Source organism: Ochotona princeps, chromosome 2 (assembly GCF_030435755.1).
Source record: "Ochotona princeps isolate mOchPri1 chromosome 2, mOchPri1.hap1, whole genome shotgun sequence".
NCBI classification, from domain to species: domain Eukaryota; kingdom Metazoa; phylum Chordata; class Mammalia; order Lagomorpha; family Ochotonidae; genus Ochotona; species Ochotona princeps.
In genome coordinates, this window is record NC_080833.1 from 11593334 (window position 1) to 11734387 (window position 141054).

The window sequence follows — 141054 nt, forward strand, 5'->3', positions numbered from 1 at the left end:
GGAATCATATCACTCTCTTCAGGATGACCTAACAACCCTCTGCTGGGCCCACCCCAGACTCCACCATCGCAATCACCATACCAGGGACCAAGCCATAGCTCAGGACTCCAGGGAAGACACCTTCAACCTGCAGCCAGCCAGACCCTTGCACACTACTTACCAGTCACCTGCTGTCCTCATCCAGAGCCCCTGCCCCTCCAGGCCCAGTCTGGACCATGCTGTAGGAGATGTCTCTACGTGAGCACTGTCTATGCATTGAGGGGGCACAGCTCAGGGTGTGCATTCTGGAAGATTCTGTGCTGCATTTAGCCTTTGTATGTCACAGTCCAGAAACCCCCACTCCTGGAGAGGTGGGGGAGCAGCAGCATTGCCAAGTATTGCAGAGTGTCCTTTGGGAGGTAAAACTAACAATCCCTGGCCACCCTCAGTTGAAAGCCACTGCTGTGGGTGTGGCCAACATTGTGATGCAGCAGGTTAAAGCCATCATCTGCAACAGTCTATCCCAGGACCAAGCACTAGTTCTGCTCCCAGCGGCTCACACTAACGTACCTAAGAAGCAGCAGAGCATGGGCCTCTGTCCAGGCTCCAAGCTTCAGCCTGGACCAGCCTGGACCTGCAGATACATCTGTTTTTGTCTCTCCACCTCTTCTCTGTCACACTGCCTTTCAAGAGAGTAAAGCTTTTAAGTAATAGAGAGGGACCAGCCTTATCATATAGCGGGTTAAGATCCTGCTGAGATGTCAGCATCCCATCTGGGCACTGGTTCAAGTCCCAACTGTCCACTTCTAATCCAGCTCCCTCCTGACATGCCTGACCCCTGCAGCCACACAGCACAGAGCTCCTGGCTCCTGGCTTCAGCATGACCAGTTCTGAGTGTTGAGTGTAAATGGGAAATTCTCTCTCCCTCTCTCTCATTTCCTTTCAAGTAAAGTAAATAGAACCACCACAGCTATAGAGGTTAAATGTACTAAGCCAAGTACCTCCAGTCCCAATGCCGCTCCCACCTCTCTTGGGGCTCACAGGACACAAGTGGACATGCATTGTGGACCCTGCAGGTAAAACTTCTGGGTGGACAAAAGGTGCTCAGCTCAGCACCTGGCACATGGGCATCACCCAAAGGAAATTGTCCTGGGGTGGGGACCAGCTGCAGCGATGGAGGTCACGGGGGCTGGGTGTGAGGTCTGTGCCAACAGCTGCAGCACAGGCTGAGGTCTGTCTGTGGTCCCTGAGACCCTCGGAGAGCATCGCCAGGTTCTTTATCCGAAGACTCCACACAAAGGTTCGCTTCCTTTCAGCAGACCATGCATTCCCACCTGTGGGCAGTGTTCTCTGCCTCCCCAAGGTAACATTCGATCCTTACAACCAGGAGGGCAACCCGTAGCAGAGGCCAGGGACGCTGCTAAGCACCTTGCAACCCACAGAACAGCCCTTGTAACGAAAGACCCATGCAACCTCCAATATCATATTGATGGTGGTTTGGCTGAGATGCCCTGCGTCAGACCATCTCCTAGCATTGTATTTCCCGTTTTGTCTCGGCCACCAGGAAGCTCAGAAGCCTGTAGGATTGCTATTTTATCTCTCCTTTACGGCTTTAGGGAGAAGAGGGTTTACAGTCCAGAGCTAAAACTAACTCCTGCTGCCCATCTTTCACTTTTTGCCGTGGTTTTTCAATTCCTGGCATAAGTTACTTCATCCTCAAAGCAGGGGAGGTGGGAAGTGAGGCTCTGCCAGGTGTCTGTTGGAGTAAGGAATGAGGTTGGAGCTTACAGGTGAATTCCAGCAGTGTGGGAGACGTGCCGGAGCCGTGTCACCCTGCAAAGATGGGCGACTGTCATTAGTCTTTCCTGCATTCTGAACTAGCCAACGAATCCCCACAACAACCTATCATTCTATCAAACATATCATTCTTCTTTTTCAGAAAAAGGGAAGAGAGGAAGAGAGAAAGATGTATTTACCTGTTTGAAAGGCAGAGAGTAACAGAGGGAAACGGAGATCTCTCAACTGCTGGCTCACTCCCCAAATAGCCACCATGGCCAAGGCTGAGCTGATCCAGAGCCAGGGCCCTAGGACTCCGTCCTGGCTGCCCACGTGGGCCATCTTCCACTGCTTTCCCACAAGCACGTGAGCTGGATCTGGCGTGGACCAGCTGGGACTCGAACCAGCAACCATATGGGAAGCCAGCTGCGCAAGAGGCAGCTGTACCTGTTACACCACGATGTTGGCCCCCAAATTAGTTTCTTTTGAATGGTGAAGCCATCAATGTTCCCAGCCCAGGTGGATGACTGGATTAGACAGATTAACCCTGAATCCACATAGGCTGAGCCACCTGCTCAGCTGACCCATCCCACGCTGTCCGCCGGTTCCCCAGCCAGCCTCATCACCCGGTGTACCTCTCCCATCCACTGTCCACTGGGGTCTGAAGCACCAGCAAACTCAAAATGGCATAGGCAGCTCTGGCCATGTGGTGGAATACTATTCATCCCTCAAGAAGGAAAGGAGAGCTGATTTAGGCCAAGAGCAGGAACAGGCCTTGGAAACAATGTATCACATAAAGAATTCAGACATGAGGCACACCTGGGATGCTTTCAGGTGTCTGCAGCATCCAACACAGACGACCATACAGACCCCAAAAGTGCATCAGGAGGAAGGACAGGAAGCTCAGACTTTGTTTCTGGATGTGGTGAGGACGTTCTAGAAGCAGATGGTGATGCGGCCTGCCAAAATGGCAAACACACTCAATACCAGTGAAGTGCATGTTTTGAAATGGCTAAGATAGGACCTGGTGCGGTAGCCTAGAGCTTAAAATCCTCACCTTGCATGCGCTGGGATCCCATATGGATGCTGGTTTTAATCCCAGTGGCTCCGCTTACCATCCATCTCCCTGCTTGGGGCCTGGGAAAGCAGTCAAGAACAGCCCCAGCCTTAGGATCCTGAACACACATGGAAGACCCGGAAGAGACTCCAGGCTCCTGGCTCCTGGCTTCAGATCAGCGCAGCTCCGGCCGTTGCGGCTGCTTGGGGAATGAATCAAAGATCTCCCTCTCTGTCTCTCTTCTTCTCTGTATATCTGACTTCCCAATAAAAACAAAATATATCTTAAAAAAGAAAAAAGAAATGGTTAAGATTGTGTATTTCATGAGAAATGCATTTTACCACAATGTTGCAAAGGAAGGAACCCATCCCAACTCCTGATCACAGAAGCATCTCCAACCATCTCCTTTCTTTTATCCCCTTTCTAAAAAAGAATTAGTTTTATTTTTATTGGAAAGGCAGATCAGAGAGAAGGAGAGATGGAAAGATCTTCCATCCACTGGTTCACTCCCCAGATGACCTCAACAGCCAGAGCTGAGCTGATCCAAAGCCAGGAGCACAGCTCAAGGGTCCCAATGCTTTGGGCCATCCTCACTTTCTCAGGCCCCATGCAGGGAGCTGGACTGGAAATGGAGCAGCCAGGACACAAACCAGCACTCAAATGGGATCCCAGCGCTTGCAAGGTGATCTAGTTTGTGACACATTGCACTGGGCCCCCATATCCCTTTTTGTTTGTGGGGTTTTCTTTGGGGAGGGTTGCTTTGTTTTAACAGTAGGATCCTGACTGTACAACAAACCTGCCGAAAAGGAGGCAGGCAGGAACCAAAGGAGAGTGCTGGAGTGGAGTTGGTGCCAGTGTCGGTGCGGTGGTCGGTGGACGCAGAGCGGTCAAGGGCGGACTCTGGGCACAGCCCAGCTGCTCTGAGCAGAGAACCGTCTTTGTTTCCTTTCTCCCCCTGCTTGGGTTGATTTCCCTTGGTGAATTAGCAGTTTGAGAATGACAAGGGGAAAAATAATATTTTTACTCAAGCCCAGGCTTCCAAATTGTCCAATTAAAAGAAGTGGGGAAGGGCCTGCCTTTGAAGCCTCCACCTGCAGGCTCCTACAGTCAAGGTGAGTTCTGGGCCCAGGCCAGGTGCTTCAGAAACGACACACCAGGTGCCATGGGCTATACTCCCCACAGGTGTATGAGGGCTTAAACTTTTACTTATGTATTTGTTTGAATGGCATAGTGACAGAAAAGTGGGAAGAGAAGATCATCCATCTGTTGCTTCAACCTTAAATGCCTGCAACGGCCAGGTTAGACCAGGCTGAAGCCAGGAGCCTGCAACTCCACCTGGGTCTCTCACGTGGGTGGCAGGGACTCAAGCACTTGAGCCATTCCCCACTGCTTTCCCAGGTGTGCTAGTGGATGAAAACAGGAACAGCGTGAAACTCGAATTGGCACCTCAAGGGATGCCAGCGCCTCAGGTGGCAGCTTTACCTGCTATGCTACAAGGTCGCCCCCCCCCCCCCCAAGCAGTGCCTTAACCACTGCACCAAACGCCTGCCTGCCAGTATTGTCTATTTCAGAGGAGCGAGGATGGAACCCACAGAGCTCAGCCGAGTGGCTGCGGGAACCGGGCTACACCTACGTAGGAACAGCCTGTAGCTAATGAGGGTGTGAACACTCAGACCAGGAAGCCACAGCTTCTACAGGTTGGAGTAACACAGCATTCGAAGCCATCATGTCACGGTAGGCACAGGTCAGGGGAAGTGGTGGAAGTAACCCCACTGACATGTCGGGAATCGTGATTCTAGGTGGCCTTTCTTTCGCTCTATATAGGGTTTGCAAAGGACGTGTGCACAAGTGGGATTTTCCCCTCTCCCTCCCCTTCAACTCTCCTCCCCTACCCCCTTATTTCCAGGAACCTTGAAGCATGTGGAGTGCCAGCTTTCCTAATTTCAGGCCACTGCGGCCTCTCCCACCAGAGAAGTCCCACCCCAGAGACGCATGCAGAGGGTGGGGCTCTCGTGGGGGACCCAGATACCTGTGGTGAGTCTTCCTCAGAGGAAACCTAAAGGGTTTGTTTTCTTTCTTTTTAATAAGAAAACAAAGATGATTTTTTAAAATTTTTGTTTGTATTGGGAAGGCAAATTTACAGAGAGAAGAAGAGAAAGATCTTTTGTCCATTAGTTCAAGCAACTGCAAGGGTCAAAGCTGAGCCAATCTGAAGCCAGGAGCTTCTTCCAGGTCTCCCATACAGGTACAGGGTCCCAAAGCTTTGGCTCATCCTCTGCTGCTTTCCCAGGCCACAGACAGGGAGCTGGATGGGAAGTGGAGCAGCTGGAAAACAAACCGGCACCCATATGGGATCTTGGGGCATGCAAGGCGGGAATTTAGCCACTGGCAATTTGGGGAATGAACCAGCAGATGGAAGATGCCTCTCTCTCTCTCTCTCTCTCTCTCTCTTTCTGTATTTGCCTTTGAAATAAATAAAACCAATTTTTAACAAATGAACAAATCAACACCTTTACTGGCTCAGTCAACATCTATGAAGGTGAGTAAACTTAACAGCACTAAATGTGATACAGTGCAGCTGGTTGGTTGCCTAGCATCTGCTTACTGGGTTAATTGACAGCCGGGACAGTGGGGAAATAGATTCCACACCTCACCCTTCCTACCTCCTCTCACCATTCAAGTTAATTGATTAAAAGCGCTGGAATGGCTGTATCCAGCCCCTCCTGCCTCCTATGGTGCTACTTGGGCTTAATTAACTACACGGAAACTTTGGGCTCCTGACACTTGGTTAATTGAATGCATGGAAACTGTGTCCTGGGTGGCTCTCAGTCTGATCGGAGGAGGAGGGCTTAAAACCCCCCTGACTGCATGCTGGCTCTTGGAGGGTAGCTGTAGCTGTTGTCACCAAACCCTACACCTATGTCTAGGAAACAGTGTTGTGTCAGCCAGGCTCGGGTACTTAATTCAGTCCCTTGGGTCGTAATTAGTCTCCCCATCTGAGGAAAGAGCAGAGAGGGAAACTGACTTGCCCGTTATCACACAGCCAGTGAGTCAGGGGCCTCTGAACCCATTGGCATCTGATGGATTGAAAATACAAACTGTCAGTGCTGTGATTGGGGGTCAGCAGTTGGTCTTGGATCCTAAACCAACTGTTGGCCCCAGGTACTTTTCAGCCAAGGGGTCCATTGGGAAGTGGGAAGCTTGGTTCCTGGTTCCTGTTTATGGTGGAGCAGCAATGCGGAAGACCAGAGCAGTTGGTTCCTGGTCTCCCTTTCCCAGGCAGAGGCCACAGGGGAGGCTGAACATCACCTAGCTGTGAGCTGGTGGCCACATGGCCCAGTTACGGTCAGCAGAACTTTCCTGGCTGTAAGCGTTAAGGTAGACCGGGGATGTAGCCCACTGAGCGAGTGTAGCTAGTGCTTCCTTGTAGTGGCCATAACACATCAAATTTGATATTGGGGCTAGGCATGATCATTTGCAGGTTAAGGCAAGCGACAGCCAGCTCACTCCTCCAGCTGCACGTTGTATTGCAGGGTCAGGAGACCTAATCTTGGCACAGGATGTGGGAGGCTGAGTTCAAAAGCATCCTTCCTCCACCCTCTAGGGTTTCCTTTTCCAATTTTTTTTTTATGATTCATTTGTTTATTTCAAAGGCAGAGAGAGGGATAGACAGACTTTCCACTGGCTGGTTCACTCCCTAAATATCCACAACAGCTGCTCCTAGGCTTTTGTCAGCCAGTAGCCTGGAACTACATCCAGGACTCCCACATGGGCAGGAGGGGCCCGAGTACTTGGGGCAGCTTCTGCTGCTTTCCCAGGCACATTAGCAGGAACCTGGATCAGAGGAGGAGCAGCCAGGACTGAAACCAGGGCTCACATGGGATGGTGGATTAGCAGGCAGTAAAATAAGCGGCAGCACCACAGCAGTGGCCCTGTAGGATTTATGTTTCACTCAAAGGGAAACTATGATTTTGTGTCAGAAAGACTTTTTTTTTAAGATTTATTTATTTCATTACAAAGTCAGATATACAAAGAGGAGGAGAGACAGAGAGGAAGATCTTCCATCCGATGATTCACTCCCCAAGTGAGCCGCAACGGCCGGTGCTGCGCCGATCCGAAGCCAGAGCCAGGAACCTCTTCCAGGTCTCCCATGCGGGTGCAGGGTCCCAAAGCTTTGGACCGTCCTCGACTGCTTTCCCAGGCCACAAGCAGGAGCTGGATGGGAAGTGGAGCTGCCTGGATTAGAACCGGTGCCCATATGGGATCCCAGGGCATTCAAGGCGAGGACTTTAGCCGCTAGACCAAACCGCCGGACCCCAGAAAGACTTTTTAAAGGACTCCCAGCTCATCCCAGGGAGACTCAGCTTTAAGTTAAAGTCAGGGGTGCCCATCAGTGGATAAAGACACGTTTGCTAACGTATGTCTTGGGGAAGAAAGAAAACTGGAATACTTTCGATCTGCATGAATTCTTACTTGCTAGGAACTTGAGCCCACCTCAGTGTTGCGTGCGCACACACACACACATACATGCACACACACACACATACTCTATTCACAACTCCATGGGTCCCAAGGTAATCAATATGGAATCACACCTCCGTGAATCATCTCCATATAATACCCAGCTCCAAAAATTGAGGCCAGAATAAAAATTCCAGCTTTTGGACCTCAGGAAACATCTGACCCCATGAAGAAACACCCTAAGAGCCCGAGGGGAAGTGACTTGGCCAAGGTCACACAGGCAAATCCAAGCTGGAGCCTCAGGGGTCAGAGTCCAGCACTGCCCAGGAAGACTCAAGAATAGAGGTCATTGTCTAAATCCCAAGGAGACCCCCGACCGCTGCTCCCTCCCTGAGGAGACCAGTGGCGGGAATCTGTGCAGGCACAATTGGCACAAAAGTTTTCAAAGCGTTTCTTTGCCTTAATGTATGTAAAGAAATCTGTGGAGGGTCACTCCGCATTAATCAGCTGTCAGCCGTGTGGCGAGGGCGGGGTGCGCTGACTCATTTCCCAGCACAGGTCATCGGGATTTCAAAGCGGAGTTGAGCAGAGCCGGCCACTTTGGGGGCCTGGGAGACAATGAGGACGCTTCCAACGCCCTCACATGCTCCAGACCTGCATAATGACTCTTCTAATGAAGGGCTCTCGAGTGTTAGCATGCACCAGAATCTTCTGGAAGGCTGTGGAAGCACACAGGCTGGAGCTCCCTGTCTCCAACCTCCCACCGGCCACTGCGTCTGATTCAGTCTGCCCAGGGCCTGGCCTGAAAATCTGCTTTTTTCTTTTTCTTCAAAGATTTATTTATTTTTATTGGAAAGTCAGATTTACAGAGAGAAGAAGATACAGAGAGAAAGATCTCCCATCTACTGGTTCACTCCCCGAGTAGCCACAACAGCTGGAGCTAAGCTGATCCAAAGCCAGGAATCAGGAGCTTCTTCTGGGTCTTCCGTGAGGATACGAGTCTTGGGCCGTCCTCGACTGCTTTCCCAGGCCACAAGCAGGGAGCTGGGTGGGAAGTAGAGCAGCTAGGATATGAACTGGCACCCATATGGGATCCCAGCAGTTGCAAAGCAAGGATTTTAGCCACTAGGCTACGTTCCTGGGCCTGAGAATCTGTATTTCTACCAGGTTCCCAAGGGAAAATAATGATGGAAGCTACCTCTCTGTCTTTCGCCCTTTCACACACAATGAAAATTATTCCGTACATTTTGTTGTTTTTTATACAACACAGATGCTGGGGCGAGGCTGCGTGAACTCATACCAACATCTGTCACTTACTAGGATAGGGACCTGGGCAGAGGTCATGGCTCAGTGCCTCAGTTTCCCTGTAATCCCACCAGGATGATGACACCAATGCTCAACTCAGCTGTCTCGGGAATCAAGCAAGTCCTGGCTCATAAAGTGTTTAGGATGGATGGTCTCAGCACACAACAGAACATTACACAAACTTTACCCGCTATTATGGACTCCGTCAGGGTTTCAGAACGTTCTGTCATAGGATGTTTCATCGTATATTTGTCAATTTCCTGTTAGCTGCTTCTTCCGTGGTTTCTCTGTTATTAAAAACAGGGGGTGGAATCTATGATGCATGGTGTCTGTAGCCTCTGCTGGGACACCTCTCATCAAGCCCGGGTGAAGAAGGGGAGGAGGAAGCAGGGCTTTGACTGACAACCCAAGTCGCTCACAGCAGTGCGCCCTCTCCTGGAGGGGCGGAGATATTGTTACATATTGTTACAGATCCGGTGCTCTGGCACTCCTGGGAAACCAGCCCGGAGCCCACGTTGCTGCTGGCGCTGCCGCTGGCATCTGTTTGCCTCAAAGGATTGCTCACAAGAGCTGAGCTTACAAAGTGTGGCTACCAGTGCCTGCCTGGAAGCATTCACGTGAGCCCTAACTGGTTGGCCTGTGTGTCCATGCCCAGCATGAAGCTGTCATGCCAGGGCACTAAGCCAACACACCACACACATACAGGACATGCTGAAGTCTGCGCAAGGAATGGAAATATTTCACTTGCAAAATTCTTTTCTTCTTCCTGCTACTGATAGTTCTGAATGTTAGATATTTTCTTTCCCATATGCCTAAGTACAGGATGGCGAGTGGACAACCAGGGGATGGAAATCAGGCACCCACAGTTTCCCCCTTTCCCTGTGTGTCACATTTTAATGGATATTTTTCATAGAACGCACATCAAGTGTTTCAGTGAGCAGCAGGTCTGAGCAGTACAGCTTTGTAACAATTAAAAATAAACCTGTCACAAAAAAAAAAAATCGCAGGACCTTTAAAAACAAGTGCGTCTCTCATTGACAGGAACTAAGCGGCGTTGCTAGCACTTTTCTCATTCTGGAAGTAGATTTCATCCCTCCACTAATGATTGGTTTTTTTTTTTAATGTTTTCTGTCTTTTGTGTCATTCCTGTAAGTTTGCCATTAAAATACATTCATAAGGGACTTTCACTTTCACACATGGGAGTCATATACATACTCTCTTGGCCATACAAAGACATTTCCAGAGCCTGTAAAACAGATTTTCCAAATCATGCCCAGGAAAACTAGTGGGTTTTTTTCCCCTCCATACACACATGAGAGTTGCAATTTCTAGAACTGTCCACACTCCTGAGGTCTCCTATGCTCCTCTCAACTGCCAGCCTGTTTCCATTGCTGCCGTGACTCACGGGGAGGCAGGCAAGGCTCTCATACTTCCAGTCCTCAAGCATCTCTCGCACAAATTGCCTGCCCCTGCCCCTCCCCCAGACACAGTTCAACATCCTTATTGATTTGCAAGAACTCTTTATATAGCAAAGATGTCAGCCTTTATAGTAAACTGTTGCCAGCATTTTTCCCTCCACTGGCTGTTTGCTCTCAGATGTATTTTTTGGTGAGTTCCTTCCCCCACCTCCATCCTGTGTCATTCTGTTCCCCCTCAAATCCCTTTGGCACTGAGCCAGGAGCCACAGCCTCCCGCCCCTCAGCATCCTCACTGCCGGCCCCAGGTCCTTTTTAAGTCCACAGCCTGGGGCAGTGCCTTTGATTTGCTGCCCCCTACATAATGAAAAAACCCAGACTGGAAAGTGGTCCAGCAAGTCTTTCCAGAAGTCTTAGATGACCCCAAATCCACTGGGCTCCTACCCCTGCTGGCTGCCTTAGAGGTCACAGGTCACAGGTCATCACGCCCCAGTGACCCCCCAGAAAAGGGATAAGGCGAGCCCCCTGGTGATATCAGCTGATGCCAGCCAACTGGTTTGACTGCTTCCTTGGCTAAATTTCCCTGCTAAGTTTTCATGGAATGCAGGTTATAGCCCTGGACTGCAAGAGAAGAAAAAAAATTGAATTGGGGATCAGAGATAAAAGCTGCCCCTATGGAGGCCTGCCCAGTGCAGGCCACTGAACATGAAAAATCTCCACGGCAATCCCCATGAGCTGTTGCTCACTAAGGAGGGATGGGAGGTTCAGAGGGGTTAAGGAACCTGCCCCAGGAATCCCAGCACTAAAGTCAAGATGAACGCCAAGCTTTCAGGCTTGCAAGCTGCAGCCCCTTGGTGAGCCCCATTCTTTGTCTCATCACTGCATCTGTGAGCCCAGAAACACCTGGCTGCACCAGCCCCCCTTCCTCTGCAGCTCACATTGTCTCCAGAAACGATGGAGGTGAGACTCGAACTTCTGAAAGAGGAGCCAGAGACTTGATCAGGGAGGCACACGTGGCATCAGCTCAGATGAATTCACATCATGGAGCCATTTGCCCGCTTCCCACTCACGGCTCCTGTCAGTCATGTACAGCCAGCACCAGCCCGGACCAACAACCCCTCCCACACTCACAGCCACCCCGGTCCGGAGTCTGGGGTAGAGAGGGCTGGGTCTGCGGCCAGGGGGGTTCACATGAACATACAGACAGACACAGGCAGGCACATACTCGCACGTTCCTCTCCACGGGAGCTTTCCTCTTCAGTGTTTGAGCTCACAGGAAGCCAGGTCCCTGCCAAGCCCGGCATTTGCAATGTGTGACAGATCTGCATGCACCTGAGACCCCACACCTGGGGGAGGCAAAGCGAGTGTGGTTGTGCCCTGGCAGAACATGGCAGCCCCACAGCTGCCTCTCTGCTCAGCAGAACACCCTGCAGAAGCACAAAGGACACTGTTCAGACCTACCCATGCCTGCCCAAGAAGCTGACTCCCTCTCATTTTGAAGGGCAGACCACAGAGAGGGAGAGACGGTGGGAGATACAGATAGCTTCCACCCACTGGTTCCCTCTTCAAATGGCCATCACAACCACAGCTGAGCCAGACTGAATCCAGGAGCCTGGGACTCCATCCTGGTCTCCTGTGGGTGGCAAGAGTCGGGGGACTTGGGTCATCTTCCACTGTAAAATCAGGGTAATCTTGGCATCACTTGGGACTCCTGATATTCCCCACCAGAGTGCCTGGTCTGACTGTAGCACCTACGCTTCTGGGAGGTGACAGAGAGCGGCTCCAGTAAGAGTTCCTTGCCACCTGCCTTTAGTGTGGACCAACCCTGGCTGTTGCAGGCCTTGGAAGGGTAAGCCAACCAATGGGGAGTCAGGTCTGTGTCTCTCTTCCTTTCAAATAAATAATGTGTAAAAATAATTGTTTCTCTCTTAAAGATTTCTTTATTTTTATTGGAAAGCCAGACATACGGAGAGAAGGAGAGACAGAAAGATCTTCGGCCTGCTGCTTTACTCCCTAAGTGACCGCAATGGCCAGAGCTAAGCTGACCCGAAGTTAGGAGCCAGGAATGTCAGGGTCTCCCATGCGGGTTCAGGATCCCAGGGCTTTGGGCTGTTCTCAGTTGCTTTCCCAGGCCACAGGCAAGGAGCTGGATGGAAAGCAGAGCAGCCAGGACATGAACCAGTGCCCAAATGGGACCCCAAATGATGCAAGGCAAAGATTTAGCCACTAGGCCATTGTGCTAGGTCCAAAAACTACTGTTTATATAAGTAATTCTTTTCAAAGAGTTCTTTGGCCTGGTGAAGTGGCCTAGTGGCTAAAGTCCTTACCTTGCATGTGCCAGCATCCCATATTGGAACCATTTATATTCTGGCAGCCCCACTTCCCATCCAGGTCCCTGTCTGTAGCCTGAGGAAGCAGTCAAGAATGGCCCAAAGCCTTGAGACCTTGTGCCCATGTGGGAGACCCAGAAGAAGTCCTTGGCTTCTCATGGCTCAGCTCCGGCTGTTGTGGCCACTTACGGGGTGAATCAGCAGACGGAAGACCTTGCTCTCTGTCTCTCTCCTCTCTGTACATCTGACTTTCTAATAAAAATAAATAAATCTTTTTTAAAAAACAAATTTCTTTATTTGGGGCCCAGCGTGGTCCTCACCTTGCAAGTGCTGGGATCCCATATGGGTGCTGGTTTGTGTCTGGGCTGCTCCACTTCCTATCCAGCTCCCTGCTGTGGCCTGGCAAAGCGGTTGAGGACAGCCCAAAGCCATCCCTACACCCTTCTCCTGCACCCTGTATCTCCTTCTGTCTGTGTACCTGCCATTCCAATAAAAATAAATAAATCTTTAAAAAAAAAAGTTCATCAAGGCATCTAGGAAAACGATATTCAGATGCAATAAGCAGTCAAATAATTTTTTTTAAATCCTTTCTTTTTATGGAGAGAGGAAAGACAGAAAAAGATCTTCCATCTGCTGTTTCATTCCCCCAAATGACCACAATGGCCAGAATTGAGCCAAAACCAAGAGCCAGGAGCTTCTTCCGGGTCCCCCACATGGGTACAGACCCCAAGGCTTTAGCTCGTTCTTCGCTGCTTTGCCAGGCCACAAGCAGGGAGCTGAATGGGAAGTGGAGTAGCCCAGACATGAACTAGTACTCATATGGGATCCTGGCACTTGTAAGATGAGGATCTAGCCATAGGGCCATCAAGCCATCATGACAGGCCCTATCTAAGTAATTTTTTTCTCAATCTATTGACTGGGGCCTGGCCGTGGTAGCCTAGTGGTTCAATCCTCGCCTTGCATGCATCAGGATTCCATACGGACGCTGGTTCCTTTCCCATCTGCTCCACTTCCTTTCCAGCTTCCTGTTTGTGGCCTGGGAAGGCCTTGCATTAAAGGATAGCCCAGGGACTGGCGGCCTGACCTAGCAGCTAAAGTCCTTGCCTTGAACGTACCAGGATCCCATATGGGTACCAGTTCTAATCCCGGCGGCTCCACTTTCCATCCAGCTCCCTGTTTGGGGCCTGGAAAAGCAGCAGAGGATGGTCCAAAGCCTTGGGACCCTGCACCTGCATGGGAGACCCTGAAGAAACTCCTGGCTCCTGGCTTTGGATCAGCTCAACTACAGCTATTGTGGCCACTTGGGAAATGAGCCAATGGATGAAAGATCTTTTTCTCTGTCTCTCCTTCTTTCCGTAGCTGTCGCTGTCCCGCAGCGATGGACTTGGTGCACGGAGCCGATAATCACACACGTGGACCCTGACTGTTGGTCAAAAGCCATAGTTTATTAGTGGCATCAAACTTTATACACTGAGGGCCATACAGGATAAGGGAGGAAGTATTGAGCTCATCAACAAAACCATCAATGCTTTTGTTTGGAACTCTTTTGTCTTGTATATTCCACCAGGTGTTCTCATATACATACTGTCCACTCAACTGTTCTTATGCAAATGATATCCAATAAGGTATACAAAAGGTAGCCATTTGGTTATTCTCCTCCAAATATCCAACCAACTGTAATCCTGTGCTCACTGACCTTCTACGGTCACAGTGTCCTCCTACATGTAGCTCTGATTTTTCAATACAAATAAATAAATCTTTTTAAAAAGACATGTAAATGAATCCAGAACAACAACAAAAAACTCCTCTGCCAACTGATGCAGCTAAGAACCTCAAGCCTTCCCAGATGCACTGGCAGGAAGCGAGATCCTAAGAGGAGGAGCCAGGACTCAAACCACCAGTGACACTCTGATACAGAATGCGGGCTTCCCAAGCCACAGCTGAACTCACTGGGTCTCACTACGCCACCCTCCCAAGCAATATTTTGTTTTTTCACGTTAAGCCCTGGCAGTCCCTGCTTGGGCCTGCGCACTGTGAGGACTCCAGTACCTTTCCCATGGGTTGGTGGGTGGATCCGACGGTAGGATGCGTGCCAGCCGCCCAGCTGAGCATCTGGCTTCTGGCAAACAACGTGTGACCTTGTTCATGGCTGCTACTGTGAACGCGAGGGGGCGTTTCCTGCATGCACATGTGTGTATGTGCAGGAATATGCACACACACACACACACATACCCTGCTTCTTGAGACTGAGAAATAAGCTTCCCTGCTTCACGCCTTGGTTTCTGAGCCTCGGTGTTGAGGAAGGGATGGGGTGCTGGGGTGAGTGAGCCGAAGCCGACAATGGTGGAAGCGGGGGGAGCCCCTTTGCTGGGTGCTTTTTGATCTGCTGTAACTGCTGCTATAGAGAATTAGATGGAATTCATTTTTATGATGAAGGAATTAATGGTTGTGGAGAGAATCAGGTTCAGGTGGAAGACTTGAATCCAAAGAAGGGAATAAAGCCTTGAAATTCAAATGAAAAATTATTATATAAGCATAAAGGAAACCTATTTTACACCTGTAAGACTAAATGTATAAATATGAACCAACTGTTCCCTCTGGGAAATGGGGATTGTGCTTTTAATTCACCTAGACAAATACGCAGTGCCTTCCACCCAGACATGCCAATGAGGCTCGGGCACCCGCGGGGGCTCCAGCACACCAGCACTCCTGGCTTCCCCCAGAAATCAGGCAGGCTTGCCATGGTGCAAGGACTTCGGACAAGGTCACTCGGCCTCCGCCTTCTGGGCCTCACCGTCCCCCACCCTCCAGGGCACCCCGGGCGGTATGGAATCTTACTGTCCAGTGCTTCTTCCACAAGTTTTTGTGCACTCGGCAACACTTTCTAAGAACCAGCTGGACACCCATCTCTGCATTCGGTGTTGGAGACTGTCTGCTTTACAGGAGAAACGGAGGCTGCAATAGAAAGAACACAGATTTTGTCTTAATCACCAACCCCTATGCCCTCCCGGGCAGCTCACTGACCTTGAACCAGTCTCTGGGTCTCAGCCTCCTCCTCTATAAAACAGAGGGGTCAACATTTATCCTACCTGGTGGATCTGAAAGGGAGTGGGATTGCTGTGAAGTGCCTGATGCAGAGTGCGTGAACCCACATGCTGTCTGTTAGTCCAAGGTCAAAGAACAACATGATCATACAACCTAGCTCTTTAAAAAAATGTTTTATTTCAGGGGCCCAGCGCAGTAGCCTAGTGGCTGAAGTCTTCACCTTGCATGTGCCAGGATCCCATATAGGTTCCAGTTCACATCCTGGTTACTCTGCTTCCCTTGCAGCTTCCTGCCCGTGGCCTGGGAAAGCAGTAGAGGACAGCCCAAAGCCTTGGGATCCTGTGCCCATGTGGGAGACCTGAAAGTGGCTCCTGGTCCTGGCATCAGATTGGCTCAGCTTGGGTTGTTGTGGCTACTTGGGGAGTGAGCCAGTGGATGGAAGATCATTCTCTCTGTCTCTCCTTCTCTCTGTATATCCAACTTTCCAATAAAAATAAACACATCGCCAGCCCCTCAGTCTAGCTCCTGATGTGCCAGACGCTGAGCTCAGCCCTAGAATTGCCAGGATGAATACTCAGAGGTCTTGGTGGCTGACCACATAGGAAGCAGAACATGGGGGAGCCGGCAGGAGTGGAAGGCCCACTCAGATCTAGGAGTTCAGTTTCATCAACATTTACTCACAAGACACAGAATGAGTAAGCACCTCTGTTCTAGTGAAGCTCATCCTTTGCTTCTGCACCTGGCAGAGCAAGACCCCCTCCCTACTGAGAGAAGGGGCTTCCCACAGACAGAACGCAGCAGCAACTGGGGTGGGGGTGGGGGAGGGGGTCGGAGGAGCCCAGTTCCACCTGCTTCCCTTGAGAGGTGCAAGATGAGAGGTAGAGAACAGGGCCTGTTAGCTCCTTTTGTCCGATTCCCACCCCCTGCCCCTCCCAACAGCACAGGGGATCTACAGGGAAAGTGAGTCCTGGCTGGGGAACTTTCCTGGGATCTTGCATGCAGCCCTGAACAGGCCAGCCGGGCTGGGTGCCACCACCCCTCCTCCCCGTGATTTGTTGAATGAAAACATTTGCCTGTTCCATAGATGCTGGGTTGTGATAGGTAATTGTCCGAGGGCAAAGTCTACAACCCATTAACGCTGGACTCAGTGCAAATTGAACTTGGGGGAGTGATCTAAAGGGGCCGGGGCAAACAGCCCAGCGCCATCTGACACTTGGTCTTTTGTTCAGGCAGCTGGGAGCCCTAAAGGAGGCTTCCCAGACTCTCAGACGGTGCCAAGAAATAGGAGTCCTGGTGGCAAAACCCCCTCGTGGCCACTGCACTGACGTGTGTGCGCGCACACACACCAATGTACAGAGGTACCCTGGCATGGGCTCAGCCTCCCCCACGTACCCTCGGGGTCATCTCCATCCCATTTCCTCCCCTCTCACAGGCCCTTTCTCTGCTCCACAAATGCTTAGGCTCAGGCAGAGAAAAAAGATTTTTATTTTATTTTTTTTACGAATCTGGAACCACCCTGTAGCATGGCCCTGACCATGGCTCTGAAAACCAGAGGCGCAGGCGCTAAGCCAGGACAGCTTCAGTATGTCAAGTGCACTGCAAGGGTGTCTCCCTGCCTCCCAGTCCTCTGTCTCCAGAGTCTCAGGAGGTTCAAGGGATCCAGGACCAACCTGAGAAGAAGAAGGTAGAAGATGGAAAGAGGTGGGAGTAAGGAGAGGCAGAGCAGAAGCAAGAGCGGTGATGGAAGAGGAAGCAGCAGAGAAGAAGAGGGGGAAGAGCAGGCAGACCGGGAGGTAGGGTACAGTAAACCTGAGGTTACTCAGCCTAGGGGCAGCCTGGTTCCTGGTTCTCAGGCGGTCTTTACCTGGAGAACTGGAATCCTAGGCAATTCATTTTTTTTTTTTTTTCTGGAAAAAAAATTAAAACCCTCCATTTTCCTTTCCTCCTATTCCGGTTTGACCAGATATTTCAAGGTCATGCTGAGAAGAGTAGACTTCTTCAAAGAAGAAAAAACACAATCCAAGGTCAGAGGAAGAGGGGCTTGGTTTTCAAGAGTTGCGTCTCTCTACTCCCCAGAGGAACTTGGGGACCTGAGGGCACCCTTGGGAGGTGCTTTGTTCTTGGAGCCTCTTGTTCGGGTCCCTCCACCACACACACCCTTCCTCTCCTTAAAGACAGAATCCGTCCGAAACCCAAATCCCTGGTTTCCCAGTGGAAGACTTTCCCAAAGGAAGACTTCCTGGGTACTCATTTGCACAGGGGCCTGAAACCAAGAGTGTCCAGTCCCTCGGGTGAAGAAAAGGGGCCCACTTGGGGGCAGGGAGATATGAGACCCCTGCTTCCTCTCAGCACTTCCGTCTGGGGAGAGAGGGGAGGAGAGAGGGCAAACTTCCCGGGAGACAGAACTCAACCCTGGGTCTCCCTGCTCCAGCATCCTGGATCCTCCAGCATCCGTTTTTTTCCCTTTGATTGGGTTAGGATGGTTCAGTGTGGAAGCCTGGGAGGAAGGGCTCCTATTATCATTGTTGCCTGCGGGTGGGGGTAGGGGTGGTGGTGGTGGTGTGTATGGGAAGAGAAAGAAAGAGACTTCGAAGCAAGCAGGGAGAGGTGGAGGTCGGGGACAAGTGCCCAAAACGTCCAAGTCAGGCAGCCCTGGAAAGTGAGTGTTATTCCTAGGGGCTTGGGGGGAGGGGGTGGCTTGGTCCCAGAAATGCACCTATAAATACAACGCAGGCGGAGGGGGCTCTGCCCAGCCCCTTCTGGACCAAAGGATCCGTCCGTCCCAGGATTCAGGTCTGAGTTACAGCCCAGACAGCAGCAGAGGCCCGCGCATGCCTCAGGAAACCATGGAGATGAGGAGGGGGTGGACAAGACAGTCTGAGAGGAACCCGCTGGGGAGACGTCAGGGAGGAAAAGGCAAAACAAAACGCGGTGGGGAGAGCCGTCCGCAGACTGGTGGGGTGGGGGGAGGGAGGGAAGCCGAAGGGGTGAGGCCGAGACACACAGCCAGGGAGGAGGAGGAAGCAGAGAGGGGGTGAAGGGCCACTGGGAGAAGTTTCCAGGCCAAGTCCAGCCCAGCTCTGGCAATGTGGACAGGAGCCCCATCCACCTCGCCTCACCGCGACCAGGTCTTAGGAGCTGATGAATGACTGCCCTGGGAGGGAATTGGGGCCAAGGGTTAGTAAGGGGGGGGAAGAGAGGCGGGGGAGTCGCTCTCCCCCTCCCCAGCTGCAGCCGGCCCAGTCCCCAGGTGAATCCCCTTTTCCCCCAGCTGGATGTGAAATCGCCATTTCACCCCGCCACACTTCTTAATTGTTGCAAAAATCATTTGTGAAATTGGTCTCCAACAGGCTCGAACTGCTTCACTCATTCCGACAGACCACCCCTCCATCTCCACGCCTGCTTCATTCCCCCTGCCCTGGCCCAGCCTGGGGCCCTCAGACTCCCCAAGGTTGTTGCCCACACTGGGGAGGGGGGCTTGGGGGAACCACTGAAGGGGGATGGAGGGTGGGCAATGCACCAGGTGGCCCCAGTGCAGAATGCCTGAATGGACGCTGAGCCTGGGTGACCAGCTGCCTGCCCACCCGGCTGGGCTGCAACGTGGGTGATGAAGGAGGGTCCTATCAGCCTTGAGCTTGCACCCCCCCCAGGTTTTCACACTGGGAAATAGACAAACCACACACTCACCTTCCTTCCAGAATGAGGCCCAGGCAACCTGGGTGTGGCTCAGACACACATTGGGGCTGAGAAGCCCTCAGACTGATCCCAAGTTAAGCTACGCAGAAACCCACCGCCCAGACACACACTGAACCCACGTTCGGGCACTGACACACAAGCCCCACCCCAAACACAGAGCACAGGCACCCCAGAATCCTTCCAGGCATAGGGGACTGGGCAGTAGCCACGAAGGAAAGAACAGCACCATGGGCTGTGTGTGCGCGCGTTTGCATGCGCACACAGGAGGAGATGACCAAAGGAGATGCACTTGTTTAGATGCAAAAATGTTGGAAATGCATGCATGTTCCTTCCAGGATATTCATTTCCCATGAACTTTTCAAAGATTCCTCTAGTGCATGCACTCAATTTTTTTTCTTTCTTTTTTTTTTTTTTTTGCAACGAAGTAAACTTGAATTCCATGGGCTTTTTTCTGTTCCTTGGTTTTCACATGCAGGTGTGTGTGTGTGTGTGTGTGTGTGTGTGTGTGTGTGTACACCAGTTGTAAACTAGCTCTGTAGTTAGTGCTGTCCAAACATAACCCTCTCCCAGGGAGGTGTGTAAGGTGGGGTGTGACCATCTCCCCTGGACACACAGACTCTGGTTCAAAGTTTTGTCCTCTAACACCTTGGGGTGGGGTGGGGGGATGGGGTGGAGGAGAGGGTGTGAGGCAGACAGCCCAGCAGCTGAAAGGTAGGCGCCCCACTCCCCACCCCCACTCCCCACCCCACTCCCATTGCCTGCTCCTATCCTAAAGCCTCTTGGCCCGGCCCTTTCAAGTTCTACAGCTACCGGAGGGTGAGTGGAACAGGTTTTTTCAACAGGGCCCTCATTTCTACCCCCCCCCCCAGCACCCAAAAGCCTAATGAGCCCCTGGTGCTAGGAGCAAAGGGGTCTGTCACACACTGACAGAAAGAAGGGGAGGGACCCAGGAGCTCGGCTGCAGGAGAGCCCCAGGCCAGCAGGGAGAGGGCGGACGCCGAGTGGATGCGATTGAATTTTTGCTTCCAGTGCTGGGCTTTTTTTTGGGGGGGGGGTGGGAGGGAGACAAGGAAAAGGGGGAGACAAAAGGCCAGCAGCCGCGGCGTCCTGCCCCGCTGGGAGGGCGTTCCCGCCTCCCCCCTGCCCCAGGACTCCCTGTCCCCCGGCGGAGGCTACCGTCACTTGGCCATCCAGCCTCCGGGCCTCCAAGAGCTGAATTGTGGGAGCTCTAACGATCACATACACAGCTTCTGATGACCTAACGGGGCACCCTCTTCTGGGAGCCACCCCCGAGGACCTCGTAGGAACCAGCCAGCTCCCTCCTCATGCCCGGTCAGCTCTGGAGCCGGCTGGGACCCCAGATACCAGCAGGGAAAGAGATACCAGCAGGGGCTGTGGCTAGGGGGCGGGTGGATATCAGGCAAGCGGGGTTCCCACCGGCGGCAGGTGGGCCAGTGCGGGAGCAGAGCCAGGGGAAGACGCGGTGCCCAGCTCCGAACAGACCACATTTTCCAAGCCTCTGTGGGAAGGCCGTGCCCCGGGAATGTCAGAGCCAGGGGAAGCCCGCCTGCAGCCGGACGTTACTTCACAAAGTCGCAGACCCGCCCTGCAGCCTCTCCGGCTGTCCCCCGGGGAGGGCCACTCTCAGAGCCAATGCACGCGGAGCGGGAGAAAACGAAATCCGGCGGGCCGAGCCCCTTTGGAGGCCAGGGCCGGGGTGCGAGCGCCCAGAGGCCCCTGGGGCCACAGCGGTCCTGGAACCGCGCAGTCGGTGACGCGGGGACGCGGCCCACTGGACGCAGTTTAGACGCACGGACCAAGTGGGGACTCCTGCCTCCCTCCTCGGCACTTAGCACTCCACGGGCTGCACTTGCCCCGTCGGCGGGGGCAGTTCAGATTCTTCCCCCAAAACGAGGTCGAGCCGGGAATTTAAAAAAGAAAAAAGAAGAAAAGAAGACTGGTTGGCGATTTTTTTTTTATTCGTGATTGGTCCTACGGTCCCTTCTGTTCAGGCCCCCTTCCATCCTCATGAATAAAAATCCGAACCTATCAGATCTCGTTGACCGCCTCCTCCTCCACCCCCACCTCCGGACTCGAGCACTTTTGCACAATTTACCCAACGGATCACTTGCGTCCCCTCGCTTCTCCTCTTCTCTCCCCGCAACCCCGGCCCTCCCTGGCGCCTACCCACGAACCCCGAGCCCGGAGCCGGCAGGCTCCTTCCTCCTCCTCCTCCCTCCTCCTCCTCCTTCTTCTCCTTCAGTCCTCCCAGAGATCCGGGAGCGAAAGCTTTGAGCCTGGGAAGCTTCCCGGGCGGTCCGCGGTGCCGAGGGAGGGCGCGAGGAGCGAGGACTCCCAATACAGATATAAACTCGACCGTGCACCCAGGGCGGCGGCCTCGCGCCTCCCAAACTTAGGCTGTCCAGCCCGCGCCCACCAGGGGCCCTCGGTGCCGGGCGCCGGTGCCACCTCCGCCGAGCGCCCGAGCGCGCGCAGCCCGCGGCTGACCGAGCCCAGGCGGCGGCCTCGGGGCCCCAGCGAGCGTTTGTTTGTGTGAACTTCCTCGTCGCCACCTTCCCTCCTCCCCGCCCTCGCCCCCCCCAGCCTCCGCCCCCCGCCTCCCCCCTCGGAGCTCCGGGCCGCGTCCGACAGCAGCCGGGGCTAGGGGGTGGGGTAGGGAGGGAGTGGGTGTGCAGGGGAGGGGGAAGAGGTTGGGCAGGGGGGGAAAGAAGGAGGAAAGAAAGAAAGAGCGCAGCAGGGGTAGAGGGAGCGGACGGGCAGCGCCTTCTGCCGACTCCGGACGCGTCTCCGGCGTGCGCAGGAATGGCTGCCCTTCCCGGCGCCGTACCGAGGATGATGCGGCCGGCTCCGGGGCAGAACTACCCGCGCACGGGATTTCCTCTGGAAGGTAAGCGCCGCCCGGCGATCTTACCTCCGCTCGTCCGCCTGCTGCCTCGGGGGCCTGCAAGCGAGCCAGTGGTGGCCGTCTCCGGGGACAGCGAGCGGGGCATCCGAGAGAGCTCCCTGCTCTCCTGGGTGAAGTTTCCGGAACCCACACTAGTCCGCGTCCCCGTGGGGTTCACCGCCGCGAGCGGGGCGGGCGCGGCTGGCCTGCACCTCCCGCTTGGAGCTCCCGGCGGACGGGGGCGAGGGGGAGAGATCCCGGTACTTGGCGGGTCCCGGTGCGTTTTTGTACTTTCCATATACTTTTTGCCTGGCAGTTTGTCGCACGTGGGCCTGTCGCTCTCGCCGGATACCGGGATGCTCGTCCGATCCCTTGTATTTCGAAATTCTGACCCTGTGTGGTGTGGTCCTTGACTAGTCTGCACTGCTAAGCTATTCACTTCCCGACCTGGAGACAAACTAAGATTTTTTTTTTTTAAGGAAGGAAAGGAAAAGAAAAAGTAACAATATTTTTCCGTCTATCCCCCAAAAAACTTTTTCACTTGGGCTCTGGAAGCCTCCGGGGAGAAAACGTGGCGACGGCCGCAGGACACGGTCTGGTGCAGACTGGGGAAAGTGTTACTTTGTAACGTGTAGCTCTCCGGGATCCTCGCCCGCCGGGCTGGGAGCATCAAGCCCGGGCCGCGGGCGCGCTGGGCGGCACCCCCCATCCTGCGTTTGTTTGCAATCTTCTGGAACTCACGGAAGACCTCCAAACTGTCGCCGAGGGAGCGTTCGGCTTCTGGGGGGCGCCGCGTTGTGCTTACAAACATGTGCGATTTTATTTTTTAATGATTTCGGTTGCAGTTTTCTGAGCTCCCTCGTGCGTGCGGCGGGGGAGGATGGGATGGCAGGGGGTGGGCGGGCGAACCGGCAGGCTGGCAGGCCGGCAGACAGCCGGCGATCCGGGGAGGAAGGGGTCCCCTCGGGCGTCGGGTCCCCGAAGGAGAGCGAGACGCAGAGAGCGGCTCCGTGATCAAGTGCGCGCGAGCAGCCACGCAGGCGGCAGAGCGCGCAAGCCCGGGGATTTGCCGCGGCTCTCCTGGAGCGAAAGCGAGTAAAACAGGCGGCTGAGGACGCGCGGCGGATTAGGACAATATTTGCCCAACATGACGCAGAATACTGAGGAGAGCCGAGCGCCGGTCGCTAAAGAGGCTCTTGAATATAAAGTTGGGCGCTCGAGAGCTCTCCAGTGCTAATGGCATATTCCGCCACGGAGACCGAGTCACTCCGACTCGGCGCCGCATGATTTCTGATTAAATCCGAGGGCAGCTTCAGACCCCTACTTTTACAAAGAGAGATGGGGGGGCCGCCGGAGCGTGGGAGGGGGCGGCAGGAACAGCTCGTCTGTCCGAGCCTCTTCTCGCCTCCTGCCTTCCAATTACGCCGTCAGCTCCCTCCACTCGGGCTGCTGTGAAATCGCTCTAATCTCAGGGATCTCCGCAGCCGCTGAGTCCCCAAATTGGGGGGATCGAGGCTGGATTAGTGCACCGGGTGTCCCCCAACCTTCCGTGAGGAAATTGTGTAGACTTTGCATTAAGGCCGCCCAAGCACTCTCCGCTGTCTGATTCCCGTCAGTGGGTACCGGGGAAGGAAGCTGGAGGTTGTGCGGGTGCCTGGCTTCCGTCTCCCTAAATCCCCTCCACTCCCCAAGACGCGGACCAGTTTGCAGGACCAGCCTTTCTGGTGGTTTCTAAGCCAGAGTGCGGTATTTGATTTAGGAACTTGCTGCCAACAGTGTGTCCCCAAATTATTCCCAAAACGAAATTTGAACTTTAAGAGTGACTGCAAGCAAATGGGTCTCTAGGGGGACTGCCAGGGGTGCCCACAGCGGCAACAGCCCTGTGCTACCAGCCCTGTGTCAAACCGCGAGGAGGACAGCACTGCTGCCTGCCCTGGTCATGGCCAGGGTGGTCATCAGCCAGTGTCATCAGACAAGGCTCCCTGGTCTCTCTAAAGCGATCCACCTTGGCTGCTCACAGGGAGCCCTACCTAGCTGGTCCTGGGCAGGTGTGTAGGCAGTCCAGCCCCCCCCCCCCCCCCCCCCCCGTACGCAGAAAGCCCCAGCTGCTGAAGTCTGTGGCTCCAGCAGCCCTGCAGCAGCTCTGCCCATTGGACCCTCTCTGGGCCTCCCTTGTGTGTGTTTGGGGGGGGGCGGTCAGGTGTGGCCTTGGTCCCTGTGGAGTGGCAGGAGTTGGCAGATTCCTGCAGCTGGAACCCCTCTCATCACCTACACAGCTTCTGGTGTGGAGTCCCTCCACCAGAGCTCCCAGGGTGCTGGCCCAGGGTGCCTGGCCCTGGCAGGGCTCCGCTGCCGCCTGGGGTCTGGGAGTTCAAGCAACACTGGAATCAGAGGTGTACTCTGTCCCAGCAAAGGCTCACCCCGCACCTCTGTTTCTCTCCCTTCCCCTCCCCTCTGCAGTGTCCACTCCACTTGGCCAAGGCCGGGTCAATCAGCTTGGTGGGGTCTTCATCAACGGGCGACCACTGCCCAACCACATCCGCCACAAGATAGTGGAGATGGCCCACCACGGCATCCGGCCCTGTGTCATCTCCCGCCAGCTGCGCGTCTCCCACGGCTGTGTCTCCAAGATCCTGTGCCGCTACCAGGAGACCGGTTCCATCCGGCCTGGGGCCATCGGCGGCAGCAAGCCCAGAGTGAGTGTCTTTGCCACAGAGGCTGGCCCGTGGCCTGTGGCCTGGGCTGGTAACAACCTATCCCAGTAACTCCAAGGAATCTGTTTTCTGTAGGGAGTCTTGTGGGAGAGTGCACCTACTTCCATACAGCACTCCCCACCCCCCCTGCCATTTGTTTAAAATCCTCAGACCTGGGGAAGAATTGAGGTGTTGGGTTGGCCAAGATCTGGAGGCTGAAGAATCAATTCAAGATTGTCCCTCCATCCCCACTCAGGACCAGAAACAGGAAGGGGGAAGGAACTTTTGGAGGTCCCAGCTGGGTTTTCTTTTATTAGCTACTTCTGCTCCCCAGGCGACCTTTCTGGGAACCTGGAATGGGTCGGAAAAGCTCAAGCCAGGCTCAGAAGGGGAGCACCTAGCCTAGGGCTCTTGGGAGGTTGATATTAAAAGTCTCTCCCCCCTCCCACCCCATCTCTCCACTCCCACCTCTGAAGCAGGTGGCGACTCCGGATGTGGAGAAAAAGATTGAGGAGTACAAGAGGGAGAACCCGGGCATGTTCAGCTGGGAGATCCGGGACCGGCTGCTGAAGGACGGACACTGCGATCGCAGCACGGTGCCCTCAGGTGAGAAGGCAGCTGAACCGGCACCGTGGTTGAGCCTGAGTCCACCAGGAACTCCGGCACACGGGACTGGAGCGGGGAGGGGATCCCAGGGCAGATAGTGGTTGAACTTGAAGAAAAGTCAGAAAGGTAAAGGAACAAGAAAGTGAGGTGGGAGTGTGTTAAAACAGAGAAAGTTGAGAAAGGGATGGGGGGGGAGTTAGATAAGAAGCGAAAAGGAGCTGAGGAAAAAACAAAGGGGTGCGTGGGTGGGGATGGGGTGGGGGGACCTGGCCAAGCAGGCTGGCAGGACCAGGCACGAAGTGAACCACGAGGCTATGTGATAGGGCAAGACCCTCAGGACCACCTGGAAGCCGCCTAGAGAGAGGGGTCTGTCCCAGGAGAGGGTTCTCTGGACCAACGTCTCCAAGTTGCCACCACCAGCCAGCTGGTGGGTCCCCAGGCTCTCTGATGCGCCAAGCTTTCCTGTCCATGAGAGGGGAAAATGACCTCTGCGTGTGTGTGTTGGGGTGTCTCCAGGTGTGTAGAGCTGAGCCACACACCTTAGTGTGGGGTCTGAAAGGACTTGGGAGTGGGGGATTCCTGCGGCGGGGTGAGGGCTGTGAGGCTTGAGGGGGGACAGCAGGAGGCACCTACAGGTGTGCAGGACTTGCCTAGGAATGCGGAGCAGCGGGCAGCTCCCGCAGTGTCCCAAGTGCAGAAGGGCGACTGTCCTCCAGTGGGTTGCGAAAGCTAAATTGTCTGGTAGTGAAGAGTGTGGGGGACAAGGGCACTTGATGACTTTGTCCCTGGAGCTGGGATGGTGCAGGCCGCCCCTGCCCCAACGACTTACACGCGCTCTTTTTGGCTTTGAATTTCTGAGGTTTAGTGAGTTCGATTAGCCGTGTCCTCAGAATCAAGTTCGGGAAGAAAGAGGAGGAAGACGAGGCCGACAAGAAGGACGAGGACGGAGAGAAGAAGGCAAAACACAGCATCGACGGCATCCTGGGCGACAAAGGTAAGGATGTGACCGCGGCCGGTGGGAGCCGAGCCTGCCGCCGCTTCCACGCGCCCCAGCCTGCAGGCCCCGGGCTTCGCGGCAGCTGTGTGCCACCGCCAAGGGGTGGGAGGCGAGCTCCTGCAGGCCGCGGAGCAGCAGCCCCTCCAGCTGGGCTGAGAGCGCCCCCCAACCCAGGCGCTGGCGGGCCACGGAGCCGGCGCCGAGGAGCCCCTGCGCCCAGGACCCCCGGCGTCCCCAGGGGCAACCGGGCTTCCAGAGCGCGCCGGGCTCCCCTGTCCTTGCACCTGAGCTCCGGATCTGCCCGAGTACCCCGAGGTCCGAGTCCTCTGGGGCTGGCGTTTTGGCTGCTCTTTCCCGACGTCGATCAATTATTTATAGGAAACTTGGGCGAGGAGGCGGGTGTCTAAGAAGGAGGAGGCGGCCCCGCGGCTCCCTAAATGAATTTGTTAACCGGAGCCGCACACATTCTCTAAACAGTCCCTTGAAACCCTGCCTGACAGTTGACTGACCTCCGCAATCAATAAAAATTAGCCCGGGGCTGCCGCCTGCCGGAGTGGGGGACTGGGGGGTATCTTCCTCTCTGGCGCACACTGTGGAGCTGGAGAGTTGAGGTCAAGTTCCCGGATGCCAGGGGTTGGAGGACCCCAGTGGGACCAAGATTCACGCGCCCCACGCCTCTGCCCGCCCTTCCTTTAGCACCGGCTGCCACAGCAGGCAACCTTGGGTCTGAGCCCAGCAGAGTCAGGCTTGCCATCAGCCAGGGAGGTGTTGGCGGTATGAAGCGCCTGCACGCGGAGGGTGGATTGGGGGGGATACTGCTTTTGTTTCTGGACCCGGGGACTTTTTGGGGGGAGCCAAGCCAGCCCTCCTTTCATCCCCTCCCATCGCAGTTCTCTTTGAAACTCTCAGTATAGACTCGAAGAGGAAGGAAAGATAGAATTGGGAGACTGGCAGTAGAGATTTGCCCCCACCCCTTACCCAGGGGCCCGGAGGTGGCAGGCAGAGAGAATTGGAAAGACAGCGGCTCTGGGAACGTGCAGAGACACTGTTCTGGACGGTGTTGAGGACTGGTCTTCCAGAGTGTTCTGGTGTCCCTTCCTGTTCTGTCCCCAGCACTCCTAGCCCAGGTCGCTCTTCAGTCCTCTAGTCCCTCCAACCCTGAAGGTGAACTTCACTGACAAAACCTCCAGCAGCCAGGTCGGTGGGGCAAGGACTGGGAGGCCAGGCGGCCCTGGTGAGCTGAGCCTGCAGCCGAGAGTTGGGGAAGGGGCGGGCTATTGACATTCAGGGCCCCTAGCGGAGCGGAGCGGCAGTCCCGCTCGGGACAAAAGGGCAGAGGAAGAAAAAGAGCCTCGCCGTGCCTGGCACCCTGCTGTGCCCTGCCTGCCGGAAGGGCCTGGGATCTGCTGGGGGAGGTGGCACTGCACTACCAAGTAGCCCCTGCCCCAGCCAAGTCAGCCCTGCTGAGACCCCTGCTGAGGAGGTTTTTTGTGGGGGGAGCGGATGACCCCCATCCTTACTCCAATTCCCACTGGACAGAATTGATGATTGAGTAATTTTTCCTAAGTAACTGCACAGCAGCCGGAGCCAGGGGAGAGGGGGGCCTGGTTTGATTTGGAGAGATTCCAGGTGTGGGGTTGTGAGTGAGTGTGGCAGGGTCTGTCTACTTTATCTGCAAAGAAATACACTTGGGTAAATGTCCCCAGAAAAGCGGGAATGTGCAGTCATGTGACTAGCCCTCTCCTCCTCCCCCCAACACATCCTCCAGTGACTCTGGGAGGGGGGGATTCAAGGTCTTCCAGGGCGGTCCTGGGCTTCCCAAATTGGCCTACCAGTGATTTCGATGCATGGAGGTTTTCTTGACCACAAAAGCAGCAAACTGTAGGTCTCGGAGGGAGGAAAGTGAAGGTTCCAGATGGGGGAAACTGAGGTCCCAGGTGCAGGCCTGCAGAGGGGTCACAAAAAGGGCAGGTGTCCAACATACCCCAGGTTGGTGCCCTCCCCCACCCCCAGCCGTGCACACGTATCCCTGCCCCTCCCGATGTGACTGTTAACCAACGGGGCTTTGGGGTCAGCGTGCCCTGGGCTGTGCGTCCAGGCTGGGAGCTCCTCCGCGGGTATGCTGGGTGCTGGTGCAAAGTAATGGGGTGGCTGTCCCTTTGCCGACAAACTGCCAGGGCACCTGTGTGCCATGGGCCGTTCACCCTGCTGGCATCCTGAATGAGGCTCTGCCTTCCACCCCTAGACCTAGATGGGACTTTGTGGCCAAGAGAAGAGGCAAAGACCCTTCTCTAACCCGGACAGCTGAGGTGGCCTGCAGGGTGGGCTAGGCTGGGCCACAGGGAGGGGTGTACCCCCACCACTGGGTTTTGGCTTCTTGCTCCTGACAAATGCTTTCTCCGGGGGGTGCCCCTCTCGTGGCGGGGAGCCGCCAAAGAAGGGGTTTAAGAGCTCTCCTCTTTAAGTGCTAAAGAGAGATCCCTCCCTGAGTCCGTTTTTCCCTATCGTCCGCTTGGCATTTAATAATGTTAAGACTTATTAGAGCTGGTAATGAAAACTGGGAGTGCTGAATAGGAAACTGTGTTGGAGAGGGGTGTAATAGCTTCCAGGCATGGTAAGAAACTATTTATCCGCAATCAGTCCTCACTCTCAGAGTTTGAAGCACAAACGTTAAGTTGAAGGGTTTTAAAGCAGATTAAATTGAGCTTTTATTTCTGTGCACTTTCATCTCTGTACAGCTCACTCCTGCTCCCCTTGGGCTCATATTCATGAGGCTGTGCGCATTTTTTTTTTTTTTTTTGCTCTTATCCTTGTTCAGGCTGAGTTATTACGATTGTTGGTGGTAAGTCTCCCCAGATCGCTGCCGACGGCCGGAAGCGTTGGCCAGGCTCAGCTCCCTCACCCCGCTTCTCCAAGGATCGGGGGTCCCCGGGGTGGGGACACAGAGGGGCCTGCGACCTAAAGTGGGAAGGGTTCAAGAAGAGGAAAGGACGAAGGTTTACCAGAATCTGAGAGGGGAGAGTGTGGTGGGGAATTGGATAGGGGCTTGCAAAGGGTCAAATCACTTCTCTGTAGGAGCCTGCGGCGGGAACGGGAGAAAAGCAGCAGTAATATAAATAACAATAGCGACGCGCTAGGGACTCTAGGGACGTTGCGGCCTCCCAGCCCTCTACAATCCAAGTTGAAGCCCAAACTGACCAGATCAGAGGCTGGAGGCCCCTCTTGGGTCTTTGGGATAGAAAGTCCTGTGGGGCTAGAATTCAATATGGGAAAAAGTTACAAGAGAGGAAGAGGAGGAGGAGGAGGAAGAGGAGGAAGGTGTTGCTGGGTGTTAGAGACCAGTGGGAGAAATTTTCTGGATCTGAAGCTGGCGTGGGGGAGGGGCGGCCAGGGAGGCCAATTTATTTATTTATTTTTTTCTGTACTAGTTCTCTGATCCTTTTTACAGTAGCAGCTGTACAGGTGTGGAAGGGAACTGACGGGGGGGGGGGGGTGGCGGAGGGGTGGATGGGGAAGGAGGGAGAGCCCGAAGTGTGGGTTTTAGACACTTGTAAAAGGAGGTGGGAAACAATTTAATTTGGCAGGCCCGATAGCTGCTAATGCGGTTTTCGGTCCTTGGCTACACTGGAGGAAGCTGTTTTGATTGTGTGTACAAGGACCTGCCAAATTTAATTAGGCTCCGGGGAGCGAATGAATAGGGGGAGGGGGCACCGGCTCCCCTCAGCCTACACCGGCTTTTTTTGTTTTGTTTATTTGTTTCCCTCCCACCTTCACACACCTGGAAGGGATGCAGTTTCTGGGCTAGGTGAGGAGGGGACGGGAGGGGAGGGGGCGCCGAGGGCCAGGGGGCGCGGGAGGGGCCGTAGACGGTCCCTGGATCGAGGAGCAGTCTGCCTTGATTTAAACCAACAAGTTCGCTCCTCAGTAAATGTGTGTTTAGAGAAAGGTAATTGACACTCCACCAAATCAAAGGATTACCCGGGGTTGGCAATCTAATCAAACAGAGCCCAGGCGGGATTTGAGGCTGTTCAGAGTGGGATCAGCTTCGCATAATGGGGGCTCCGAGGAAGAGGGGAGGGTGTCAGGCAATTCCCCCGGCTGCAGGCAGCGCTCGGCGGCGGATCTGGAGTGAGAACCTGAGGGAGAAAGGGCGGAGATGGGCGGGGGGCGTCCTGGCGGAAGGCCGCGGCGGGGCTTGGGGCGAGCGAGGCGGGGACGGGGGGGGGGGCGGCGGCGTGTGGAGCCGGCTGGAGCCCCGGCCAGGGGATCCCCGGCCAGGGCGTGCGTCCACCCGTGACCGACGAGGCTTCCCCGGTTCTCCCTTGCACCTCCTACCTCCCCTACCCCCCCTCCAAACACTAGGGCCGCGGCGACAGTGGAGCTAGGGGGCGGAGGGAGCCGGGACGAACAAGGAGCAACAATGGGGAGATAACTCGTGCAAAGCGCGGCGGCGCACGCGCTCCCGGTCCCCGAACCCGCGGTAAACAAACAAAGTCGGCAAAGTGTTTGCCAGATAAACTCGCGCCTAAATCGAGTGTGACGGGCCAGGAGAGAAGAGACAGAGGGAGATAAGCTTGGAGGGGGGAATGACCGAGCGTAATCTAATAGAAGACATTTAGAAAACAAACTTTAAACAAGGGCGAACAGGCGAGCCCAGGGTAATTACCCGCCCCAGCGCGCGGGGGAAGCCGTCGCGGGGCTCGAAGGGGTACGCGGCTCCCGGAGGAGCTGCGCGGTGGTGGTGGGGCGCCTGGGGGACTCTACGGGGAACCCGGCGAGGGTTCCAGGGACGCGCGAGGAAAGGAGTTTGACTCAGGAATGGGGGGTGCGGCGCACGCAGCCCCCCGCGTGCCGCACTGTCGAAGGCCGGCGGGGGGCTCCCGCCGCGAGGGCGCGCGGGTCCAGCGCTCGCCGCGGGGCACGCAGCGCCGTGCACCGCCTGTTTGAAGCCGTCTCTTCCTAAAAGACTCGGGTGCACGGCGTGGCGGTTAAAGGAATTAGATATTTACCAGTTTGAAATAAGCCTGGCTAAGAAGAAGAGGAAAGAGAGAGGCATGGCGAAGACGAGGCTGGGGGAAGACTTCAAACGAATTCATCATTTGGAATGGTGGAGGGGAGATTTACCCGACTGTATTGGGAAGTTATTTAGATATTAATAACACATTTTCCTGAGGCGCGACCACGGCAGCCATCTGCGCTGCTCTCGGAGCTATTTGGCTGGGTAAAATATGGGCGTCTCAAATGTTGGGCAGAGATAACGCAATCACGCTAACCCTGGTCCTGGGACTACGTGGCAGCGCTAAACCCGGATTAACCTCCCCCCCACCTCCGTCGCCCCCTCCCTTTTTACAGCTTTCCAAATTTTCAGTGGAATTTACATGGAAGGATTTGAAAGCATATATAACAGTAGCCTTAAAGCAGTAAGGTGATTATTGGGGCTTTTTTTTTAAGAATGCTTTTCTGAAAATGATAGTTATTGCACACGACACGATATATCAATAGTCTACAAAGCATATAGAGGCATTTTTATATATATAGAGAAAGGATAGGTCCCCACCCAGCTTTCCCGAGCCAAGGTGTTGCGTTTCTTTGGGCTTCATCAGGTGGTGCTGAGGATAGGAAGGGCGCGGAAGAAACGGACCGGACAAGGCAAGCCCAAGGTTCTGGCTACGCCCCAGGACGCTGCGGCCACATTCAAAGTCCGCCCCGGAAAGCACAAATCAGAGGGGAGACCCCCAAGCGGAAAGAAGAAAACCTGGGGCCTCAAAGGCCCAAACTTAATAGCCAATCCGAAAAAAAAAAAAAACCTGCTCGTCTCCCCTTCCTGCTCCGGCTAATGTGGTGGTTAGGAAAATGTTGAGCCAAGGGGTGAGAATCCCTAAAAAGCCGGGGCCGCCCCGGCTTTCCCTCTTCTCTCTCCTTCCCCATCCCCCCAACTCAGAGTGAAGGAGGAAAAGGTGGAAATGGGGTCAGCGCTTTCTGACCTGCTCCAGGGGGATTGGCCCCGGCTGGGGTCGGGCAGGGGGAGGCGGGAGAACTCGGCCGGCCCAAATCGAATCAAGGCAGAACGGTGACCTAAGGGGGAAACTGCGCCATTAGTAGATCGAGCTCTCCAAAACTTCAAAGTGGGGTGGGGGAGAGGCGCGGAGTAGGGGGTTGGGGGGACCGCGAGCAGGCCAAGGGGAGGGGTCTGGAGGAGGAAGAGCTGGGGTCGAGGGCAAAGGGGAGGTGGGGGCCAAAGGAAGGGCTGTGGGGAAAGGGATGCTTCTGGGGTCGGCGGCGAAGTCTCGGCAGCCTCGCGGGGGTGGTGAGGGGGCGGAAGAGCGTCCGCGGGCCGCTGCAGCCTCGACGGGGCCGCGGGAAGTTTTGCGCACCCCAAGGGCAGCACCTCAGAGGTCTCAAGGGGACCTTTTGGGGAGCCTGGGGCGCGCGCGTGTCTGGTCTCTTCTTTGGCAGTCGAGCAGACTGAGTGCAGATTGCAAGGGGCCCGGCCTCCCCCGAGTGTCCCGGTTAGTTCGTGGACCCTTGGGGGACTACTTGATTACTTGGGCCTTGGAGGTGGGCCTGGCCCGAGCCCCGGGCGGGGATCAAGGGAGGGTTTAGAAAGACGCAGCGGCGATGGGGTAGTCACCGAGGTGGGACGCGAGTCCGCCTTGCGGGCCGCAGCGGCGGGGATCGCGCTGGCTAAGAGCGTGCCAGAAGGGAACTTGCGCGGAGCATGAAAGACGCCGAGCGGCGCGGAGGGACCCGGGGAGGCGCTCGGCTTCGGGAGGAAGGACAAAGGCGCAGAAGCCCCGAAAGGCTGGCACTGGGACGGGCTGGCCAGCGGCGGGGGCTGGAGCGGAGCCCGCGGGAGAGCGCGGGCCGAGAGGGCGAGCGCGCACAGCCGGGCGGCGGCGGGGGGCAGGCGGGAGGCGGGCGAGCCGCTGCCTCCCTTTTGATCCTCCGCGGCTTCCCCTTATCGGGAGCGCTTTCGGTGACACGGGCACAAAGGCAGTTCATCATATTACAGCTCGGCCCGGCGGCTCGCAGCGACCCCGCCGCGTAATTAGAAGCGAGCGAGCCGGGCCGGCTGGGCGGGTGGGGACTTGGGCTCCGCGCTCCGACCTCGGGCTCCGGGAAGAGATCGTGCGGGCGCGCCTGGTGAGATCCGGACGTGGGGCTGGGGGCGGGGGACCCTCGTTCAGAGCGTCGCTAAATAAACAGCCAGCCAGGTTGCGCTGCCCTCCGGTGAAGCAGCCACCGCTGGCAAGTTCTCGGCCCTGGAAAGAAGTGCCAGCGGGGGAGACTGGTCCCACGTAGGCTCTGGGCTCTGGAAAGAGCAAGGCCTAGGCTGCAGCCTTGGGCGAGCTGAAGGCTGGGTGCTTGCACACCCCGGACAACTGGGAGTTCATTCCTTCCCCACGCCCATCCCATCTCAGGTGCGCGAGCCTAGAGGTATCTGGGAGGGGCAGCTTGCGCACAGGAAGGCGGCTGGTGTCCTTACTGCAAGTCAGTCCAACAGCCTGTCGCCTGGAACACACTCCGAATCACACTGAGACAAAGGTCACCCCGCCGCCTCCCGTTTTGAGAACCGGATAAAACCCCAAACAACTGATCCACCGAGTAGAATTTTGCAGAGTATTACGGGGGTCCCTGTGCCAAGTCCACAGCTGGGGCAGATCTCTGGGATGCTGGGTTGCCTTGGCAGTGGCTGATGCCAGGAAGCAGGGAGCCCAGGAGAGGTTCCCCTTGCCCAGGTGCCTCCTTGCCTTCCCCAAACAGACAGTGTGCCTCCTTTAGATGCAGAAATAAACATACAAGCTGTGTTCCCTTTATGTCTGTATCACTGGTAAATAAAAATCTCCTTGGGAATGCATGACCTCTGTGTTTGGGAAATTTGCAGAACCCCCAGTAGGTGCCAGACACTGTGTTATAAGCACCCTGGCTTTGTGATGTTCAGAACCAGGTGGTGGAGACAGAAGGAGCCCCTCCAAGGCCTGGGGGGGGGGCAGGGGTGTGGGGTTCATCTACAGCTCTTGGCTGGGCTACCCCTGTTTGGGGTTCTGGCTGAATTGCACAGGTGGCAGTACCCCCCCACCCCGCCACCCCCAAGTTGCAGGAAGATCACCCACTCCACCCCGCCTGGGACAGAAAAAGGCTTGGGGTGACTTGGCAGGTAGAAGTCTTTCTGGGGTCCTTTTCGTGGAACCCAAACTCATGAGTCCACCTGCATGGTCAACCACCTCTGCGTGTGGCAGGTGGAGAAGGGCAGCTGTTAGGGCCAGTTTGAATCCTGCCCCTGTTTTTAGGTGGCTAGGACAAGACAGGCAGAAGGCTGTATCTGGGGGTCTCGGTGTGGGAAGACCAACTTTGCCGTGGACGGTTTTGGACCCGGGGCCACACATTCTGGTACCCCGTAAGCCTCAAGCTGCAGTGGATTGATTGAGTTGCATAGATGCGAAATTCAGATACAAACTCAAGTTTGCCCTCCACAGTGATCCTTTTGGGGCACCCATTGGTCAGCAGGAGTCCCCAGCAGGTGCATGGAACCCCGTGGATGCCAGTGGAGGTAGAAGCGCCCTCTCCAGGAACCCCTGACCTACCTCACATGCCCTCCAAGCTGGCACTTTCCAGCCTGGACCTTCACCCCTTCCAGCACCTCACATCCTGGCCCGCTCTTCCAGTTGTTGTGGGGGAAGTACAGAGAAGGGACTTGCTGAAAAGATAACCCCTTCTGCTTTTTGACTGCCCCCTCCCTGCTCTGACGCCCCTTCCCCGGCTGCCGTTGTCAAGACTGAATTAGTGTGGATGCTGGCAGTTTTGGAGGCGCTCTGATCAAGTAAACAGACTCTGAAACTTTCTTTAGTGAATGGTTCTAGAACTTTCTGTAGTAAATGAGTCCAACCTTCCTCTCTGTTCCTGGGGCTAGAACTGCGTTGGAGCTGGGGATCTCCCTTGGGTGGCCCGTACTTGTCAGAGGCCCTGCTCTGGGGGCTCTGTCAGGGACCCCCCATCCCTAAAACACTCCCATCTGTGCCCTTCGGACCCAGGTGGCGGTGTGAACAGGGAGCTCCTACCGTGGTGTGGGGAGCTTCCAGGGTCCTGTGCCCTGTTTCACTCTCTCCTTAGCGGGGACAGAGACTCGGTCGGCTGCCTGAGCAAAAGAGCGAGGTCGGGGAAGCTCCACAGAAACTGGGCCACAAGGAGAGGGAGGTTGCGCGCCTCCCCTCCGCCCCGCGGCCGGCCAGCCGCCCCCCTGCCCACCGCCCTCTGGGCGCAGCCCGGCTCGGGCCTCAATGGCCACTTTAGAAATACAAACAACTTTAGAAATAAAGTAACCAAACCCCCGAAAGGGGCTTTGAAGGGGCGAATGCCTGGTGGCGCTTTACTGTGGTGTGGGCCGCGGCCCGGCCTAATCCGGCTTTCATTTCCACCGACGGCCGCGGGGGAAGCGCTCCCGGCCCCGCGGCCCCTCAGGAGGCTGATTAGGCCACAAAGAGCCCCCATTATCCCGAGAAGAAAACCGGGGGGCGGCGCGGCGCGGGGGCGGGGGACCGCCGCCCGCGCCCGGCTATTGACTTAGCGGATGAAGTCAAGAGCGGGCGGCGGGCAGGGGCGGGGCCGCGCCCCCCGGGACGCCCCCAGCCCCGGCGCAGCCGCGTCCCCCATCCCGTCCCCGTCGCGGCGGGGGCGGGGAGGCGGGCGCCAGGTGGGGAGGGGCTCTGAAGGCCCCTCAGGCAGTTCTGCCCCTCAAGCCTCGCCCCCCATGAACTGGGTACCGAGGTCCCCAAAGCGTCCCCGAGTTTGGCCCTCCCTGCGTGCTGTCTGTCCCGGCTGAGGGCCACTCCTCTTAGGCGTGGGGTGGGGGGAGGTGTGTGAAGGGGTGGTAGGGGGCGGACGTTGGGGGTTGGAAAAGAGGGCTGCTCGGGAGCCTCCTGGGCACTTCGGTGGAGTGGGTCTGTGGACCGCAGCCTCTGGTTCGAGGGGAGGAGCAACGGAGTTGGTTAAAGCGCTGCCGGATAAACATCGCTGCCTCACCTTTCCGTCTCTTATCTAGAGATCCTCCCCCAACCCCAGCCCCCGTCCTGGGCCTTGAACCTGGGCTGTCGACCTCCACCTGATCCCAAGGGAGTGTGTGTTGCGGGGTGGTACCCTGGGAGGCTTGGGCGAGGGCGCCCTTCTCCTAGTGGTTTTTGTCCCATCCCAGGTAGTCTGGCAACTCTGGGAGGCTATGGGGATGCTGTAGCTGCTGGTTGAAAGAGATGGTATAAAGGAGGCAGATGTGGGGATGCTGGTGACACAGACTTGAGGCTGGCCTGCTCAGGGTGGGCAAGGGTCTCTGAAGGCCCATCAGATGTTCACTTAGTTCTATGTCTTGCTGGGAAGGTCACCCCCCCCCCTTGAAGGTTGAGTAGGAAGTGAGGACCTTCTTTTTGGGCAGTGGGGGGCAGAGAGGAATTTCTGCAGAGGAGGGAGGGACTGAGCTGAGAATGTACTGGAAAGAGGGGGTAGGTTAGGGCTGTGGAGAGGAGGAGGAGGGAAGGGACTGTTCCACTATCTTCCCACCTGAGGTCAAGGTTACTGCTTCTCCTTCACCCCCCCACTGGCCTCTCCATTCTTTTCCTGGCTGAAATGCCAGAGGACGGAGTCAGATGCCAACAGGCCTGGAAGGTCATCTGGCCATTCCACAGGTCTGGAGCCCACAGGAGAGAGACTGATCACTCTGGCCCACTGGCACTTGTGCTGATAGAGAAAACAAGCTGGTTGAAGTCCCACCTCTGGGGTGACCATGGGAAACAGAGTCCCTTTCCATCCTTGCAGTGTCCCTCTGTGCGATGCTGTATGCACTGCTCTGTGCAATGCTGTGCAATCCCCTGTTTGCACGGGGATACTGGGACATGGAGAGTTTGGTGAGCCCAGGGAGGCAGCATGAGGAAGTTTGTCTCCTAACAGGCCTGCTAGGTGCTGATTGATGTATTCCAAGAGGCCAGAAGGGCACTGTTTTTGACCTGTCTCTGAACCACTGCAGAAGACTGGAGTTCAAGGCAGTCCTGCCTATGTCACTCACCGATGCTCCTGGGCACCTGCAGGGGTCTGGAGAGTTGGTAGCTTGGCGCTCTGAAGGTCTGTTCATCCTCGTGGGAAACGTTCGTGAACAGCAAGGGAAGACAAACTCAGAGGGACACATGTTAGATAGCTGGGTCCTCATCTTCCTGCAGATGCCACAAGCAGAGCTCAGGGCTCCAGCTCAGGCTCAGCCCCAGCTGCTGTGCGGTTCCCGACAAGCCGCTTCAGTTCTCCTTTGTCCAAAGTGTGGCAGGGTGGCGTTGATCGACCTGAGGCTTCCCAACTCGAGACTCAAGATTCCTGGCTCAGTGGTGTTCCTCCTGGGTAGGGGCAGCTGAGTGAGGCAGGGCTGTGTTCCAGAGCAGGACTGCTACTGTCCAGTGCTGCTCGCTGAGCGGAGGGGGAAGAGGGAGGGAGAGCAAGCTCTGTGCTGGCCTGGAATCAGCGCCTGGGGCTGTGGTTATTGGTCTTCAGAGATAAGGTGATAGTGCTTATCTGGTGACAAATGATTTCCCTCCCCTGGTGTTGCCCTGAGTAGGGAACTCTCTCCCGCTGGCTGGGAGGTCTCTTTAGAGGAGCTGGGGCTGCTGTCCAGATGTTGGCACCTGGCTCCTTAAATCCTGCCCAGCTTGTTGTGCCATCAAGGGAGGCAGGTAACTGCACGGAGCTTCCCTGAAGGCCAGGGTGGAGTGGACACTCTGCGGGGATGATTCTGGAAGGAGGAGTCAGGGCGGACGGTAGGAGATGAAAGGAAGAGGGTCCGTGTGCCTGACCCCTCCCATCCCGTAGCGCTGGCTTTGGGGTCCTTCTCTGGGGTTGTTTTGATGGCCACCCTGGCAGGGAGTCCCAGGTCTAGGGCCCTAGTTTGTTTTCCAGGTGGGGAGACGGTGGCAGAGAGAGAGAGAAAGAGAGAGAGAGAGAGAGAGAGAGAGAGAGAGAGAGAGAGAGAGAGAGAGAGAGAAACTGTACCTGGCGTATGGCAAATGCAGTGTTATCAGAGTGGTGCCCATATCCAGACTGGAAAGGCAGTATTGGAATGCAGCATTCTTTCACAGTTGCTAGGTTACTGCTGTCACCTGCCACTGCTGTCACCTGCCTCTCTTGAGGGTCTAATTTGCTAAGGAGACACCCGGTGCTGGGAGCCACGAGGCTGACAGAGCCAGGGCTCTGCCCTGTCCCCAGCTCCCAACCCCTGTCTTGTGCCATGGGCTGGTGTCTTAGAGATCCATCTGTATGCTGATATGTACTCTGGGCAGGTGTTTTGGATGCCCTCAGCTCAGCTCTGGCTCCCCTCCTGTTGATAAGTATTCTGTTGGCAACAGTGATGGCTCCAGTCCTTGGGTTCCTGCCACTCTCATGCGGGACCTGAATTGAGTTCCTCACTCCCAGCTTGAGCTGGACCCAGCCTTGGCTCTTGTTGGGCACCTGGGGAGAGAACTGGCAGGTGGGAGTCCTTTGTCTCTTATCTCTCTACCTTTCGAAAGAAAATAATACATTAATTTTTACAAATGCATCTTAGGCTTGAAATCCTTGAGTCACAGGCCCGCCCCCAGCTGGGGGTCCTTTGACAAGGTCGCTCCCCGTCTCAGGCTTGATTTGCTCATCCAGCTAATGGGAATAAAGATCATAGGGAACAGATGAGTTGAAACACAGCAAAGGTACCCCAGGCGAACAGCCAGAGGATGAGGAACATGAGGTGTGAGGCTGGGAAGTGCTTTGGGTAGGACTGAAGGGTAGATTCAGAAGGGTTGTAGGGTGAGGATTTCCTAAGCCTGATACCTGGTGGGCTCTGATATGCCTATAGATCTAGAAGATTGGGCTCTTGACATGGACTTGGGAAGTTTCAGGTATAAAAAGGCTATGGAATCAAAGCAGGCACGCTCCAGTTCTGCAGTAACCTCGTTGAGCCTTGTGTTGTCTGTCCACCCATCTGACTGCCTAAAGTTGGTGCGACACAGGGCATAAAAAGACGTTTAGTTTGGTGCAAAATAGTTCTGAAATCCATTCCCTAGGTTTTCCACCAGATACATTTCCACCAACTTTTGGAGGCAGTTTGTATCAGCTTGCTTTTTTTCTTTTAAATTATGTATTTATTTGAAAAAAGTTGAGAGGTGTTGACATGGGGCGGGGAAGAGAGATTGATTGATTGATTGTTCATTGTTTCATGTTCCAAACGCCTGAACAGCCAGGGCTGGCCGGGACCAAAGCCAGGATCCAGGTATCCACGTGGAGGCAGGGACCTGGTATGTGTGCCATCCTCTCCTGCTTTCCTGGATGGCCTTAGCAGGAAGCTGGAAGGACAGTGACCCGATCTGGAAGGATGTAGTTGTCTCGGCAGTGGCACCGTGCCACAGCGCTGACTCCTCTATTTAAAGGGAAGTGGTACCATAATAGCTTAACATTGGCACTGTGGAGGTTTCTGGGGTGACCATGAACCCCCATGATCAATTCTCACTCCTGGATCCTTAGTTGACCCAGTACTCTGGAGCCCAGGGTCCCCAAAAGGTCAAGCATCCTAGTTAGAAAATCTGCAGGTGTCTGTCCTCTCAAAGCCCTCTTCCTCTCTCCCTCCCTCCAGGCCCCTCAGTGCCTCCCCCTGCACCCCCTATGCACCTGCTCCAGCTTCCGGGCCCCCTCTGCTTCAAAGCAGCTGGCTGGGCTTTACCTGCCTGCCTAGGAGAATAGTAACCGGTTTGAAAGGGGAAGTGGCATTTCAGGCACTTAATTAGACACAGGACAAGAATGGGGGCTGGCTCTTAGGTCAAGGGGGGGGGGATTGTTGAGGGATTAACACTCAGGTAAACCCCGGCAGGAGGCGGCCTGCGGAAAAGGCTGGGCCACTGCACAGACAGTGGCCCAGGGAATCACATTCCAGAGGGAGGGAGGGGTGTGTGCAGAGAAGGGAGGGAGGGGTGTGTGCAGAGAAGGGAGGGAGGGGTGTGTGCAGAGAAGGCTCCCCCACCTGTAACCTCAACTTCCCTCTTTCCCCTCCCCCTCCACGTTTGCTCAGGAAGGTGGAGTTGGAGCTGTCATTTCATTCTCACAGCGAAATGTATGTTTTATATTGTGTGCCAGGCTTGGTTCCAGGAGCTATGACCTGCACAAAGACCTGGCTACACAGGGGCTTCTGAAGTGGGGGAAGAGAAGCCAGGAACAGGTCTGCAAATAAGGAAATATCTTCAGAAGGTAGAGGAGGGTTGGAAGAGTATATGGTAGAAACGTGACAGGAAGTGACTGATGGTGTGAGTGTGCTATCAGGGAGGCCTGCCTGGAGGAGGTGGTGTTCGGCTCAAGATCTGGGCAGCAAAAAAGAGGCAGCCATTTATTGAAAAATGTCTGCTCTTAGGACAGTCACCAGAGGTGGCACGGGGTCCAGCGTTTTGCAGGAATAAATTCTTCAGGTCTTGCCAAGGATTAGCAAGAAGCCCATTTATAGGCACAGCAACTGAGGCCTTCCAGGGTTGCCTCAGCCCTTTGGACACAGACTGCAATGCTGCCTCAGTGCTCCCAGCCTTCCTAGGTGCTGGGTACACTCCATCCCACTTCACTCCAGCCTGGCCCCTGGGCTACTCTCCTGCTACTTTGCTGGTGGAAGCAGGGTTCAGAGAAGCTCACTTAGTTGTCTGGAGCCACACAGCTAACAAGGGGCCAAGCCAGCGATCACGTCCGGTGTCCCTGAGCGGTGACCTCCTCCAGGGACACGGGTTTGTCCCTTGGAGATCCTGTCCACAGGGTTGGCTAGTGTCTTTCTCTGACAGGGTCCCCAGCCTGTGTTCTGACTTGGAGGTGAGACTGTGGATTAGGGGTTCCTGGTGGGCCTTGAGATTGTGTTGGAAGACACTTGTTGAAGTTATGGTCAAGGGAGGGGTGGTGTCTTCGCTGGATGCTGTGGAAGCTGTTGTGGTGACAGTGCTGTGTTCCTGTGTTGCAGGTGGGTCACCTCTGGGCAGCTAGGACCTGCTCCTTACTGCTTGTTGGTGTACTGTGGGGATGGATGTCCTTGTGAGGCATGCCCTAGCCAGCACGTGTTCAGGGTTCAGTGCATGGGTTGCAGCTGCTGGGGGTGTGGGGTTGCGGTGGTAGTGCGGTGTGTCTGTGCAAACGACATCGTCGTCATTCCTTCTGTAACCGGTTGCAGGTCTGTGGGTTTGGCCATGGTCCTGGATTTGCATGCCCCCATTTTGCAGATAGCAGACTGAGGCTTGGAGAAGTGGCGCTCTCAGCCCATGCTGGTGCAGCTGGCCCCAGGGCTGAGTCTGCACAGGAAAAAAAAAAAAAAGCTGCCTTCAGAGTCAGTCCCGCTTTCCCCTACTCCCCAGGAAGGCTTTAAGGAACAAAAGATTTAAATGCCAGCGTGCGGTGCCGCCACGTCGGTCACGGGACCTGGCGGACGTGTGCAGTCACATGCGGGTCCTCCCTCTTCACTCTGGTGTCAGCCCCTGCCCCGTTCCCTGGGCCCCCCAGCCCGGCCCCATCACACGAGGGACTTTCTGTCTCCGGATTGCAAATACGCCAAAGATTAACGCCCGCAGCTGGCTACAGTCCCGAACAATGGTGAGACCCAGGAAGAGAAAAATTCAGCGGAGGAGCAGAGCAGCTCTGTGCAGCAAAGAGGCGTTCTCATTCTGGCTGCCGGACACCATGTGACGCCCCCTGTCCCCGGCCCCACCCCCAGCCGCCTGTCCCTTGCCCTGGCTGGAACCATACACAGTCTGCAGAAATTCTCCATTTGCATTGGTCTGCCTGCCTGAGCCCAGAGATGAGGGGGCAAGTTACGGAGAAAGAGGGGCACCCCCTGGGGGTAAATAGTCAATAAATAATCCCATGTCCAGGGTGGGGGCACTGGAACGGGAGGGGGTTGGATTCCCTGCTGGGCGCCGTGACCCAGCCCCAGGCTGTCAGCATCAATCCTTTCTGCGCATGACATGCTGAAGCAGTGCCAAGGCACAGGGATGTTGCCCGCTTCTTCCTGGTAATGGCGAGGGTGGCAGGTTTCACCTGAGACCTTCACAGTCGGCTCCCCTGGGGCTGGAAGGGCTGTGTGTGTGGGGGAGGTGGTGGTGCAGGGGAGGCGGGGACATCCATGGAGCAGGCTGGAAGGTGGCCTGTCCTAATTGGCAAGGCTGTTATCATTAGGGGTGAGTGGACAGCGCCCCTCTCCACTGGGGAGGTGATTCTGGAAGGCAGACCTGGAATCGGGTGGGGAGGCATTGATCCTACTTCAGGTCCAGCCCCACTAAGCCTTACAACTCTGGGGTAGGGCGTAGATTTTATCGATCCCATTTTACAGGTGGGAAGACTGAGGCGCCATGAGGCCTGGTCACATGCTCTAGGTCACAGGTGTAGAGGAGGATTTGGGAGGGGTGTTTAGGTACAGGAGCTGGGCCACACCTCACCCCCAGGGTAGCTCTGGAGGGCCAGATCAGAGGGAGAGCTGGTGCCAAGAGTTCGCAGCCTTCTCCCTATGCGTGTATATTCCCCTTTTCGCTGATTCTGAGCTCTGCTCTTTGGAGTTGGCAGAGTTTGCATAAACTTCTCCATTCATCTGATGATTGCAAAAGAAATGAAAATAAATACTGTGCTAAGGCAAGGTGACGTCACTGCCTTCCAGCAGACGGAAGCTGGTCTCTTTGGATCCTGTGTTCCACGGTCAGAAACAAGAGCTGTGGTGGTCCCAGCTCTGTGACTGTGGCGCTGAGGAATGCAGGTGGCCCATCCCCTTTGCAGATGAAGCCACTTAATTACCTCGCAATCAATATGCAAACAAGTGCCAAACTGGGTTTGAATCAAATTTCTCATTGGGGACTCCATGGGGAAAGGAGCGTCCAGCAAGAGAGAGAGGAGGGGCCTCGTTGGGATGGGCTGGGGAGGGAAGAAGGGGGCAGCAATCGGAAGAGTCGGGGTTCGGTGGGCACTTGGGCACCCAAGGGCTGCTTGGAGGAGGCCTGCGGAATCCCCAGGGTCTCGCGTGGGGCCTGGCAACAGTGGAGGGGACCCGGGGTCTGTGGCTGCAGGCGGCCGTGGCGGGAGAGCTTCCAGGCCTGTCAATTGCAGTCTTGGTGGCCTCCCCTAATTCATTTGACTCGGAAATCTCAACTTGACCAGGTTCCCCCTCCCCTCTTTAAAACAAACTCATTAAACTTGTCAACACTCATTAGGCCTGTAAAACATTGAACGAGGGCCACTGGGGAGGTTTGGAGTGTGTGTGTGTGTACAGCGTGCGATGGGGAATGTGCACTTCAAGTCAGACCAGGCCCTAGGAGACCCAGCGTGGCAAGGCCAGAGATCACCTCCGGTCATTCTGCTGCCTCCTGTCTGAGTCTGCAGTGGAGGGGAGGCAGGGTGGTGTGGGCATGGGAGAGGCTGGTGGAGTCAGGTGGAGAGTCAGGTGGAGCTGCCTGGGCTCTCCCACTGTCTGCTACAGCCAACCTTATTCTGCTGCGTGATTTCACTTACCCCATCTGTGATATGGGCATCGCAATAGTTGGGGAAATCACCTCACACGGTGTGCCCAGCATCTTTTGAGAGCACGGCCACTGCAACGTGTTGTAGCATTGTCATTCCGAGTGGGGGGGCAGCTGTGTTCAGAACCACAACGTCTGGATTGGGTACCACGCCACTTTGAACCTCCGCGTCTGACTGTGGGGTTCTCTATCCCATCCCATCTGTCTGAGTCTCAGCTTCTCTATTCCAAAGGAAGAAGATACAATGCATGGGGTGTTTGTTTGTTTTAAAAAAGGAAAAAAAAAAAAAAAACAGAACAGAGTTGTGGAGAGAAGAGAGTTAACAGTGCAATCTGTCGTGGTTGGGTCATGGAGAATACCTTTTCTTTGTCTTTTGTCTATTGCATCTACTGTACTGGCGGAATTGGAGGGGCCTCGTTCCTTTGTTGGGGAGCCCCAGTGAGTGCTTAGCGGGGCTGCCTTCTTAGAGCCCCAGCTAAAGCTCCGGAGAGAATGCAAACTTCCTATGGAGGGGTGGGCACTGAGCCCCTGGGCTGTGTATTCCTGGAAGCCCAGACCTACCTACCTGATACCACAGAAAGGACATTTCTTGGTTTAAAAACAAACAAAAATCCCTGGATGGCAAGGAGCCCTGCCGACCTGTATCCAAACGAGAAGCTGGCTTTTGCTGGAAGGACGGCCTCCTGCTGTGGCTGGCTGAGCTTCAGGCTCCTTCTAAGACGCCCCTGCTCAGCCTGCACAGGCAGCTCCTGGCGCAGGGGTTGTCCTGTGCCTGCCTCTCCAGGCAGCCGTCCGGGGGAGCCCAGCTCCTGCGGGCCCAGCCACTCTTCAAGGGAGGCAGAATGCAGGGCCCGATGAATAGCGGTTTTATCTGGACTCCTTTTAGGCTTTGCGACAGAAGTTGCGGTGTGTTCTTTTTCCCTTTAACGTGGGGTGTCTATAGGCTCTCCCTCGCTCTCCCTGCCACCCCCACCCCCAGCTCCTTCATGCTCCCTTAAAAAAAAAAGACGCCAGCCTTTTTGCTATTTTTCTGGTCCCTCTGAAAATGAGAACATCAGCTATTGAGGTGGGTTGATGAACTCTTCCCAAAAGTTTATTAAGGGAAGGAGAGACAAAAGGCCCGAGGCCTGCGGCCAACTGAACAGTCAGTGTATATACTGAGCCCTTTTGTACCCGCGGGGCGGACGCATGAATACCTCTCAATGGCACTCTTTAGAGTGACAAGATCAAGCCAGACAACGGCTTGTTAAAAGGGAACTGCGAGCTGTTTCTCTTGGCCCGGCCTGCAGCCCACCCTCCGCCCCCCGCCCCTACCCCGCATTAATGTACAGCTGCAGTGGGAGGAATAATCGGCTGGAATTCAGTGGGGTTTGTGTGGGTTTTTCTGTTTTCTTAGATACGCCCTTCCTCCTCCTCGGCCCTGCCCCCAGCTGCCCCTCTGCCCTCCCCTTCCCACCCCTACCCCCTTCTGCCCTCACCTCCCCAAGCAACGGGCCTGGAGCCATATGTTGCCCAGCACAGCCTGGCTAATGTCCTGGAGGGACCCCAGGGTGGCTATTTCTGGGAGAAACACGAGAGAAGAGGACCCAGGAGCCTTCCAGACTGTCCCCGCGTTGGGCTGTCACTGTGTAACGGGTTCAGCGAGCACCTCAGTCTGCCACTGCCCCCCCCTTACATCACAACATGGACTGTTGGTCCCCAAGTCACCAAAACGCGGGCGGGAGAGAAGTTTGCTTGATGCGGTAGACCACTGAGATGGAGCTCAAGTCTGGCTCAAGGTCCCAAGGCCTTGCCCTGCTGCTGTACTGGGGCAAGGGTAAGGCCCAAAGCAGGTCTTAGCTCCAGTTCTGTGTTGGGCTTCCACTTGGGCCGGTGATGGCTCTGTCCCTTCAGAGCTTGGGCCCTGAGCAGGGAGGGGCTCTGCTAGAAGCCTGTCTCCTGGCCCCCCTCTCCCACCTGGGACACACGGTGAGCAAGGCTGTGGGAGATCTGACGGGCTGACATGAAGGGACATGAATTTGCCTTGGGAGAATCTGAGTTATTAATGCTGAGGAAGAGACTGGGATGGCTCAGACAAGTCACCGCCATGGAAAAATCCAGATTCCCTTTCCCTGAACTTGGGAGAGCACATGTGTGAAGGTGTGTTTTGAACGTGTGGATGTACATGCATGTGAGAGCATGCATACGTATACTCACACGCTCAGGTGTGTCCGTGCACTTGTGTGTACCTGATACACCTGTACGTGCAGGCAGAACAGATGGGCTACCCTGGTGAGTTTTATTCCGTGTTTTCACCTCTGTACTGGATGAGGACTTTTCTTGGAGGACAAGGGTTTGTTTGCTGGGTTTTATTCTGCTCCGCTCTCCCAGCTTCAGCGCTGGCGCAAAGGTGCGGACAGAATAGTTGCTCCCCAGGTCTGGAATTCTCCCGAGATGTGTGAGCGCCGGAGGGGAGAGGGACAGCCAGGTCCCCCACATGTCGTTGGCCTCGCTTCTTCCTTCTCACATCTGTCTTAATTTGAGTTCTGAGGGAGCTTGAGAAAGGAGTGTCCCCGAGGGTCACGGGTTAGAGAATTTGACCCCTGTCATTCACCTTCATCTTCCTAACAGCCTCGCTCCTGGGATACCAGAGGTGGGGGGGCTGTGCTCTGCTTCCATGGTGGCTTTTCCCCTGCAGGGACAGGGGACCCAGGGTAGAAGGAAAGTGGCCTTGAACCATCAGCAGGTGTCTGCCCTGGCAGCACAGCTGGCTGTCCCATCTTGCCTGGGTCTTGGCTGGCTCTAGCACGGAGCATCCCACATCCCAGAGAAGCCTGAAGTCCTGGGCACACTGATATTCTTGGTCATCCTGCGCTCTGGGGCGAGGGGACCTGTCCCTTAGGCCCACCAGGCTCCGATCCATCATCTCACACATGAAGGTCTCAGCCTCTCACTTCCATTGGTGGAGGCAGAGTGGGTAGGGAGGTGATTGCAAGGGACCTGGATGCCACTAAGGGGAAGACTGCTGGGTCACTTTGTGTAAGAGGGTTGGGGGAGTCGGGGCACAGGTTGTTGGGGGCAGATTTGGAATTCAGTGGTAGGTTCTGGGGTACTGTGGCCCTGACTCCCCAGCCTGTGGTAATGGAAGGGGCCCCTTGGGCCTCTGATGTAGATCAGCTCAGGGTCAGATCCTGTCTCTGTGTGGCTCGGCAGTGTGGGCCAGGTCATCCATCGCGGGCCTCTGGAAGGCAGCTGAGTCACTCCTAGTCCCTTGCTGCCCAGAGCAAAGGTGGCCGTGCACAAAGTCCAGGTCCTGCCTTCCGCTTGCATGCTCTGACCTCAGGACAGAACGTAGAAGGGAGAAAATGGGAAATCCAGATGTCGGATCCAGCAGGAGAGATGGACCGCAGTGGCTGGGGGCGGGTGCTGAGCAATGCAAGGGGTGGAGGAAGGCGGCTATTAGGGCCACCAGAACTTAGGGAGCTGGCTGCTCCCCTCCAATAAAAGTGACTCATTCATGTGATAAGTCAAGTAAAATTGTCCCCCTTCCCCCAGGAAGGGCTGTGACTTCTGACCCTGTAACCTGCATTTAACACCTTCAAAAGCCCCTCCTAACCCCAGAGAGCTGATCTGAGCCCCGGACTCAGGCAGCAGGGCCAGTGGGGCTATAAACAAGCTCAGTTTCTGGGCTGAGGAATCCTGAACGAAAAAACAGACAGGAGCTCGGAGGTGGGGTCCAAAGGGGCTTAGAGGAGGCTGGAGGTGGGTGCGGGAGGACCTGAAGGAGGATCATGACTGGAGAGAGAGAGAGCTGGATGGGGATGAGCAGAGGGAAGAAGTGGGAATCTCACCGCCACCCCTAAAATAATAAGAAGGCATTTCTCTGTGCCTCAGTTTTGTTACCTATAAAATGGAACTACAGATACTTTCCTGGTAAGGATTTGATGAGGATTTGCTGGAAGTAGCTGCCAGGGTCCTGGCCAGCAGTTGTAAGAGTTCAACAGGGCTGGCCGGACAGGTGAAAACGCTTGATTAAGCAGGGGGCACACAGTGGGGAGGGGCTGGACAGTCGACTGAGAGTTACAACAGAGGCTATTGGCTACTGGTTGATCTGGGAACCTCTTGGGCATCAGCTCTGTGACTGGACTAGAAGGTACAAGGCCCCTATGTTTGGTGGGGGAGGCAGGCGGGCAGATGGGCAGACACCTCCCCGTTTGGTGTGAACGTGGGCACGGGAGCTGGCAGCATGGGGACAGCAGCAGATTCAGGCTTTGGAGCCCAGATGGTGGAAATGAGGTTTTATTTTCTGTAACTCCCATTGCCTTGGTGAGTTTCTAGCAACTTCCTGATCCATCTACCACCCATCCCAAAGCTAGCTGCATCCCTTGGATGTAGAATTGTGTCTACTCACCCCATCTCCTTGGTGGGAATGCAGAAGCCGAGAGGAGAGAGGGGCTTGTCCCCGCTCAGCCCATTGGCTTGCTCTGTGACCTGCAACCTCTGAGCCTCAGTCTTCTCATTTGTAGCATAGGGCCAACACCACCCAAGTCACAGTGTGGGGAAGAGCCAAGGGCTCAACACGCTGGAGATCTTCAGAGTGGGTATCAGTGCCAGGGGGGTCTGGAGCGTGTGCTGCTCCTCTGGCGGCACCCGAGACCCAGGGCTTGGAGGCCAGGACTGACCTCTTCAAGCAGCCCATGATTTCTGCAGTGAACTCCCCAGGGACAACAGCCCGGAGCCCCAGCCTCTGCCTGAACCTTCAAGTGGCAGGAGGTGGGGGAGGGCATCGGGAGGTTGAGCTAAGCCTGTTTGTGGGCACAGGAAGCTTCCCTTTCAGCCGGTTTTGAAATCAAAGACCCTTGCTGGGGAGGGGTCAGAGCCGGTGCTGGGAGCAGGGAGAGTGGCTTTGTTTAGCTTTGGTCCCTGCTGGATGTGCTCCGAGGTTGCTCTGGTGTTAGACTGTGGGGTAAGGGCTTTGCCGCAAGTGGATTGGGTGCTTAGGGACCACAGGAGGCAGCATCAGCGCCACCAGGCATGAGGTGGGCACTCAGGAACCCTGTGAGCAGAGCCTGTACCAAGACACCTGTCCAGGCAGAGCTTTGGGGATCTTGTCTTCAGAACGGTTCTGGAGATGACCCTGTCCCTAGAAGGACGAGAGAGTGGCTGGCATTAATGTGGTCCTGTTAGGGCCCCTGGATGAAGGGTTGAGGTGTGCAGTTACTCCTCTGTTCCTTTTCAAGTTTGTTCATTCACTCATTCTCTCACGCTGACGCCTGCAGCTTCGGGGCAAATGAGAAGAGAGCTGGTCTCTCCTATACGGAAATACTTGAGCGGCTCTTTGTAGTGAAAGAATTCCACAGAGGGGCCGGTGTGGCACAGCGGGTTAAGTCAACACCTGCCACATTGGTATTCCGTATCTAAGCACCAGTTTTGAATCCTGGTTGCTCCACTTCTGATCCAGCTCCCTGCTAATGTGCTGGAGAACATATGGGAGGATGGCCCAGTGTATGGGGTCCTGCCTTGTAAGTGGGAGTCCCAGATGGAATCCCAGGCTTCTGACTTCAGCCTGGCCCAGCCCTGGCTGTCGATGGTCATTGGGAGAATGAGAGAGGAGAGGATGTCTTACTCTGTAACTGACTTTCAAAATTTTTTTAAAGGTTTATTCATTTTTATCGGAAAGTCAGATACACAGAGAAGAGGAAAGACAGAGAGGAAGATCTCCTGTCTGATGATTCATTCCCCAAGTGGCCGCAATGGCTGGAGCTGAATCAGTCTGAAGCCAGGAGCCAGGAGCTTCTTCTGGGTCTCCCATTCGGGTGCAGGGTCCCAAAGCCCTGGGCCGTCCTCAGCTGCTTTCCCAAGCCACAGACAGGGAGCTGGAAGGGAGTGGAGCTTCCAGGATTAGAACTGGCGCCCATATGGGATCCCGGGCATGCAAGGCGAGGACCTTAACCACTACGCTATTGCGCCGGACCTCTGCCTTTTGATCTTTAAAGAAAACATCAAAACACACTCAGAGGGCCCGGCGGCGTGGCCTAGCGGCTAAAGTCTTCGCCTTGAATGCCCCAGGATCCCATATGGGCGCCGGTTCTAATCCCGGCAGCTCCACTTCCCATCCAGCTCCCTGCTTGGGGCCTGGGAAAGCAGGAGAGGATGGCCCAAAGCCTTGGGACCCTGCACCCGCGTGGGAGACCTAGAAGAGGTTCCAGGTTCCCGGCATCGGATTGGCGCACACCAGCCCATTGCAGCTCACTTGGGGAGTGAAACATCAGATGGCAGATCTTCCTCTCTGTCTCTCCTCTCTGTATATCCGGCTTTCCAATAATAATAAAATCTTTAAAAAAAAAAACACACACACACTCAGAGGATAGAAAGTAGCTTTTCTTCTGCTGCTTTTTCTTCCCCGGGGTTAGAAATGATCAGTGCTTTGGGCATCTGATATTCTGAATGTTTCTCTGAGAACATGCTTATGTCTGTGTGCTTGTTTGTTTTGGCAAAGTCAGCGTTGTGTGACAGACCCCAAGGGTTTAGGACAGTGTTTGTTCTGGAGGTTGCTCCGACTCTCATCTCAGTCACTGTCAGTCTGATGGGTATGACACAGGCGTCTCACCCTGTGCTGATCTGTCACTCACCTGTGCAACAGGAAGTTACTGCTGGCCCATTTTGTGGTTGAGAAGACTGAGATTCAGAGAACAGAAAGGTTCCCTCAGGTCTCCTGCTATATAAGGTATCTCGGTTGCATTGGGGCAGGTTTCTTGGGAGTCTTGTGGCTTCTGAGGTATTCTTGTCTGTAGGGCAGGTGGCCCACTCTTCAACTTAGAGAATGGAGCACAGATAGGAGCTTCAGCCCAACCTGGCATAGTGGCAGAAGACATGTGACGCTGGCCTTCCCTGTCCAGAATCACAATCATAACCTTGTAGGGAACCTGCTGCCCCCCCTGTGTGTCCCACGTGGTTTCTTGGTATAGCTGTCCTCCCCTTGTCCTAGAGAGAGAGAGACAGTGCAGAGCAGAAGGGGAAGCCTGGAGAGGCTCTGCTCACCCCCCGCGCTGAGAGGGCCAGTACCAGCTGCAGTTTTCTTTCCTTGGCCAGAATTTGGCAAAGCCAGCGCGGCTCTGACCCAGAGACGGAGATCTGGAGCTGCGAAGAGCCCTTCCCTTCATCAGTCCCTGCTCGGATGTCAGCTCTGGAAGACCCAACCTGACCCTCTCACTTTCGCAGATGCGGGGGCAGAGGTTCCCCTGGAAAGGTTAAGTGACTTGCCCAAGGTCACATGGCTAATTAGTGGCGAGGCAGGCGTGGATGCTGACTTGCTGGAAAGGCGATCTGACTTCTCCGAGGAGGCTGTGCCGACCCCTCCCCTGGCCCCCCGCCTGGCCCACGGTCACATCTGGGTTTTTCCTTCCCAAACTGTTGAAAGTTTTCCAAGCCTGAAGGCGGCCAGGAGCCATGACAAATGGGGAGCTGGTGACCCGGAAAAGAGGGGATAAAGCCTGGGATGGGGGAGGGGCGGAGGGGAGCTGCTCCAGGGCAGGGCTGGTGGGGAGGCCAGCCTGTGGCCATCCAGGTAGAGAAGCTGCCGCCCCCTGCAGCTCCAGCTGGGGAGGAAACTCTACTGTTTACAATGCTGCCCCAGACCTGGGGGCTTCACCCTCAGTCCAGAGGGAGCGGCCTCCCTGCCAGCCTTCATTTACCCACAGGGGAATTGAGACTTTTGGCTGACTCCGGGTAACTGGCACACATTGGCACACAATCACATGGTGGAGTGACAGAGCAGCTTCTGGCTGGGGTACATGCTTTGGGACCATCTAGTTCTTTTTTGTTTAAAAAAATCTGTTTATTTGAAAGGCAGTGGGAGGAGAGAGAGAGAGCTGCATTTGCTGGTTTCCTTCCCAAATGCTCACAATAGCCTGGGCTGAGCCAGGCCGAGACCAGAGCCAGGAGCTCTCTGTGGGTCTCCCATGTGGGCGGCAAGCACTTGGGCCATCATGTGCTGCCTTCCCAGGCGCATTAGCAAGGAGCAGGGTGGGGAGTGGAGCAGCTGGGACTTGAACCAGCGCACTGATAAGGAAGTGGCTTAACCCACTGTGCAACAGGGCCTGCTCATGGTAAGTGCCAGCCTGAGACGATGGTAGATGCGGCAGGGCTGTGTGGCTGCCGAGCTTGCAGGAAGTCAGTTGACCCTGAGTTCTGAGCCTGACCGTGTTGCGTGTCCTTAGGAAGACATTGTCAGTCCTTACTGACATTATGCATACGACTTCCTTACGTGCAACACACAGTCCTGTGGAAGGGCCATTGGGAGGTTTCAGTGGTGCCATACATGCCTGTGGATGGCTTAGCTGCCAGCCCCAAAGCTTAGTGCTCAGTGAAAGGTAGTGGTTTGTTGTTTTTTGTCATGAGGGTCTAGTGAGAAAGGCTGGACATGGTGGTCCAGACTCCAACCTCTTAGCTTTGCCTATGTGTGTCCCGTATGACTCTGTGGTCACCCTTGAAAGAGGAGGTAGGAGATAGGCTTGTGTCTGGGGGAGTAGGGCCATGGCCTTGGGCTGGCTTGGGAACCCCAGTTGCAGGAATGCTGAGAGCATTGGGCAGAAATCAGCAAGGAGGCAGTGCGCCGGTACCTGGTCCCTCGGGCTGGTGGCAGCTCCTCCTGGGCTGTTGGAAACACATTCCTTCAGGAGCAGAGAAAACCCTTTCGTGATGCAGGTCTGAAAGCCACCCCTCACCCACTTTCCATGATCTGCCCATGGTCTTAGGGTTCCTTGGGCTTGTTGTGACCTGTGGGGACTCCAAGGGCCTCCCAACAGTGTTTTGGGAGAGTTGCTCAAAGCCTCAATAAGCCTGATGGTACAAGAATACCCCTGTTCATGTTGCGTTATCCCAGGAGCCTCCCCCAGGGATAGCTGGCTTTGCCCGTCTCAGTCCCTGATGTGAGCGGAGGCTGTGCCAGTCAGGGACTGTGGGAGCAGCTTTGGGGTGGGGCTGAGGGTTGGTAGGGCCCCCAGGATGGCTAGGGAAAGGATATGGCCAATCACAGAGCCTGGACACCGCCCCAACCCCTGGTACAGTCCCCAGGGCCCAGCCCTTCACCCAGGCGGTGTGTGGCAATGATCCCTGCAGGATAGGCTTTGAAAATCAATTGTTTGAAACTGAGGATGCCAAGGCCCCATGGGCCTCCCTGTGTTCACAGAGTAAACAAGGTTTTGGCAAATTCAGAGAAAAGGAAACAGGATTGAATTTCTACTCTGACTCACCTGGGAAACAGGTTGTGGGGCTGGGCACCACCTCCATGTAGACTTAGAGGCCAGGGGTCCTTTGGAGTCACCTAGAAAACGCCTCTAAGATATTCTACCACTTTTCCTGGAGCAATTGATTTAGGACTGCCAAGACCAGGCAGTTCTTCCTTTGATCTGACTTAATTCCCTGCTGCTGCTTTGCCCCGTCTCAGCTGCAGATTGTGACATCAAGCTCCCATGCTGCCTCTCTCACGGGAGCTGTGTGTGCTGCCAGGCAAGCTGTCTTACCTCTGTGTGCTGCCATTCCCATCTGTGAAATGGTGGGGGCAGGCATGATATCATCCCGCTCAGAGTTCTTGGCCAGGATTCACTGTGTACCTGAGTAGAAGGGATGGGGAGAAGTCCATTGTGGGGCTGGGCCTTACCCACACTCTTCAGAAAAAAAACCCAAGACAGGTTGTCTCCCCCAGAAAGCTGGGTCGTCCTGCCCTGGAGCCCGAGGAAACGCAAGTCCCAGCAGGTGGCTTCTGGGGGGGATGTGGCAGAGGGCGGGGCCTTGGGTGTGTGTGAATAGGAGCATGGAATCCTTGGGGGGAAGGGTGAGTGGGGTGGGGGGATTTGAGGACTGATGGGACAAACTCAGCATGAACTAATGGTGGGAGGCAGCAAACGGTGGCAGTGACCTGCCACTCAGTCCAGCACCTGTGGGCTTGGGCTGAGACCTGTCTTCTGAGCCAGGCTAAGCCACACATGGGATAAGGAAAGGGCATGGTTAGGGGGTGCCTACCTGCAGAGTAACCATGGCCAGCAGGACCTGACTCCTCTCCCCAGCATCCATCCCTCCCATTCCTCTGACAGCTCCAGGCCTGTCCCTTTAAGTACGTGGGTTTCAGCCATGTGGGCTGCCTGTGGAGCTGAATGGGAGAAGGGCTGATTCTGAGCTAAGCTCAGAGCCCAGAGCTGTGGTCCCCACCTGCACTGGACTTGTCCAACGTCAGAGCTCCAAATCAGTGGCACCCAAAGAGGGGGCAAGCATCAGGAGGTCCCGGTGGCGGGCGGTCCAGGTGAGTGCTTCTGGCCCAGACTTGGAACTGCGCATGCTGTAACCTCACAGGTGTCTGAGCCCTGACCACCAAGCTTCCCTGAACGAGGGGCACACTGGGGCCTCTCACAGCGGCAGATTGGAAGGCATACTCAAGAGAGCACCGACAGCACGTGCCTGGCACCTGGCAGGTGCTTGCTGGATGCTTGCTAAGCATCCTAGTAGCCGCTGTGTTTTGGAGCAGCTGCTTGGGGCCAGGCACTTTGCATACATTTACATACACATTTCTGTGGTCACAAATGGTTCTGAGGTTGGAGGACTGCCTTTGTCAAGGTTTGGAAGGCTGGGGACAGGACCCCGGCTGCTGCTTGTTTGGGCACATGTTAGGTAACCTTTGGCAAACAGTGACTCAGCCGTCTTGGCCACACCTGAGTGCCTTCCCCAGCCAGCCTTGGATTGCCCCCAGCAGCATGTGGGAACCCACGAGGATGTGGCAAGATCCTGTGTCGGCTTTCCTCAGGGGCCCTTGAGAGGGACTGGGGGCGCTGGTCTCTCCTATCCCTGTGCTTTCTCAGATCCTTGTTTTGCCTGAACACCCTTGTGCCTCCTAGATGCTGGGCTCAGAGAGGCCAGGTGACTTGCCCTGGGCAACAGCAATGAAGCACAGAACCTGGGCTTGGGACCACTCTGAGCTGCGTGGCCTCTGGCAAGTGACATTGTCTCTCCGGGCTTCTTTGTTTAAAATACAGTAAGTTAGGACTAAATTTTCTCTCCACTTAAACTGACCTATGTGGATCACTGACATTTGAGACTGGGTCCCAGTGGCCTATCCCCAACAGATGCCAGTGTCTTTGCCCTAAATTCAATCCTGCATGGTAGTTTAGCTTCTCTGAGGGCTTTATCTGCAAATGCAAGAATATTAGTTGCAACATTGTTGCAATGGTTAAATGAGCTAATCCGCAAAAAGCCCTTAACTGTGCCTGGTACAGAGACAGCGCTTCCTATGAGCTGTAATTAACACTGATAAGGATTCCTCTGCACTTCAGAGCTTGGGGATAATGGTACCTACGTTGTGGAGCTATTGCAAGGATTAAATGAGACAATAAGCGCCTGTGGCTGGGTGTCTGACGATTGGCCCCAGTTCTTGTAAAATCAATTACTTTTGCAGGGGTGTGGCAGAGTTCGCTTTCCCAGGCCCCAGCGTCAGAGACGTAGCCCTGGAGTGGGAAGTGCAGGGATGGGGTGGCCTCTGGGTGTCCTGTTCAGGGTGCCAAAGATGTTCCGTTGGATACTTTGCTGGTTCCCAGCCCAGAGCGTGTGCCTACACCCCTCTGGTCCACTCAGCCCATGACTGCAGCCTTACCAGCCCAGCCCAGCCCAGCCTTGTGCTCCAGCAAGCACCCTCCTCCACCCTCCTGCTTCCCCTAGGGCCAGAGTTCAACCCTTAATTCATGAAACCTGTTGATTCAGGGCCCAGCTCTGCAGCCCTGCAGGGCCCCTGACTGTCCATGCATCCCTCACGTGGGAAACTTGGCCGGTCTGGCTTCAGGGCCCAAAGGGCAAGTGTCAGCCAGCAATACGGCCACAGGCTATGCAGAAGACAACCGGGGCCTGTAGGACAGGGTGCACCTGGCTCTTGGTCCCATCAGGCACCACTTAAGAGGATGTATATCCTTGAACGTGGCAGGCTGGGCAGGGCTGTAGATGCCTTCAGAAATGGAAATGGGACCCATTTGTTTATGATTTACCCCCTGACATGTAACGGGAACCCGATGGGACCAATAAAGTCTCCGCTCTTCCAGCCCCTGCCCCAGAGTGCTGGAGCCAGTCCAGGGCTCTGGCGGCAAACAGGCCTCAAAGTGGAGCAGAGTGGTCTGTTCCCCAGCCCTGGCCTCCCTTCTCCTGACTGCTGAGCCCTTGGTTTCTGGAAGGATCCCTCACCGTTCCTAGGATCAGCTCAGCTGTGCCAGCCTTTCCAAGCTGTGGGGCAGGAAGGCAGGGCGCCTCGCTTTCCAGGTAGACAGCGGCCAAGCTGGCAATTTGGGGGAAAAGACATGGATGTTCTGAGCAGAGAGAGAGGGGGCCAGTGATCGAGGGAAAATCCAGTTTTCAATTTTCCTCCTGAGGGGGAAAAATGAGCGCATGAAAGACAGAGTAATTTTCCAGTGTTCAGGCCCCAAGTAAAACCTCCTTGAGACATTATGAGTGATTAAAGAGGAAGAAAGAAAAGAAATTGTAAAATCCATTTGCCTTTAGCAGAAGTGTACAATGCATTCTTCTTTTGGGGGGAATCTAATTAGAGGGCAGGAGGGGATGAAAGCTGGGGCTTGGGGTTGGGGGGCCCTGGCAGGGTATAGCTGGACTTTGTGGGGTGACCTCATAGGGATGCTGTCCCACCCAGCCTCAGCTTTCCAGAGTCAAACCCTAGATCCTGACTGTGCTTTGGCTCTGTGGCTTGGTGGCTTAACCTCGGGTCTCCTGTGCTCCATTTAAAAATGGGGCAGGTGTTTGGCGCTGGTCAGGAGGCCATCGTCCAGTGTCGGAGGGTCTAGGTTTGATTCCTGCTCCAGCGCCTGACTCCAGTTTCCTGCTAACGTGGAGCGCCGAGGCAGCAGGGATGACTTGAGTATCAAGTCCCTGCCATTCACACAGGAGATGTGGGATGAGATTTCAGATCCTGGTGTTAGCTCAGCCCTGACCGTTAGAGGCACTTGGGAAGTGATAAGCCAAGAGGATAGGAATTCTCTGTCTTTCAAATTAAAATAATAATAATAATAATAATAATAATAATAATAATAATAATAACATTTTCTAAAGGAGGTACTGAAACTCATTGTGGCTGTGGGTGTTGGGACCTCGTGAGAGGATGTTTCTGCAGAGCTTAACTCACCCTGGGCACTCAGTGAGTGCTGGTGTCTGTCTTATTCATTTACCAAATTCATGGCCTTGTCCTGCAGTGCAAATGCTGTTCGCATCCCAGGCACCTGTGGTGAGCCCTTTGCTTCCAAATCCTCCCTTTCCCATTTCCATCATTTGCGTCTCTGAGTGCCTTGGAAGTCTCCTTGGAAATAAGGTGTAACCCAGCCTCTGAGGCCACCAAGTATACCTCCAATTCCCACTACCCCCCACTCCCAAGCTCTTGCAGGGCACACTGGATTCTTCGAATACAAACTCAGCTTATTTACTCGTACTATGAACACCCCCAGAGTTGTACCTGTACTCATCCCCCCCCCCACACACACATGCACATCTGGTCTGTGCCTGTCCCATCCCCGTAGCAGGACCAGCCTGGCAGTGGATATGGTGGGTCCTTTCATAGCTGTTTCACTAAATGCAGGACCTAAGACCGGCCCCCCACTTGCCTCAATGTCTCCCCTGCTGTATTCAGCCCGTCTGATGCTGCCCCTGCCCACAGAGTACTGCTGTGTATAAGCAACCCCACTGAGGGCTCTCTGGGGCTATCTCACAGTGATGCTGTCCATGCTAGCCTCATCAGAGGGCAAGCACAGGATGGCCTGGCCTGGACTAGAGGTAGAGGTTGTGTATAGAAGGCAGGGGTGGCAGCTGCAGTGTGTGTGTGTGTGTGGTGATTTCTCAGGTCTTCCCATAACTCTCACTTGGTAGACGGGAGTTAAAGTGGTAGAGGGGGCTCCATCCCCTGGGTTTGGATTGGGTTCATATCTTCAAATAGCATATAGCTGTGTGACCTTGGGGAAGTCACTGGCCCTCTCCGGTCCTCACCCTCAGAGGTGGATTACTATCACTCAGTACCCACCAGCTCTGTTGCTGTGGGTGCCGGGCACAAGGCAGGAGCATCCCAGCTGTTCCTTAGCACCATTCTGTCTCCAGGGAGACAGACATGTTCCTCCGGAGCCAGTGGGCCAGCTCCCACCCAGCTCCTTCAATGAGAGCGTGTCATCGAGTCCAAATCATCTCGAAGCAAGATTTCTGCTCTCTGAGGGTTCAGGTTGCATGTCTCCCTGCCATTTTTAACTAAACCGGTGACTGGCCACATTTGGGACGATAACATTATTCATTCCATCAAGTTCAGCAAACTGGGCTCAGAACAATAATTGCCCCAGGTTGTGAGTAACAGATTTATTTTTATTGATCAAAAAAAATCTTTTTATCAAAAACACATCAAACTAGAAAAAGCATAAGCAGCAGGATCAAATTGGATTTTAGCTCCTTTAAAAAGAGTGACTCCCTCCAGCAGGTTGTTTCTAAAGATGGCTGGCCCTTCATGGGAGCCTCTCCAAGAAGAGTGGGGTGTGCCCTGGGCAGGGCTGGCTGATTCCTCAAGGCACCCCATGTGTGTATGGGGGTCCCTGAATAGGCCCAACATCTGGTTGTGGCTGGGTGAATTCAGTGGTGTGTTTGTGTGGTTGTCTGGAGTGTCATTCTTCCAGCCCTCTTAGACCTGTTCAGCTGGCCAGCCGGGGCTTTCAGCGCAGGGCAGGTGTCTGGTGTTGCATAAATGCATCCTTAATGAGATTACTGTGCAAGATGATCCCCAAATCCTCGGCAGCAGTCAGGTTGGCCTTGAAGAGCAAACTGTTATAAGTGTGGGTTGGATCAGCACAAGCTGTTGCCAAGATCTGGGCATAAAGAAGTAGACCATTCACTCACTCCTTTAGCATCTGTGGGTGCAAGTTTTTGCCACAGGCCACACGCCTTCTTGGGCATTGGGTTTTGGGGTGAGGTACAGTGTGGAGTGGAGTGGGAACCCATAAACAAAACAAAAGAAAACAAAAAAAATCCTTATCTTGTTGGGAGAGAAACATGGCCTCTGTGGATGACTTCCGTCAGGAGGTTGGCAAGCAGACAGGTCGTGGGGGAGGTAGGTGCCAAGTGTGGTCCCTGACGTCAGGCTTTTAAAGGTCATTGTCCTGCTAGGGTGGCAGCTCCTTCCCCTCGCACATAATGAAGATACAGCTGATTGCTGAGCATGAAGGGGGCAAAGGGAAGCTAGGGAAGGAAGCAGGGTAGAGAGCAGGTGACTGCAGAAATTAGAGCAGGTGGGAGGTCAGTTAGGCTTCAGGTCAGGGCCCTAGGCTGTGGCCTGCTGAGAATCTGATGGCCATGGAAGGTTGCAGGAGCAACACAGAAGTCACCCTCTATGCCAGTCCCAGGGCTAGGTTCTCCTTTTCCTTCTCTTCTCTTTCCTGTGAAAGAGGACCTTCTGTCCCTCTGCTGTCAGGTGAGCAGAGCTGGGTGCCTGCCCCGGGGCTCTGGCTGCTCCCATCCTCCACGTTCCTGCCCACAGTGGCTCCCCAGCTGCAGCCCCCAGCAGCCACCTCTCAGGTTCCCCCTCCTGAGTGAAAAACCCTGACGTGGGGCCAGTCCTGAGTCTGGGCCCAGGAGATGCTGGGAAGGTAGCTTGCTTTGCCAAATGTGGCCAACACTGGCTTTGGTGTCCAGCTTGTCTGGATTTACCTGGAGCCTTATTTGAGCATGTTACAAAGGATCTTAACACCCTCCCATGGTGGTGGGGGTCCTCTCAGAGGAGCGTTGAGTTCTTGGGTCACGGCAGACCTTCACCGCACCGCCATCCCCTTCTTCCCTCTGTCACTACATTTCCCGGCAGGAGTAAACCATACAGAGACTGCAGAGCAGGTGTCTGACTGGCAGGTGCCCCTTGGCCAAACCTCACTGGCAACAGCCCCAAATGGCTGCAATGGCCAGGCCAAAATCAAGAAGTTGGAATTCCATCTGGTCTCCCCCACGGATGCAGTGACACAAGCACTTCTATTACCATCTTTCACTGCCTTCCTAGGTGTGTTAACAGGGAACTGGATGGGACATGGAGACGCAGGAACTAAAACTGATGCCCATGTGGGATGCTGGTGTCGCAGGTGTCAGCTTAACCTGATGTACTGCAACACCTCCTCTTTTTTGGTACACAGACGCACAGAGAAGTCATGGGGATCGGGGGACACAGCATCTTGGAGTCACTTTCCTTCCAACCACTCTGACTGCTACCTCCTTCCACCCTTGGGTTAGGGGTGGTGGTGGTGAGGTTTGGAAGGACTCTGTAGAGGTGCGTATGTTGGCCCCTTACACACACACACACACACACACACCTTACACACACACACACACACATGCACACACCCAGGGAGCCCCCACCTGCCATTTGCAAATAGCTTTGAAGCTTGGTGGCTGGGTCAAGTTTCTGCCATCACTCTTGGAGCTGGCTCAGACCCTGGCTTGTCCACCATGTTGACTGCTGCCATGTTGGGTCCTGCAGATCAGAACCAGCAAGGTGTGCCTGAAGTTTGAGTCTTTCTCTTTTTCTTGGGTGGGTTCTCCCAGGGCCAGTGCTTGGGCAAGGGGGCAGATGGAGGTAACGGGGGAGGCTTGTTCAGCGAGGGGCAGGTGGTACTCTCACTTAGCACCCCCGGATGCTCACCAGCACCGGGACCTGGCTGCAAGGCTGTGTCTGCCCAGGATCAAGTTTGCCAGCACCGGGGCGTCTGCTTGACATAATACGTAACAGTAATTAAGCAATAAGCCGCCTTGCCCAGCTTCACAGCAATCATTTGGCTAAGTAACCACCATGGTCCAGTGCCTCAAAAATCACCATTAGAGTACGCTTCTTATGGCCATAAAATTTCTCGTTTTCTGCCTTTCATGAGACTCCCCCTGCAATCTTCGCCTTGCTTTATTTATACACTCGTCCACAAACAATGGCAATAAACTCTTTCCCAGAGTGTTGCAAATCAGAAATTTGTCCACATTTTTCCACCGCCTTCCACTGCAGACCTGCTCTGCCTGGGAAAGGCCTGGCTCGGCCAGCTGGCGAGGGCCCGATGGCTGTAGATTGATGGGGGCACGACAGGATGGGCTTGCTGGGGAGAGAGGGTGGGGAGGGGGCAGCGGCAGAATGTACCATGAAAGGCCTCCGCTGTCCAGCGAGCAGCTCCGCGGCAGAGGAGGGGCTGGGGGCCCTCGGCTGGGGGAAGGGATGGGACGAGAAGCTCTCCTCACTTCCAAGAGAGGAAGAGGGGGGCATGGGGGCTATGGGGCTGGTCCCCGACGGAGTGTGAGGGTGGTGAAGGCAGCCCTTCGCCTCTCCCCGCAGAAGTCAGGGGTCTCGGGGTGGGTGAATGAGCCACTTCCAGGCCTGGCCCTGCGCCACCAGCCTAGAATACTGGTACCTTCTGGAACTCCTCCTGACTGCCCTGTCAATCACCCTTCCTCCAGCAACAGGTGTTGCCTGGGAGCCAGCCCTCCTGGGGCCTGGTCCCAGGCTCTGGTGGTGAAGTCATGAATAAGCCCCAGGCAGCCCAGACTCCCTGATCCTGGGGATCAGGGGGGTGGGGTGGTGCTTTGTTTTTAGGGAGGGGGTGTCAAGTGGGGCTCAGAGGAGGCTTAGAATTACTGCAGGTCGCACAGCAATTTGGAGGGAAAGTTAGAGGCAAACTGCAAGAAGTCAACCCAGTCCACAGTCTCCCATGCGAGTGCGGGGACTCAGGTGGCCAGGCCACCTTCTGCCTACTTCCCAGGTGTGTTAGCAGGAATCACATCGGCCAGACTTCACACTGGCTTCTGTTCCTATTAAGAGGATTCTAGAATGATAGGAACTACCATATTATTCCCAGTCACCTCACCCTAGGGTGACACTCAGGAGAAGTTCAGCTGCCGTCCTCACAGAACACCCTCCCCCACATTTCCCGCCTGGCACGGCCAGAATCTCTGCTGTCAGGGTGTCCCTGGTTTGTTGGGGAGCCCTGATCCCTGCATTCAGGAAGTTTGGTTAAACCCCTGGGCCCTGCATTACAAGATGTAACTGAGCCATTTCAAAAGCTTTGCAGACAAATGGAATCAAAAGATAACTTTATTTTGGAGCAATAGTTTCTGAAATCCATCCGTACAACTGGGGCTTTTAAGTGTTCGTGAGAATGCATATAATGGATTTTTATTTTAAAAGCCTGTTGACCAAAATAGATACATCTTTTAGTTTCATTTTTTTTTCTCCATGAACTGTTTGGCATTTGGCAAACAGCATACCCATTCCAGGGTCATCCTTCAGGATCAGGGTTGGGTGCCGTGACTGAGATGCCACGTGGGGAATCCTTGTTCCGTGCTGGGGTCTCTGGGGCACCAGCAATGCTTCTGGCACCAGCTTCCTGCTGCCGCTCACCTTCGGAGGCAGCAGATGAGGCCTCAGCAGCTGGGTCCCTGTCCCCCATGTGGGAGGCCTGGCTTGAGTTCCAGGCTCTTGGCTTGGCCTTGGCCCTCCTGCCCCAGCTGTTTTGGGCATTTGGGCGAGTGAACCAGTACATAAAAATCTTTCTTCTCCCTCTCTTTTGCTGCTTTTCTTAAAGTGAAAAAAATAAGTAATTTGAAAGCAATAATTACTAGTCTCCCAAAGGAGTTGACACCAGGAAGTGAGAGGATGGCGTGAAGGGTATGTGCCCCTGGCATTTCTGGGAGTTTTTGGGAGGTGCCAGCGACACAGGAGGAAGGAGTGGTAAGACAGCATCCCAGGGTGCCAGCAGTCCTGCAGGAGTGCTCTGTTCCATCAGGTGCAGGCAGGACCTGCGCTGCCTGATTCCCAAGTGCACTTTGCTTGGTAGGGCCTGGCAGCCCTGGCTTTGAGTTGCTGAGACTCTCTGAGCCTCGGTCTCCTCACCTGGGAAATGGGCCAGTAGTCACACTGAGCTCCTGGGGTGAGGGTGAGATCAGTGACTTGGTGCAGGGTCCACACTCACACACACACACACGCACACACACACGCACATACACGTGCTGGCTTGCGTGATGTTCCCACACACCCTTCATGCTGCAGGAGCCTGCCTGTAGCCACCGGGCCCAGACTTTGGCACTCCCTCAGAGCTGAGCCTGGATGCCCTGGGCGGAGTGCACAGAGGAGCCAGGGACACTGTGTCGCAGTGCCTGCTCTGAGGGCTTTCCCCACCTTCTGCCTCTCCATGCACCTGCAGGGGAGGGCAGGGTGAGGGCAGGGGAGTAGGGTGTTTGGAAGGTTTGGCTTCTCAGGCATATGCTCCTTTCACAGGCGTGTTGTGAGGCCGCCATTTGTCGTCGAGTAGGGGCAGCTCCGTCTGGCCGCATCCAGCTGCTTCAGTTTTCCCTCTGCCAATTCAGAGGCCTCTCCTGCCCCAGGTCCTTGAGGGTCTGTCTGCTCTTTCTCCTTAATGCCTGCTATGTTGGTACCCAGCTGGATCACCTGCTGGATGCTCCCATCCTTCCCTTCCCTCCCCTCCCTGGCACCAATTTCCCTGAGGAAGGGGCAGGGTGTGGGTTGTTTTCTGGCTGGGTTTGTGCAAAGCCGAGCAAGGATGCACTTGTTCAGTTATTCATGCTTGCATCTGTTCATTGCTCTTGTGAGTGGCTGGAGGATACAGAGGCAAGTGAGGTCCTCTGTCCACCAAGCTGCCGGTTGCAACCCCGGGAGGCTGTGACTGGTGTAGTGGCTTGCTGGATATGCTGTGGAGCAGCCCTGTGCTAACCACAAGGCTGGAGCTGGGATTGTGCCTTTGGAGGAAGAGGGAGTTGAGGGACATAGCTGTTCTAAGTCAAGGCAGGACAGTGTACCGTTTCATATCTGTCACACTTTCCCACCCTGGAGTGCAGGCAGATGGTAGCTCTAGGTCCTGCTGGAAGTGCTGGGTGGTGGTGGGGGGGGAGATTCCTGGAAAACTGGCCCTCAGTCAAACAGGGTCCAAACCAGGGTCCTGCCTGCCAGGCTGCCTGCCACTGGGTATGGCAGGATAGTCCATGTGTGGTTGGGTAACCAGGGGTGCTGGCCCTCCTGGGCTTGAACTGTGGCCTCCTCTGCTTTGTTTCTCTTCTCCTTTAAGATGCCCAGCATTAGCCTTATTTTATTTTTGAAAGATTTATTTTTTATTTGAAAGGCAGAATGGTAACCTAAGATGAAGAGACACAGAGAGGGCATCCATCTGCTGGTTCACCCACTAAAACACCCACAGCTTTCACAGCTCATTAGCAGGGAATTGGGCTGAAAGCATGGAGTGGCTAGGACTCAAATCAGGTGCTGTGATGTGGCTACCCCATGCTCAACTTCCTGTGCACATTCCCACCATACAAATAATGAGTGTAAGGTTCACAAGCTCACTGTCACCCCTGCAAGTGTGGCTGGGGTGACAAATCTGGAATCCCAACAAGGCCCCTGAGCACGCAGCTTCTGATCCTCCCACTCCCCCAGGGTTGGCCTCCCCGGCTGCCTTGGCCATACCCGGGAGGTAGCACCAGGACGCAGGACCCTCTGGGTGTTGTGCAGTGAGCTGTGCCCGGCACTCTGTCCCAGCCAGTCTTCTGCACGCCTTTGCTTTTTAAAAAATGAATGTATTATTATTTTGAAAATCAGAATTACAGGAAATGAGAGACAGTGAGAGAGATTTTCCACTGTCTGGTTCACTCCCCACATGGTCCCAACAGCCAGGACTGACCAGACTAATACCAGCAGCCAGGAGCTTCATCCAGCTCTCCCACGTGGGTGCAGGGGCCTGACACTTGGGCCATCGTCCACAGCTTCTTCCAAGCCATTAGCAGGGAGCTATATCAGAAGTGAAACAGCCGGGATTTCAACTGGCGTCCATGTGGCATGTTGGTGTCATGGGTGATAGCTTCCATCAGCCTCTGCTTGCTGGTTAGGGGATTCTGTTGAGTCAGTATTTGAAGTAGGCCAAGGAAGAAGTGAATGGAAACTGGCCATCCTTTTTGGTGAGCCTACTTATGCTTACAGTAACTGGCCCAGAACCTGCTTGCAAATGTTGGCAGCCCCTGTTGGAGTTCCTGATCTAGTCCCTGCTGCTCCAGCTCGGATCCAGCTGCATGGGAAGGCAGCTGAGAATGGGAGACCCGGCTAAAAGTCCCGGTTCCTGGCTTCAGCCTGGCTTTTCCCGGCCAGTGGGTCATGTGGGGAGTGAGCCCAGCAGATGGAAGATTGTGTATATGTGTATGTGTCTATTTCTGTGTGTGACTCTGCTTTTCAAATACATAAAAATAATCTTACAAAGCACCAAGCCTCTGGAGCTTTGGCCTCATGCCTTGAGGCAGGTGGTCCCGAGGTTTGGCTCAGAAGCATCCAGTCCTCCCTCTCTTCTCTCCCTTCTGTACCTTGTGCATGGTCACGCCTTGATGCCCAAGGAGGAACTCTATCATCAGAACAAATGGCTCAACCACACAGTACCATTGCAGGCAGAACTACTTCCTCCTTCCTAGACATGACCCTTTCCAGCCAGGATGTATACACAGTGCCCTCTAGCGCCTGCTGGCGGCCCCAGAACGCCCTACCCAGGCCTTACAGTTTGTGGTGTGTCGGATGGATCTGGGATTCAGAAGTTCCCGGTGTAGATGGTGACTTCCTGGAGGAAGAGGTTTTTCAAGTTCAACCAGTGAACAGGTGAGAGCTTTAACCTCTTCCCTCTCTCTCCAGCTGGGAGTATGAAATGGGAGTCTGCTAGCTTGACGGGGTCTCCAGGAAGCAGCTTAGGAGGCGAGCTTGGACAAACAGGGTTTGGGTAGCACCTTGCCACCCTGCAGGAGTCTGGACCCATGATGCCCCTGACATCAGCACAGAGCCTCGTCCGGGCTGAGACTGCGGGACCCTGTTGGAGGGAGGGGCTGGGGTCCCTCCTAGAAGCCCCTTGGAGAAGGAGTCGGAAGTATTTGCTGCTGCATCAGAGCTGGTCCCTCCCCCTTGTCTTCTGACCAGGGAGGAGGTGAGGGTGTGGGAGATAGACAGAAGCAGGCCAAGCTTCCGCTGCCACTCCCAGGAAGCCCTACCTGGCTGTCCCAGCCCTGTGACCTTCTGGCTGTGGTCCTGTGCAGGACCCTGAGACGGTGAGCCCCACCTTGCCTCATTTTCCTCCTCTGGGCGATGCTGGACTGTGGCCTAAATGTTGTAGATAATGGCCTCCTCAGATGGCCAACAGCCACAGGGTATAAATGCGGGCAGGACCTGCACTGACGGGGTTGCAGGAACCCTGGAGGATAGGCGGGGCCTGGGGAGCTGATGGACTTCCCAGCTGCTTGGGATGGAGATGCAGGTGACACTCACTGGGCGTGGGACCGCTTACCTGGCCAGGGTCCTGGCTCCCCTGGGCAGGGCAGTGCACGCATATGTGCTTATGTGCGTGTGTGCGTGTGTGCGTGTGTGTGCGTGACGGGAGGGAGACAGAGGGTCAGGCGTGGCCCGAGATGACAACAGCCCCAATAGGACAGCTGAGGCTCCATCCAGCACTCAGCCTCTCTCCAGCCTTCTCTATAATGCTTTCACAGCTGGACAGAGTCCATGTCACCTTTGAAGTCTTAGGCACCGAGGACTGAGTGCGGTGAATCAAGAGGGGGTGAAGCAGGGTGACCCCAGAGGCTGACAGCCCTGTTCCACTGTGGGGAAGACTCCCCAGCCAGTCCTGTTTCATGTATTTTAAGCTGCTTACTACATCAGTCATTCATTCATTGATTCACACAGGCAGTCTTTGGGGCACTTGCTTTGTGCCAGGACTCAAGTGTCGGCAATGAATGAAAAGACAGGGATGCCCCTACTTGTGGCAGTAGGAGGAGGGTATGGGAGCAGACACGAAGGGGAGTTCTCAGAATGTCTGAGGGTGGTGACATGTGCCCTAGGAAGGGGCAGCCAGTGCTGTGACCCAGCACGAAGCATGTGGAGTCCGCAGGAGGCTGTGAACCTCCATGTCTGGCTCTTACAGCCCAGCCAGCTGCCAGCTACAGGTGTTTGTGGAACAAGATGGGGCGGGGGTGTAGGCAGGGTGCTCCAGGGGGAGGGCACAGCCCGCCAAGGCCTTCAGGAAGGAGGCTGCAGGGAGAAGAAGGAGAGAGGAAGACCAGGGCCGGGCCGTTGGGCAATCCCCTCCCTAACAGGGATAACAGAATCTCCTAATGTTGCAAATGCGTTGGTTGCATTTAAGTGTGAGGGACAGGATGCAGGATGCAGAGTGTATGTGCCAGGGTGGCAGTGCCCTATGCTATGATGAGGCAGAATAGGTAGATGAGAAGGGTCCACCATGTGGCCATTGAGGAGTTTGCCCTTGGTGTCCAAGCTCCTGCCTCGGTCCAGTCCCTCACTTGCCCGAATGGTGTGTTCCACACTGGTTACAGTTGAACACTTTGCACAGAGGGGCTGGGAGGGCATGCGCTCCAGGCCCCTGTCTCTCCAGGCCCCCAGCTGAGCTGTAAATGACTTTTCCATTTTCTGAGGCCAGCGCCCAGGCCTGCTTGGTATTCAGGGACACCAGGCCCGCACTCGCCAGCTCTCGGCTCTGCCCGAATTACTTGATTAAAACGCATATCAACTATTATGTGATTCGCTTCTGTGCTGCAGCTCCACGCCAGGGCTATGTTAAACTGTAATAAAGGCCCAGCTTGGGAGGGGGTGGTGGCTGAGAGGAAGACCCCAAACCTCAGGACGACTGCTGTTCCTAAGGGCCCAGGGGGGTTGGGGAGGTGTCGACTTCCTCCTGGCTTATATGAGGTAGATACACCCAAAATCGTGACCATCTGGAGTTAGGGCTGTTCCTTTGGCAGAAGAGGGGTGCAGGGAGATGCTGGCGGTGCCGGGGGATCAGAGATGGACTCGTCCATCACCAAGGAGCATGCTGAACGCAAAGTGGAGTCTCATGGGCCCAGGGAACATGTGTGAAACAGAATTTGTGCTGCCTGCCCCAGCCTGCAAGGTGGTGACAGGGATTCGGCTGGGGCAGCAAAGAAAACTGCAGCCTTTACAGTGCCCCATACGAGTGCAGGGCCAAGAGTAAGGCAGGTGTCAGAGGTCGTGAGGTCATGCTGCCAAGCTCTACTTATGTGAAAAGCCATTGTTGAGTGCCTGCTGTATGCTTGACAGAGTCCCCGCTTCGCCCAGTGAGACCAGCAGACCCTGAGTCACATTCGCTCAGTGTCTCTGATTGAAGTACTAGGTGCCCCAGGAAGGCTGTGGGGACCCTTCTGGGGCAGCCCAGGATACGTTGCTGGGGGAGCCTGTGTGGGCTGAGCAGGGGTGTGCTGCGTGGGGTGGAGAGGCAGTGGGGGGATTCCAAGTGGAGGAAGCAGCATTCAGAGGTGTGGATGCAGGAGCAGCCTCGAGCTGCAGGACTGGGTGCCTGGTGGAGTCCCCAGCGGAGCCTGGATGTGGGACAGGGGTCTTGCTGTCTGGCATGCCCTGGCTGCCATTAGTGTGTTCTGGAGCTGAGACTGGGGGCTGTGAGACCCCTCAGCTCGGGCTGCACCTGCTTTTGCCCTCCCTCTGACCCCTGACTGTGATAGGCTGAATGCCCCTCGTGACGTCCCCAGGCCCCCTGCAGCTCTGCATGTCTTCATGCATCAGGCCTGTCCTGAGTTTGGCTCACTTGGAGCAATGGATGCTTGCTTGCTCCTTTGGATCAGGAAAGTCCAGCGCAGGCATGATGCCTCCTCCATCAGACAGGGAGCTTCCTAAAGTGGAGAGGCTGCTTGTCTGATGCCAGATTGACAGAGTCCCAAGGGAGGGGCTGGGTTTCCTCCTCGCTATAGGGTTCTTTGACCCCTAAGCAGAGTCAGGATCCAGAAAACCAGAGAGAGAGAGAGAGAGAGAGAGGGAGAGAGAACGGGGACCCCTCTGCCCTTCCTTGAAGCTGTCTCCAGCTCACTGCCTGACTCTGCTTCATGCCATTGAGACTGTCCCACTCTGTTCAAGGCGGGAGGGCAGGAGCCAGGGCTGTCCCCGTGCCTGGGGTGGGGGGCTGCTTCCTGTTGTGTACCCCAAATCTGGTCTCTGTTTAATGAATGTGTTCCCATGTCTGCTCCCTCCTGTGTCACTGCCTCCATGCCAGCCACTGAGGCTGCACGGATGGACGCCTGACCACTGTACACGGCGGACTCAGCCAGCCAGTAGCGTCTCTCCTCTCCTCGGCCAGGTCTATCCAATCTTGTAGCTTAGTTTACCTGGGAAGCTAAAGGGGTCCCAAGAGACTGGGGGTATAGGAAGCCCAAGTGGGGATGCACTACGGTGCTGTCCAGGGCCCTTTGTGTTGCTGTGACTGGTCTCCCATGCTCTCTCTTTCAGAAGTCACCACTGACTTGTGTAAGGCCACATGGTGAGGAAAGAGAGTTCAGAATCCAGGCTTCAGTCCTTTCAGACCAGAGCTGCCAAGGAGGGCAGGGGCTGCCCCAGAGGGCCCTCTACCTTCTCCCAAGCTGTTCTTTCTTCCTCATCTCTGTCCAGCAGGAGAGCATGGGCTAACTGGCTGTGTGGCCTCTGTCACGTGGCTCAACCTCTCTGGGCCTCATGCTCCTTAAACACAGGCCCATCATGAGAAGATCCCAACAATGGGGGGCGGGGTGGAGTGTCTCTACCCCTGGGTTGGTGGCTTTTTTTTTTCTTTTTAAATTTATTTATGCATTCAAAAGGCAGAGTGACAGAGGGAGAAACAGAGAGAGTCTTCCATCTGCTGGTTCACTCCCCAAGTGCCTGCCATGTAAGGCTCTAAGCCAGGCTAACTCCATCCCATCTTGCATGTGAGTGACCAGGCCCCATCATCTGCCTCCCACGTGCATTAGCAGGAAGCTGGCCCAGAAGGAGAACATCTTGGACTCTAACCAGACTTTCCAGTATGGGAGGCAGGGTGTCCCACGTGGTGGCTCAGCCTCCATGGAAGCACTTCTCCACGGGGCTGAAGTCCCCTACTGCGTGCTGTTCTCCTGAGCTCTGTGTGGGTCACTGAGGGCAGCGCATCAGGGTCACCAAGGATCCACAGGGTTGTTATGGCAACACTGCTTCCAGAGGATCATTCCAGATCCTTGTGAGCAGCAGTGACCCGAGGGCTCTGCCTTGCCTGTCTCCGTCTGGACTTCTATTTGGCATCTCTGCAGAGCCTTGCTCAGTGGGCGATGGCAGGGGTAGGGAGCCCAGGACAAGCCTGGTGATGGGAGGGACAGAGTGGTAGATGTGGACAGAGAGGTAGATGTGGACGAGAGGCCAGGAGGCGAGGGCATGGCAGCATTGCCCTGGACTTTGGTGTAGGGGTCAGCAGCAAGCCCCTTGTGTTGGTCCTTGGCTTACGGGCAGATGCTGGCATTCTTCCTGACTTATTCCCCCAAATGGCTACAGCAGCTAGACCTTGGCCAGGCCAGAGGCAGGAATTCCAGCCAGGTCCTGAGATGGGGAGCAGGAGTTTAGCATGTGGGCTGTCTTTTTACTGCTTTCCAGGCTCATCAGTGGGAACCTGGATCAGAAGCAGAGCAGGGCCAGGTACGATAGCCTAGCGGCTAAAATCCTCACCTTACATGCACCGGAATCCTATATGGGCTCTAGTTCGTATCCTGGCTGCTCTACTTCCCTTTCAACTCCCTGCTTATGGCCTAGGAAAGCAGTCGAGGATGGCTCAAAGCCTTGGGACCCTGATCTCACATGGGAAACCTGAAAGAAGCTGCTGGCTCCTGGTTTGGGATCAGCTCAGCTCTGGCCATTGGAGCCACTCAGGGAGTAAACCAGCAGACAGAAGATCTTTGTCTCTCCTTCTCTCTGTAAATCTGCCTTTCCGATAAAAATAAATCAATCTTAAAAAAAAAAAAAAGAAGAGGCAGAGCCATCAGAACTTGAAGCGGTACTCTGCTGTGGGATGCTGGTGTCACAGGGTGCAGCTTAATCCTTTTCACCACCCTGTCAGCCCTGCGACTCTGTGTACTCGAATATGATTATCTCAGCTCTTCAATTGCAGTGTAAGTTGAAGTGCTGGGCTCACGGGACCAGCACCACATGTTCCACTTCACCCCCCAAATGTAGAAAGTTGGACAGCATTGGAGTAGAGCTGGACAGAGGACTTGGAACACTGGACCCCAGGACAGTTATGTGTCCTCCTTCAGAATGCTCCCTTCCCTGGATGACCTCACAGCTTCGCAGCCTGTCTCTGCTGGTGGATTTGCTCCCCACCCCACTCAGCTACTGTCTGAGTTCCAGGATTGCCAGCGAAGGGACCCAGCCTGGGGCCTGTCCCCATCTGCTGTGCTGGTCTCTGGTCCTGCCCACCATAGCCCACTTCTTTTTTTGAGGCCCCACAGGCTTACGGTCTCCGTTCTCATCAGGGGATCGAGGCTAGCAATAATTGCGAGGAAATGAAGCCGTAGGATGAGTTGGATGTGGCTTGCAGTCCCAGACATGCTGGCGAGGGGCCCTGGGATGCCAGGTGTGCCCACTGCGATCCGCTCACAGAGACTGGCGAGGGCGGGAGGGGGCAGGCAGCTGGCAGTCCTGGCTGGGAACGCACAGAGGAAGAGTCAGATCTGACCCCAAATCTCTGCCTTCAGAGACAAGAAAGGCAATGGTGAGGGCTCTCTTGTCATTGGTTCCTAGTGGCAGGCACAACATCACATGAGCATAGCCTGGCAGTGGCCAGTATAATGCACAAGTGGCTTCCCAGTGGGTGAGCTATCAGGACAGAGGAAAAGGGACCTGGGGCAGGGGGATGTTGGACGAGATTAGATGCCATTCCAGGTGCCTGACCTCCCAAACTCCTGGTTGGGATTGTGGACTCAGCAGTGACCCGTCATGCCCTTCTACAGACCTTGTGTTGCTTTATCCCTGCTTCCCTTCACTCCGCATCTAAGAGGCTCCATTCATTTCTGCTGTGAGTGGATGGGGGGTGGGGCAGGATCAGCAAAGGGCTTTCCCTAGGGGAGGGGCTGAGGCCTATTTATGTATGCAGTGCTGAAGCTGGGAGGAACCTGACTGGGTTGGTGACTTGGTGGGTCAGGAGAGCATAGGGGGATACTAACGGAGATCCTTGGGATGTGTGACTCAGTGTTCCCCTCTACCAAGTATACACTTGACCTTTGAGGCTCTGAGCACAGCCTGCCCCCAGACCCATAGCAGGGGCTCCGTGGATGGAGGTGTGAATAGATGAATAAATAAATGAAGAGCAAAATCTAAGGGCTTCTGGGAACGCCAAAGATCCAAAAGGAAAGAGAGGAGAGGGGATTAAGGCAGCAGTCAGGGAAAACAGTGCGTTCTGTGGTCTGCTCGCGCTTCTGTCCCTTGACGGTCCTCTTCCCTCTTCTGCCAGCCCCTCCCACTGCTCCCCCAGTTCCTCTGGGGGATGCTGAAGGTGCAGCCTGAGAACTCTACCTGAGGAACTCTTTACAGGCACTGTCTGTGGGGTGGGAGTCGTGCTGGAGGCACGGGATGGTGGGGGAAGGCAGCTCAGCACCCAGGGGTGTTACCTATCGAACATCTGGCTCAGGCTGGGATGTAGCCCCCACAGCCTGCCCCTTGGGCTGGAGCTTGCTCCTATCCCGACAGTCCCCTCCCAGGGTGGGGCAGTGAGCTGGCAGCAGCCTCCTGGTCTTTGCGTGTACAGCTGGGGTGTGGTGGCCAGGGCTCTGACCGTGGTCATCTGCGGGAGGTCTCCTCCAGCCACTCATAGACCCTGGACTGTGGAAATGCAAACCCAAATGCTTCATAGCATGAGTGGGGAAGCAAAGGCCCAAGGAGGGGCGTCGCCTCTCTGGAGTTACCTGCAGCAGAGCGCAGAGCCAGGCCTGGCAGCTCAGCTTCCGGAGGGCCAGCTGCGGGCACACACCTGTGTTTCCTCCTTGCTTTCCTTGGCTTGTGCAATATTTCCCCCAAAATGCAAGGACTGATGAGCATCATGGGAGAAAAGTGCTGTACAAGCGTGTGTCATAGGAAGACATGAGCCTTGAAGCCGTGGAGGTTGGCCTGTTACCCAGGGAGGAGGGAGGAAGGTCCCACAAAAAGGCGTGCATTGGTTGCCCCAGAGGAGGGATCCATCTTTCCGGTTTTTTCTTAAATAATTTGTTCTCAAATTCAGGCTTGAGTTAAAACACAATGATACTCTATCTGGGAGAACACGATTCTATGAATTCTGACAGAATTTGCGCTTGCTTCTCTGTGAAAGTGCCCGGCCAGTGTCAGAGTCATGCAGCATCCTTGCATGTTGAAGGGAGTAACCGAAATGCTTGGCCACACAGAGCAGCCCCCTGCTGCGAGGGGTGGCGGTTTGTTTTTGGCCTCCAGGCTGGAAAACAGCACCATAATGAACATATGTCTTCCTCAGCCCAGGAAGGGCCCAAAAGTGGGCACCACTGTGCCCCTCATAAGGCCCCCTGCCCTCTCTCCCTCCCTCTCCCTGGCTGTAGGGAACCGGCTGGACGAAGGCTCAGACGTGGAGTCAGAACCCGACCTCCCGCTGAAGCGGAAGCAGCGTCGGAGCCGGACCACGTTCACGGCCGAGCAGCTAGAGGAGCTAGAGAAGGCCTTTGAGCGGACCCACTACCCAGACATCTACACCCGTGAGGAGCTGGCACAGAGGACCAAGCTGACCGAGGCGCGTGTCCAGGTGAGGGGTGCCGGAGTGGGGGTGTTTCCTGCTGCAGGTGCATTTCCCAGGACAGGGTAGGTGATTTCAGGGGGCGACCCCTGGAGGGGATGCTTGCTACAGGTGGTCAGGGGCCTCACGGACAGGCAACGCCAGCAGTGCCTGATGAAGAGTTCCCGGATGGTAAATGTTGGCCAACTGCAAAGGTGGACAGTCCGAGGAGAGCGGCAGGGAAGGGAAGGCAGAGGGAAGAGGGGTCTAGGAAGGGTGTGAGTCTCGTCTCCAGCTTCTGATGAGATGAGGGGAAGTGTTCTGATTGCCCGGGCTTCCTTAGGTAGGTAATGAGGTTCCCATCACCGGAAGTATGCAAGCCTCCCAGGAAGGTACATCCTGGGAGTTTGAGGAGTCAGAAAAGCAGGGGCAGACTCAAGACCTGGACACACCCCTGCCTTGTGTGTGGCTCCGCACCAGCAGAGCTATGGGAGGGGCATAGGTGGGGAGAGCAGAGCTTGCTGGGGGCAGGGATGCCCCTCTCCCCCAATCTGGGCCTCTCCCCTCCCCCTGGGCTGAGCCCTCAGATTCCTGGAAGTGCCTGGTTGTGCTCTGGTTACTAAGTCTGTGCGGGTAGGAGGGTTGGGGGTAGCCCAGCCAGTGGAAGGGGCTGAGGCTGGGAAGGGTGGAGGGAGAGCCGATGGCGTGTGATGAATGGCTCTCGGGGAACCTGCTCTTGGCTTATCTTCTTGGTGGACAGGACGGCAAGGCAGAGAGGCACCACCCCATGCTGCTCTCTGGGGGAGCTGCCATGCCAGGGAGATCGTATTCCCTGGGCACCTGATGGATGCCGCCTGTTGGCACTCGGGCTTTGCACCAATAGCCTGTCAGAGCCTCAGACCACATGGCCAGGACAGCTCAGGAATGTCCCTGAGCTACAGGTGGGCAGAGCTGGATGTGGTCATCCCCAAAAGGCCAGCATTGACTCAGAACCCAGAAGCCCTGGGAAGAAAGGGACAGTGAGCCCTCTAGGAGCCGACCCCCCACTCCCCCCCCACCCCCGTTCTCACTTCCCCTCCCCCACCCCCAGCCTGGAGGCCCTTGGCCACCTTTGAGGGAGAACCCAAGTCAGGGGTAGAGGGCAGGAGGGAGCGGGAGGGGAAGACAGGCGTTAGCAGCCAGAGTCTCCCCATCCCTGCCTCTGGAGGGTGACATCTGAGCCTGCCTGTGCCCCCAGCCTCCCCTGGTCCCTGTGCAGCTGTTCCGGGCACATTCCTGGGCTCTGTCTCATTCCCACGTCTGGCAGCTGCAGCTGGCTTCCCACCACCTTGAAGCCTGGCCGCTCCTTGTAAAATGTCCTGCTGTCAGGCTGCTGCTTTTATTGGCCCTGGGGGCCCAGAAGCAGGTGTCACTGGAGGTCCCGACAGGGAGGGGTTCTGGGAATGGAAGAGCAGCCACGCTGAGGGCCAAGGCTGACCCTCTGCACTGTGGAGGACCCCATCCCCTGCCCCCATCTCCACCCTGCATCTGCTCTTGGAACCACATACTCTTTCTCCCCACCCACCTCAGGCCAGGGCAGGGGCTACTCGCCGAACCACGGAGCTTTCTCAACAGAGAAGTCAAGGAATGAACAAAGGCTGGTCGAGGACAAAAGCCAGAGACACACCTGTTGGAGAGTTCAAGAGAGAGCCTGCAGGTCCCTGCCTCTGATCAGCGTGTCATGGGAACCCAATCAGCTTCCTTTTCTGAGACTTAGCGTCCCATCTGTAACTAGGTGGCCACCAAGACCCCATGAGTGTACAACATCCGTCCTTGCTGGCCGTCAGGGGTGCCCGTGAGGTGGTGAGATCCCAGTCACAGGAGTGTTCAAGTCAGGGCAGTTTCAATGGCCCAGGGGCCTGGAAAGTAGGTTCCTGCTGTAGGTGACAGATGGGGCAGAAACCTGGGAGGTGTACTCCCCACCCCAGCATGCCTGGGTCCTTAGTTCTGGGATTTGGCAGTCCTGTGTGTCAGCATGTGCCTGCTGGCGGCTCCTGGGAGGTGGAGGGGTGAGTGGATGATACGGAGTTGGCCAGGCACCTCGGTGTGGACTCCAGCCTCCCCGCTAGCCCTCTCTGCCTTGTCTTCATCTTCAGAGTGGCGAGGATCACAGCAGTGTCTACCGCTCTTGTGAGGAGGAAGTGCTTAAATGCAAACGCGCACACACACACACACACACACACACACACACACACACACACACAGGGTCAGGGGATTCTGGCCCACAGAGGGGCTGGTCCCTGGGCTGTTACTATGGAAACCCAGCCTGCTCTTGGTGGCTCTGGGCCTGTTGCTTGGGTGCCCATTCATTGGGTCTCACGGTGTGCCAGGAGCTTGTCGGAGGCACTGGGCACAGCATGCCACCACTGCTGCCATCGAGGAGCAGGCATTCCAGTAGACATGGAAGCAGGTGGACATGTCCCAGGCCTGCTGCCTGCCCCTGCTTCCCTCCAGCTCCACTCCCCTCCCCTTGCAGCCTGCTGGGCAGTTCATGGGCCTGAGATTCCCTCCCAGACCCTTCCCCCAACCTTTTTTTTAAGATTTTTTTTTTTTTTGAATTTGAAGGACAGTTACATAGAGAGGGAGAGAGAGAGATTGTCTGTCCGCTGGTTCACTCCCCAAATGGCTGCCATGGCTAGAGCTGAGCAGATGGGAAGCCAGGAGCCAGAAGCCTCTTTCAGGTCTTCCACATGAGTGTGGGGGTCCAAAGACTTGAGCCACCCTCTACTGCTTCCCCGGGCTATAATCAGGGACTGGATCTGAAGTGCTCAAACAGGCAGTGCCCATATGGAATTCTGGCACTGCAAGCAGAGGCTTAGCTTACAATACCATGGCAACGTCCCTTTTCCCTTTTTAAAGGCCCCCATTTTCCCAGGGGCTGGAAGATGATCCCAGCCTTGTGTGTGTCTTCCTTGGAGGGGAATGGATTCCTCGGCCGTGAGTGCCGTGGTTCTGAGCCTGTTGAGTATCTTCCAGAAACCACTGCTGCAGGTCTGAGGGGTCCTGGGGTTCCCCATTCGTCACTCAGCACCTGGGAGTTGAGCAGCTGGGCTGCAGCTTGGATGCCAGTTCAGCCCTGACTCGGAACCTGCTGTTAACTTCTTTATTGTCTCTGGATAGAGCTCCCACTTGGCAAGTGCCAGGGAACTCGCTGGTGAGACAGTCCTGAGCCAGTCCCAGGGAGCTTGCGCCCAACCCGCCACTTTTCAGCCACTCTTACCGTGCCTTGGTGGGGAGAGAGAGCTGAGAGGCGCCAAGGAAAGTAGCTTCCTGGGGACATGGTCTGATGCGGTCGTATTGGGACAGGACCCCATCTCTGCTCTTCTGTGCTACGTCAGAAGGACCAGGGGACATCCCCAACTTCGTAAGCAGTTGGTGCCTGCTGGACCCTGTGTCTGAGTTGAGTGTTAGGATTGGGATCCCACTTGGAAACCCAGCCCTGGCTTTCCAGGGATTCTAGCAGGATTCTAGGGCCTGTGTGCCTCTCCGGGGGCCTCGGCTTCCCCATCTGTAAATGGGCTGCTTGCAAGAGGTGCCAATAGCCTATCTTAGGGTAGGAGAAGTTAGAGGCTGAATTGAAACCCAGGAAGTTAGCTCCAGCGTCCTTGCTCTCCACTGACATGTTGTATTTGGTGAGAGAGGGAAGCGATGGAGAAATAGGATGTGGAAGAAGAGATGGGAAAACTGGCAGCCAAGGGCGGACCTCCTCCCTCAGGAAGTCCTCCTGGATTCTGAGAGGTGCTGTTGGAATCCCCTCCTCATGGTCTCTTGCATGACACTGCTGAGTTCACGGCACTTCTCCAGCAGCTGTGTGCACTGTGCTTGGGCAGAGGACAGCCCAGCAGCTGGGAGCCACTCAGTGCTCTTCTCAGTGTCTTTCTTAGCATAAAGTACCAGCAAGATTCTGAGATGAGAAGGAGAGAGGCCAAGAAGAGAGGGAAGGGAAGATGAGAAGGAGGAGGAAGGCTGCTTCTTTGCAAAGAGCAAAGAGGGGCCACGGGCGAGAATACCTGATGGGCACAAACTTAAGATTTGTTTATTTGAAAGATGGTGCTACAAGCGCACGTACACACAGTCGTCCGTCTGCTGGTTCACTTCCCAAGGGGCCACAATGACCGTGGCTGAGCCAGTTGAAGCCAGAAAGCAGGAGCTTCTTGCAGGTCTGTCGTGTGAGTGCAGGGGCTCAAGCACTTGGGCCATCCTCTGCTGCTTTCCTAGGTGCATGAGCAGGACTTGGAAATGGAGCAGCCAGGACTCGAACCAGCACCCATACAGGATGCTGGCGTTCTAGGCAGTAGCTTGCTGTGCCACAGCATCAGTTCCACATCCCAGTGTTATCTGTATTGTTACATTTAACAAAATCAGTGCATTCCACAATAAATATGTAAAAGTCCTTGGATAAATACATTAAAAAGATGTTTATTTTGGTGCATTTAGAAGTCTGTGCACGGGGTTTTCATAACAGGCAAATGTTTTGCTACAAGCCTTTTGAAGACCCCTGCACTGGCAGGCCATCCTTACAAAGGAAGACATCTGGGAAAAACAGGCGGGGGCCAGCGCTGCAGCATTGTGCACTAAGCTACCCCTTGTAGTATCCCATGTGGACACCTGTTGGAGTCCTGGCTGCTCCATTTTTGATCCAGCTCTGTGCTAGCCTTGGAAAGCAGTGGAAGATGGCCCAAGTGCTCATGGGAGGAAACACAAAATAGGAACCCTCCTGGGAGAAGGCAGGGAATGTGCCTGGTTCTAAGTGAGGTGCAGATTTCGGAGCCAAGCAGGGAACTCATTTCAGCTGAGCCCCCAAAGCCCTGACCCAGGAGGCTTGCACATCTAGGTGAAGGGCAGGAGAAAGGCCCGCCTGGTTCAGGCTTGAACCTCAGCTGTCTGTCCCTGACCAGCTATGTGGCTGTGGGTAGGCTCTTTAGTCTCGGTTGGCCTTGGTTTCTCCATCTGTACAGTGGGACTCAGGAAGAGGAATTTCGGAGGGTAGAGATGGACAGACAGGTGCATGCTTGCCCAGTGCAGGGAGGAGAGAGATTCAGAGAGGTTGGGTTGCTTTTCTGCCGCTGCTTCATAACCCCTGGGTATGTATTTCCTGTTTCAAAGGGGGCCCTAGGCTGGGTCCTGGGCTCTACCTGTGCATCTTGAGTTGCAAGGCAGGTGAGTTCTGGGTGTGCCACTTGTTTTTCTCCCCGGGGGCTTGCTGGAGGAGGTAGGGGAATGACACTTTGGGGTGTGGTCAGCCCTGCTATGGGAAGATCTCTGGGCCCCAAGGCCCACAGATGTCACTGGACCAGCGATTTGCCCTGTCCAGGGCCAAGCCCCTGCTCTCTCTGGGTCTTAGGTTCTTTGCCTCTAGAGTGGGCTGTGGCAGGGGAGGAGGCGTGGCCTGGCGCACTCATCCTGCTGCGTTCCAGCTTTCCACTGGGAGCCAGGCTGAGGGTCTGGTCCTGTCTGATCTCAACTCAACCCAACCCAACCAAACCCCCCAGGTCTGGTTCAGCAACCGCCGTGCCCGTTGGCGTAAGCAGGCAGGGGCCAACCAACTGGCTGCTTTCAACCACCTTCTGCCAGGAGGCTTCCCACCCACCGGCATGCCCACGCTGCCACCCTACCAGCTGCCGGACTCCACCTATTCCACCTCCAGCATCTCCCAGGGTGAGTGCACTGCCCCTCCCAAGCCTGCGACTGTTTCTCTGCTTTCAAGTGGACAGACAAAAAGATGCAACCTTGCCCTTGAACTTCACGGCTCTGCCCACAGACCACAGCCCCTCCCCTGGGACCAGTAGGCAGCCACCGTGCACCTGTCTGTCCCCAGCTTCCCACACTGTAGAGTGACCAGGGTCTCTCTGGGAATTATATTGAAATACTGTTGGTGTGCGTTTGGGGATGGAGCTGGGGGGGGCACAGGCTCAGGATTCAGCACTCTGCCAGGCTGTGGGTCCATGGACTATGCTGTGAGTACTGAAGATCGCAGCAGCTGGTCAGAGGGTGGAGAGCAGCCCAAGGATGCAGGGAGGCCATCAGAATGTCCTTCAAGGTCACTGGGGCTGCATGGAGTCACAGCTTGTGGTGTAAACAAATGCATTTGTGGATTTGAATAGAAGAGACAAACAGATCTGCTAGTTTACTCCCCAAGTCACGCAAGAGTCGGTGCGGGGCCAGGCTGAAGCCAGGACCCAGGGACTTTTAGCCGGATCTTCCCTGTGAGTGGCAGGGGCCCACGTACTTGGATCATTCTTCGCTGCTTCCCTAAGCAAATTAGCAGGGAGCTGGGTTGGAAGCGGAGCAGCTGGGATTTAAATCGGCACCACCCTATGAAATGCCCTTGGTGTAAACACTGACTTAGCCCACTGCATAGCTATGCCCTCCTGATGATTTTTAAATGAGAGAGTGGTGTGTGTGTGTGTGTGTGTGTGTGTGTGTGTGTGTGTGTGTGTGTATGGTGAGAGGATATGGAATAATTATTTTAGATTAAATTGGTTTCTAATTGGTGCCCAATAAAAGTTTACAAAAGGGCTTTAATAATGTTCTGCTATTTTTGCTGCTCTGATGAAGCAGAACTGCTAGGAGCAGAAACAGCTGTGCAAACTCTGGTCCTGTCTGTTCTAGGTGTGGCTTCTGGATGAGCTACTGGGTGCCAAGCATTGAGGCAATGAGCGGGTATATAGTAACTGTGTGGCTGCCAGGCAGAACCAGGCAATCCCTAGTTCCCTGTTGCCAGTGGGCTGCTCCCATCCCACATGCCTGGCAGAGAAGGTTTGTGGTTTGCCTTTGCCGGCCCATGTGGGAAGCCCCATGCTCAAGATTTCTCTTGGGTGTCTCCACAGACGGGGGCAGCACAGTGCACCGGCCCCAGCCCCTCCCGCCATCCACCATGCACCAGGGTGGGCTGGCTGCAGCTGCAGCGGCTGCTGACACCAGCTCAGCATACGGAGCCCGCCACAGCTTCTCCAGCTACTCCGACAGCTTCATGAACCCGGCGGCGACCTCCAACCACATGAATCCAGTCAGCAACGGCCTGTCTCCCCAGGTAGGTGGCTACCCCTCCACCCTGGGTCACCTCGCTTGACACTGTTGCCAGCCTGGCCAGCCCTATTACACACAGGTGCCTGTCAGAATTCTCTGGTCCCTGTGGAACCATTGATTCTTGGTACATTTTTAAAAAGATGTCTTTATATATTTGAAAGGCAGAGCGACAGGAGAGGGAGAAATAGATTTTCCACCTGCTGGTTCACTTCCAAAATGATACAACAGTTGGGGCTGGGCAGAGGCCAAAACCAGGAGCCAGGAACTTCTCGGGGTCTCCTATGTGAGTAGCACATGGGCCATCTTCTGTTGCCTCCCTGGATCAGAAGTGGAGAGACCAGGACTTGAATCTGTACTCTGAAATGTGATGCTGATGTCCCAAGCAGAGGTTTAACATGCTGAGCTGTGATGCTGGCTCCTGGCTCTTGATACCTGGGAGAGGTTTGGGTGGGATGTGGGGATGCCCCCTCCATCTTCAGTTTTTTGTACCCATGATCCTTTGCCCTGAGTTTGTCTTCCTCAAGCTGCCAAGTGGATGCTTGTGTATCTGTATTTCTCACCATGCAGAGAGAGAGAGAGAGAAAGAGAGAGAGAGAGATTATATTGGAAACTTGCACCTGGCATGATGGCACCCCATTTAGAAAGCTGGCTAGCGCCCACCTCTGACTGTAAGGTCTGTGCACACCGGGCATTTTCAGATGGGTGGTGGCTGCCACACATCATTTCCTGTCTGACGCCAACTATGTTTAAAGATTTGTTCTCCAGCCGAGTCCTTTCTGTGCCCCATCTGCTGCATTTCCGGAGGGGACCGATCCATGGTGAAGGCAGGGCCCAGGTCTGTTGGTGGAGCCCAGTCCCAAAGGGAATCAGCTGGGATTCACTCTGATTGGATCTTTGCAAGTCTGTTCCCTGGACGTGATTGGCTGAGTTGCTTACTGCCTCCTGGTGTTTCTCGAAGCCTCAGGACCTGCCTGCAGGATTCAGCAGGGTGCTTCTGGGGCTTGGGGGGTCTCACTGGTGCATTTGGGAAGCAGACCCAGGAATGGATTTGAGGAGATGATGATCTCATTCATGTGACGCCAGCAGGGTCCGTAATATCCAGTGTTGGGGGAGGGTGAGAAATCAATTGTGAGGTTGCCTCATCTGCCAACTCCACATGTGTGCAGTTGGGAGTGTGCTACCTGCTACGCCACCTGCTCTGTACTGCGGGCTGTGTTGTAGGAAGTGAGCCCTTTGGGATGGGTGCAACCCCAGCTCCGCTGTGCAGGGCCTCGGCTTGTTGCCTGCTAAACACCTCTTAACCAGGAGTGTTTGCGTCATTGAATGAACTCAAAGTCAAGCAAAAGCTCTCTCGTCCTGCTGCACAACATAGTTAATCTAGGAAACTCACTGCCTAGCTATAAGAAAGTCCAGTGGGAGCCACGAGCTACACCCTGTGGGCCACATCTACCCAGTGGCCTGCTTTGTTGATAAAGTTCTATTGGTGCACAGCTAGGTCTATTCACAAGGGGTGCTTTGGTGCTGTCACACCAAGCTTGGCTCCCAAAGAGACCTTTTGCGCACAAAATCTGAAATAGTTACTGGCTGATCCTTAGAAGAAAAAAGTGCCAATGCTGTTGCAAAGTGTTGTGTGATTGGCTGAGTTGCTCACTGCCTTCTGGTACTTTCTGGTACTTTCTTGGGCCAGCTCTTCAGACTGCCAGTGTGAGCCCATGTGGCAGAGGGCTTGCTGCATCTCTGTCCCTGGTGGGAAGACCTAGAGCACATTCCTTCCACTCTGTGCCTCGGTCTCTTGTCCCTGGAAGGTGACTCATTGGAATGTGACTCAACCCCCCCCCCCCACCAGAGGGAGAGCCATGGAAGCCCTTAGCTTGGGCACTGAGGGGGCACCTGATGGCAATGCCCCCTGGGATCCCTGTGACAGCCTCATGCCACTGGCTGGCCTTGCCAGGCCACCCCCACTCTCACTAGGGTCCCATACAGCACAGCCTACAGGCCAGAACGTTTTCTCAAGGGCACCAATTGACTGGGTCGCTTTGGGTTCAAGGTTATGGCTTCCGTCTCATGTGTCCAAGAATCGGACAAGCTGACCTTTGAGGGGACACAGTCCGGACCTGGCTTTGTGGTATGGAGCAAGTGCTAGTGACAGCCTCACAGAGCTGAGTCCCTTTGGGCAGCTGTCTCCCTCAGTGGACCAGGCGCTGGTCCACACTGGCCAGGCCGGAGCGAGCTATCCAGGGTGTGGATGCCTTGCTCCCAGCCTGTCCCCTTGTGGTCTGCAGTTTATTCCCCCAAACAAGATTTTTAATCCCTGGGCAGAGGAAAGATTAGATTGGAGGTCTCAGGCTTTCTGAATGAGGTTTAGGAATGGGATTAAAGGGGGAAGAGGAGGGAAAAACACGCATGGGTGTGAGCAGGTGGATTGGGAGAAGGGACCTTGATCTAGGGGTTTGAAGGCTTTGGAGTGGGGTGTTGTGTTTGGTTTGCTGTGTCTGGGAATCCTTGGGACTGACTTTCATGCACTGCCATGCCCAGCATCTCCCTAACCCCAGATACCTCCCCCTTGCCCATCGGGGACCAGGGGCTGGCAGCACATGATGAACTGGGGACCCTTGAGGGTTTGCCACCACAGGTGTGACTGGGGCAAGGGAAGCTGGAGGTGAGCAACTGCCTTGCCTCTCCACATCCTCTCTTCCCGGCAGCAGGGTCTCCCTGAGCCTCTGTGAGTGACTGACAGGAAGAGGATGGCCTTTGCACTTGGGGTACGTCCCTTTCCCAGGATTACAAGCGGCCCACACTATCACAGGAGAGCTTGGACCTTGAAACCTGAGGGAGATTTTGTTCTTGTAAAAGCCAAGAGGGGCTGCAGCTGGGAGTATGAAGCTGGGGCTCTCGGAGCACCTGGCAAGACCCAACAGTGGCTTACAGATGCACCTGGGGAAGCATGCCCCTCCCAACGGTGGCCTCAGGTCCTTGTCTCAAACCAGTGTGTGGAATAGAGACCGCATAGCCTCTGGGGTCCATGGAGAGACTGCCCAACAAGACTTGTCGGAAAAGCATGTAGTCCCTTAGCTCTGAGCCTGTGCCCTGAGTACCTTGTGCCAGGCTCTGTCCCAGGTGCTTGGCGTGAAGTCCATGGACATCAGACAAAACTTCCCTTGCTAGTGGCACTCACGGGATAGACAGTCAACACGGTCACAAAGCAGTCTACCCAGTGTGCTGAACGCCGACGTCAAGAAGGGGGAATCCTGTGGCGTCCGGACCTGGTTCTGAGCATTTTGTAGTTGGTCATCTATCTGCATACAGGGTCACAAATGAGGCCCAGTCCTGCCACAGATCTGACCTTTCACCTCAGTGGAGGGAGGAGCCCATTCCGTCACTTTTGGGGAGAGACCAGGGGCATTGTTGAGTCACAAGGTAGATCTCGGTCATCCCCCCCGTAATCCCCACAGCCCCCACACTGCAGCCTTTTGAGACCAGGGACCCAGCGCTGCGTCCGTGGAGAAGCCCTGTCCATGCACTGGTTTCCCCTGCAGAGAGCAAGGCAAGGCGGCTTGCCCGTGTTGGCACCTGGCCTGTCCCGGACCCTGCCCCATATGCTGTCCTCTGTTTTTGGTTGAGGCTTACTGCTTGCTTGGCAAATGACTCTTGGAAGGCAACTCAGGGCAGCTGAGGACAAAGGATGCCCTTTGTGACATGGATATTTTGAGTACCATGGTCCCAGCAGACTGACCGCTGCATACCAATCCCTGTCCAGGAATGGCAAGCAGGACACTCTCTGAGTGGGGTGGGGCGATGGCAGATATGTCCAGGATGTGTCAGATGTGCCTGATGGCAGAGACACTGTTCTGTCTTGGTGAGTTCCCAGGGACAGTTTCAGCGCACCCATGGGTGCAGGATCTTACATCAGCACCTGCTTGTCGCAGGCATTCAGGCCCACAATACTTCTGCACCCGGGGAAGCCCAATGAGGCTGTGGGACTTGCTGAAGGCCACAGAGTTCCTGAGTGGCAGGGATGGGACGCCACCAGCCAGGAGCCACACGGTCTCTGAACCCGCGGCAGGGTAAGAGGGGCCCTAAGTGATGCCCTCACATGCTGGGCACCACGGAGTCCCTATGTGCCTCCTCCTCTCCTCTCTTCTCCTTTGTTCCCGCCCCATTAAGGGATGACACTGCTTCCGTAATAAGCATTTAAAATGAGTATTGCTGGACCAGGGACGAGGAAGGAGGAGGGAGTGAGAGATTTGTAGGCAGGAAGATGGGGAGGGGGATCGTGGGGTGTTAAATAGCCCAGAATTTTTAAAAAACTGATGCAAATCATTGGTAGGAGAGAAAATTATGTGCAATTACGTTGTGATATTGGAAGGTTTTTGCCTAGCCCAGGCAACAAGATCTCATTAACAAGCAGAAAATAAGATTGAAATGGTGTGTAAAAGAGCTGAAAAATGAATTTGAATGCTGCGTTTGTCCACAATTACCCCCTCCTTCACACATATTTTATTGCAATTTTTTTATTATTCTTAATCTCTGCATTCCTCAAAGCAGATTGGGGACATCCTGGCATTACCGGGGCGTCAGGAGGAGGCGCAGGGGATTTCCTGCCCCCTGAAAGGAGACCCCTTGTGCACACATCCTCCAAGACTGGGTTGTGGAAGGATCAGAATTCATTTCTCCGGCTTAGCAGGTTGTAGGAACACGGGGCTTTCGCCCTGACCCACGCTCCCCTGCGCCCCGCCTGGTCTTACTTGTTCCTCCCTCCCTGGGTGACTTTCCTTGGCTGCCCGCTTGCTTCCTGCTGCCTTCTTGGGGTCTCCTTTAAGCCCTTGCTTCATCCAGAGGCCTGACTCTCAGGCTTTGCTCTGGAAGCGAGCCTGGAGCAAGAGAACCTGTGAGACACCTGCCAGCCAGCAGCATGGAGTCCGGATTCTGGTTCGGCCATGTTGACTGCTTTGCTGTGTGACCCTGGACTCTTGCTTAGCCTCTCTGGGCTTCCTTTACCTTGTCTGAAAATGAGGGTGGTACTCCCTGCTTCTCAGGAGGAGCTACGAGTTCCTAGGGAATGTCTGAGTCAAGTGCTTGGGATGCAGCTGGTGCATAATAAACGTACATTCTTTCTATGCCCTCCTCCATCTTGGCCCTGGCCCCTAACTCTGACTCACTTCTCCTCTCCTCTCTGTGGCCCTCTTTGCGCAGCTGGGAAATGTTCCAGTTGGTCTCCTGTCCTGGGGCCATGCAGGCCTCTGCTGCCCGCAGGTTGAGGAAGAGGAGATGTCTTGGTGCAGGTGGAAGCGTAGGAGGAGGATCTCCTCACTGTCCCCACCCTTGGGCTGGACGAGGTGGACATGACTCAGGCTTGAAGGCCATGGCTCTGAGTGACTTTTTCCCAGGGTCAGGAGGAAGCTCACTGAGTCCACGCCCCATACACCCACGCTATCCCTCCTCACCATGGCTGGTGGGGGTGAGGTCAGGGTACGTTGGTGGAAGAGGCCAGGTCTGTGTGACTGAGTTTCCTTGGAGCCACGGCTAGGCGGCTGTTCTCTGTATCTGCCTTCCCCAGCCACTTTCACTGTGCCCTGTAAGAGTCCAGCTGCAGAGCCTGCCTTCCTCCCCCACTCCAGCCCTGAACATGGTACACATCAGAGGATGCGCCTGCCCGGTTCACTCTGGTCTCCAAATCCCTGTCCTTTTGCTCCTGGCCAGGCAGCCCCAGGCCACAGCTGAACTGCCCTTGGCAGTGGTGACTCCGGGAGGTGGCTTTCATCCTGGGCCCTGGGCATCCTCGAGCCCGCCCAGGACAGGGCCTGCCAAGATGCTGCCCTGGAGGCCGCACCGCCTTTGTCCACGCTTCACCTCCCTCGGTGGGAAAGGCTGAGCTATTTTCCCCGGCGGTCCCCAGCAAGCAGAACCACCTGCCGGTGTCCGTCAAGGCTCCAGCTGCAGCCTGCGGGAGAGGCCCGACCCCTGTGAAAGTGGAGCCCTGTTTATGTCTCTGGCTTCCTCACCCCCATTTCCGGGGGGCGGTGCAGAGAGAAACAGCTCTTCCTGGGCAGCATGACTGGGCTGGGAGCGGGAACTTTCCAGGCCTTGCCCACATTGGGATGTGGGGGTGATACTGGGTGCCTTGGTCACTGCAGGAGAAAGAGGAGGGCAAGGCTGGCCTTTCCTACTTCCTTATAGGGCCGGGGTGGGGGGATAGTGGGGGTCTGAGTCCCCCTCCCAGTGCCTGAGCAGGAGATGGGGGTCTTTTTAGTGTCCGCCTCTGGACCACTAGGACCTCTGCATCCATTCACCGCACACCTGGGTAAGGTGTCGCAGGAACTCATCTCTGATCTGCCCCTTTGCCTGGGCAGAGTGAAGGCCCAGTTGTACAGGCAGGGAGAAAAGCCTGCTTGACATGGCATGGGACAAATCTGGAGGTTTCCAAGTCTTAACCACTCTCGGCGTGTGATGACTGATCCTGGTGACATGTAACTCAGAATCTGGCACGTAGTAGGCCAGCAACAGCTGTCGATAAGCTCCAGGGTACACGGCAGCTCTGTTGAATCCCAGCTGTGTCTTGTCCCGAGAGGATTCAGGCCATCCATGGGTTGTTCAGTTTCCACTTGACTGTCAGCACGTGGGAGCCCCTTTGAATTCACTTAGGAACACAGCACACAGGGCAGCTGGAAAACATGCATGGCTGTTTGAGCTCTTGCAAAGTGTATTTTGGGGAAACAGACATCGCCTCACCAAACGATCTGTTGTAGAAACTACTATGAAAAGTTGAAGGAAGTGCAGAGGGTATGGTGAGGAGCAGAGGTGTGGCCAGGGAGGACTTCCTGGAGGAGGGGTCCTGAAGGGGAGCCAGAAGCCAGGGATGCTGTGGATGCCAGAGCAGTCGCTGGTAGAGAGGCATCACAGCAGGACAATCTTGTGGTCCAGGGCTCAAATTCTCCTCAGTCACTTACAGCTGTGTGATCACAAGCAAGCGACGCAAGCTTGTGGACCTGTTTCTTCATCATCAGTGGGATCCTGTTGCATTGACCTTGCACGCAGTGCTGTGAGAAGTAGATGAGGCTGAGGAATGCCCAGGACGAGGCCTGGCACACGGCAGGAGCTTAATCCTGTGCCCATTCCCCACTCCCTGCTTCTCCGAGCCCCGAACAAAAGCTGGGTCATTGAAACCTTGCTGGGTTTCACTGCGTTTCTGAACCTGGAGGTCAGGGCTAGTCCCTGGGGTGGGAAACCAGGAGACCTGAGCTCCCTGGGGCGCTGCCTGTCTCTGCTCTGTGCCGTCTCAGTAGCTGCCTGCCTGTGTGGGGGCTCAGTCCCCATCTGTGCAGTACAGAGGTGGCCTGGAAGCAGAGCGCCACTGGTCCCAGTTGCTCACAGTCTGCGGGGCCTGTGCCAACACAGGAGCCCCAGCCTCTCGGCTGCGTGGGCAGGGCCCAGGCCTCTCAGGCCCTTGTCCTGCTGCACCCCATTCCCTGCCTCCTGGGGGCCCCTCCCTGGCAGGCCTGGGGCTTAACGGTGGCAAAGCTGCCTGACTCGCTGGGAAAGAACTCAAATCTCGGATTTGTTCTTTCTGATTAGCACGAGGGCTCCAAACGAAACAGGCCCTGCAGATAGAGGGAAAGCAAATGAGGGAGATTAGCAATTAATACTGTGGGCAGACTCGGAGCTACACGGGCCCATCCCTGGGGTCCCTGATGGGGTGGGAGGGGAGGCTGCTGGGATGGCCAAGCAGGTGGACCTAGGAGGCCAGGCAAGACCCCAGGTAGGAACATCATGGACAAGTTGCAGGATCTGTCTCCAGCAGCCCTCTGCACCTGCTACTCTCTTGGCCTGGGGTACATCTTCCCCACTGGCCATTGTCTTGAACCCAGTCCTACTCAGCTCCATTTCCTGAACCCCTCTCCTTCCCCCCTCATGGTGAGTTAGCTAAGTTTTCCCCTATATATTTGGTCATATTTTCTATCAAAAGTACCTGTCAAATACCACTAAGTAACGATAATAATAACGAGGTTCAGTCTCCTTGAGCCCAGGACGCTGCCTGGATTAGTTCCTTCACTCTCCAAACATTCGTTGGGGAGGAATTATTTCCGTCTCTCCATGAGGGGTGAGGGCAGAGGCACTGGCTAGTTTACATAATCCATCCCGGGTCAGTGGCTGACAGGCTATAGGGCCTAGACTTGAGCCCGGCTTGTCTGGCTCAGGAGACCATGCTGTCAGCCGGTGTGTGCTCCATTTCCCAGTGCTGGAGAAATCTCCAAGGACCAGGAACTTGACCTTTAAGTTTGACCATATGCATGACTTGTAAGAAGCTGGGGTGTAAGGTCATGGAGTGGGTGGTGGTGGGAGCAGTTTCTAGCACGTCCCTCCCCACCTGTGTGACTCCAAACAAGAGTTCCCCTGCCTCAGGCACCTTCCACTGCCCCACCCTGCCGCATAAAGCCGAGCTGATGGCAGCTGCCAGCACACAGAGCTGGACCCAGCAGTGGGTGCAGTGTGTGTGCACACACATACAAGCACGTGGAGCAGCCCAGGCACCATGGGAGGCAGCTCCTTGCAGACAGGGATGCCATGAGGCTCAGGCAGGGACTGGGATGGGCCCAAGGCCATGGTGAGGTGGTGCAGGACCAGGGCCGGGGCCTCCTGAGGCAGCATCCTCCAGCCCCATTCCCCTCAGCCTGGTGTCTGGCCTGCAACCTGGAGTGTCTGTAGTGCCCGTTCCTGTTTCCCTCTCCAGGTTCTAGCCCTGCTCCACCTGAATCCCCGTGGTGGTGCTTCTCCCTCAGGGTCCTCTCCCAGCTGCGCCCCCACCCCTCTGTCAGCAGGCACAGGTGTGTGAGTCACGGGGGGGGGGGGTCTCTGCGCAGGCCATTGGCAGCTGCTGAGATGAGTCCCCTGGGAGATCTGGGCTGGTCTCCCTCCGGGCATGATTGGGGACCTTTCCTGGGGACAGGCCTTAGTGCCAGTGTCCATTTCATTCTTGCCAGAACTTTCCCTGGGGCTCACTGAGGGGTCTGTTTTGTACCCTGCCCCTTCCTTATTGTTTCTCTTCCTGCCGCTCTTCCCCTGGACCCACCCTCTCCTACACCTTCACTCCTATACAACCCCCCACCCCAGTTCCCTACTTTCAGTCTTATCCTCACTTCCTGCCTGCTCTCTGCAAGCCCTTCTGTCTCCTCCTCCTTCTCCTTTCCCCTTTTCCCTCCTCGGCGCCCAGCTCTCCCACTTGGCCCTGCGCGTGTTGCTCGGCGGCTGCGGGCGCCGGGCTGGGGCCAGGGCCCGGCCGGGCAGGGAGTGTGGGGGAGGCTTCTTGGAGGGGGGACCGGCCGGGCGGGACCCGCGCTCCGCCCTCCCCGCGCTCCTCCGCCGCTGCCGACGCCGCGCCTTTGATCCGTGGCCCGAGGCCGCCTGACAGTGGAAAATGCGGGGAGACAAAACCACTCAGTCAAAGTGATTCCCAACAACTGTCTCCCCGAGATAAGGACGCGCTCGGCTCGGCGGCCGCTTAATTCCCGCGGCCCGGGCCTGGCGTCCCTGCGCCGGGCTGGGCCGCAGCCTGGGTTGCATGAGCTCCGTGGCTGCCTTGCTAGCGCAGGAGCTCGTCCCCACTCCCCATGCTTTCCATATACCCCTCGGGCCCGGAATCTTCCCACTCCACCCTGCCCTCTCAGCTGCTGGTTTCTTTTTCCAAGACCCTCAAGCTTAGGCAGCCACATCCCCTGTTCTCCCCATCTCTCCCGCCTCGGGCTCCCCCCGCCCACCGGGGCTGTCAGGTCTCAACTTCTCAGATCTGGTTCTCCCTGTGCACAAGGCAAGGGCCATGTGCCTGTGGATCTAGCCTGGCGCCTAGAAGGGCTATGTCGCCACTGTGGGCATGTCTTGGTACCTCCCAGCATCCATTCTGTTCCCTGGGCAGGTACACTGAGGGCACCAGGTGTTCTCTACCTGGCCCTTGGTCTCAAGAACCTTGCAGTATGTTTGACCATGGCTATGTACCCTGAGTTGGGCGATTTACGCAGAGGAGAGGCTATCTCCTGGAAGGGTGTGTGGCCCCCAGTCCCTGGTCACCAAGGTTGGGTGGGGTCCCTGGCGGCTTTCCCCCTGACCCCTCCATCCTTGATAAGCTGGGGTTTAGTGTGACACTGGGTGGCTGGCAGACCTGTATATGCAAAGTGATCCCAAAAGGAAGTTCAACTCAACCTCTGAGCTCTGGGTGTGCTGTTGGGGACAGAGAGAGTCAGTGGGTGTGTTGGGGAGACAGACTAGCATGGGCAGGAATCAAAAGTCACGGGGTGGGGGCAGTGCAGCCCATGATGAGGCAGGGCTGTCCACAGCCACAACTGGCACAAAAGGGACAACCCTGACAGTCAGGGAATGCCTCCTGGTGGTGACACCAGGCTGGAGGCTGCTGGAAGCACACTGCTGGTCGCCCCATCCAGGTTCCAGAAGCGTGCATTCTTCACAGGGCAGGGCAGTCAGAGCTCGCACTTCCCAAACCTTGCGTCAGAATGATCCGGAATGCCTATTGGCCTCAGCTCCCAGGTTGCACCCTGATGAGGGGTGTGTGTGCTTCAAAGCCTGGTGTGGTGGAAGCACTGTGTTAGCCAGTTCTGAGCTGGTCACCCCCCGTCCACCCCAGGGGAAAGCTGGAGGCCCTCTGGACCGCCCCCTTTCCCGCCTCAGCTTTTTGATGCCCTGGGATCCTGGTGTACCCCACTGGCACCAGACCTGTTCTTTAGAAAGCAAGCTCTAAACTGGGCAAGATCTGGTTTTGGTGACCAGGGACCTTCCCAGCAGTTGTGAAGCCAGATATTCCTACAGAAATGATGCCTGCTTCGTGTCCCACGCTTCCGCAGCTCTAAAGATGGAGGGGGGTGGGCAGCAAGACCTTGCTGAGGGAGGGGTGGCGGTGGCAATGGCCTGGCTGCATAAAGAGCGGATGGACACCATTTTCTCGCCTCAGCCCCTGCTGTGTATGCATGGAGACCCGGGAGTAGGTTCAAACAGCATGAGTCAGGCAGCCAGCACGGATGGAGAGGGACTGGGGAGGAGTGTCTGTGACGCCAGGGGGAAGTCGCTCCTGGCTCTGCTCTTGTTCCTGTCCTCCTGTGCCACTGAATGCCACTGTGGGGCCAGCAGAGAATGTGCGGACTTGAAGCGTGGCGCCCTGGGGACTGCCAGGTGGAGCTGGCCCTAAGCCTGATAAATGTGAACCTCTCACCAGACCCCGGCTGTCTGACCTGCGGCATCAGAAGATGACAGTCCCATGAGGACCCTGACTCTTTGTGACCCATGTCACAAAGAGGACGTGTCCAGGCTGAAATTGAGACATGTAGCCTGGAGCAGAAACGCCTGAGCATTCCCATTCCCTCAGGAGCTCCCTCTCCATCTTGGTTGGAGATCATGCCCCCCACCCCCTGTCCCTGGCATCCCTTCCTAAGTCCCTGGTGTGCTGACCCTGAGACCAGACCCTCTCTTGGGCTCTGGGGTGAAGCAGCTTTTTCTCTTGGTGGGTGGAAAGGGGACATCCTCTTCTCTGACCCCAGAAAGCGGGCCTGTGTCCACAGCCATCAGCTGGGAACCCTGTGGTTGGTGAAGGCAGCATCGTTGCTCCTACTCACTGTTTCACCCCCACTTGGAGACTTTCTGCAGGCTCAGAGAAATAGCACTCAGGGTGAGCAGCCAGGGAGAGCAGCCAGGATCTCGGGCCCTTGCCCCCTTTCAGGCTAGACCCTGGCATTGCGGGTCAGCTCTCTGCTTTCCGGAGATCCCCTCTGTGTGTGTGTGTGTGTGTGTGTGTGTGTGTGTGCCATTTTGAAAGCACTAACTGAGGTGGAGCTCTCATGCCCTGTCTGTTTTCCCCCTCCCACATGTCCCCATGAGTTCGCTGCTGTGACTGGCGGGGGGGGGGGGGATTAAACAGGAGATGGAGAGAGGAAGGGGTCCCAGAGACCAGGAGGCAGGGGAGCCAGGGAACCTGGCCAGGTGCTCCCCAGCCAGGCTCTTTCCAATGTTGATGAGCAGATGAGTGAGATAGGGGTCCAGCGCCCTGACATCGAGGCTCAGCCCTGCCCTGGGCCAAAGAACAGAGAAATCAGGGAACAGGAAACCAGAAGGGACCAAGGACAGAAACAGGAACAGGGTGATAACAAGGAGAGATACAGTTGGCGAGGAGGGTGGGCAGAAGCTCCCAGGAGTGTAGGCTGGAGAGGAAGACCCCTGAGCTGCTGGGCAGGTGCAGCGAGGGAATGTGAGGCCCCACACAGGGAGGCCAGCCCCATCTCTGCAGCCAGAGGACCCAGACTGAAAGATTCCAGCTCTGTAGGGGTCCCGGCTGTGTGGCCCCAGTCATCTGGCAGGCCCCCTTCTCTCCACATCCCCTTCGGCCTCTTCTCCCCAGAGTCCTTGTGTCTCTGGTAGGGCCCTTTCTCCAGGCGCAGGGGTTGAACCTCCGCTGCCCTGCCCCCCAGTGTGGTGGTGGTTGGTCCCAGAGCCTGGGGTGAGAAGTCCTGTCCTTTAGCCAAGTGTTTCCTTTTAGTCCCGGATGCCACCCTGACAGGTGTACCCCTGTGATTAATGTCCCCAGTTCCCTGCATTCCCATTCCCGGGACCCACCCCTCCTCCCGGAGCCAGGGCTGCCGTGTGAGTGGGTGGGTGGCAGAACAGCACAGGGGTGCAGGATCCCCTCCTGGCCTGTCTTCTCCCCAGTAGACCCCCTCCTTTGGCCACTGGAAGCTGAGAGCAGAGCTGTTTCAAAGCAGGGTTGGAGGCTGAGACTGAGCATCCTGGCAGCTCCTGCCTTCCGGCCCTGTCATGGTGTTGGTGACCCTGTGATGGTGACAGCCTAGTCTTGGGTGTCCTGGGGCAGAGCAAGGAGGCTTCGGGGGTGTCCCGGGAGCCCCCAGAGCTGTGATGAGGGCATTGCTGAAGACATACCTTGGGTGCGAACTTGGGTTCTGCCATGGGACCAGAGCGCAATCAAGCTGAGGGGCCTGGCTGGACGCCTGAGACCATGGATGGAGTTAGATCTGTCACATTGAATTGGAGAGTATTAAATACTCTCTGGGTGTTCCTCTATGAGATGCAGCAGACAGTAGTACCCACTTGCCATGTGTTCATGGGCCGCATGGCTTGGAACAGCAGCAGGCATGGAGCTGGCCTTGAAGAAACACGGGTAGGGGACTGCAGACAGCTTGCATCTGGAAGCGTGGCGGGCTCTAGGACCCTCCAGTGAGGCTGGGGCTGTGTGTATGGGACAGGGACAGGTAAACTGTCAGCACTGCGTTCTTTGCTGTTGCCGGCGCCAGGCCCAGCAGAAAGCCGCTGTCTCCTCCCGCATATTTCCTGGGCACGGGAGGACGGAAACACGACAGCATCTCCACGTGGCGTCCTCAGCCTCTTGTTTGTTTGGTGCGTTGGCGCCGTGGGCACGGTTTTGTTAATTTTGTCGCTGCCTTTATCAAGTGGGGAATTCACAGGCGCTTTATCCTCGATAAGTGGATTAGTTGGTGAGCTAAACAAGAAGGTGTGGAACGCGGGGGCTGCTCCAGAGAAGATATTTGTTTTGCAAAGAATGGCACCCGTGTTCTCTGCCCCGTGCGGGCCAGGCAGGCGGGGCGGCTGCTGAGGGGCTTCACGGGATTTCGAGGAGCTGGAGGAACCCACCCTCAGGGCAGCCCATGGGCAGCAGCCTCCCCAACGCCAGGGGCTGAGCCCTTGGGTCCTCCAGGATGGGACTGGGACCCTGAGTCAAGCCTGGCTGCAATACACAGATCCTTTTGATGGTATCACCTCCCTCACCCAGCTGCCTCTGCTTTATCCCTTCCCTCTTTTCCTTCCTTTTTGTTGCCTTTCCCCCCTACCCCCCACCCCACTGGGGCGCCTTTTCACTTTGAGGAATTCATGGTCTGGTTGAACATAACCCAGTGATTTCATAGACCCCTAGACAAGGCAGTGAGAGGTGAGAAACGACATCTCCATCTGTCACCTTTGATGGGATGCTCTCTAAGGCATGGCCGGCAGGTGCACCTTAACGCTTCTCAAAACTTTTCTTCAAAGCCCCCCTGGTAACGGTTGACCTAGAGGTGGGAGGAACACTGGCTCCTGCATTTCCTTCGAGGTGCGTATAGATCTTGCGTTCCTTGCCATGGTGGAGACATCTCTGCTGGCCAATCATAATAGGATGAATTTGTGCCTTGTTTAATCTGCAACTTTGCAGGCCCCAAACTGGTTGTTAAGAATGTAGGGGAAAGCTGAGACAACCGGGGCGTCCTGAGTCTGTGAGATGAGAAGGTGAAGCAGCGGATGGAAACAGAAAGGCAGGATGAAGACTTGGGTCTGAAGGAGAGTTGCTGTTTGGAAAGCAAGGCTGGAAGGAGCCACAGGGTGCCCGGGGAGAGATGAGGGTAGACACATGGCTTTCAGAAGCTTTGCTCTGCAGAACCCAAGGTGGAGCAAGGTGCACAGGGAAGGAGGGTAGGGAGGGCTGGGAGGATGCTTGGTCCAGATTGGCATAACGGGGGAGGAACCACATAGTTTCCTTTCCCTTCTGTTTAAACTGGGAGCACTAAGGATCTTGAGGTCCCTGCCCTGTGCTGCAGTGGGAACCTGGAGGGGAGGGGGAGCAGTGGAGTAGAGACCCCGAGCAGGAGAGAGAAAAATGGAACAGAGCTGCCCGGGTCCCCAGCTGGTCCTTAGCCGTGCCTGTCCTCCCCAAGCTGCCTCCAGCTGAGTGTGATTTTGCTATTTATTTACATGTAATTATTGCTATGAGGTGCAGATATTAACGCTGTCAAGAGCAATTTGCTCTGACATTTTTCACTCGCTCAGCACCCCCGCCACTCTCGACAGGGCCCAGGGCTCTCCCGGATCAGGCCGCTGCGCGCTCGGCGGCCCGGCCGGGGAAGCACCCAGCCGGTAAGGAGTGGCATCAGCAAGCTCCTGGGCTCTTCTGCAAAGTCATTAAAGTGCGAAATTGAATTTGGTCTGGGAGCGGGCTGGCTGGGCCCTGCTCCTCCAGCCCAGGCTGGCTCAAGGCCCGTCTGCTCTGCCTGCCATGGAGTAGACTGGGCAGGGGCGCAGGGTCCTGTGGTTGAGGCTGGCAGAGGGCAGTGAGGCAACTGATGCTGATGGTGGAGGACCATTGTCAGAAAGTTGGGATCCACAGTGCCAACCCTAGGTGTGATCCCAGCATGGCTGTGGCTCAAGGAGTGGGAGTACAGTTCAAAGCCTGTGCGCTCCATTCCCTGGTCTCCTCTCCAGCAGGCACAGCATGGCACCTGGTCGCTGAGGTGCTTGGGTGGAGCCAGTCAAGCTTCTTAGGCCTCCTGTACAGGGTGGGCAGCACCTGAGCCCCACACTCAGGGAGACAGCTTTGGATGGACACCTCTGAGTCCCAGCCCCATCACTCAGTGCTGGTGCAGAGAGGAGCACGTTCTGCAGCTTCCTAAAGCCTCAGCTTCCCAAGCTGTGCAATGGAACGTTTTTCATCATGGCCACATTCTTTGACTCCAAGCCAGTTTGGTGCTGGTACTTTCTTGAGTTTTTGTCAGAAGGTGTGGGTTGAAGTTTTTGCCCAGCTTCCTGTCACCCGGTCAGCACCAGGTACGGAGGCCCAGAGCATTCCAGTTTCAGAAATATGGGCACGTGTGTCCTTGAACCGTGTCCTTCAGACATGGTGTTGGTGCTGCCTGCACACAGCAGGCTCTGATTCTCACTCCATGCAAGCATCCCAGGTGCCAGGGGCCATTTCATGCCTACAGAAACTGAGGCCTGGGCAGGCATTTGTTCATGTCACTGGCTGATTGTGCAGAGTGGGCAGGCAGCATCTGGGCATCATGGCCAGGAGGCCCTAACGCATTGTGATCAGTGCCGGCTTGTGTGCCCAGGTACTAACGAGGCCTCGCTGCCACCACTCAGCTCCTGCCATGGGTAATCTGCATCCTCATCTCAGACAATTACCAGCAGAGACCCCCCACCTCCACCCAACCCCGGGTAGGGGGGCTGTGAGCCCTGGCCTCCCAGTCCTCCTTCCTTCCAACCTGGGCTGAGGCCAGAGTCAGGAAGTCCCCCTCCCCTTCCTTCCCAAGGCTCAGCCAATTAGGCCCCTGACACCTGGAGCCGCTGACAAACTGTTTTTGTCACTTGCTCTCTGTCTTTCATTAGGACTGCATAGGAGGGGGAGAGGGGGAAGGCGGGGGAGACGGGCTCTTTCATGCTTAGTAAGGCAAGATACATTAATTACAAAACGGCCATTTGCCGCGTGAAAGTGTGCTAATTAAATTTATGCAATCATTATCTTTAAATAGTCATATCTTTCCCGGCGATCGGCCCCTGCCTTCCCCAGCCCCGCCACTGCTCTAGTCGCTCTAATCCCTGGCCGGCGTTTATCGCACCATCAGAGATGGGCTCTGAATCCCCCCTGTGTCCCACCAGCTCCGGCACCCGTCAGGGGCCCGGAATCCTTGGATCCATCCTGGCATGGTCGTCTTAAGGCTGGAGCCAACCTCAGAATCTGCCCCGGGGGGTGGGGGAGCTCAGATGTTTCTAGATGTTTCTGGATATTCAAAGATTGATGTCTTGGAGACCAAACATTGGAAGCATTCTGTCCACCCGCCTTCCCCTCCTGCAGACAGCCTTTAACCTAAAGGCACGGAGGCCCCAGGGGTGGGGAACTCCTTGAAGGCCATTGGGTTGCAGAACTGGGGAGGGGTTATGAGCAGGCAAGGCCCTGTGCGCCCGCTATTCAGATAGATTCACTCATCTATGTATTTGCTCACTCATTCATTCACGAATTTGCTCATTCATTCATTTTTTTTCACACGTTCATGAATCTGCTCACTTAGAATGTTTGTCAGGCACCTGCTAGTTGTCAGGCATGGGGTATAAAGTGGAGGATCTGCCCCCAAGCAGTTCCTGGGGTGGTGTGTGTGTGCGCGCATGTGCGCAAGAGTTTGTCTTGGCCGGCGGTGGCGCAGCATCAGGCCCAATCTGTATGAGCCAGAGGCTGGGCTGCGCTGTTCTCCTGGACCAGCTGCAGGTGCAGGGATGGGATGTGTCTGCACTCAGCTTAGCCAGGTCTTTCCCTCCACCCACCAGGAGGCTCACACCCGGACCTCTGGTGCACACCCACACATGGTCCATCCTTGCCCCTTCACCCACACAGAGCTTGCCCCTGGAGTCTGCTCCTGAGAGGAAGGTGGGGAACCCTATGCTGGTCTGAGATGGTGGTTGGGGACCTGAGCTGAGGGCCTGGACCTATCCCTGCAGAGTGCCACCTGGGAGAATATGTATGGGACATGTGTATGCCCCATGCGTGTGCTGTGCTTAGTCCCCTACACACATCAGTCATCCACAGACTGACACATGCACACACAGATGCACATCTACCACCCACACTTAGGCAGCGCTCAGCAGTGGTGTGCCTAACCCTTCCTAGGCATGCGCAGAACTCCCCTCCACAGATACCCACATAGCACTCCCACGTGCCCATGCATACACATACCATGTTCCTTACACATGTGAAGAGTTAATGCACACACACGCAGTGAGTTACTGAATGAACTGTCCATGGTAAATGAAGACCACTACTGGTCTTCACACCACTACGGGGTGACTCTGGATGAACCCCTAAACCTCAGTTCCCTCATTCAGATAACAGGGTGACTGGTTCCTGGAGTGGTGGTGAGGCCTAGGGCCGTGGGCTGTCAACTTTCAGGGGACAGCAGCAGCCAGGCTGGAGCTGGTATGGCAGGAGTGGTAAAAAAGGAAGGGAGTTGGAGCTTGCTGGCCAGACTGACTGGTGCAAGCAGTGTAGGGGTGGGGTGTTGCGGGGAGGGTTGGCAGTGAGCCGAGCTGGCAGGCGAGGGGCTGGGGACTGGAGCCCTGCAGGAAATCTTGTTTGGAAGCTCCCAGTCAGCACCCGAAGCCCATTACTGCTGTCCGCAGGGGGCAGGCAGAGGGGAGGGGGGCCCAGATCCTCTTAGTGCAGAATTGAGAGGCAGGGAGTGGTGGTGGCCGCTGCCTAGCTGTGAGATTTCTCCACTTGCACTAATCCCAGCGTGGAGCTGGGATAGGCGGTGGGACTGGTGTGTGAGTGTGTAAAGGAGGGAGTGGAGAGTGTATTGGGGCTGCAGGAGGGTAGATCTAGGCAGGCAGGTAAGTTATGGCACTGTGAGGCTGTCATGTCTGTGCCTGTGTGTGGAGGCGTGGGTCCTGGTGGCACATGGGGATGGGGAGGGGTGCTCTGCAGCTCGGCAGGTGCTGTCTTTGCTGTGTGCTCCTGCCAGCTTGTGTACGTGTCTCTGTGCCTGTCATGGCTCTTACAGGTGTGCATACCCACGGTGTGCACGTAACAACAGTGACGATTTGAAAACAGAGATTCTAAGAATTGTCTGCAGTTGGAGTCTCTGGGGAGTGGGTGCCGAGAACCAGGACCAACACAGACAGCAGAGGGGTCCTAGCTCTTTGTAATGATGCAGTAAGAATCATTCAGGATGGGGTCCTGGGCACCCAGATGGACTCTAGGCCCCAGGCCTATAGGGGCTGGGTGGTGACCCAGGCCACCTTGGCTGACTCCCATGCTTGGAGACTGCCCCTCTCCCAAAGATCAAGGGAATGGATAAGCTATACCTGCCACCTGCAGACAAGAGCATCCTTGGACCCCCAGCTGGGGCCTGGGGCAGGAGGGCATTGTGGGCTTATACTGCCCTTAGTCTGTTGTCACTCACTCAGTGTCTGACTGTTCCCACAAGTTGTCTTCCAAATTTCACATGTGTATCAGGTGTGCTTACATGTTTGTGCCTGTCTCTGTGTGTAGGTGTGTGCATAGTGAGTTTCAAGCATAGTTGGGGTGCAGATGTAAGGGTGATGGGGACCCTCGATGGGGGTATCAAGATAACACTGCCTGCTCACCTGGCAGGAGGCATGATGCATGTGTTGCACTTGGCTCAGGCTGCTCTGTGCCCACGTGGCATGGAGCGGGGACGTTCTTGGCCTTTGGGCTGGGAGAGGTCCCAGACTTACCAGCAGGACCTGTATTCCTGGTGGCTCCCTTTGCAGAGTAGAGGAGCAAGCTGGGAGCAATGTGGGCTTATGTTCCGGGTTCTTCGTTCAGAAGCACCCATTGGGTGCCAACTCCCCCTGGGGAAAGAGAAAGAGAGAGATGGTCCCTGACTCAAGGAGACCCCAGAGCTTGTTCACCAGGGACCAGGCCAGGACCTTGAGCCCCTTCGCCTCTCCCCCTCCTCCATCCCTCTAAATCGGGTGGGCAGGGGAAGGGAGACGTGGCATTGATGGGAACAAATGTGGCACTGACACTGTGTTAACATTCTATGCGCGTCTGCTCATTTAGCCCTTATAGTAAGGTTATAGGTGGCTACAGCGAGAATCATTCCCATCATGCAGATGAGAAAACTGAGGCACAGGGATTCCAGTAATTGTTCAGGGTCCCAGCTGGTCAATGGCAGAACGCAGATGCCAACACGAGACATCCCCACTCCCCATCTGTACTGCATGGCCCAGTGTCCTCTGCTGTGTCTCTTTGAACCTCAGAGTAAACCCTTCTCCACTCCCCCCACCACTAGGCAGTGTCAGGATGGGAGTCTGACCTGCAGCTGATCCTGACATCCCTGATCTCATTATTTCAGGCCCTGTTCCCCGAGAGGTCCCGCCATCCTGACCTCATGGCCTCCAGCCCCTGCACCCCCGCTCCCCCGTCCCACTCTGCACCCTGCTGCGGCCCCCGCCCGCCTGGCCACTGCCACGGAGCCCCGGTGACGGTGATCGCCCCTTCTAATTGCTGCCGTGCTCCCAGAGCTGCGCTCGGTTATCACAGAGGGTGCAGATCCCGCAGCTCAGCCGCCTCGGTCCCAGGCCCTCAGGGCCAGCTCAGGAACGGAGGAAATTAATTACATTTCTCGATCCCCTTCTTTTAAAGTAGGGTAGTGCGCAGGCAAGCAGGGGCTGTGCAAGGGGGGCTCCACCCCTGAAACCTGCTAGCCTCTCCCCAGCGGCGGGCGGAAGGGAGGGTGGGGCCCACGCTCCTCATTGATTTAGTTTGGTTGAGGCTGGGACTGATTTGGGGCAGAGCGGGAGGAAGGGGTTGGGGGCTGGGTGAGGGGGTGGGTGGAGGAAAGGAGAGGAAGGGATGGCTGTCAGTCAGCTTGACGGACAGGCCTGAGATTTGCCTTCAGATAAAACCTTACAGATGTGGAGGTCGGTATTGATTTTGAGTTAGTAACGGTAACGTAGCAAGAAGTAATACATTAGTGAGAGCAAGGTCATGGGGAACACGGCAGACCCACCCGGGGAGAGGCCGGAGCATTCTTGAGGAGGGTGGCTGACCGCAACAGACCAGGACTTCCTCAAGTTCAAAAGTTTGCGGGCCCCAGACCTCAGCTGGGCCCCTCCCCGTGGCCAAAAGCTTCCTGCATCTGCAGGCAGAGAGAGACCCCGAGAAGGGCTGGATGTGGGCACCTCGCTGGGGCCTGCGGGGCTGGGCCGGCCTTTGGCAGCTTGTGGTGGGATGGGGAGGATGGGTGGGGCTCTGGGACGCCTGGGCGACCTCATCCCACCTGTGTGATGCCAGATGAGCCTGTGCCTCAGTCTCCGGTGGTGGCTGTCCCGGTTGCTGGTGCCATCCTGGCTGGAGACCGGAGGGTGGGGAGAAAGCCAGCTGCTGTGTCCTCAGGCCTCCAGGGACTTGAACGCCTCATGGCCTAGGTCACACATCTTCATTCATGCCAACCCAGATGTGGAGACATGGACAAAGCCCATGGAACAAATCCCATTCTAGGAGGCGCTTCCTGGCCTGAGCTCTTCAGGAACTGGCCGGTGCTGGCCAGGACCAAGGTCTGTAGAGCTTGAACAGAGGACTGCAGGAGGCCTGCAGCGCCCAGGATTTTGGTCTGAACCTTGACCTTCTGCTTCCCCTCTCAGGGCCTTTGCACTTGCTGATTGGCCTGCCTGGAAACTTGTGGCTGGTTCTTTGTGGTCCTGCTGAACGTCTCCTCTCCCTTGCCCAACTCGCCCTCCAACACCCCATTCCACATCCCCTTACTTTTCCTCCCTAGCATTTTTCAGGATCAGAAATGGCCATTTATTTGTAGAGCTTCCTGCTCTAGGAGGATGTGCAATTGGGCTCGCTCATTGCTGTGTCCTCTGTGACCAGTTCAATGGTGCATCAAACCTACTCACAAACACCTGTTTCATGAATATGCGTGAAGGTGGCAGAGCTTTTCTGAGCTCACTGTCCGTAGCAGACACAGCACAGGTCGTGAGGCTGCAGCTGTGGCTGAAACCCAGCTCCGCGCTGCCATTAGAGAACTCAAGGTCCGGCCCTGTCCTTGGCCTGGTGCAAGTGACCCTCCGTGCAGTGTTTGTTGAATGAGTATGCATGAGAGTGCAGGAGGCAGCATGTGGCTTGGTGCAGCTCAGATGCAGTGCAGAGGAGGGAGGTGGAGCTGGGGGTAGGAGGCCAGAGGTTGGGGTAGGAGGCCGAGGGCAGACTACATCAAATCCTCGTGGAAGGTTCTGAAGAGCCCTGGGTAAGTCCTGGGGGATGGGGTCAGGTTGGATGACAGTTCCATAATGGTCCTTGTCTTTTAGACTGGGTGCTGGTCTGGGCACTGCTTGCAGCCTGTCTCAGAGCTAACTCCTGCATCCTCTCCCTTATTCCTCTACCTTCCTCGCTTGTAAGTTTGACATTTTGGCAATGAGCAGGTGGGAAAAATGGAGGAAGGGCTCGAGTCCCTTGCCCCGTGATCCTGAGGGTTAGGAAATGGGGCCCCTGAGTTCTCCCCAAGCTCTCAGGGCCCAGGTCTCCAATGAGTGGATGGTGGGGTCTGAATTTATGGGAGATGAAGTGTTGCTTGAGTGTTGATTTATCACTTTAGGTAGGAAGGAAGGTCTAGCCTGGGAACCTGTCTCCTAAGCCCCAGGGTGATATTAGATCACTGAGATGCCTCTGGGATCCTCCCTTCCCCTTCCTGTTCGTACCGCCCCTCCTACCAGCCCCCAGCAGCCTCCTGGGCTGAGGCCCTCCAATGCAGATGGTAGAAAGAGCCCAGTGCCATCTGAACCTCACGCATGGCTGTCCCCTCACTGAACTGCCACCTCGCCACATTGAAGACCTCGACAGCGTATGTGGGGCTCAGGTCCCCATGATACTAGGAATAGCCACAGAGAGGAAGTAGAGGAGCTGTCCCCAGAGAATCCATGTTGACCAGGCCAGGCCTCTGGAGAACATGGACAGGGAACTCTGGGCAGTGGAAGTGTCATTGCTGGATAGCCATGGCCAACTGTCTTCCCCACACCCCCTCCGCAAAGCTCACCAGCTGCTGCCAGCTGCAGGTGCTTTTTCTGAACCCACAGAATGGACAGAGAGCACCCCCTGGGTCTCGCCTACCAGATGTGGATCTGCTCAGCTCCTTCACTGAGGGCAGAGAGTGTGCTTGCTTCTTCCTGAAGTCCCTGGGACTCTGGGTCTGAGGCTGAGGACATGGTCACCCTGTGTGCGTGCTTGTTAAATGAGGAAGTGAATGCCTCCCTGTCCCAGCGCCTGGTTTTCAAGATGAATTGCTCAAGACGAGCCTTGGCCTGGCAGCCAGATTGCCACCACTGATGGCACGGTCCTGTTGGCTGTGGCTACGTCTGATGGCCACTGACGTCAGGACTGACAGCATCGTGGGAGGTGGGTGGACAACCTTGGCTTTGTGTTGGTGCTTGTAGGAAGCTGCCCATCTGGAGACACTGAGAGCAGGGCTAGCCTAGTATAGGAAAGGGGTAGAGCCAGGCAGATCCAGAGTCCTACTCTAATGTGTGTATTGGAGGAGGGTGGTGCCCCAGTCTGGTGGAGGAGATACAGTTCTCTTAGGAGAGCTCCCAAACTGAGGGCAAAGGTACCATTACTTATGCAGGTCATGCATGCAGGCAATGCATTTGTTTGTTCGTTCATTCAGGGTGCACCTTTGGGCCAGTTCCTGGGGAATAAGGGAGTGAATTGGGTCTGGCACCTGAGGGCAACCAGTGGAGGGGGTGCCCCACGGGTCAGGACTTGGGCAGGAGAAATGCTGAAGACCAATAACTGCCTCATGCATAGGATTTACAGAACAGATAAACTGAGGCCTCCTCATGCTGCATGGACCTGGAGGGAGGAAGCAGTCCCAGTCCTGCTTCAGGGCTGCCTGGCCCTGTCCACAGGCTTGTCCTTGTGACACTGACCCTCTGTCCCCTGCAGGTCATGAGCATCCTCAGCAACCCTGGCGCCGTGGCCCCCCAGCCGCAGGCCGACTTCTCCCTCTCCCCGCTGCACAGTGGTCTGGACTCGGCCACCTCCATCTCGGCCAGCTGCAGCCAGCGTGCCGACTCCATCAAGCCTGGAGACAGCCTGCCCACCTCCCAGTCCTACTGCCCGCCCACCTACAGCACGACCGGCTACAGCGTGGACCCCGTGGCTGGCTACCAGTACGGCCAGTACGGCCAGAGTGAGTGCCTACGGCCCCGAGTGTACCACTCCCCTCCCGCATTCCAAGGGCTCCTGCTTATTTCTAGAGAGAGCAGTCTCGTGTTAGGGTGTGGGCGCCTGTTTTGCAGATGGGGGAGTTCAAATCCAGATAGGAGACAGACTTAGCCCAAGGTGACACTGAGCTGAGCATCCAGGTCCCTTTGCTTTCATTTGGATTCCCGTGAAAACATCACTTCGCATTTTCCTATGACCACATGTCAAAATGTAAGAAGAAACAAGTGGTATTACTTTTACTAACATGTCATATTTAATCCCATATATCCAGAAAGTGATCACTTCAATGTGAAATCATGAATGAGTTACTTCACCTACTGCTGTTTGTGCTGGCTGGGTGAATGGACTGAATGAATGAATGTGTTTGACAAGCAGTGTGTTTTACACTTACAGCCCATTGGAATCTAGATTCTAAATTTCAACGCTGAAACTGTATAAATGGTATAATCAGGAAAGTAGATTGACACACCCAAGTTTTTCCAAAATAGAATTCTGAGTTTCCCAACCACGAAATGGCTAAATTGAGGAGCAGCTTTAAAATTCAAATTAGAACAACCTAAACAAACATTTGGAGTTTGGTTGGTGGTGTTCGCCAGTTCAGCTTTGCTGGGTGGTTCTGAGTACTGAGCTCTGTGCTTAACTGCCTGAGCCTGCAATCTCCCCAGACCCTGCAGTGGCCTCACTCGCTCATTCCAGCTGCTGTCCGCTTGGCACCAGCCTGGAGGCCAGGCCCACAGCCCCTTAGACCAAAGGCTGGAGGAGGGGCAGCAAGGCAGGCCTGCAATGGAGGAGCAGGAGCCAGAGGGCACCCTCCTGCCCCACCTCCCCATGAGGCCTCACCTGCTGGTGTCAAACTAATCTGAAGGGCACACGGGGAGTGGGAAGAGGCCGCCAAGCCTGGGGGATCCTCTCCTCCAGCCGCAGCCCTGGCCTGACCTCTCCGACCTCTGCTTCCTGTACCCCTCTCCAGCTCTTCCTCACATGACCTTGGCCTCCATGGCTAAATGAGAGCCAGCTGTGTAGGCCTGCACTGCCCAGCTGCGTGTGTGTGGACCCTCCCTGTGCCTGGGCATGCTTGCTCGTGTGCAGAGAGGTGTCTCTTATGGATGTATGGTGACTTGTGTCTGCGCACACCATGTGCATGTGGTGCGTCTGAGCAAGTAGCATGTGTGTGTTGGCAAACATCTTTGCAGAGAGGTGAGCATGTGTGTGGGGGGATGTGGCAGTCCTGTGTAGAAATATGCATATAGACTATTGATACATGAGCATGTATAATCACATAGCTCACATAGGTTGTCCGTATGGGATTTTATATGAATGTGTGTGTGCACACTTGTGACAGTGGAGTATGTTTTCAGGTGTATGCTTGTGGATGCGTGGATGCATGTATTTGGCATAGGTGTGCATGTGTAGCTGTGTATAACAAGTGTAAGTACATGTGTGAAGATGTGTGTTCAGGCATGCACATTGCTGGCAGTGACTGGCAATGTGTATGTGTGTGGATGGTCAGGTGCACTGTGGGCAGTGATTCAGGGGTACAGCCCGAGCAGCAGGGGTGTGAGGGTCGGGGGGAGCACGGGTCTGCATGCATGTCTGAAAGCAGGGCGCATGAGAGTGTGTCCTAGGGCCCCGGGCGACCCCCTGACCCCGCCCATGTGTCCAGACTGCAGCGGGACACACATGCTCTTGATCAAGACTGAGAGCGGCTCCAGGGGCAGCAGGCCTGGGGCAGGCGTTAGTCACACCCGGAGCCCCGTGCCCTGATCCAGCGGCGCCTGCCCAATTCGGAAATAGAATTAACCCCAAAGTCAGCAAGGGCCGGCTGGGGAGGGGATCAAACAGGGAAGGGGCCCAGGAGGCGAGAAAGGAGTGTTTGTTCCCTTTAGCTGGAGGAGTAGGGCACAAGTTCCTGGGCCTCAGCTCCCCTCCCCTCCTGTACCTTCCTCCAGCCCTCTTCTTCCTCTCACTCTACTCCAGCTCCACCCCTGCCCCCCAGCTCCTCCAGAGAGAGCTCCGAGCTGCACTTGGGCTACTTCCTCCAACCCTTCCCAAAGAGATGCAGGCTCCCCCTCTCACCTGCTTACATCTGTCCTGGACTCCTGTTTAGCCCCAGGAACACTGGCCAAAAGACATGGCCTTCATCGCTGTGATTCTCAAAAACTCTGGCCTGCCCAGGGGCACAGATGCCAAAACTAGAGTGTGGGAGAGTTAGGCAGCTTTCCCAAAGCCCCACAGCCAGGGGTGGTGGGCTTAGAGCCCCCCTCACTTGATATTGCAGCCAAAACAGACTGTGTGAGACCCTTACTGAGACACCTGCACTCGCCCACATGTGGGTTTGTGCTCATTGCTTTAGCTGCAGCTGGATGCAGGTAAGCCCTCACCCGTGTGTGTGTGTACGTACAGATATGTAAGATTCAAACACACAAAACATATGGGTGTGGAAGCACGGACACCTGCCTCCTGGACACCCACTCTGAGCTTGGCCTGGCAGTGTTTGTGGCTGCTGCCATTGCACCGCGGAGGACGTAGGGGCCCCGCAGAGCGGTCACGTGCCTGAGGACACACAGCAACACAAATCAATGGTTCACAGCCACACCTGCAGCCCCGGTCCACACGGGGCCGCAGACCGAGCAAGTACATGGGCCAGGCTCTGGCCAAAGGGTCCTCCCCTTTTCTCTGGGCCCCTCTGGTTCCCTAGAGCTACTTCACCCCTTCTTTTCCTGCCCTGGCCATTGTCTGTCCATCTGTCTGTCACTGCCTGCCCCTGGGAGGGGCGGGGGGCCAGGGACGGGGCACCCGGCAGATTAGTATGGCCCTGGTGTTCCCAGAGGCCGGGGCTGTGCTAATGATGGGGCTGATGGGACGCAGAAGTGTGAAGAGAATGTTAATAGATCTGACAAGTCTAATAAGAGTTTGTGTCTAGAAGAGTCCCCCTCTGGGGCCGCGGACTGACGAGGTGCTGACGGCCGAGGTTTGTTTACTGCTTGGCATCACCGCCATATCTCCTGCCACCTCCCGCATAATCTAATTTGAGATGTTTAGAGCCCGGACACGGGTGCAAGGCAGAGAAGGGGACATGCAGGGACACAGGGACAGGGACGGCCACTGGTGGTGGTTGTGATAAGAGATGTCACAGCCTTGCCCCTTCCAGGCCCTCAGCCACCTCGTCCTTTCCAAGGTGGGGAGAGGTAAGCCCTGTGACCATGGTGTGACCTTGGTGTTGGCAGGGTCACCAGCCAAGGTAGGCTGCCTGGTGTTTCCTTAGGTACCTGGACAGGGCAAAGACAAGCTCCTACTGTGCGCTGGGCCATGGCAGATGTCTGGGAGAGGCACGAGAGGGGACACACCGAGTGATGCGAGGCGCAAGCAGCATCCATGCAGCCCCTCCTTGCAGCAGTGCTGGGTGGGATCTGGACTGGCTTTCTTCGGGGCCTCAGTTTCCACTCGTGCGCAGTGAGCACCCTCAGGCCTGAAGCCCATGGCTGTTGAAAGAGTCAAATGGGATTGGCTCAGCCTGGCACTCAGCGAGTGCTCATCCCTTATGCACATTTTCCCCGAAACCGGGCCTTTCAGCCCCACCCACAAGCACAGCCTGTGGAGGACTTAGGGAGGAGGCACACAATAGCCTCTCATGATGAGGATAGGATCGCCGACCTTTCCTGGAGAGCAAATGGTCCCCATGGAGAGTTGAGGTAAGGAGACCTTTGTGCAGCCTCGGTGCCATGCATACCCCAGGTGCTGTTCCATGCAGGCTGCAGGTCTGGGTAGCAGCTAGCAGTAGAGTGTCAGACACAGGGCAGCTTCCAGGAAATGGGCATATCAGTGCTTCTGGCCTCAAGGACTGCCGTGTGTATTAAGGGAAAGATGAGCCTGAAGGACTTGGGAACTCTGTAAACGCTAGCACCTGCCCTTCCCATTCTGGTTCCTCGCTCCAAGAGGCAGGCCTCTGGGCAGGTGGACTCTGGTGCCCAGGTGGGTCTGTCTGTAGGTGGCAGAGATGGGAATGCCTCATGCCCTCGCTCCAGGATAAGGGACAGGCCTCAGGCAAGACAAGGCCAGCTGCAGCTATCTCTGCGGTGTCAGCTGGAGATCTGGTGGCTGCAGAGGGAGGACGGTGGCTCCTGGGCCTCAGCTAGGGCTTCCCTTCCCTCTCCTCCCCTGCCCAGGAGCCTGGAAAGCTCAGACATTCCAGAGCAACCCCAGGACATTGGCATATCATGGCAGCAGAACCTCTATGATGGCCATCTCTATTATTGTTGTTATTATTATTTACAGATTTATTTATTTTTATTGGAAAGGCAGATTTATAGAGAAGGAGAGGCAGATTATCTGTGTTCTGGTTCACTCCCCCAAATGGCTGCAAAATACCTGGAATTGAGCCGATCCAAAACCAGGAGCTGGGAGTTTCTTCTGGGTCCCCATTTGGGTGCAGGATGTTAAGGACTTGAGCTATGCTCCAGTGGTTTCCCAGGCCACAAGCAGGGAGCTGAATGGGAAGTAGAGCAGCTGAGACACAAACTGGCCCCCATATGAGGCATCAGCACTTGAAGGGGGACGATTAGCCAGTTGAGCCACTGCACTGGGCCCTGTGACGGCCATCTTAAAAAGTATTTTCTCAAAATAAGACTCCTCACAGCAGCCCTGGGGGAAGCCAGATTAGGTTCTCCCATTTCAGAAATGAAGGAGACAGACTTAAAGGGCAAAAGCTTTTGCCCAAAACCACGCAAGCAGGAAGGAGCTGGGATGGCAAGTCTGTGCGTTTGCCACCTTGAGTACTTTTTGCACCTACTAGAGGTCAAATTTTCCCACCAAGCCCACTTCTAGGGTCCCTGTGCCTGCCTTTAAATTCTTTATCCATGAGCGAGGCAAAGCGTGGTCACAGGCACAGGCTTGTAGAGCTCCAAGGGGCTCTGCAGCCTCAGTACTATGAGTAGCCCCATTTTACAGACCAGAACCCTGAGGTTTGGAGGGGTAACACTGTGTGCTCCAGAATGCAAACTCAACAGTGGCAGGCCTGGATCATACAGACTACAAGGCCTCTCTGTGGGCCAGGAACCGGCATTGCCCACTTGCCTTTCTTGACTTCATCCTTAGGCTATGCTTACCACCCAGGGGTGCCACCCATCTGCCCTTGGCAGGAGCCTGCTATGTTGGGGCAGCCTGTAGAGCGCGGTCTTCTCTGGGCAGGTGATAGGGCAGGTGTGGAAACTGGCCTCAGGATTCCTGGCATGGTGGTGTTTCTGCCCATCTCTGCCTCCTGGAGTGTTGGCTTGGCCACAGTGACAGATCCTCGCTTTGGAGTCTACAGCCCTGTGTGTGTCAGGAGGCCTTGGCCAGGAGCCAGGAAAGGCCTTTGGTCAGGACTGATTGATGCTGCCGCCTCAACAGGCCCAATCAGGACAGTCAAGACAGAAAGCATGTGTACCTGGGCCAGTGTCAGACATGCACATACACCTGTCCAGGTGCTTGTCCCTGGCTCAGGCGGCACTCACCTGTATGCAGTGTCGGTGCATGACAGATCTTGCCCCGTCTGTCTACTCAGAAGAGGGCACAGGACTCCTGCATGTATGCGCATGTGCTTGAGCAGATGCTGCTCTTGTGTGATGTTCATCATGACTACATAGATAATCTTGATCCCACTCCACTTACACAGATATGCACACACAACCCTGTCTCCTCTGGGTGGCCAGAACTGGGCCTCAATTCACTGTGTGTCCGTCAGCCTGCTCTTCCTTCTGTATGGAGCACTCAGTTCATTAGAAGGCAGAAGGACCTTGCCTCGTTACTAGCTGTCCTCAGCAGGACTTGCCAGATGGCCTCCATAGCAGGGCAATGTCAAGGACTGTTTTGGAAGAACAATTTTAATTCCCTTTTCAACAATGGGAATATTCTCTCGTACTTTCCTGCAGGACCCATGAGACCCATAAGCGTTAGGTAAAGATTTGCTGAATGATTGGACAAGAGTGAAAGAAAGAGCTTCATGAAGAGATGAGTGGGTGGCTGGCTGGCTGGATTGAAGGAAGGATGTATGTGTGGGTAGATGGATTTATGGGTGAATGGATAGACTGGTAGGTGGATGGATGATGGATGGATGGATGGGTAGATGGATGGGTTGGGTGGGTGAACAGAAGGAAGAAGGGAGGAGGCAGATGGAAAAATTTTCAAAAAGAACCTCCATTTCTGAGTTTCTGTCTCTCTCCCCAGCTGCTGTTGACTACCTGGCCAAAAACGTGAGCCTGTCCACACAGCGCCGCATGAAGCTGGGGGAGCACTCGGCCGTGCTGGGACTGCTGCCCGTGGAAACTGGCCAGGCCTACTAGGGTCCCTGGGGTGACTTGCCCCAGGCTCAGCCCCACCCAACCTTGCCTGACCCCTGAGCCTCCTGGCCTCTGCTCCCTCCTGCCCCTGGAGCCTCAGGAGGCCTAGAAGGAAGACCCTTTGCTTCTCATCGCCCAGGCCCTGGAGGGGCACAGCTCACATTGCTTACCTGCGTTACGGACCCAGTTCATGACCCCTGGGCTTGTGCGACCCCGTGCTAGCCCCAGAGGGTCCTGCTAACCTTCAGTGCTCCCACAGTCCAATCGACTGTGGCCTCTTGGCCATCTCACCTCAGTGGACTCTGTGGCTTCCCCTGAACAGAGCACCTCTGCCCCCCGCCCCAAAAAGGATGGCGCCCATGACGAGGGCCTGAAGCCCTTGGGCTCTGGATGCAGGGGTGCCCTGGTGGACATGGAGGTGAAGCCCACAAGGCCACTGTCAGTAGCAAGGGCTGGGAACTGCCCCTCCAAGGCGGGTCCGTGGCCCAGCATCAGAAGCAAAGCCCTTCCCTCCCATGGACACTGGACCCTAGTAGAGGGGCCTGGCCCTGGGTTTTTACCACAGAGTAAGCAGGGTGACTGTCCGGCCTCCACCCAGGGATTGGGTGGGGGGGCTTCAGGACCGTCCCCACACATCTCTGCTTGGGAGGGGTGTTGTAGGAGGGCCACAGCCCAGAGAGAAAGACCAGGAAAGGGGCTTTATCAGGGAGTAGGGCCCTGTGACAGCAGGGCTTGTCAGCCCCAGAGCAGGCATCTGGAAGCAGAGAGCTTTAAGCCTGCAGCTCAGCCTCCAATCTTGTCTACCCCCATGGAGGGCCTGGGCTTGTGGAACCTTTTAGTTTCCTCAGATGGGCTGGGGAGAGGGACATGGCAGTGAGGGGGCCCAAGGCAGGCTCAGAAGGGCCTTTGCTTGGGGGTTTGAGCCAAGGTGTTCGCTTGCAACCTTCAAGTCCGCACCAGGAGCTGAGCTGCACAAAGCCTGCTACAGAGTGCTGAGCCCCTTCTGTACATGCCTGTTTTCATGGTGGGAGTTCGAGGGGGGGACCTCCAAGGGACAGAGACCTTGGGAGTTGAGCTCTGGGCCCAGGCAGGGATTGCTTGCCCCACAGGAAGGCCCCTGAATCCCTCAGCTGCTGTCCCATGCAGAGTGGCATGACTCAGTGAGGTCAAACGCCCAGCCAAGGAGCTTGTGTCTCATGATGCCCCACGGCTGAGCTAGGGCACGTGGCCACTTTGCCAGCCACCACCCTGATACCAAAGGTTCCAGAGTAGAGGGGGGAGGCACCTTCTTTCACCCCTCAAGCTCCCCAGTCGCTCTAAGAGCGGGTACCCCTGTTAGCCGCTCCCTTGGAATTCCTCCCCACTTTCATCTGCTTCTCAAAGTTGGATGCGTCTTTGTTGTGGCTGTCACAGTCTTCTGCTCTCAGATCACCTTCACCAAGTGCTGTTGGGGGCTGGGCACTCGGATGGAGGACTCCGTGCTGAATCTACAGACATTGGACCTGATGGTTTGTCGCTACCTGAGCATGTGAGGCCACTTCTTTGCTCAGTCCGTTCTTCTTGTCCTTGTCCAGCACAGAGGGAAGGGCTGCTGCCTCAATGTCTCGTTGAGATCTCCCCCAGGAGGCTGGACTGGCAGGGGACAAAGCCACTTATCTGCATGGACATCACCTCTGTGACATAGCTCACCTGCTTCTTCAGAAAGTTCTGGACATGATCACAGTGGCTCAGATCTCCACTTGCGAAGGACCTGTGGAATCATGGGGGATAGGGGACAGACAGGCACATGTGGTCTGTTAGGTTCAACCTCGGTCTCGGCTAGAGCAACCGCTCCAGGAGACTTTGGGTTCTTCAGGCTCTGGACCAGAAGGGAGACAGTGATGCCCCTGGGCGACCCAGTTCATGTTACAGTTCTTTCCAAGGACCAAGCACTTCTTCATGCACATTCCTTGAATGGGCCCATCCTTCCCTGAGAGTCCTGGCTTGGAAAGTGTCTGAGTCCGTGTACGTCCCACATGATTTGGGAGCAGGGGACCTCAGATGGGTGACATCAGAACCACTGAAGCACCAGCCCCCAGCCTGCCTCCCCCTTCCCTGCTCAGCCTCACCCCTAGGAGGTAGCATTCCAATGAGAGGACCAACCCCAAATGTCTGTCCCTTGTGGAGAGATGGAACTGAGACCTGCTTGGGAGTAAGTCAATGCGTTCACCCCACGCCTCTGAGGTTGTCCCAGAACTGAGGAGCCCCCACCTTCCTGAGGAGGGTGTTCTTGACTCGGACAGGTTGTCCCTAAAACCTTGCGTATTAATGTGTGTAGCCAGTTCTGTCCGCTTCAGCCTCATGTCAGCGTTTTGGGGTTTTACTAGAAATGATGACGACGCTGGACCGCAGGCAGTGGGCCTCTGTCTCTTAGGGGTTAGTGTCTATGGCCTGGTGAAGAAAGGCCAGGCCACCCCAGAGACACGCCTTCCATATCCCTGTAAATAGAGTCCATAGCAAATTGAGAGATTTTCCCTTCTACGTGTGGCAAGTAGCTGTCGGTCCTGCCCACGGCGGGGGCGGGGCCTGCCTCGGAGCGCATTGTACATTAGTTGGAAATGTGGTGACGTGCTCTTTGTTTATAGGCAGTCGACTTTTTATACATATATAAATATATATATCTATATCTATACACACTAAAGAAGCAAGGCGAAGCCCCCGGTGTGTGTCTGTCGTGCTGGTGCCCGGGACCATCTGTAGGGATCTGTCTGCGTATCGTGTGTTGCCCAGTGTACATTCCAGGCTCCACCAGGTTCTCCGATTTTCATTGCTTTGTGTTTTCATCTGGTATTTTCCCTTTGGCCACGAAGCCAGACCACAAAAGTGATGCCTAAGAGGCTGGCGAGGTTTTTATGATCTTTTCTGCTTGGCATAGCTTGGCTGTTCTTTTGCCAGAGAAATGGAAAAGAACAGAAGAAACGGAGAAATGGGGATAAGGAGAGGAGAGAAGAAGGGAGAGAGTGGCCTGGCCAGGCCTTGAGGATAGGCCGGGCTCTGGACTTCATGGCCCCACCCAAATCCAAGGAGCTGCGGCAGCCCTCTGGGCTGTGGGTGCTGGAGCTGTGTGAACTGTGGTGGCCATCCTCAGGTCAAAGCTCTCATCAGACCCCTTGGCTGTGTCCTGTCCTGGATGTGCTGTTGGGGACACACAAGTCTCTCCTCCCTCCCTCACAGAAGCACCCCATGGGGGCCCTCTGGCCGCCATCTTGAGACACTCCCAGCCACCTGCTGCTTCTGTCCATTTAGACTTGGCCCCCACCCCCATCATTCCTTCTTCCTTGTAGCCGCCACTTGGTTGCTTCCGCGTTTGACTCTCAGCCATTGCCCTCCACATGGAAGTGAATGCATGCGGGTGTGATTGGAGGTGTGTGTGTGGGTGTGAGGATGCGTGTTTAAATATAATCGCACCATAATTTATTCAGCTATATGGAGTAGTAGACTAGAAAGAGAAACTGGTATTTGCTTTAACTACCTGCTGCTTGTAAGTGCTTCCTCTGTAACTCAGGCGTAACTGTTACACATTAAAGAAATTAAAAGCATCTGGAAGGCTTTCTTGTGCTCAGTGGATTATCATCGGACGACTGTCCCATGCGGGATGGATGGGGATGGGTATCTGACCTAAGTGGAGGGAGAGGGTACAAAGTGGGGTTCTCCCAAGCACCAGCCAAGTAATGGATGCCTATTCAACATTTGACTGGAAGATGCTATCACTTAACCTCTCGGGGCTCACAAGAGCAACATGGTGTCAAAGAAGACGGTAATAGTAGGTTCCCCACCAGGATACACTTTTCCTGTTGCTAAACTTAGAACCTGGAAGTGGAATTCAACTAGGAGCTTCCATGATGTCTTAGAAGCAGAGGCTGACACGGGTTCTGGGGCAGGTGAATTCTTAGAGCCAAGGGAGTGAAGGAGGTAGGGTGAGGCAGAGGGAGCAGGGTGAGGACACAGCCTTCCCTGGAGGCTGACTTCAGCCAGCCCTGAGGTGGAGGCTGGGATTCCAGGGGGAGTCCTGCTAGAAGGGGTGGGGGCGGGGGTGGACTTGTCATTCTGTACCAGGTCAACCAAGGGTCCCTGGCTGTTCCCAGGTGGCACATGGAAAGCTTATCTGCCCAAGCGTCACTATTGCTATAATAAGATACCTGAGGCAGGGCAGATTGTTTTTTAAGATTTATTTATTTTTATTGGAAAGGTGTACAGACAGGAGGCGAGACAGACAGGAAGATCTGGCGGTTGACTCACTCCCCAAGTGGTCGCAATGGCTGGAGCTGAGCTGATCAGGAGCCAGGAGCTTCTTCCAGGTCTCCCTTGTGGGTGCAGGATCCCAAGAGTTTGGGCCATCATTGACTGCTTTCCCAGGTCACAAGCAGGGAGCTGGATGGGAAGCGGGGTCACTGGGATTAGAACCAGCACCCAGCGCGTTCAAGGTGAGGACTTTAGCTGCTAGGCTACCACGCCAGGCCTGCACTGTGTTGCCTCATGGTTTTGATGGCTGGAAGGTTCTAGAATGTAGCACCAGCGTCTGCCTGACCTCTGCCTAGAACCTCTTCAGTGCATCGTCACATGGCTAAGGACATTCAGCAGTGGGCCCTGCAAGCTGGGGTGGTTCTCTTACAAAGCCACTCAGGCCATGTCAGGAGTCCTGTCTCCTTATGCCATTCATGTCCATCTCCAGCACATGCACGTATGGGGACGTGCTCAACCACAGCCCTCCTCGCAGTGAATGGAGAAGGGTACCACTGGACACTGGACACTGCTGGCACTGCCGCTGGCAGGAAAGCTTCCGCTGGTGGCTGGACCACACCTGCATGAACTCCAGGGGCCAAGAAAGTCACGTGGCCCCGCTGCACTTCAGAGGGATCCGGGAGGGACTGGGAGGAAGGAAGCAAGGCTCCAAGGAACATGGCTTGGGACTGCACCCCTGTGCCCGTGCATGCACAGGGGCACACACACATGCACACTACTTTCCTGAGGTCAGATGAGTGGGGGATGCAGAGGCGACGTGAGCAAAGAACTCCAGCTCCCCACTGTGCTCTTACTTCTGTGGGGAACCACAGAATTCCAGTCCCATTGAGGACACTCCCTGCTGACCCAAGGACACATCATTGTCACACCCTGCTGACACGCAAAGGAAAGAGGTCAAGGGTCAGAAAGGTGACCAGTCACCCAGCTGAGCCCCACACCTAGTCAATGGTGGAGTCTTTGTGTTACATTTTAATGCTATTGTGTGGGGAGGTAGAGCAAAGGTCTGTGTGATGGAGAACACTCAGGGTCTGCCCCATGGAAATCAGGCAGTGCTGCCCTCTGCCACCTGGAACAGACAACCCTGCAGGCCACCCTGTCTTCTGGTGTTGACACCAGCCAAGCAGCCCATAGGCATCCACAATGCACTGGCCCCTCAAGAGCTCGTACCATGTTCATCCCCACCAAATGAATGGAACGTAAAAGAGGAAAGCAGCGACTGTGCTCCTGGCGTCCACATCCGTGGAGTCAGACCACTGTCTCAGCATCCCCCAGAGGCTGGAACACTGGGTCCGCTCACCCAGAAGGCAAAGTGACTGGCTTATAGCCCCTCAGCCAGAGAGCGGAGGAGACAGGATTCAAACCCAGACCTAACTGATCCTGATGGTCCTGCCATACTAGGCCACGAGACCAAGTCGTAGATAGGCCATTATGAGCTGGAAGGACAGTACTGCTTGAACAGAGCTGTCACCATCAGCTCCTGTCACAGGAATGCTACTCAAGACACCCAAAGCTCGGTGACTTACAATGATAGGAGCTAATTCTCACACTCGGGGGTTGCAGGCCAAGCAAGATCAGCTAACATAGGCTTAGGTAGAAGAACTCCAACATGATGCTGACAGTTCCTGCCTCCTGCTACACACACACACACACACACACACACACACACACACACACTCTGTCCTGCTCCCACCCCTGGAGTGCAGGTGGCTGTGATGGGCCAGGTGCCACCTTGGCTTGGTGATGCTGTCTGCGAAAAGTGATGGGAGCGGCATTAGCATGATTGCTTTAGGATGCATGAGTCTTCGTCCCAGAAACATGCAGTGAGCATCACCCGCTGGCCTTAAATAGACAACGCAGAGCCGGCATGGTGACTCAATGGGCTAATCCTCTGCCTGCAGCACTCACACCCCATATGGGTGCCAGTTCCAATCCCGGCTGCTTTACTTCCAATCCAGCTCTCTGCTTATGGCTTGGGGAAGCACTGCGGATGGCACAAGGTCTTGGTCACCTGTACCTACGCGGGAGACCCAAAAGAAGCTCCTGGCTTCTGGCTTCGGATCAGCTCAGCTATGGCCACTGCAGCTATTTGGAGAGTGATCCAGTGGATGGAAGACCTCTCTGCCTGTCTGTTCTTCTCTCTGCAATTTTGCCTCTCAAATAAAATAATTCAATCACTTTTAAAAAATGTTACACAATGTACATTGGTGGCATAGTGGTGAGCATAGACAGCACTATTGGGGCTAGTGTTGTGGTACAACAAGTTACACCGCTGCCTGGTTACCATCCCACATGAGCACCAGTTCGAGTCCTGGCAGCTTGACTTTCAGCCCAGTGCACTGCTAATTAATATCCCTCGGAAAGCAGTGGAAGAGAGCCCAAGTGCATAGGCTCCTGCCATCCATGTAGGAGAGGCAGACCGAGTTCCTGGTTCCAGGTTTGGGCCTGGCCCAGTCCCAGCCATTGTAGCCACTGGGGGAGTGAACCAGTGGATGAAGATCTCTGTCTCTCTTTCTCTCCCCTTCTGCAACTCTTCCTTTCAAATAAAAATATTTTTTTAAAAAAATAAAGATGCGGGCCTGGCGGCGTGGTCTAGTGGCCAAAGTCCTCGTTTTGAATGTCCTGGGATCCCATATGGGCGCCGGTTCTAATCCCAGCAGCTCCACTTCCCATCCAGCTCCCTGCTTGTGGCCTGGGAAAGCAGTCGAGGACGGCCCAAAGCCTTGGGATTCTGTACCCGTGTGGGAGACCTGGAAGAAGTTCCTGGATCCTGGCTTCGGATCGGCGTAGCATCGGCCGTTGCGCTCACTTGGGGAGTGAATCATCGGACGGAAGATCTTTCTCACTGGCTCTCATCCTCTCTGTATATCTGACTTTCCAATAAAAATCAATAAATCTTTAAAAAAAAAAATAAAGATGTGCACCACATGGCTGGAACATAAAGCTCCTCCAGGAGCCAAGAGGAGCACCTCTTGATAGTTCAATGGCCACCAAGAAAGTAAGGATGAATTTGGGAGCAGAGCCTTCCCTAGCCCTGGACTGCTTCCTGGAGAGAGCCTTGGCCAAGGGCTCAGCGATGCTGTGTTCACACTTAGAGAACCTTGGAGGTGATGAGTGGGCGTGGCCTTCACCCACTCAGCACGTGTTGCCCACTCACACTCTGCTCCAGGCTCCAGTCTAACCATATAACTTGGTGGCCCATGGAGAAGATCCTCAGAGGTCAAAAGGCGGTGCGGGGGTCCCTCTTGTCAATCTCCATGTCAGCTTCCTACTTTTGCAAGTCCTGTGGCCAAGTTCAAGGTCAAAGTATGGGGAAATCCTTCCCGCTCACCTCGAGGTCTAGAACGGATGTGGCCGTCTATATGGTGAAGGTGGCTGGCTTCTCTGTGACCTTGTGCTGGGCCATACCGCCTGACCCTAGAGCTCTCTCTTGTGTTGTGCCAGCAAGCTTGAGACGAGCGGTCCAGATGCTCACACTGCAAGGATGAATATTCCCTCTGTGCCAAGCACTTGATTTATTTTAAATTTTTTACAAAGGTGTATTTGTGTTCCTTGAAAGGCAGAGTTATAGAAAGAAGAGATGGAGAGAGAGAGAAAGAGAGAGAGCTCTTCTAGTTGCTGGTGTACTCTCCAAATGGGCAACGACTGTAGCTGGGCTGGTTTAAAGCCAGGAGCCAGGAACTTCTTCTCATCCTCCCATGTGGGTGCAGGGTCCCAAGGCCTCGCACCATCCTCCACTGCTTTCCCAGGGGCAGTAACAGGGAGCTGGGTCATCAATGGAGCAGCTGGGATTTGAACTGGTGCCTTTATGGAATGCTGGTGCCACAGATGGTGGTGTTATCCATCACATGACAACTCCGGCTCCTCTTTTTAATTAAAAAATCAGCTTCAGTTGAGATAGAGGGCTACACAAAATTAGAATAGATAGAGAGAGAACAACAAGGAAAGCGTAGAACCAGACAGGAAACGATCAGCGTGGACTCGCATATACCTTACTAGGTGGGACACAAAGATTAGTTACTCCTCACTGGGGTATTGAAGATTTCTCTGCACACCCCTCCTAAAACTGTTCTGCACCTAAACTGTTGACATATGCCTTGTTAGAGTTATAAGCCAGTTTAGACTATCCTAAAATCTGCCAAGTTCAGCAAAATTATGCTTCAACACTATAAACTGCTAAATACTAAAATGAAAATAGACACAAGACAGCTGAATAGTATCCTATAGCGATTATAAGGTGTATAGCAGCCAGTTCTGTGTATAAACTAAAATTGAAATGTCAATGATGTAGTCACAGGATATGGTTAAGAACTTGCAGTTTTTAGTAACATATTTAGTAACATATTTGTTACTCTATACCTTGTCAATTAATTCCATAATGTTGTAAATTGTTGCTGATGTTATATTGTGGCTTTTAATTGATCGGGATGATATCCTGCCAGCTCTGCCTTCAGACCAGAGATGGTCTCCCCAAGAAACCATTGAATTAATCTGGACAATAAGATGCTGGACTCTATGCTTGCAATGAAAGAATCTTGACTGAAAAAAAAAATAAGAAAAAAATTTTTTAAAAAAATTAAAAAATAAAAAAAACTCACATTGTGGGCCTAGTGCGATAGCCTTGTGGCTTAAGTCCTCGCCTCGCATGCACCAGGATCCCATGTGGGTGCCCTACTTCCCATCCAGCTCTCTGCTTGTGGCCTGGGATGGCAGCAGAGGATGACCCAAAGCTTTGGGACCCTGCACATGTATGGGAGACCTGGAAGAGGCTCCTGGCTTCTGGCTTTGGATCGGCTCAGCTTCAGTCGTTGTGGCCACTTTGGGAGTGAGTCAGCAGATGGAAGATCTTCCTCTCTGTCTCTCCTCCTCTCTGTATATCTGACTGTCCTATAAAAATAAATAAATCTTTTTTTAAAAAGCACATTCCACTGAAGGTAAGACTGGTACCCATGTCAGCCCAGATGCAGAATTAGCAATTTCTCTTCTAAAGCCCTTTCCTCTATGGCCCTTGGAACCCCTTTTTCTAGCCAGTCTGTCCTGGAAGATTGCCTTCTCTTGGAGCTTTAGCCTTCCACACAGTCACACCAGTGTGGGTGCAGGAGACTGGGCCTGAGCACGAGAGATAGGAGATGCAGGGGGAGACCTTTGACTCCTTCCCACACATTCCATGGACTGGTAGCCCAGGGAGACAGGTTTTCTTTCTAGCTCCGAGGAACGGAGTGTGACACCTGCCATTCCAGCTGTGTGGCTCCCCCACTGGGGCTGGTCTTAGGCTGGGCAGGGCTTATCCATCTTCTCTCACACTCCCCAGCTCAGGGGGCCTCTTGTCCTGGGCCTGTGAATCTGTTGCAGCTTCAAGGAAGTGAGGTTCACAGGACCTGGCACTGGAACTCGGACTTCCGATGATCCTTGGACGGCCCCAGGCACTGTCTGCCACCAGCCGCAGGCTTCTGCACCTGTAGCTGCTTGCCCTTCTGGTTCAGCAGGTGCTCCTGGAAACTAAGAGAGAGAGAGAAAAAGAGAGAGAGAGAGATTTTTGTTTCAATGTGAATAAAAGTATAAGACTTAGCTGGGGATTTAGGAGTTGAATCTGGGGCAAAACAAAACAAAACAAAGCAAAAAGCACCTGACCCAGGTGGTGCCAGGCAGAACTGAGTAATGCCATCCTTGTGCGACTCTGTAAGTACAGCTCATTCCCATCTTGATGCATTTTCTGTGGCTCTGACTGAAGACATGAGGCTGGGGGCTGGGTAAAGAGGACTGTATTAGAGGACGTCTAGCTCGGATCCCGAACCCAGTCCGCCATGTGCCCATGGCTCATGGCGGGCTGGGCCCGGACATGCCTGGGTGCGGCCTGCTTCCTTCTGGGGTGAGTACGCCGAGGGGGGAGGCCTCCGTGACTGGGCATGTCCGGGACCCACCCAACACCCTCATTGGGTGGTGGGTGAACGGGATTGGGGAGGGGCGCAACCTCGGGCCTGCAGGATTTAACTTCCGGCTGCCAGAGGCGAGCCGAGGGTTGCGGGAGAGGACGTCTAGCTCGGATCCCGAACCCAGTCCGCCATGTGCCCATGGCTCATGGCGGGCTGGGCCCGGACATGCCTGGGTGCGGCCTGCTTCCTTCTGGGGTGAGTACGCCGAGGGGGGAGGCCTCCGTGACTGGGCATGTCCGGGACCCACCCAACACCCTCATTGGGTGGTGGGTGAACGGGATTGGGGAGGGGCGCAACCTCGGGCCTGCAGGATTTAACTTCCGGCTGCCAGAGGCGAGCCGAGGGCTGCGGGAGAGGACGTCTAGCTCGGATCCCGAACCCAGTCCGCCATGTGCCCATGGCTCATGGCGGGCTGGGCCCGGACATGCCTGGGTGCGGCCTGCTTCCTTCTGGGGTGAGTACGCCGAGGGGGGAGGCCTCCGTGACTGGGCATGTCCGGGACCCACCCAACACCCTCATTGGGTGGTGGGTGAACGGGATTGGGGAGGGGCGCAACCTCGGGCCTGCAGGATTTAACTTCCGGCTGCCAGAGGCGAGCCGAGGGCTGCGGGAGAGGACGTCTAGCTCGGATCCCGAACCCAGTCCGCCATGTGCCCATGGCTCATGGCGGGCTGGGCCAGGACATGCCTGGGTGCGGCCTGCTTCCTTCTGGGGTGAGTACGCCGAGGGGGGAGGCCTCCGTGACTGGGCATGTCCGGGACCCACCCAACACCCTCATTGGGTGGTGGGTGAACGGGATTGGGGAGGGGCGCAACCTCGGGCCTGCAGGATTTAACTTCCGGCTGCCAGAGGCGAGCCGAGGGCTGCGGGAGAGGACGTCTAGCTCGGATCCCGAACCCAGTCCGCCATGTGCCCATGGCTCATGGCGGGCTGGGCCAGGACATGCCTGGGTGCGGCCTGCTTCCTTCTGGGGTGAGTACGCCGAGGGGGGAGGCCTCCGTGACTGGGCATGTCCGGGACCCACCCAACACCCTCATTGGGTGGTGGGTGAACGGGATTGGGGAGGGGCGCAACCTCGGGCCTGCAGGATTTAACTTCCGGCTGCCAGAGGCGAGCCGAGGGCTGCGGGAGAGGACGTCTAGCTCGGATCCCGAACCCAGTCCGCCATGTGCCCATGGCTCATGGCGGGCTGGGCCAGGGCGGCCAGTGCGCCATTTGGCGCCAGGCTGTGCCTACTGGCCACCCGGCTGGGGAGCTCTGGGGTATTGGACATCTGAATCGCTGCTGAGATAGCTCTAGAGTGACCCCACTGTTTCTGGGATCTGAGTCAATCCTAAAGATTCCCAATGCCAGTAACTCTTCCTTTGAAGAACTTCCAATCCCTTAACAATGCTGAGCTTTGAACACCTATCAAGTAAAAGATAAGCTCCGGCTTGTGTAGCAGGCTGGCACCTAATGGTCCTCGGAGCAACCACGTGCAGGTGTGTGATTTACAGCTAGGAACGGTCCCAATCTGGGAAGCCACAGCTGGGATGAGGTTCCCACCAAGGGGTGTATGTGCTGGAATGGGGGCTGCGTTCTATCTAGGAAACAGTTGCAGTCACCCGAGGCACTAGTGTGGGCTGGGATTGGATGCACCAGGCCGGTTCAGATCCCAGCACCATCTGGTGTTATGGAGAAACAGGGTAGATGTGGGACTGACTAGGCTGGGTCTCAATCCCCTTCTGAGCCATGTGTGAGCTGTATGTGGGTATGGACGAGCCATGGCTGGGCTGAAACATCCAACAACAAGAGTCAGAATGGGGTGAAAGCCAGCCAGGAAAAGCCACTGTTCCTGCTAGGACAGGAGGTGAACTGAGTAGGGTTGGCTCAAGAACCCCCTGGCAAGCGCAAAATCTGGCATTGGGAGGGGTTCTGATGGAGGAGCCTGGGCAACTCCTCTGGCAGGACACAGTCCCTGCAGGTAAGCGCGAGAAGCATGATTGGAAACAGCCCAGAATAGGCCATGGAAAGTTTCCCACTGGCATGCATTCGGCATGGGTCAGGAGCAGGCCAGGCTGAATCAGTTCATGTCATCCTCTGGCAAATCCGATCACCAGAACAGAGTGTGGAATGGGCCGGGTTTGGTTGCGACAAAACCAGTACACATTCTGGAACGCCAGGGCGTGGTTGCCTGTACTGGATATGAATGCAACACCCATCCAGCACACGTGAGATCCAGGAAGGGAGGGGCAGAGCTGGCGGGGGGGTTAAGGGGCTGGTCCCCTCGCTGGACAACCACTCCCACTGGAGAGTGTTGGCTGGGATAGAGACAGACACGACTAAGCAAGGCTACAACACCTGTGCGCTGCATGTGGACAAGATCAGGGCCACAGCATCAGCTGGCAGAAGCTGGCACTGGGGACTAATTCTGTCGAGTCAAATCACAGGACCACCTAAAGAGTGCATAAACCGGGACAGAGAGACCTGGGAGGGAAAAAGTGGGTTCCCCCTTCTTGGGTCACTATTCCCGTGGGAGGGCATGAAAACTAGGACGGGGGTTGGGATGGCTAGACAGAGGCACTCAACAACATCTGTGAGGGCTGGATGGTTGAGTCGATTAGATAGAACTAAGCTTTAATACCCATTGACAAATACCAGAGCCAAATGGGATGGGGGACAGACTGGTCTTCTGCTACACAAATTGGCAAACCAGGGTAGGGGGCAGGCTTGGTGGGGGTTATTGTGGGTCGCCCCGACTAGGCTGCAGCTCCCACTGGTTGATGTAAGGGCCGAACCAGACTGGACTGCAACACCCATTGGTTCCAGTGCAACTCGGGACTGAAAACAGAACCAACACAGCAATTGCAACCACCAGCTGATCAGGGTGATGGACTGTGCCGGGCCCTGTGCTTGCTAGAACATACAAGAATCTGGTCTGGGAATACCTCAAAGTATCTTTGGAGATCTCCCCACTTGAACTGCTGGACTCAGAATTCTAACCAAGAAAAGACAGAAGACAGAATAGGACAATCATTCATCTCAGCTACATGTTGGCAGCGAAATATGGGACAAATGGAGACTTCATGATGGACCATATCAATCAGTGGACCACCTCATCGAGCGAAACTGGCAGTGACTCATAACTGGAGAACTATTAACTCCACTTGAGCACATATCTCAGAGCATGCCCCACATATGGGACTTGGGGTGGGTGGGAAACCGGGTGGGGCTTCTCCCTCAATATCCCCTTTTACCTCAGATACATGATGGAAACAATATGGACATAATAGCATTGCCCACCTCCCTATCCCCCTGAACCTTTTTTTTTTTTTTCCTTCTCTTTCTTGATTTTCCTTCAACTATAGTTAACTATGTAAAGATTGTCAACAACAATACAATAAAATGGATTATACATAAAAAAAAAAAAAGAGGACTGTATTCAGGCTCATGGTCCTGGAGACCTGATGATCTGGAGCATGATGTAGGCTTCTGCAGGGCTCCCAGAGCAGAGGCAGGTGCTGAAGGGGCCAAGCACATTGGGAGGCATGGCCTGTCCCACTCTGTGAACACCCACTCGTGCCAGGGAACCAGTCCCGCCCCATCCTGAGTGCTGCTCATGTGACCCAATCACCTCCCGCCAGAACCACCCCTAGGAAGTTCTCTGTCCTCTCTGCTCCACCATGCTAGGCTGGCGCAATGGGGGTCACTCAAGTCACACACAAACCATCACCATCAAGCATCACTTGGTTGAGAGTCTGACCTGGGGTCTATGCAGGGTGGCTGAGGAAGGGACAAAAAGAAAGCAGAAGTGACACATGGTGGGTGGTCCGACAGGGAGGCGAAGGAGAAACATCCATTCCAGATATTCCAGGTGTTCTCCTGCCTCCCTGCAGACCACCCACCGGGGAGGCCTTGAGCACTCATCACCGCTTTCCCAGTCCAGCCCCCTGGGTCGGCCTCTTGGCAGGTGATGAGACAGATCTTCCATCTGCTGGTTCACTCCCCAAAGAACCTGAAACTCCATCCAGGTCTCCCTTGTGGTATTTAGCCATCTTCAGCTGCCTTTTGCAGGCCATGAGCAGAGAGCTGGGTCAGAAGTGGAGTAGCCAGGATTCCAGTGATGCAGGGATGCAGGGGATGGTTTAACCTGCTGTATCATGTTGCCAGTCTCCATGGTTACGATCTATTCCAGTGAAAAGACAGACTGAATTCAGCAGAGGGAAAAGACATGGCAGCAGAACCCAGGAGAATATCCAGTTGGCCTTTGCCTGTGGACTCAGGGACAGTGTGTGTGTGTGTGTGTGTGTGTGTGACACCACACAGGGTAGTGCTGCCTATGCTTTGCTCTGGAGTTTCCTCTGGTGGCCGTGGTGGACTGAGTTTGTGGCTGACCTTGAGTTTGCAGAGGTCAAGGTGGAGTTTTGCCCTGTCAGATCAGCCGGGCTCACTCCAATCTCCAGCACCTGCACAACCAAGGGTTGTTTTCTCCGTGATAGTCGCAAGCTTTGGAACACAGGGCCTCCCAGGTCATAGCAGCTGGGGAAGAGAAGGGTGGCCGAGGAACACTGGCTCTCAATTACCCAGGCCAGAAGTTGCGTGGCCACTTCCTGTTATAGCCTCTTGGCTGGAATTGGTCCCACAGATCCCACGCATCCCTGCCAGGAGTTTGGGAAGCGAAGGAAAGCACATGGAGTATTTGATGGATGGAGGCCATGGCCCAAAGCAGCCACCCTCTGAGCAAAAGTCGATTATTGCTGTCAGTCCACAGTCGGTGAACGGGCACCGAGTAGATCACCTGCCAACTCCATCCAGGTTCTGGATGGGGCGGAAATTCCCAGAGGGCTGGCAACACTTCGTGCTAACTCTTGGAAATCCAGAAACACAGAAGTCATCCAATCATCCTGGACAGCTGAGAAGGGTCCCCGGAGAGCCTGGAGGAAGCCAGGGGCCAGGGCTCCATGCAGTGACGGGAGGGAGGCTGGTGGAATAGTTCCTCTCATCAGCAGCTTTGACTAAGACCTCCCTGGCAGCCCTGTCACCAGCAACTGCAGGGGAGAGCTTGGTTCAGCTGTGACCTGGGGACGCAGGGCCCACATGGATTCATGGGGATTAAGAGTTTTGTCTTCATCCTGTTCCCTAGGAGACTAAAGATCAGTCCCCCGGAGTGACCTCAAGGCCCAGGACTACCCAGGAAATCTGAGTTGGAGGAGATCCCTGGATGATGTTGGGGTGAGGCTGAGTGTTCCCTGTTCCCAGCTCACAGTGAGATCCTTGCAGGGGTGAGGGGGAGGGGCTGTGAACCTCAAGGGGCCAGCGCCTCGTGGTGTGCAGGGGCTGTACGTGGGTGATCTCACCTCACTCTCACAAGAGTCTGTCAGGCTAGACATCATTATCCCCACTTTAGAGGTGCAGAGAGATGCAAAACCAACCCTTCAGGGAGCCCCATTCTGTGCTGGGACAAGGGATTCCATGTCCACAGGCTGTGACAGCACCACCTGATGACAATTTTTCGTGGGCTTCAAGAGTTACCAGTTCACTTCCAGTACCACTTCCCAGCTGGCTCCCTTCCACACTCAGGGTTAGTTAGGGCAAACTCCAGATCTCACATTGTCTCATCTCTGGGTATTCTGGCTCATGTCTTGAAAGGTTAAGGGAGATCCCAAGTCCTGAACCATAGAGCCTGGCCCCAAGTGAGTGTCCAAGAAGCTTGGGTTGAATTGCAGAAGCAAAGGTGCTTTCAACACCTGTCAAGCCAGGAGTCAAGCAGCCAGGAGTGGTGGAAAAATGCAAAGCTTTGCCAGCAGCTTGGGCTCTGCCATTTGCTGGGTGAGTGCATGGAAACCTTGCCAACGGGGTTGCCTGCTATAGAATCTAAGCATTGTAGTTCTGTGACTCACCACATTGTTAGGGTTGAAAGAGAACCTGAATGTGGGTGTATGACGCATACAGAATCTGGCTATGGATACTTCGCCTGGTCCTTTTGTGCCTCAGTCACCTCAAACGGAACAACAATAGCACCCATTCCAAGGAGCTGTTGTGCCTGATGGGTGCAGTGGGTCAGTCCATGTTAGAAGTCAGGTCCCTGCCGTATGGTTGGTGAGAAGCCTACTGTGTGGACAAGCATCAAACAAGATGCGGGTTTCTGCCATGAGACACACAGTTCTAGATCAGGCTGGGCCCCGAAGCACAGCCTCAGTTCTCAGCTGAGGGCCACCCAGAGGTGTTGAGCAATGTCTGGACATGCTTGTCACACCTGAGCCAGAGGCCAGTGCCACATCCAGTGGGCAAAAGCCAGGGATGCACAGGAGAGTTTCCTACAACTCATGATGCTTTGGCACAAGATGGGAGTGCCACAGTTGACCTGCTTTGGAGTGGAGGGATTCAGGGAGGGGGCTAGCTCCTTGCCCAAAAGTCAGGAGACTCTCTCAATTACTCAAGGCTGTGTTCAGATCCAAGAAATGCAAGGAATATTTTCTATCTGGACCAGAGTGAGTAGCAGTAGATCTGGCTCTTTCCAGCTGGATATGCCAGGTGCCCATTCTCACTGGGGTACACTTTGTATTTTCTTTACACTTTCTGTTTTTATAAAGTCTCCTCTCAAGCCTGTACTGCTGGCATTGGGTTGGTTCCACAGGACGAGAGAGCAGGTGCATAGTTCTAGGCCAGCGTGCTGCTCATCCTAACCAGGATCAGCATGCTGGAGTCGGGGGAAGGAGGTTCTGGACCAGAGGCATTTCAGAGTAGAAGCTTAAGACTGAGTTCATGGCCCTTGGTAACAGGTGGTCAGCTGTGCAAATCCTAGCTCCCTCAGTTACCACTAGGTGACCTTGGCACAGAACTCTATCCGTCCAAGTCCTTGCCTTCTTCTGTAACCCGTGTGTGGCCATCCTGGCTCTACAGGACACTGTGAGGATGTAGTTAACAAACACTAACAGCAAAGGTCCAGCTAGGGCAAGGGAGGTCATCTAAGGTCTCAGAAAACCCTTCATTCTGAGTTCAGTCTCTCCCCTACCCACTTGTTCATTCACTCACTCATTTTGTCAATCAATTGTGCCTTTGTGATAGGAGATCGGAGGAGATTGGGCAGGGCGCAAATGATGAAGGGCTCTCAAAACCCTGGCAGAATCAAAGCCCCATAGGTCTTCAGGGACACTTGATTTATGTTAGGAGAAGACTGGTCAACTGCTCTGTATGGAGAACAGGTGGTGGGCAGGGAGAGGAGAGGCAGGCATACCGGGGCACTGTGACCATGTAGTGGTCAGGAGGTGGAGAGGACTATTGCAGGAGGATTCCTTCACAGGTCCTACTCAGGAAATGGGATGGAGAGGGAGTTAGGAAAGCGGGGAGAGCTTTTAACCTTGGGCATGGAGTCTGCACACTTGAATTGTTTGGGGGCCCAGTTATAGAAATGGGGGAAAACTGTGGGAGGAATCCGTCGGAGGCAGGGAGTAGGGGAAAGCAGCAGGTCTGTTGAACTGTGTTAGAGCCGAGAGCTCCGTGGCAGAATCCTGGGAAAGGTGGCACTGCTTGGCAGCCCTGTGGTCTAGGGGAGAGGATGGTGTCCACCTGCAAGCCTGGAAGCCTGTCTGGCACTGCAGCTCAGTGTGGGGATCAGAGACAGAGGGAGGAAGGCAGGGAGAGGAGGAGGGAGGAAAGGAAGGGGAAAGGGAAATAGGGATGACACAGAAGGCAGAGGGCCAAGGCCAGAGCTTTCCAACCTTTGGATTAGAAAGAATCCAGCAAGAGAGGCTGAGAACAAGAGCAGGGGTTGAGAGAGTGTGGGAAGACATCCCCAACTCCAAGAGGGAAGGGTGTCGGAGGCAACATAGCCAGCACAGAGTCAATCCTCCATGAGGTGCCCCCAGCAGAGCATGCAGGAGCCGGGAGGCCTGTGGTCATGGTCATTGTCACCACAGTTGAACCTGCTTGGAAAGTTGTCAAGAACATTCCACACCTGCAAACTCCATCCTGCTGCCCTCAGGTAGCCATTGGAGCCCTGACTCTCCTGTCCTGTGTAGGAGCTCCCAGCAAAGGTATCCAAGGTCAGGCTCCCAGCTCCAGCCCTAGTAGGCTCAAGATCCACTCTCAGCTCCATCCACCTCTGGTGGGCCCCTGGTGGAAATTCTGGAAACCCTTGGAGACTGTGTTTACTCATCTACATCACTGGGGAGTTGATGGGGTTTGGGGTAGTGTAACACCCTCACCATTGACTCATTCGACAGGGGCCAGTATCACCTTGATTCCAAAACCAGGCAGAGACCCAAGAACAATGGGAAAAAATCAATGAGCAGTATCCCTGATGAACACAGAAGTTGTTGTCCTCAACAACATCCTAGCAAATCACATCCCAAAATATGTCCAAGAGCTCACTCAACACAATCAAGTGAAATTTATACCAGGGTGGCAAGGATGGTTTAGCACACACAATCAGTGCATGTCATATGTCTCATCAACAGAACAAACTAGAAAAATCTTGATGGTCTCCATAGACGCAGAAAAATTATCTGAGAAAATTCAACACCCATTTATGGTTTAAAATCCTAGCATCAGGATTGGAAGGAATATGCCTCAACATAAAGGCTCTAATTGACAAGCCCACAGTGGGCATCCCACTGAACAGGGAATGGCTAACCTGGAATCAGACAAGGATGCCCATTTTCCCTGCTCTTCATTCAATACAGCACCAGGAGTCTAAGCCAGAGAGGTGAGTCAAGAGAAAGAGGCAAGGCACACAAATAGGGCAGGAGGAAGTCAGATAATGCTTGTTTGCAGAAGATGTAGTTCTATGCATAGAAAAACCTAAAGACACCACCAAAAACTATTTGAACTAATTCAGGAATATTGTGAGCTACACAAGGAACACACAAAAGTCAGCAGCATTCTATTCACCTGTACCTAACTCAGGGAGGAAGAAAGTATGAGAACAGCCCCTTTCACATCAGTTTCACAAACAAAATAAACTCTCTCAGAATAAATCTAACCAAGGATATGGAGGACTTCTACAATGAAAATTGTAAAACATGAGTGAGAGAAACTGAAGAAGTCATCAAAAAGTGGAAAGACCTCCCACGTGCATGAGTTGGAAAAACAAGCAACACTGGAAAATCTCCATAACTTCCAAAGTACTCTACGGGTGCAGTGCCATCTCCTCCAAACTGACAATGATGCACTCCATAAAATGAGGCCAAATAATCCTGAGATTCATACGGAAGTATTAAAGTTCTGATATAGAGGCTGGTGCAATGGCTCAACTGGCTAATCCTCCATCTCCAAGCTCTAACATCCCATGTGGGCACTAGTACATGTCCCAGCTGCTCCACTTCCCATTCAGCTCCCTGCTTCTGGTCTAAGAAAGTAGCAGAGGATGGCCCAAGTCCTTGGGACTCTGAACCCATGTGGGAGACTGAAAAGAAGCTCCTGGCTCCTGACTTTGGGTTGGCTCAGCTCTGGCCATTGTGGCTATTTGGAGAATGAACCAATGGATGGAATATCTTTCTGTCTTTTCTCTCGATAAATCTGTTTTTCCAATGAAAATAAATAATCCATTAAAAAATTAAGGCTCCGTCTGAGAATTAAATAAATAAATAACTATCCTGAAACAGCAAAAAACGATCTTGAATAAAAAGAACCAAGCTGAAAGCATTACAATACCTGACTTGAAGACATATGACAGAGCTGTTATAACCCAAACAGTGTGGTACCAGCATAAAAACACACATTCACTAATATTTCAGAGTTAGATCTATGCATCTATGGCTAACTGTCCCTCACAAAAGGCACCAAATGCACACAGTGGAGAAAGAAAGCATCGTCTCCTTAGCAAATGGTGCTGGGAAATCAGATTCCTATATGTAGAACGTGGAAACACAACTCCCCACTTCTGATCCCACACAAGAGTCAACTCTAGTTCAAAGACCCAAGTGAAGAACACGAAACTATGAAGCTTCTAGATGAAAACACAGAGGAGACACGTCTAGACCTTGGTGTAGGCAATGACTTTTTTGTTCAGACTCGGAAAGCACAGGCAGCAAAAGCGAAACTAGATAAATAGGCAGATATCGAACAGCAAGGCAACAGTCGGTCACGTGTAGGGAGGCAGCGAGTGGAATGGGAGGAAGCACTTGCTCACTGTTCCTCTGACGAAGGACGATAAGCAACTAAATCGCTCAGCAGCAACAACAACGACCCACATAACCAGTTAAGAAATGGGTAAAGGATTTGAACAGACATCATCAAAAGAACAAATGCAATGTCCAAAAAATATATGAAAAAGTTATCACTAGCTATCATGGAAGTGCAAGCTAAAACCACAAGAAGTCCCATCTCATCCCAGTTAGACTATTATGAAAAAGAAAAATAATAAATGCTGGTGAAGATGTGGATAAAGAGAACCCTAAAATACTGTTGGTGTGAATGCAAATTAACATAGCTGTTAGGGAGAACCAAATGGAGATTCTTCAAAAAACTGACAATGTGAGCTGGCACAGTGGCCTGGCAGACTTCACCTGCCACACCAGCATCCCGTACGGGCACTGGTTCCGGCTGCTCTACCTCTTCTTTTTTTAAAAAAAAAATTGGAAAATTAGATATACAAAAAGGAGGAGAGACAGAGAGGAAGATCTTCCATCCTTTGATTCACTCCCCAAGCAGCTGCAAGGGCGGGAGCCACGTCAACCTGAAGCCGGGAGCCCAGAGCCTCTTCCGGATCTCCCATGTGGGTGCAGGGTCCCAAGGCTTTGGACGGTCCTTGACTGCTTTCCCAGGCCACAAGCAGAGAGCTGGATGGGAAGCGGGGCTGTTGGGATTAGAACTGGCGCCCACATGGGATCCCAGCGCGTGCAAGGCGAGGACCCTAGGCCCGTAGCTGCTAGGCCGCCACGCTGGGCCCCGGCTCTTCTACTTCTAATACAGCTCCCCAATTGTAGCCTGGGAAAACAGCGGAGGATGACTCAAGTTCTTGCAGCCCTGCGCTCAAGTGGGAAGCCCAGAAGAAGCCCCTGGCACTGGTTTCAGATTGGCTCCGTTCCGGCCCTTGGGACTATTTGGGGAGAGGACCAATGGATGGAAGATCTCTGTCTCTTCTCTGTAACTCTGCTTTCAAATAAAAATCAAACAAATACGTTTTTAAAAATCAACCTTAGTGTCCACTGAATGGAGGAAATTCGATCCATACGCACAATGGGAAATTGCCCAGCCACCAAGAGAGTGAAATGCTGACATTGCCTCCAAATGGTCTTTATGTTAAGTCAACTAGATACCACTATTCCTTCTAGTAGGTGGAAATTAAAACTGTTCCTCAGAACATAGACTAGAGAGTTCTAGAGTTGGAGAAGGATGGAGGGGAGGAGGAGGGGGCAGGCTGGCAGTGATGAGCAGAGAGAAGTCACAGGCCCTGGTGTTCCCCAGCACAGCGGGTGGCTGCCATGCATGGAAACACACCATCCACTCCCCGAGAGAGAGGCAGGGAAAGCAGCACACGAGTCCAGACACAAAGGACAAGGGAGTGGAAACGTCGACTGCCCAATCTGATCCCTTTACACCGCATCTGTGTGCTGAAACTCTGCACGGAACTCCACCGAGATGTGCAGATCATGATGGGGCTTTTCAAAAATAAAATTTAAAGCTGTAACAATTAGTGAGAGGCAGGAGTGTGCAAGCACAGTGGGGGAGGGAAAAATATGCCAGTGCCCAGCTCCCCCCACCCTGATCTAAACCTGCAGGTTTGGAGCTGGCCAGGCACCATGGTTATTATCACCGGTGTAGGTTTCTGGTTGACTCTGACGCACAGCTAGTGGGGAAACTGAGGACTCACACCACTTGCCATAAGTCTTGCCTACCCTGGGATATATACTTCAGGTAAACATTGCATTTGTACGTACACATGTTTTTGTCGGATACTCAGCCCTTCCAGGTTGCTTTTCAGCCACGTGATCTGGGGAACAGGTGTCTCCAACTTGATTCCCAGGGAGGATAAACCATTAAATAACAGCTGCCAAGGTGGGTGTTGTGGCACAGTGAATTAAGTCATGGTTTGGGAAAACCAAATGCCACATCAGAGTTCTGGCTACACCACTTTTCTTCTTCTTTTTAAGATTTATTTTATTTCTTTGAAAGAAAGAGTTGAGCAAGAAAGAGAGAGATCTTCCACCTGCTGATTCACTCTCCAAGTAGACACAAGAGCCAGGCGCATTAGTAGGCCACTAGCTCAGAAGCTAGCAGCTAGGGAAAGCAGCGGAGGCTGGCCCCAGTTCTTGGGCCCCTGCACCCAAGCCAGCTTAACTCCAGCCAGCTGCTGGGGGGCATTTGAGGGGGTGAATGGAACAACTCTCTCTCTCTTTGCTTTTCCAGAGTTATTATGTATGTATGTGTGTGTGTATTTTATTTTAAAGGCGGAATTACAGGACAGACAGAAAGAGATCTTCTGTCTACCAGTTCCCTCCCCCAAATGACTGCAGTGATCAGCGCTGGGCTGGTCTGAAGCTGGGAGCCAAGAACTTCTTCCAGGTCTTTCCTGTGGGTGCAAGGACCCGAGGACTTGAGCCGTCTTCCATGGCCTTTGCAGCCCATTAGCAGGGAGCTGGATCAGAAGTGAAGCAGCTGGGACTCTAATCAGTGACCTCATGGGATACTGGTCCACAGGCGAGGAGTTGGTCGGCTATGGCACAACAGCGACCCCAGAACTCTGTCTTTCCCTGTCTCTACCCCTCACACAAATAAACACATCCATGTTAAAAAGCAGCAATTGCATGTCATGTTTTCTTTCATATGTGGAAGTTCATATACATGTAAATAAATACATATATATAGAGAGAGATACAGAGAGGATGCCACAGTATTTAATATTCATAAGTGCTAAATTGGCCAATTATACCTCTTCCACAATGATAAGCTCTTCTTTTTGCATTTTACGATTTTTTGCATGAATCTCATATCATGTAATAGTATGTATTCAACTTGGCTTTCAAAAAATAGCATGTGCACGTACAACTGTAATGTTTACATGACGTGTGTAGGCCGTAATGCTAAACGTTGTTAAATCTCTGTGTGCTGCTTGAATTCATCTTTATGAGTTTCTGTGTTATTTGAACTAGTCTAAAATAAGAAGTAAGACAATAGGGCCAGGCTGCGTGGCCTAGCGGCTAAAGTCCTCGCCTTGAAAGCCCCAGGATCCCATATGGGCGCCGGTTCTAATTCCGGCTGCTCCACTTCCCTTCCAGCTCCCTGCTTGGGGCCTGGGAAAGCAGTCGAGGACGGCCCAATGCATTGGGACCCTGCACCCGCGTGGGAGACCCGAAAGAGGTTCCAGGTTCCCGGCATCGGATCGGCGCGCACCGGCCCGTTGCGGCTCACTTGGGGAGTGAATCATCGGACGGAAGATCTTCCTCTCTGTCTCTCCTCCTCTGTGTATATCTGGCTGTAATAAAATGAATAAATCTTTAAAAAAAAAAAACGAAGTAAGACAATAAAATGGGCAGAAATTTTAAAAATAACCACCCCGCGGCTCTTTGCACCTGACGGGCTTCATCTGTTTGGATCTTATGAAGCAAAGGAAAATGATTCCATTTTTGGTTGGGCAAGTTGAGGCCCAGAGATGAAGTCACCAGTCAGAGGATGGTCCGTGCAGATTTCCTTACCCAAAGGGAGCCTGGTCTGAAGAAAGCCCACCAGGGAGGCCTCCCCTCCACGCTGCCTGGGCCCTCAGAGATGCTGGGGACTGATGCATGAGGGACTGAATCCATTTGTTTTAAAGATTTATTTATTTTTATTGGAAAGGCAGATTTATAGAGAGGAGAGATAAAGAGAAAGATCTTGCATCTACTGATTCACTCCCCAAGTGACTGCAATGGCTGTAACTGAGACTATCCAAAGCCAGGAGCCAGGAGCCACTTCCTAGACTCCCACATGTGTGCAGGGTTCCCAGGCTTCGGGTCATCCTCTACTGCTTTCTCAGGCCACAAGCAGGAAGCCTAATGGGAAGTGAAGCAACAAGGACATGAACTGGTGCCCATATGGAGTCCCATCACTTGCAAGGCAAGAATTTAGCCATTGAGCCTTTGAGACAAGCCCATGATGTAGATTTGCTGTTGTTGTTGTTACCCATTTTAAAGATGATAAATTGGAGTCCTGAGAGCCTGAGGCATTTGTACAGCATCACACAGCTTGAGAGTGGACAACCCAGAGCTAGGCTCCTATCTACTCTTGGGCTGTGTGAGCACAGACCCCTTGCTTGCAGGAACTCAAGCATCTGACTACAGATGGGGTAAACTGAGGCCCAGAGAGCGGTGAAGGTTGCAGCCTCCTCCTGCACACACACACACGCACACCCAATGGGGTAGGTGTGTGTATGGCAGCATCCTGCCTGCCCTTAGCTGGGTCTGGAGCTGGCTCTCTCATTTCGTGCAGATTCCTCATTTATTTTAATTATCATTCATTAAGCATCTCTGGGAACGCTGATCCAGAAGTCAGAGGTGGGGTGAGGCGGGGGTGCTGAGCAGACAGGAGCGAGAGAGAGGCCAGAAGCGCCACCGCATCCACATGCATCCACACGCATGCACACGCACACACACACACGTCGGCTTCCATTTCCTGAGATGTCCACCTGCTTTTATGAATATAAGTGGATTTGTAACAAGCATTGCAGCTGCATATAAGGCATTCAGACATGCAGACAATTTTACTAGATAATAGACTATCATGCAGGATACAATTTAAATTAAAAAATGCAATTTTCACCTTGAAATGAACAAATGATTACAATTTCTATACAAATTAAGGCTTTCAGCCTCTCTTTCAGTAGTGGCACCAGCCCATGAAATATGACATAATTACCATGAAATACATTTTCAAATATTTTGATTTTTGTCCACCGCTTTTTAAAAAACATAGGCCGCCTTCTAGGTCTCCGAGTGTGTGTTGGCATTTCCCACCTTCTGGGAAAAACACATTAAAAAGAAAAGCCGAAGTCCCTGAAGATGAAGCTGGCCCCCTCCCCAGCCTCCCTGCCTCCCGCCTCCTCACCCCTACCCCTCCCATGGCGCAGAGATAAAAATTGAAAAAGGCAGACAGAGGAGAGGGGACGCAAGCGACCGGCGGCAAAGCCTGGATTTATCTAAGTTGCCACGCTTATCTGCAGAATCGCATCTGTTGGCTATCTCCACGCCGACCGCTCCCCTCTGGAAATCTCTCCCCCAGCCCTCGGCTCTCTCTCTGCAGCCCAAGCATTCCCTCCACACACACACCCACCCACTACCCCCAACCACCACCCTCCTTTCTTATTTTTTAATTATTTTCTATTCTAGCCTCTTTGTGACTGGAGTTGAAATCATGAACAGTCCTTGCCTGAGCCTTTGCCTGTACCCCAAGGAACTTTGGAATTCAAAAGCAGTGATGGAGGAAGGCAGGTGGGAAGTCTTGGACCCCTGAGTGGAGGTCTCTGAACCACTGCCCAAGCTGATGACATTGATGGATGTCACTTCTACCCTAACCCAAGTCTTCCTGGTTCTGGAAGACCCCAAGCCATCCTTTGGGCTGAGCTTGGGAGTTCAGTGTGCTCAGATCTGGGCCTTCTCCCTTGGATCTCACTCTTGGTCCAAGGCCTCCTGCTCTGATCCTTGATGGGCCAGCAGGTTTCAGCACCCCCAGCTCCTGGACTGCCATCCTCTGATCTTGGCCCCTGATGGCTGTGTGGCCTCTGTCCCTGTCTGAGCCAGTTGGGTGGCTCTTCCTCAGGCCCATCCTGGTCTGGTCCTCCCCTTTGGCATGGATGTCCCTTCTGCTTTCTCTTTGAGCTGAACAGACAGCTCAAGCAGAGGCATCCATGATGCAGGCAGGATGCAGGGCTTGCTTGGCTTTTGCTCAGCCATACTTGCTTTCCAAGTGTCTCTGAGGCTTTAGCTTGCCCCCATCGTGTAACTGCACTACAAGGAGGACCCTGCACCCCAGGGCCTCTGTCAGCCTTGGCACAAGAGGTAACCAGGTATCCAGACCCACTGGATGGCTTCCAGCTGCTGGTTAGCCAGGTGCTTCCTGGGGTACTGACTTGGGATACAGGGCTCCAGCTTCATCCTCTAACTGCATCCCACCCCACGCTCCATGCTCCCTGTCACATGCTGGTCCAGGGAACAGAATGGGACAGCTTAGTGGAAAGTGGGCTTAGGATCAAATAGCCAGCGTTTCAAAATCCAGCTACCTGACCTTGGCCAAATCAATTGGTTGCTGTGCCTAAGTTTTTCTCAGCTGTTAGGTGGAGGCTGTGAGGACAACATGGGAGTGTGGCAGTTTAGGTCTGAGTCTTCCCCTGCAAAGCCACAACCACTGACACCCGCCCCCGCAGAGTTAGACCTTGTGTTGGTGGTGGCTTCCTATGTGACAGATTCAATCAAAGGCCGGATTCCCTTTTCCAGTTCTTCTGAGCCAAAGTTCTTCTAGTAGAATGCTCCATCTGATTTTATAACACCCACACACAGAGCCATTCCAACATTCAAAAAAATTTATTCATTTACGAAAAAGGCAAAGAGAGAAGAGACATCTTCCATCTGTGGGTTCCATCCAGAAGTGGCTGTAAGAGCTGGACCTGGGTCAGACTGAAGCCAGAAGCTGGGAGCTTCATCTGGGTCTCCCTTGTGGGTCACAGAATCCCAAGCACTGGCTTCATCCTCCACTGTTGTCCCAGGGAGCAGCCAGGACTCCAGTTGCCCAAGAGGAGATCCCAGGGTCTCAGGCAGTGGCTCAACCCATTGCACCACGACACCTGGCTCCTGCTTCAATACTCTGACTCAGTGGCCTGGGCACCCTTAACTCTGCCATTATCCTAACTCTTGGGCATCACTTCTGTCCAGCCTTCCACCTGTCCAATCCACACAGCAGGCTTCACTCTTCAAGTCACCTGTTTCAAACCCTGACTCTAAGTCATGGGTCACAGCCAAGAAGTACTCAGACCTTGGTCACCTTCTCATCCTGAGGGAGAGTCAAGCAAGTCCCAGGAACCGCTGGGGACTCCTGGGGCCACCTGGGCCATGCCCAGCCTCTCTCCTTCCTCTGTTGTTGCAGAATTTGAATGCAGTTAAATGCATTTAATCATCTGGAAGATGGGGCAAAATGGCTACCCTCAACGCTGTGTGAGATTCTCCCAGCGGTGCAATGACTGCCCGGTAATTATTCTTATTTTAAAAAAATTATTCATTTTTTATTGGAAAGTCAGATGTACAGAGAAGAGGAGAGACAGGAAGATCTTCCATCTGCTGACTCACTCCCCAAGTGGCCATGATGGCCAGAGCTGAGTCGATCCAAAGTCAGGAGCCAGGAGCTTCTGGGTCTCCCTGGCAGGTGCAGAGTCCTAAGGTTTTGGGCCATCCTCGACTGCTTTCCCAGGCCACAAGAAGGGAGCTGGATGGGAACTGGAGCAGCCGATACACAAACTGGCGCCCATATGGGATCCCGGCATGTACAAGGCAAGGACTTTAGCCACTAGGCTACCACGCCGGGCTCTTGGTAATTATTCTTTATAGCTAATACAAGCTGGGTGCTTCCTATGTGTTCCCATATGTTCTTATCATCTGTCCCTCACACCCAGTTTTCAGGCCACAAGGGATGTTCCTGATTTACAGGTGAGAATACTGAAGTTGGAGAATGTGATTTGCCACATTTCACAGGTGATCAATGAGACACAAGACACTAGCACATCCCTCGATGGCGCCATGGCCTGAGGAAGGTGAATCCGGCACGCTGCCAGGGGAAGCGTGAGCCGCTGTTAAAAATAACCAGCTCTCAGGCCCGGCGGCCTGGCCTAGCTGCTAAAAGTCCTCGCCTTGAACGCTCCTGGATCCCATATGGGTGCTGGTTCTAACCCCGACAGTTCCACTTCCCTTCCAGCTCCCTGCTTGTGGCCTGGGAAGGCAGTTGAGGACGGCCCAAAGCCTTGGGACCCTGCACCCGCGTGGGAGACCTGGAAGAGTTTCCTGGTTGCCGGCTTCGGATTAGCGTAGTACCAGCCGTTGCGCTCACTTGGGGAGTGAATCTGTATATCTGACTTTGTAATAAAAATAAATAAACCTTTAAAAAACAAATAACCAGCTCTCCAAGTGGTCGATATGGCTCAGGAGATCACATGCTACAAAGAGACAGGGCCAGGCATGGTGGGTGTTGATGGCGGCCCGGGGCCTGCAGCCCACACCCCGGCTCTCCGTCCAGTCCATGCTGGCTGCCCCAGGCCATCCTGGATACCCCAGTTCCGAAGCTCCTGGACTTGGGGATCCTGAAGATGTTTTGGAGAACACAGAAGCTCATGTCTGTGACCTGCAAATGGCCCTCACATGACCAGAAAGCCTGTGCGAGGTGATGGGGCCACGTGCGGCTGGGGGTCAAGGTCCACCAGCATCTTCCCCTGTCAAAGAATTCCTACAATCCTCAAGGTCGGGACGAAGCCCACTTTTTATGGACGTCAGAGGTCGGGATCAGGAGAGGGAATAATCAGGCAACTCAAAGGGACAGTTTGAGTTGTCAACAGGGCGCAAGTCAAGGGAAACGTGGTATTTCCCATCTGCCCAGTGGACTACTCCGCAGCCAGGCAAACGGACATTCCTGACATCTCTGAAAATGGGGCTGGCAGGGGCTTTGAGGAGGAGTCAGAGAACCAAGCCTGGGAGACCAGCTCTGGGATAAGACTGCACAGACATCCCAGTGAGTGGGAGAGGGAGCGGCCAGCTCTGTGTGGACTTACAGGTGGGGATGGGGCAGGGTGGATCTCTCCTACAGGTCCTTTCTGCCACAATGAGCCAAAGCTGCTGATGCTGAGCAATTGGCACGACTCTTCAGATATGGAAAATTCAGGCCCGGTGCAGTAGCCTAGTGGCTAAAGTTCTCGCCTTGCGTGCACTGGGATCCCAATTGGGCATCGATTTGTATACTGGCAGCCCCACTTCCCATTCAGCTCCCTGCTTGTGGCCTGGGAAAGCAGTCAAGGATGTCCCAAAGCTTGGGACTCTGCACCTGCCTGGGAGACCCAGAAGAAGCTCCTGGCTCCTGACTTTGGATGGACTCAGCTCTGGCCATCATGGCCACTTGGGGAGTGAGTCAGCAGATGAAAGATCTTCCTGTCTCTCCTCTTCTCTGTACATCTGACTTTCCAATAAAACATAAATAAATATTTGAAACAAAGAAATGGAAAGTTCCAGTTTCAATGGGGTCCATGTCCCCACCTCCAGGGACCCCATGTCTCACCTCAGCGCTGGGCAGTGAGTTTAGCCTCAGAGTGAAGGATGCTGCCACAGTAGCTGGTGGGTACTGAGCGCCCACTCTGTGCATGGCACAGAGCCGCCAGGGACCTCATCTCATCAAAACTCACCAGACAGGTGTGGACAGGCCTCTGTGTACATGTCAGCTTAGTGGCTCACCCCAGGGCCGGTGGCAGGGCTGAAATTCAAACCGTGGTCTCTCTGGCTTTCCGCTCCACTCTAGGCAGGGACCTAGGAATTACCAACCAGAGCTCTGAGAGCGAGAAAGCACATCTCTTTTCTCTGCTGCTGTCAGCTCATACATAACCAACCAGAGAAAGAAAACCAGTCAGGATAGGGCCTGGTGTGACGGCTCAATTTGCTAATCCTCCCCTCGCGGTACTGGGATATTACACAGTGCCAGTTTGTGTCCCGGCAGCTCCACTTTCCATCCAGCTCCCTGCTCGTGGCCTGGGGAAGCAGCAGAGGATGGTCCAAAGCCTTGGCACCCTGCACCAGCATGAGAGACCTGGAAGAAGCTCCTGGCTCCTGGCTTTGGATCAGCTCAGCTCCAGGCATTGCAGCCATCTGGGAGAGTAAACCAGCATATGGAAGATCTTTCTGTTTCTCCTTCTTTCTGTAAACCTGCCTTTTCGGTAAAATTAATACTTCTTTTTTAAAAAAAGAAAATCCAGTTAGGATAAAAAAAAGTAGCAGAGCTCAAAACCGCATGCCTGCTCTATTCCATGGACTCTGTGCACTGGCAGGCCCCACTCATGGACAGAGTGATGTCATTGTCTTCTTGCTGCTGAATCGTAGGATATTGAACGTACAAAGTTCACAAATTCTAAAGATTCAAGAGCTTGGGACGTGTGGCTCTTGGGAGTCTGGCCAAAGAGTCACTAGCAGCCAGGCCCTCGATGCATCAGGCTCTGCTCAACCAGACCCAGACTGCTTCTCTGTTGGTGCCAGCAAAGCCTATTTATACAGCAGACAGCCTCTAAGGATGTGCACGCCTGTGAGGGTTCAAGGGCAGGGATGTATTTGACGGCTGAGATTCGAACAAGGAAGCTAAAAAGAATAGAGGCAAAAGACTTCGTGAACGTTTAACAGCAACAACAACAACAAAAAAACCCACATGGTTAAGGCATCTGTTCTGTTCATGCAACAGCTGTTGCAGGAGCCCAGGGCTGTTGCAGGATGCTGGGGTGTTGCAGGGGATGACACAGTGATGGCTCCTGACCTCAGAGAGTTCCCATTCTAGCAGGGGCAGATGGACAGTGGAAAGGCAGAGGGTACAGAGAGAGGAGAGCAGGGTTTCCCTCAGTGTCGGCCCGGCAGCCTCAGTGGTGGCACAATGGAGACAGCCACCTGGAAGTTTGTGGGATGGGGGACAGCCAGGGCGGAAGGAGCA

At 54.8% G+C, this 141054-nt stretch overlaps 1 protein-coding gene across 1 annotated transcript; it reads left to right on the forward strand.

Moving 5' to 3' along the window:
• The first annotated feature begins 21841 nt into the window (after positions 1 to 21841).
• Positions 21842 to 111180, forward strand: PAX7 (paired box 7). Its single transcript, XM_004592318.2, has 9 exons — positions 21842 to 21972; positions 24430 to 24665; positions 25139 to 25268; positions 26134 to 26262; positions 73173 to 73372; positions 78874 to 79039; positions 80212 to 80414; positions 103638 to 103884; positions 110124 to 111180. The coding sequence occupies exons 1-9, from the start codon at positions 21888 to 21890 to the stop codon at positions 110237 to 110239; spliced, it is 1512 nt and encodes a 503-aa protein (XP_004592375.2). The 5' UTR covers positions 21842 to 21887; the 3' UTR covers positions 110240 to 111180.
• The last annotated feature ends 29874 nt before the right edge of the window (positions 111181 to 141054 follow it).

Excerpts from the sequence above, each read along its gene's own strand:
- PAX7 (XM_004592318.2), top strand. The coding sequence starts at position 21,888 with ATGGCTGCCCTTCCCGGCGCCGTACCGAGGATGATGCGGCCGGCTCCG. Across the intron at positions 21,973-24,429 it reads CACGGGATTTCCTCTGGAAG|TGTCCACTCCACTTGGCCAA; the intron begins GTAAGCGCCGCC and ends TCCCCTCTGCAG. Across the intron at positions 25,269-26,133 it reads TCGCAGCACGGTGCCCTCAG|TGAGTTCGATTAGCCGTGTC; the intron begins GTGAGAAGGCAG and ends TCTGAGGTTTAG.